This window comes from Anolis sagrei, chromosome 3, assembly GCF_037176765.1.
Source record: "Anolis sagrei isolate rAnoSag1 chromosome 3, rAnoSag1.mat, whole genome shotgun sequence".
NCBI classification, from domain to species: Eukaryota; Metazoa; Chordata; class Lepidosauria; order Squamata; family Dactyloidae; genus Anolis; species Anolis sagrei.
This window is the reverse complement of record NC_090023.1, coordinates 127,341,604-127,468,203: the sequence shown is the minus strand read 5'-3', so window position 1 is coordinate 127,468,203 and position 126,600 is coordinate 127,341,604. Positions and strand designations below refer to the sequence as shown.

At 39.7% G+C, this 126,600-nt stretch overlaps 1 protein-coding gene across 9 annotated transcripts; it reads right to left on the bottom strand.

The window, feature by feature from the left end:
- Positions 1-6,038: 6,038 nt before the first annotated feature.
- On the bottom strand, positions 6,039-93,933 carry MBNL2 (muscleblind like splicing regulator 2). Of its 9 annotated transcripts, none has more exons than XM_060769473.2 (10): positions 93,771-93,933; positions 67,625-68,352; positions 50,039-50,203; positions 46,688-46,888; positions 45,495-45,758; positions 39,896-39,949; positions 39,123-39,276; positions 34,324-34,359; positions 30,170-30,264; positions 9,698-9,812 (listed from the first exon to the last, which is right to left on the bottom strand). In XM_060769473.2, the coding sequence occupies exons 2-10, from the start codon at positions 67,796-67,798 to the stop codon at positions 9,798-9,800; spliced, it is 1,158 nt and encodes a 385-aa protein (XP_060625456.1). In that variant the 5' UTR covers positions 67,799-68,352; positions 93,771-93,933; the 3' UTR covers positions 9,698-9,797. The 9 variants fall into 9 exon arrangements, with proteins under 9 accessions (XP_060625457.1, XP_060625461.1, XP_060625465.1 ...); XM_067466877.1 differs by lacking the exon at positions 93,771-93,933 and adding an exon at positions 83,044-83,258; XM_060769475.2 differs by lacking the exon at positions 34,324-34,359.
- Positions 93,934-126,600: the final 32,667 nt, after the last annotated feature.

Below are 126,600 nucleotides of genomic sequence, written 5' to 3'. Positions count from 1 at the left end.
TTGGACAAATCTTGTAATATAGTACTCCAGTTTCTCTCCCTCAAAGTATAACAATATCTGTACTCTCTCTTTTTTTCTATCCAGGTGATTTTATTGGAGTGAAGTGTAAATGTTATAGGAGACATCTTGGGAGGCATCTGTGCTACAGTTATAGACTTTTACCTAACCTAGAGCTACAGATCTGTAACTGATCCATATTCAGTAACACCACATGAATTCTGCAGGCTCCCACCTTAACAAACAGCAGCCACATTGGATAAAGAAGGTCTATTCATCTGTTGATCGAAGCATAAGGAAGATGATGTCTTCATCCCTCTGGAACTGTGACAACCTGGTTACATCCTCACTCGTTGGTGGGAGGGGACCAAACACATTTCTTCGCATCCTGATCAGCAGCTGAAAACATCTCCTTGACCCAATGTGGTTTCTTGAGGGATCAAAGCAAGATATATTACTTAGAAATATGCATAAGTAAGTAGTTGATACTACTTAGTATGTTGGCAATTGTATCTAAATTTGTCAGATTTGGTTCACTTTGTAGGAGGCATATGGTAGTTTTCATTCATCTATTGAGACAAACTTTAAAAAGTCAACAACGCTTTTTTGCCACCTAAATTAGTTATCTGCATGTACTAGTTCTTGAGTCATTGCATATCTTTTCTGGCATGTTAGCCATCTTGGAAAATGAAATTGTGGACAAATAGTATAATTTCTAAGTTTCAGATATGCATGCTGTGATGTTTTTAAAATGTGTGGGCAGATGGGCACGACATTGAAAAGTTTTAGCCTGCCGCCAAAAAGATAACAGGAAGGAGGACATTCTGGTTTCCATGCACAGGGAGTTTCAGAGTCGAGGGGCAGCTGCTAAGACGGCCTTCTCTTGTGTCCCCCAAAACCGTGGTTGCAATGGAGGTGGGATCAAAAGAAGGCCTCTCCTGAAGATCTCAGGGCCTGGGCAGGTTCATTCAAGGAGATACACTCAGCCAAACAGCCTGGACCTTAACTGTAAAATTTTCCAACAAATCTACTTATGAAGACACAGCTCCTTTACAGAATTGTAGTCTATAATAATATATAAAACACGTTTTTTTTTTAAAGTCAGGAAGGAAACACCATTTATTCTGTAAGCAAACAAGTTCAGATGCCCTAAAGGAACACAAGATGGCACCATAGCTAAAGGTTTATCATCATTTGTTATTAACATCCTTTTCATGTGGGTTAGTAATTTTGTCAATTGACATTGAAATGACTACATGTTGTACTTGTAGTGGGATAATTCTAATGTTTGTGAATTGCCATGTGAGAATAGGGAGCTTGCTGATGAGTTCAGTATAACCAAGCTGAGGGTGTAACTATACCAAGCATGCAAACCTTGTAGTCTTCTTTTTCAGAACAACTATACACATGGCAGGATATAGGCAGTCCTGGTCACAAACATCCAACTTACAAATGACTCATAGTTAAGAACGGCACTGAGACAACAGGAAGTGAGAGAAATCTACCCCTAGGAAGGGAAATTTACTTCTGAAAGAGTTATCATAGGGGAAAGGGGTATCAACTAAAGTTTTCTCAGCAATCCTTATTTCTACAACAAGCCGTTTTTTTCAAAATCCAGTTATCACAGGGACCGAAAGTGAGGTGAAATCTTAACAGGGGCACAGACATCAAAGCAAACACCACTTCTTTGTAACTTGGGGACTGTCTGTACCTCACTTGCAAAGCCCTTAAAGTTTTCTACTTTAATGAGATGTATCTTACCAGAAACCTGTTGATTTTAATGTATTTTAAGAATCTGGTATTTTCCTTGGGGAGCAAGCATGGTACAGAGGTTTGAGAGTAGAACTAAGTGATTGAGAGGCAGGGTTCAGGTTCCTCATCCATGAAAACCCACAGGCTGGCCTTGGGAAAGTCACACTCCTTCCAATGAAGGAAAAGCAATGGCAAACCTTCTCCAGATGAATCTTCTGAACACATTTTGCCCAAGGCACATGATGATTGGGCTACCATAAGTTGGGCCCAATTCAAAGGCATGTAATAGCAAATCTTTCTTAGAAGCATCATTGCATGGCAAAGATTTTCACTGGCCTCAATTCTCAGAAAGGTTCAGTGGTGGAGACCTGGTCCTAGAGCCAAGCCACGCCTTCACTTTTCATGTTGTGTGCTTTCTGGCCCAACTATGGTGGCTGTTCTCATGGCTAACTCCTGAGAATCGTGGGTGCCATCTTTTCTGTCATTTGGCATGGTTTTTGCTTGAGCAGACATATGGGTAGGAGGTTGTGGTTCTTGTGATAAAGTATGGCCTGGAGACTCTACATGTGCACTTGGTCTTTCTTGCATCCTGTCCCACTTTTCCAGTTCCAGAAAAAGTAGAGCAAAAATGAGTATGTATCATTCCTGGAGGCTTCTGGAAATTGTTGCTTTTTGCTAAAACCATTTTGGATGCCACACAAAAACAAAACAAAAGCGGACCTTGTCACTAGCAGTTTCAATCCCCACTCTATTTCTATGTTTTTTCAGGGAGATGTGTTTTATCAGCAAGTACTTTTCTAAAAACGTGGTACAACATGGAACATGAGTTCTAACATCAAAAATGATATTAAAGAAGTATTAAAGGAAGAGTATCTTTCTTCAGTGTGACGTTTCTTCAACATGAAGAAACGTCATTGGACCTCATTATAAAATTGTTCATTGGACCTCATTATAAAAGGTAAGTGGATGCCAACTATCGCACTGTTATGAGTAATATTCTCCTGTGCCACTGGCAAAACATGTTTACTGCTTCAAATGACTGTGTTTCTCAGAATAGTAGCTGTTTACTTGTGTGAAATGAACTGTAGAATTTATTATTACAAGATAGAGAGCTAGCAGCAAACGGGATTTAATTAAAACATGGTGATATATAGGATTATTTTCACCATTTTATGGCTGAACAAGGAAAAGCTGTTACTCTGTTTTTCAACTATTGCCCTAGTATGTCTGCCTGCCTGCCTGCCTATCTATCTCTCCACACCTGTTTGAGCCTACAGATCCAGCTTTGGGGCCCCTTGCCCTTATAACCCTTTCCTCCTTTTTTACTCTTCCTTTTAGAGGTCTCATATCCACCTGTCTTCTGAAGCACTGCCCTATAAAGTCGCACATGCCTCTGAGACCTATGTGAATTTTTAAATAAAATCTTGAGACACTCCTTTCAGAACAAACGGTGCAATTATTTTTGACAGCTTTGTTGCTTGAAAAGTTAAAATATTGATATTTAAACCAGTTTCGAGGCTAGAAGCCCATGAAAATTATTCTGTGATCCACATCACAGAATAATGATCCTTTCCCTTATTCAGAGCATTCAAAACTGTGTATCGTGACACGTTAGTGTGTCAGATGCAAACTTCTGAGTATGTGAAATAAGGGAGACATCATATATTTTTTAAAAATATATAAATGAAAGGTTTTCATGAGATATGTTGTACCAATACATTTGATTACAATTTATGTATTTGCCCATATCTCTTGTGAGGTGTTGGTTTAATTTTTGGTTTGCTAGTAAAATTGAATTACTGTGTCACAAAATGATGCATATCTAAAAAAGTATGTCACCAACATGAAATGCCTGGATAGCTCTGCCTTAGTAGGTTAAAAAATAGCAAAAACTTTGTGCTGGGAAGCAAGAGACTCCCACATTGGAAAATGATGTGATCTTTCACATCTGTAGAAATAAAAATGTAATGTTCGTTTGTGGGATTAACAAAACTCAAAACCACTGGACAAATTGACACCAAATTTGGACACTACACCCCTAACAGGCCAACGAGTGACCATCAATCATAACCCCCCCCCCCAAAAAAAAGCAGTGGAAAGGACTTTAAAACCCCAAAAACCTAAATGACGATACAGCACACGCATGAAAATGACTCCCTCCCCCGCATGAGGGGAAAACAAACTTACAGCTGCCCCAGCCCTTCTTTGCCCATGCCTGTGCTACAGTCACATCGGAAGGCTGTGGCTCTCAGTGGGTGGCCTTGGCCCACAGCAGTTTGGCCCCCAGTCCTGTGACCTCAGATAGTGGCAGCTGGGAGGAGTGACGCGCAAACCTGAGGGTAATATGAGGGCACAAGGAAAGTGTGGGGGTGGGAGGGTGGTCACTCACCTCGAACATGAGCAACCAGGAAAACTTCGCAAGCGGCTCAGACCTTGCCGCAAACCCGTGGTACTGTTTACAGGTGCCGTGGCGTCTGCTGCCTGGTTGGATGGCTACCTAGCCACAGGCCCTGAACACTTCCACTTAACCCCTCAACCTGCCAGGCTGGGGCCACAGGATAGTCCCCCTACCTTGCAGCAGGAAGTCTCCTGCGGACCCCCGGCTTACTAACCATTGAGCCCTTGCTCTGCACAGAGCAGGGATGCAACTCTCTCAAATGCTGCCTTCAAGCCCAACTCTTTTCCGGTCAATGTCTAGAGGGAAGGAATGAAGGAGGGAAAGGGGGAAGGAAGGAGAGAAGGAAGGAAAGAGGAAAGGAAGGAACCAAAGAGCAAAGGAAGGAAGGAAAGAGGTAGAGAAGGAAGAAAGGAGAGAAAGAGGGAAGGAAGGTTTGCCACAGCAACATGTGGCGGGTACAGCTAGTGTAAAATAAACCATGCAAGAATGAACCTTTGAGAATGTGAAGATTGTCTGATACTCAGAAGAAGACAGTTCTTGGTCTTTGGCATGACCACACTTGCAAACTAGAAGGCAGGGCAGCTTCTTACTGGGGCCTCCTCATCCACTCTAGCAAAAAGTTAGGAGCATGAGCATAGCTGTCTTTAAGTCACTGATCTAGAGGTCAGAACAGTGGATGAAGTTAAGATTCCCTGTGTTTCTCCCTTGTCCGTCACATTGTCCTAGTACACTCTTAGCTGTGTTCCTCACTTGGCTGAGTGGTGTTGTATTTTAGGGAACTTACTGCTTAGTGAGAGACACAGCCATTGGTGAATATACGTTAAATCAGTTTTATGACTTTTCCTCTCCAAAAAGTAGCACAACAATTCTTTTTCCACTTCTTGGTTTGCAGACTCAGTGGTTCCCCATCCCTAGCTCAGGCAGAGCTTACAATGATGCTTCAACGGTCTGCTGTAAACTTTGGTACCCTTCGTGCTATGCAGTTATAATGCTATGATTCTACTTTCTATCATGGCTGTCTCCCATTGATACCTGGGGTTTGTAGTTTAAGGAGAACTAGAACTCTCTGGCTGAGAATTTTAACTGCCCCTACTTAAACTGCTAATCCCAGATTTCCATAGGACAGAACCTTATCAGATGAAGAGGAATTAGAGCTTGTATCTAGTGTGGTGTGAAAGAACAGAAAAATCTAGATCAGCTTCTTGATGCTAATGCAACTGTCGTTTCCTTCAAAGTTTAGCTGGTTACCTAGGAAAGTAAGGACTTGCGTTATGTGAATTCGACCTTTAATCTGAAGTTCCACAACCAAGACACAGGTTTACCAGTTTTAGAACTGGACCAAAATAGCTGGCATTAGAACTAGGCTAAAATGTCAGAAATCACCTGCAGTTGTAGAAGGAGAACATAGCATGCAAGGCACAGATCCCAGCATGCTTTTAAAAGTCTTTGCGTGGGTATAGGGAGGATTAACGGCAATCCTAATATTAAATTTAGAAAGCAATTGTACTGAACCAAAAATATAACGTTCGTGAATAGTGTGGGTTGCTCACTGTTCCAGACTTGGCCTCTCAGCCCAGTTTCAACTCTCATCTTTGGCTCTGTTGCCAGGACACAGCAAGAAAGAAATGGTAATCAGTCGCAGAGTTCCATCTTGAGGTGCATTTACACTATAGAATTAATGCATTTTGACACCACTTTAACTGTCATGGCTCAATGCCATGAAATTGGGGGACAAGGACTTCAGTCTTCTCTGTCAAATTCTCTCCAAATTCCTACACCCTTTATTCCACACATTTTTTTAAATGTAAAGCTCGCCTTTCCACTTTTTGTTGTTGCAAACACTGTGCTTCCCAATATGTCACGACAAAAGAAATAACACCAAGGCACTAGAAACATTTTAAGATGCTTCTTTTTATTTCCATGGTTGCACATTGGGTAATTAAATAATATCTCAACAAACTCATAAATGGGTATTTAAACAGGCTGCTAAATAGTTACAGTACATAGAATAACAGAAGGGGCTTATTTAACTGTTAGCGAAAGTATGCAGTGTAAATGTCGCCACTGATCATTTTTTATGGGCAAATTAAGGTATTTTGGTGAAGTGCTCTTATAGAAAATGCAGAGACATCTCAAGTAACTTGAAATTATGTCCCAGCCTCTGTATTTGCTGACTATATTGTCCCATTTCATGGTTGTGTCAAGGGAGATATTTAAAAAATAAAAATAAAACCAATACAAGCTCCATTTACCATCATTAGACACTCTTTTTCCCAAAATATAAATGAAGTTTTGGCAAATAATATTTATACAGAAAAATAGTTTTAGATTTTCCCCAAATTCAATGTACTCTACAAAATTACTCTTTAATAAATAAAAAACCATGTACTCATTATTTTATATTTACGCTAATTAATTTGTCAATATTATTACAGATTTGAAGCAAGAGGCACAGAGATTAAACAAAGTGCGGCCGAGCACGGACAGAGCGAGATGGGAACCGGGTAGTACAGTTTTGCTCTTTCCAAGACAGCTTGCCTGAAGATGAATAGGCGCAAGTCTGTATTTGCAAAACTTCTATTCTAGACAGCCTTGCTGGAATGAATAGGGACAGGCTGTCTTTTGCGGGGGCAAATTAGAACTGGCATACAGGTTCACCCTGTTCGTTCGGCAGATAGATACATTCTGATAAAAGCAAAGAATCAGCTTTGGGATTCAGGCCAAAGGAGGAGGCCAGGACAATCAAGTGAGGCAAGCAAACAAACTAGAAAGATCAAGCAGCGTGTTTAATTTAGATGCCAAAACGGCTGATTCAAGAGACTGATCCAAGTGACTATTTATATGTGCCCTGTTTGAAGGAAAGGATATCAGGGCTGGGCAGGAAAGAAGGAACACAGAGTGGAGAGCAGAGAGCTGGCTGAAGCACGGACAAAGCGGGATTCAGCAGTGCAGCGAAGAAAGTCTAGAAAGGCCTGCAAACAGGGAAGCTGCTGACATGTGGCAGAGATTAGCGTGCTACGGTGTTAGTGATAAACCCCAAGGAAGCAGGTAATGGTTTCAGCCAGGGCAGCTACATTCAAGAGTGGCCTGTGTGGCCTGCCTTTCAGCAGGTTCGGCTTTTTCTGCCTGTACAATCTCTGTGACTCGTGCTCGTAAACTGTGATGCTCACACCATTTATTCCAGTTTAGTTCCATTAAAACCAACAACACTATCCTGAAACAAAGAGCATACGGATCGACATAATTATTTTCAAAACATAGGAACAGAACAGTACATCAAAACTCTCTTTTTCAAAAATACGTGCTCTTTCTCTCTCTCTCTTTTTCCAGGAGGAAAACTCAGATAGGTAATGAAAATTTGATCATTAATAAAAAGAAAATAACATCGGAGTGATTCTAATGAAATAATTGCTTAAACATAATAGGTGCACTAAAATATTCTTTCTACAGTTTAAATATTTCAACAACATATATAAATTGCCATTTAGTGTTGTCCAATAAACTATCAAATGTTTAAATGGATCATTTAAAAATAAAACCCCAACAACTACAGATGTCAGTAAATGGCCAGGTTACCGATCTAGTTATAATGATTCAGAAAATTTACAAGTAAAATTAAAAAAGATACATATTCCTCACAAAATAAAACAAATGTAAGATTACAAACACTGTGTTTACCATCAGTTTGGGGGTAGAGTGTTCTCCCCTTTAGGTGATCGAAGCTAGTGTTTTAATATAAACAGATGAGACCTTTGAAAAACAAGAGTAACACTGAAAAATAATTTCATTAACAAAAAAAATCAATTAGTGCTTCTGTTCTCTCAGAATAAGCAGTGCTGCCAAAGCTAAAGATTTTAGAATCAATCTGAAACGCTAAGTTAAAATACTGCAATCATTTATCATGTTCACATGGAAAAAACCCCCAGATGTTTAAATTATACATATTTCCATAGGACAGCTGCTTTTTTGTTTTATAAACAATAATTTAAAAACCATGTACTTATGTGATCTGTGTGCAACATATAAAATGTGAAATGTGACATATTTGGTACAATAGTGTAGGAAACAAATTTTAAAAACAAACCTCCTACATTAATCAAATGTATATAATTACTTTGTAAATCAACACAGTATTTAAAAAAGTAAACATTAAAATCTGTTTTGTCCATATATATGTATGTGTATATATAATATGTATATAGTTGTATTAAAGATATCTTTTTATTTCTGTGACATAAAATAAGCTTTTAAAAGAAAAAGTTAAAAGAACTAGTTTCTTTCTCTGTGCTGTAATCCGGTTACAACGTCTTTAACCTGATTTTAAAAATACGGCAGCAATAACAATGGATTAAAATGAAACTCTCTCTACATCCCGTTTCATATTTTTCTAATCATTTAAATTAAAGTCACTTATCAGTTTTCACAACGACTGAATTCAGCTTGAGTTAAATCAGAATATCATGCTAATCTTTTCACCTACAGCCTCATTTCTTTAATTGGGAAGAAGCTACTTCAGAGCAAGCTCTTTTTGGTAACCTGATTGCAAATCTGAAAGCTTAACCGCTTGTATTTTCAATGATAGACTGCAGTGTCACTTAGTTTCAAGTCTGGTGTGGCAAAATTTAGGCACTTCTGCAAAGGCTTCTTTTAAAAAATATTCTCTCTCTTTGTAAAATAACATAGTCAAGACTTTGTTAGGGGTATGAAAGTCATACCGTGCAAAGGTTCAATTTAATTCTAGAATGCCATGATTCTGGTACAAATTCTTCGTACGTGTCCAAAATCAGCTCAGGTGCATCTCTGCTTTTGTGCTTTACCTTGGATCCTCTATTTGGGACTTTGCGGGGGGGTTAGGTGCAGGAATACCGGTTTCTATTTTTGCAACACCTCTTTTGTCTTGGCATTAACTGCCCGGTAGAGAAGTGAATTTTTTAAGAGAGTACAAAATTGTCAAAAGGGTTAAAAGTCAAATCTGCAGTTCATATGTATTGGCCAAGATCCAAAGAGCCACCATGACACACTCAAGTTCTTGCATCTGCCGTTTTGGTTCGAGCCAAGAACTCTTTTGTGCTGTCACAAACTACTTTTGAAACTCTCCACCTTTTCAGAAAATAATTCAGCATGCAAAGTAGGTGACAAATACGTTTGACAAATACGCATCCAATGTGACCTTGTCCATGTGGGACTAATCATGTGGCTCTTTGGATCCTGGGCTTAGTGGCCAATGTACATCACTTATTGCTAACATTGAAAGATCCATAAAGTTGTGAACCCTACAATAATATATGAATAGGACTAATTACATTAGCTATAATTATGGTGGTCAGACGGCATTTCTAAGAAGTAAACGGTGTTGTATAAAACTTTTAAAACTAAAACGTTACCCTTTTATGTCTTGAACCATCACAGCTGGCATCAGGTAGTTAACTAGATTAGTTTTTAGAGTATACTAAGCATACCATATGTAATATTCATATATGATATAGCAGCACTAGCTCTTTGTGTTTGTGATTTGTCCAGACGAACAAACTCTTTACTCAGCATGCAGTTTGTGGCAATTCTATTGAGGAAGAGACAGGGTAGTATGTACAGTAACAATGCTTTGCTGTTCTCAATGAGGCCTCTTGACATTCCAGTCCAATCCGGTTGACTATTTCAGGATTATCTGTAGAAGAAAAGAAAACACTATTGAATTTGCCATTAGATTTTTTTTTCATTAATATTATTTTTCCTTTTTCCTTTTCTGTTTCTTCAACACGTAAGCACAAAGATCAACTTAAGGTTATTTACCATTTAAAATTATAGTACACACAAGTCTTTTACAGTGGAAATACTCATTGATTTCAGACGCGGGGGGGGGGGGAGGTGTTGAAGAATTTCCTGATAGATTGTACTTGTCATATACAATACAGATGTCTCATACACCATACCTATACCCCTACTTCTTTGTTTACTAAACAGACATTACTAAAGATTGAATACACTTAGATTGTCCTTTCTGAATTACTTGATACTGTATTGTAACCTGGAATACCTTTATGCAATATACCGTATTTCATCACATAATAGTTACCACCGCGTAATAGTCACACCCCTATTTTGTAGGTGGCAAAATTAGTATTTTGGGATTCCTCGCATAATTGATGCAGAACCATTTGGGGCTAATTCCCTTTTCATTCCTTCTTTCTCTGAAAACAAGGCAATTAGAAAAAAAAACCCCCAGAAACAGAGCTGTTTGTTTGAGGCTGGAGCTGGATCAGCCCTCCTCTTTGTTTGTTTGTTTTTAAAAACACACTGGAGATTCAAAGGCAATTTTTTCATTATGTAATAGTTGCACCTCCCTTTTTTGACATAAAAAAGGGATAAGAAGTGTGTAAACTATGCGATGAAATACGATGATTTCTTCTTTCATATTCACTTCTGCTTATATTCATGGTATGCCACTTGCATTCAGAAAAAGGAAAGTTATAAATATTAAAAACCAGAACTTTTTCTGATTGGATACATATTTCCAACATGCAAACAGCCATTCCCATGGTCACCTATGGTAAATAAAAACTATTTCTAAATATGTTTAATGTAAGCATGGTAGGCTAGTAACAGTGGCTAGTAACTCCTGTGGACCTATTGTAAGGCTAATTCACTTATATTAACGTATCACTTCAAGACAGATCTCACAGTACCTTTCTAAAGGTTCCTTCTTAAAATTCTCCTAAATTGTTTACCTGTTAGATTGAAGGACATGCAAGCTATCTGCACGCACACACACACACACACAAAGTGAACATCCGATTTGGAATAATCTAGGTTGATCCAAATTGATTTTCAAACTTCTGTGTATAAGGTCCTAAGCATATACGATCAACTAGAGAACATAGAATCATAGAGTTAGATGAAACCACAAGGGCCATCCACTTCAACCACCACTCCCCTCCCCCAGGAAAAGCACAATTAAAGCACCCCTGACAAATGGCCATCCAGCCTCTGTTTAAAAGCTTCCAAAGAAGGAGCCTCCACCACACTCCGAGGCAGTGAGTATTGAAAAGCCTTTATGGTCGGGACGCCTACCATTCAATTAAAAAAGTGACCACAGGGTTACAGTTTTCCCCCTAGGAAATGAAACAGTGAAAAGAAGCAGGATTTATCAAAACTTCAACTAGCTGTAATTTTCCCAATTACACTTCAATAGCAAAACTATACATTTATGTTATATAGAAGAACTACGAATCAGAGTATAATTATTATCACAAGGCCAAAATATGTCCTAGAAAAGCATATACAGGCAGCCCTCAACCAGGCATGTAGCCGGGGGGGGGGGGCTTGAGGGGTTTCAGCCCCCCCCCCCCGAAATTCTCATGGTGGTTCGCGAAAAGGCCTTACTGGTGCATTATTTAAACTGTTATGTTTATTCATATCATGATCTGATCACCATACTCAATATATCCCATATGCATGGGGGTATTGGGGTAACAATACAAAAGGTTTGCTAGGCTAGACCCTCTTTCACTCAGACTCAGCCTCCCCCCCGAAACTCAGCCCCCCCGAAAAAAATTAGCCCCCCCCCCCGAAACGAAATCCTGGCTACGGGCCTGCCCTCAACTTACGAACAAGATAGGTTCTGTAGGTTTGCTCTTAAGTTGGATGCATTTGTAAGTTGGAATTGGTATGTTTTAAAAATAGAACTCAAGCCAGTTGGCTGAGGAGGAAGGGAGGGAGGTAACTTGCTGACAGGCTCCCTCCCTTCCTTCAACCAACACTGTGGTGAGGCTGGCCGGAAGCCAAGGCTGGAGAGGAGGGGCCAAGGAGCCTGTTGCCAGCTTCCTTCGCCAGCCTCCTCCACCTTGACTGTGGAGGAACAGCTAGCTCCACCACTCCCTAGTTGGTCGCCTTTGCCTGTTCGTATCTACAAGCTGTTCATAAGTTGGATGTTCATAACTCAGGGACTGCCTGTATACTCGCTGAATGGACTTTTGTAAAATAATAATAATAGTTTATTTATACCCCGCCTTTTCTCTCCACAAGGAGATTCATTGATATAAGGGTACGCAGAACTAAAGTACATGACTGGAGATGCAGAATATAAACAAACAATAAGTTCAAGTTATTATACCAGCTTTCTGCAGATAACCTTACAATATTTTATTTATTTATTGGTGTATTTTTCAGAAATAAACTCAGTTAATTTAATTTGAACATCACTATTTTCCTATATTAGGGATAAATATAAAGAATTCAGAGTTTTATGCTTTTCTAGCACAACCTTCTCTTTGTTCTTAATATTTTTTTCTCCCCTTGGTTATACTTCTGATCATCGTACCATTAGATAGGGCTTCTCAAATTTGTCCACTTTTGACTTCTTTCTGCAATGTTTATGTGACCTCAGGTATATAGATATATAAAATAGATTTAAAAATCAAACATTTACTAATGTATCTGCATTTGCAATGCTTGTTAAACAGAGCAATTTCCCTTTTTATGAGGTACATCTAAAGAAGCGTTTGGAGAGTCTACTGTAATCACTGAACAAATTCACGAAAATGTCTAAAATAGCCACAAGGTGAAAACCTTTATTCTTGTCATTTTTGTGACCCAAAGAATTTGTTTATCTCATTTGAATGCAAGACCATATTAATTAAAATGAGGAGGAGACCGTAAATGGACACAACCTGATGGATATCTAGGTTTTCAACCAAGTTATACCTAGCTCATTGTCATTTATGGGTGAATCTACACTGCCCTATATCCCAGGATCTGATCCCAGATTATATGTTTATCCAACATTATCTGGCAGTATACAGTCATATAATCCAGTTCAAACAGATAATCTGAGATCATATCCTGGAACATAGGATAGTGTAGATTCAGTTAAATGGGACTGAAACTAGTGAAACATTCCCCTTCTTCCTAACTATTATCTTGATTAAAGGCATCCTCCGACAATAGGCACTTAAGTTTTTTTGTTATTTTTCATGAAATACTTCCCATGGGGGGATGGGTGACCAAGCACTACTTTCATATCTACTCATTCATCCAGGTTGCAAAGTCCAGCATGTGAAAAGTTCACCTGTGAGAGATGATGTTAATTTCAGATTCAGCAGTCAATGAGATCCAGTCTTTCTGCTGAAGTTTAAGGCTGCTGTTGGCCATCAACATACCAAAATGAAAACAAAACAAAAAGAGTAAAAAGCTGACAAAGATGTTTAGCAGCCAAGGCCTGGAGCAATGGCCAATTCAATCGCCTGCATACAATATCAAGGCTATAAAGCACTTTAACTGCTTTTCTCACTTAGATGAGGGCTGTAATTCTTTACTAATTTTCTTCTTGAAGGAAGCAATGAGTAATTTTAACAATTTTCTTTTCACTGCAAGGAAATACCAGCTTTCAGAGGCTATTTACAATTTGGTACTTTTCATTTGGTTGCTTTGAGCAGAAAACAGTTTTCTCTGCTCATAAAATGCTGTTTTTTGTGTAAAATAACCACATGCAAATTTGGTATGGAATAAGTCTCTCACCACAGCATTTTCTGTGCCAGAAGAACCTTTCCTGTGCAGAAAAGTAATCTTCAATTCAGGAAGTGTTGTTTTTTGTGGCCAATAGTCATGTGCAAATTTTACATAGAATAATTCCTGAGTTGTGAAGATTCTCATCAGAACAGGACTCTTCTCAAAATTAGATAAGACTGTTGAGCATTTTTCAAATTGCTTTTAAATATTCTTTCCACTTCTAACTTTGTGTTGTCGCTGTGTTCCTTGAAATAATTTTCAACTTATGGTGGCCCTAAAGTGAACACATCACAAGGTTTTCTTGGTAAGATTTCTTCAGAGGAGGGTTACCCTCTGATTTAGGCTTAAAAACTAGGAGTCACTCAAGGTCACCCACCAGTGGGCTTCCTTCCTTCCATGGCTAAGCTGGGACTTGAACTCTGGTCACCAGATTCATAGTCTAACTCCAAAATTGCTACACCATGCTGAATATCTTAATAAAGCACCACTGCAACATACTTGCTCCTTTCGGACCCTGTACTTGGAGTAAACTTAAGATCACCTATACAAAACCCAAGAGCTTGCATGGAAATGATGTTACAAAGTTGCTCTTGACAATTGAGCGTGTGGGCTGTGAAGGGGTAAAGTTAGAAAGGTGCCTAAAGATTTGCAAAGGTAATTTTTCCAGCTGGCTAACTTGGAAGAATCTTTTCCTCCTTCTTCATCAAAGGCTGCTTCTACACTGAACATATAATGCAGTTTGAACTAGATTATATGGTCAGTATATAATCAGTTGTACATTACATGGTCAGTTTGAATTGCATTATATGGTCAGTGTAGAATCTGCCTTAGAAAGAGTCATCAGTAAGGGGTGTGAACTAATAAGACACACAAATTAGCAATCCCCTCATTTTGTAGACTGATAAAAGGTATTGTCCAAGTAAAGCAGATGGTCATGTTCTGTCTCTCATTTACTGGGTGCAGGTACAATAGGGCACCGTGTATCAAGAACTGCCACATATCCCCCCCAAAAAACATTCTTGGGTGATGGGGCTGGTGCCAAATTTTAGGGGATCATTGGGTGTGACAACCATGATGTTCAGCAGCAAGACCCACCGAATGGTAAAGAAAGAATTTAATGAAGCAGCTGGAAACAACATGAGCAACCAGAGACAATCTGGGGAAATTAAGATAGTTGGGGATGCCACCATCTCTGCTGGCACTTCTCTTCAGAGAACAGAGCCATTCAAAAAGATAATGATGAGAATTAAAAAACAACAACAGAAGATCAGCATTAGTATTATTGGAGCCTAGCGCCTGGTAAATATGCATCTGTAGACAAGCAGCTTTATATCTATATATTTAGAGTGGCATGAATTTAAATGTTCAGCACAAGTTCTGTGATGGAATCAATGCTCCCAATCATTACTATAAATTTCAGAAAACTTCAAATATCTTCACAGTTTAATCCTCATTTCCATTTGCCAAGAAAGGCTGTTGTTGTTGTTTATTCGTTCAGTCGCTTCCTACTCTTTGTGACCTCATGGACCAGCCCACGCCAAGCTTCCTGTCACCCGTCAACCACCCCCCAGCTCATTCAAGCCATTCACTTCAAGGATACCATCCATCCATCTTGCCCTTGGTCGCCCCCCCCCCCCTTTCTTTTTCCTTCCATTTTCCCCAGCATCATTGTCTTCTCTAAACTTTCCTGTCTTCTCATGTGGCCAAAGTACTTTATCTTTGCCTCCAATATCCTTCCCTCCAGTGAGCAGTCGGGCTTTATTTCCAGAAGTATGGACTGGTTCTCGCGGTCCAAGGCATCCTCAGAATTTTCCTCCAGCACCACAGTTCAAGTTGAAGAAAAGCTGGGATATGTTCAAAATGTGTGTTCAAAAACAATTAAGAACTCTATTCTTGAATGTTACACTTTTCTTTTTAACAAAATTCAAATAACTTTCTAATGTTAAGGAAATAGTAGAATAAAAATATTAAGCCCACCTCCCACCAGAGTTATTTCTTCTCAGCCTAAATTTTACAGATTTATACTTTTCTTCTGAGATATTGCAATAAATTAATTGTTTTATTAGTTGTCATTAAATATAAATGATAGTATTGAGGTACTTGAAAATGGAAGGAAAAGAGACTCCTTATCAATGGTACAGTAATGAATAAGAAGCTGTTACAAGAAATGTTGATGCTAAATATTAGAGTGTAATGCCAATGTTTCAGTATTGCAAATGGAATTGCAAGCTTAGCATTCAGGATAAATGGTGAATATTGATGTGGAAAAGCTATGGCAACATAGGCTATAAATAAAATGGATTCATGAATATAGCTAAATTTTACACATTGTGTTTCAGGGCGTTTACAGTATTTTATTTATTTATGAACACAGGATCTATACTCCACCACTGATCCATCCAACTCAGTGTTGTTTTCTGCACAGACTAGCAACAGCTCACAAGGTTGCACACAAGGATCTTTCTCAACCATACCAGAAGACGGCAAGGGCTGAATTTGGCATTTTTGTAGGTATGCCATTCCCCTAATATTTAACATCTGCGTAGTATATGCAAGTACTTCACACACAAAGTGCTTAGCACACATTATCCAGTTGCAATGCTTACCACAATTCTGTATGGTAAAACACTATTCTCACACGACAGATGGGGTAATTTCCACTTTGTTTTCAATATATATACTCCGGTCTTGGAAGAGTGATCATATACCTAAAAAGGCGGCTAGAGGGCTGCATTATTGCATTATCTCCTCAAAATATGTGGGAATACACACCCCATTACTCTCTCTTACACTCCCTAAAAATATCTCAATTTTGGGCCAAACATTTCTAGGAGGCAATTTCTGTCCTTTTAAATCTCCATGGGTCATTTTAGGCTCAGAGAAGCCCCCTTTTACCACGCGAGTGGAAGTTGCTTCCTTTTTTTTTAAAGGCTGTATATTTCACTCCCATACAATTTATATTGACAGGAAGTTCTTTTTAATAGTTTAATTTCCTTGTTATTTGTACCCAATGCTTCGTATAACATCTCTGAAGTAACAGCTAACAAAATTTCTTCATCATCTAATCCTTCAAATATCTAGCTATCAAATCAGTTCCTGTTTCTTCTTTAGGGTAAACATACTATTAGCCTCCTTCAAACTTTCCTTACAGAAAGAGCCAGTGTTTGTTCCCCTAACTGGGTTTGCCATCCTCTTCTGGATATACTCAATATCAATATCATTTTCAATATCATTCATAATACCCAGAGGGCTTGTCTACATCAGCCAAAATCCACACTCACTGTGATTGCACCACTAACAAGTTTTCACGGCACACCGTAGCTTCCTGTGAGTATTCCAGGATATTATTTTTTTGGCTTTAAATAAATTTTTTTAGAGTTGTGGGATACTCCAAAGTTGGTTGAAATTACAGAGTATCTCAGGGCTCTGGGGTAATCTGGAAAGATGGACTGAGTCTGATTCAGACCCTGTCCAAATACTATCACCTTTCCCTGCACGGATCACCACAGGGAAAGGGGATGCCTCATGTCCATGTCACACTACTCCTGGTCAGCTGCGGAGTTCCCTATGAATGTCTGGCCCCCATTGATTGTGTCTGTGATGCCCATATGAGCAGAAAGGAGAGAAGACTGGCCACAGTTGTGAAATCCCATTTTGAAGGTTTATGATCACACTGAGTGCCTTAAGATGTAGCAAAAACTCTGTCATTACACAAGGAAAGCAGTGAAATGGATTTCAGACGTCAAGACCAATGGTTTAGAACATGAACAACTAGATGAAAGATAAGCCATAAACCGATATCAGGACCTCGTTTTAGAAGTGTAACAGCTTTTCTTCTGGATTTCCATTGCAGTAAAAAAAAAAGTTTGGGCTATGCAGGAAAAGGGTGTTTCTGGTTAGTTGAAAGACAGAGCACAGAATAGGGACTCAACCTGTGCCTGTTACTCTTTTTGAACTTTTATGCTTGTAGTTCAAATAAGCTTATGCATTCAACTTTGAACCTGGAAGTCCAAGTTTTGATGAGATCGGGATTATATTTGCACTGTTAAGGTTATAGTGTGCCAACTGCATCCTTGCCTGAGAATGTTGAATCTGGCCACAGTGAAACATATTATATATGTATGGTTTAGACTACATGCAGCCAGCCAGCTTTAAAAAGTGCTCAAAACTGTCAGCTACTCCAAAAGGCTATAAGCCTGGTTACTGACATGTTACAGCAGTTTTACTAGCTATTGGTCTGTTTATAAGATACAAGTCAATATGCTGGCTGTGATTTATAAAACCTCCAAGACATGCTTTTCTATACTGCCCTATCCAGGCTTTGAGATCCTTGGAAAAGGCTCATATCTTGATGCTGTCATCTTCAGAGCTTATTAGTCTCATGATAATACAAGATTAAGTTTTGATGTCACACACTCAAAGACTATAGATTTCTCCTCCAAAGGAACATCATATTTGGCACTTAAGCTGGTTGCCATAAATGGGGATTTTTACTTCAGATATGTGTTGCTTCTTGCAAATTAATTCAATTGCTTTTGAAGTTAGTGTAATGTATCTGCTGTATGTTGACAACCTTGAGTCCCACTGCTGTGTGAAAAAGAGTGCAAAACTAATATATAAATATGAGTCCAACTTATCCAGAAATATGAAACATTCCAAAACCTTGACACTTTTTGCTGTCAGCCGTCCACTTCCAGAAAAGGTGGCTAGTCAAAGATTTGGCGCATGCCAATTGTGGCGCAGGGATACCCTGGAAAGAGACTACAAGATGAGCTCAGAGTGATCCCATTGCATTCATACTAAAAAAAGGCTTGAAGAGTGGGAGAAATGATGTAGAATTTACCCTTCCCTTCCTGGCTTTTAGCCAAAAGTTCGGAAAGTGTGCTGAAAGCTGGGGAAATGTCTGGGACATCTGCTTGTGTAAGTGGACTTCCCCACTTTTCTCCTTCTCTTTCCCCCATCAGGGCTCCTTGACGAAAAGTTCAGTGGGCTGACACAGAGTCACTGATGAACCTTTTTGGGATGTAGTCTTTCAAGTGGCCAAAAGGAGCCTCCAGTGGTGCAATGGGTTAAATCCTTGTGCCAGCAGGACTGCTGACAGAAAGGTTGGTGGGTCGAATCCGGGGAGAGCACGGATGAGCTCCCTCTATCAGCTCCAGCTCCCCATGCAGGGACATGAGAGAAGCCTTCCACAAGGATGGTAAAACATCAAAACATCCGGGCATTTCCTGGGCAACGTCCTTTGGACGGCCAATTCTCTCACACCAGAAGCAACTTGCAGTTTCTCATGTCACTCCTGACATGAAATAAATAAATAACTGGCCACAGATCTGATTAATAATATCAACTGTACAAAACTATGAAAACTGAACAACTAATCAATAAAACTACTGAATGGTTAAAAGGCTTGCAAGAAATGAAAATATGCAACATCCAGATAGTTAACCTGGCATGCTTCTCCTACTGCTTGCTACTTTTATTTCCACTTATACAAAATAAATAAAAACATAAAATTACAGCCTCCCAATTTGGTGAGCTTAATATCTCTAAACATAAAAATGGGTCCTACTGCTGTTAAAATTTTTCACAGTCTGAACATGAAAATAAAAATAACACCTATTCCACACATATTTAATTTTCAATAGGCATTCCACTTCCAACTCCTAAAAGTATACAGAGAATTTTTCTTTTTTAATGCGAGTAGAAAGTGGTTGTTGTTGTTCATTCGTTCAGCCGTTTCCGACTCTTTGTGACCTCATGGACCAGTCCATGCCAGAGCTCCCTGTCGGCCGTCATCACCCTCAACTCCTTCAAGGTCAATCCAGTCACTTCAAGGATGCCATCCATCAGTCTTGCCCTTGGTCGGTTCCTCTTCCTTCTTCCTTCCATTTTCCCCAGCATCACTGTCTTCTCTAAGCTTTCCTGTCTTCTCATGATGTGGCCAAAGTACTTGATCTTGGCCTCTACTATCCTTCCCTCCAACGGGCTTTATTTCCTGAAGTATGGACTGGTTGGATCTTCTGGCGGCCCAAGGCACTCTCAGAATTCTCAGAAAGGGGTACCATGACTGAAAATCTAATTTCTTCGTAAACACCTAAATGAAACCTGAAAACCACCCCACCAAAGACACTAAGAAAACTAAAATTTACAAAATATGCATTCATGAGTTTACTACCACATACTGCCAACCTAAAAATAAACAGTAACTTCAGAAAATAATGAAATGCAGACTAGCTAGAATGGGGAGTGAGGGAGTCACCACATCCTTGCCAGAAGATATTATGATGGCCCTTAAGCCATCATTTGGCTATCTTGTACTAGTAGCACCTTAAGCAAGAGTTTAGTATTATACTAGAAGAGTCAAGGACCTGTGACTATAGCATGGACACTTCTGCCTTACCACTTTTCGTGCATCCTGCCTATTTCTCAGCTTAAGGGGCTAGAAACAAAAACTACTCCTGCCATTAGGACTGTACACAAATGAATAACAGTCTCTTATACTTTGGGAAGAAATGCTGATCCTTTCCTGTGATACATGCATTTTCAGCAGTCAAAGTTGAACATCCTCGGTACTTTGATTTCAATTAGCTTTGAGTTTATGATCCAGAAAGACTATCATGTACTCCACCAAAGGTCACTAAGGTCACTTCTGTGACCTTAGTTCCCTTAGCTGCCCTGAACAGTTCCAAGAGCAGCCAAGGGGACACCCTCAACTTTTATTGCTCCCTCTTGTCCCAATAGAGGAGAATGATGCAGATCTTTTCAGAATATCCCCATTAGGAGAACAACCCCTGAAAACACCAGTCAATACTACAGCTCAACTTTTTCAAAAAAAAAAAGACTATAAAAGCTAATTAGTATAGCTATATACCTAGGACTGCCATTTTATGATCATCATGGCTGAAAGTAACAAAAGAGGAAATAGAGATGGCTCTGTGGACAAATCTTTTTCAGTGGCTTGGCAAGAGGAAAATGGCTGGAAAGGTTACTTTCTGAATCATGTGTATGGAGGAAATAATTTTTAGAATACATTTGGGGTCCATATGGTAGAGTCTGTTCTGATGATACAGAGTTCTTTCCTTGCTGAGAGAACATCCGGCTCTAAGATGCTATGGACAAGCAGAGAGAGGAGTAATAGACCCTTAGGGATTTCACGTGTTTGAATATTAAGTCTCTCCTGCTTTGTGACAGGTAGAAAGGGGATGATAGTTGCAGTCGGCTTCTTAGTACTGGACCTCAACTTTCTATAAAAGCCCTTTTGCAGGAATTCCAAGGATGAAACATAAACTTTAAGGAAGTCAATAATTTTAGGTTTACATTGTGAAAAGCCCTGTATGTATATTAATAAATCTTACTGGTTGAGGTACATCTGAATGACATGGTGGTGTTCACCACCTTGATTGAGTACCCACAGTCCTGTAGCATGCTCCATTCAACTTCCCTATGTAAGACTGGAGGCACTCTGGGTCAGGACAGCCAACCGTCTCTGAGCCAGGAGATCCAGAGTGTTAGGAGTGTCTTTGAGTCAAGAGTCATCAAGATGATCTTGGAGAACCAAGCTCTCTGCAACAAAACTGGAGCTATGGCATCCGTCCCGTTCAACCTTATCTTAGTACAATGGGTAACAAAATTGTTTGGCCAGGGTTAGGTGTCAGTATCTATTCCTTTGGACTTTTTCAATCTATATCTTGACAGAAATCTGCTCACCTTGGGCTTGTTTGGGGTTGGTTTTTTGTGATATGAAGAGGTCCATATCCAGTGAGACAAAATATTTTACTACTACCCTAGAAGTCCTCTGTCTGGAAAGTCTGAGCCAGTCTGAGTTCAGACTGCCCTGAAGATGCTCTACCTCTATGAATTGAAGACAGGATTCTGCCCAAGGTAATAAGATGCATGCTTCCCCCCAAGAGACTGGAAACAAGTCTCTCCTTGGTGATAGATGCGATCTATTGTATGAATTTCTAATGAAGACCCTACACTAGAGTGGGAAAGGCTAGGAGAGGCAACTTCATTACATTCCTGCCTGGCTAGTTAAATATGTAATCGAGAGATCCTTATTTTTCACCTGACCTATGCTAAGTGTTGGTATCAGTGGGCTCTCCAGCAGCCTGGACTCTGGACTTTTGCTGTTTTTCCTCTCCAGCTGCTCCAAGTCCCTTTGAGAGATGGGGTGGGATATAAATAAAGCTTAATTAATTGACTCATTCAGATGCCTGCAGAGGCCTACTATAAGAGGAATCACTGAACTGACATACCTATTGTTTGATAATTGTTTCCTGGTGTGAGAAAAGGACTATTGCAATATGGCATACATTTGATCTCTATGGTTGAGACAAAGAGGATTTAAGGATGTACTATGTGCATCCTTAAAGAGTATTTGAGGATATGCTATGTTTATCTTCGTGAGAAGATGGCTTCTCTGATGGTCTGTGTTTACTCTGATGGCCGTAACACTTTGCTCCACCTTACGTTGATGACAGCTTCAACATGCTCAATCTCCTGCCACAGAACCAGATGACATTCCTAAGACTGACCTGAAGAACATCTTCATCAGGGAGTGAGAACATTCTATATGTCTCTTAGTCCCTCCTGAAGAGAAACATAAGGGCTAAGCAAATTATTGAGGCTAGGTAAATGTCAAAATGGCAATCCTCCAGTGAACCATCAAGATTACTGTGAACTCTTGTGAATGTATCTGGGGTAAGGATAGGCTGAATCAAACAACCTCCTATCAGCAGAGTTATTCTCATAAGTAAAGTGGAGAAACTGCCCATAGGAATGGCAGATCTGATATATAGAAGTCTCAATTGACTCCAGAGACACAACAAAGTTCCTTAGTCAGAGGGATTCCAGGATGGATTTGGGGATCTCCATTGGCAATTTACATTTTCTGATGAACTGAATAATCTGTTCCAGGGTTAAAATGGTTCTCTGTGATTGATTGTTCTTAAACGGAGTGAAGAATATTGAACAGCATCCTTTGTACCATTGAGAAAATGGCACTTTCTATAGGGATTCAATTTGGAAAACATGGTTAAATTCCTGTACATCCCTGAACCATCAAAACCTTCCCTCTATTGGAGATTTGGCACCAGGATTGTTGGTTCTTGCACTGATGTTAGGTGACAGAAGAGGACTATGACCTGCCAGACTTCTGAGAAAGTTGATGCCTAAGTTTGTATCTATGCTGACTAGTAAGGTCTATAGAATCTGTTGTCTTTAAATCTAAAGGTGGAAATGAAGTTAGAATACCAGTTTGAACTGAGTGAAGGAAATGAATTACTCTGTTTGTCATTCTTCATGTAAACAAATGAGAATAGGTAAGATACTAGGGAATTTACAAAAGGAACTTGTAATTTAGTCATACACTTGTGAAGGTTAGAATATTGATAGGCAGGCCTCCTGTTGGTGGGAGGCTTGTCCAGCTTTTTTTGTGTGTGTGTGTGTGTCAGGAGTCGCTCCTGTTGTGAGAGAATTGGCCGTCTACAAGGACGTTGCCCAGGGGACGCCCGGATGATTTGATGTTTTTATCATCCTTGTGGGAGGCTTCTCTCATATCCCCGCATGCGGAGCTGGAGCTGATAGAAGGAGCTCATCCGCCTCTCCCCGGATTCGAACCTGCGACCTGTCGGTCTTCAATCCTGCCAGCACAGGGCTTTAAACCACTGTGCCACCGGGGGCTCCAGCTATAAAAAATGCAGTGTATTGAAAAAGTGACATTTGAGGGGGGTGATACCACGATAAGGCATTCTCGGAAACTGGGATTTTTGTGGCTCTGAGAGGCAGCTAAAATCGTATCTTTTTCAGTAGGGTGTTAGTCTCCTGGATGGAAGAGCCAAATGGATGAGGAAATACTTTATCCTCCCCATCAGCCAAGGGTACACAATCTTCTGCATTTGGGAAGGGAAAGAAAAAAAGTCTAGATTACCTTCTTTGGACAAGTGAATTAGGCTGGAGCCCTCATGAAGGTTGGTTTATGCAAGAAAATTAGAAATCAAAGCCTTGGAGTACGCCTTTGGGAAAAGTGCTCTGTGTCAATCAAGATGACCTGCAAATGATCTGGTGAGAATTCTGCTGCAGGCCAGAAAGTAGCTGCAATACATTTTTCATACCTTAAAATTTCTCCTTTTCCCTGACAGGAAGATCTGTCCAGTCTTATCTAAGGTGTGGCCATTTGCTGTTGAGACAGATGAATTGCTAGAGTTTCTAGCCACACTTTGAGCTTCCAAGCTGGGTGCCTTGCCCGCAAGACGAGGGTATCTCACAGTACCCAAAATAATCTCCAATTGTTCTATCACATCTTCATTACTCTTTATTTTGTCCTGGGCTTCTGTGCTGCAAGAAAGATGCAGGAGAAGGCATTTTCCCTCACCTACTTGTTCGGCACTGACTGCCCCACTGCTTAACCTCTAATCTAAATCAAGAAATAGTTTTCTAAGATCTACAGAGATACTCGCAGGAACACCTCAGCAAGCAAGAGTCCAAAAGTGGCAGACTAAACTTTGAACTTCAAGCCATGGCTGATACCAAATGAGAGACTCACTCTGGGCACACAGAACACTGGGTGACTTGGATAGCGCTGAACAGATTGCGCTCTGGCACCACGAGGTGCAGAGCCAATCTTCAGAAATAGGGCCACAAAGTCAAGTCCACGACATGCAAGTGTGGAGAAGAGCAAACCGCAGGCCACCTATTACAATGCAGTCTGAGCTCTGCCACATGCACAATGGAGGACCTTCTTACAGCAACACCAGAAGCACTCTAAGTGGTCAGCTACTGGTTAAAAAGACATTTAATAGAATGCCAAGTTTTAAAAGTGTTTTTTTTTAATACATTACAACTTTACCCTTGGTTTGCTTCTGATATGATAAATAAATACCTCTAATCCAGTCCTTAACTTGATACTGAGGGGGGAGAGCACTGGAGTCCCAGATATTCCAAAGTACCCTCCTTGGGATATTTCTGTTGAGAAAAATAGAAGGCTACCTCATATCTGATTGAAGACTAGAATCAGTGAGGAAAGGAGGAAAGGAAATGTTTGTAATACCTATGAATAAGAGAGAAAGAGTGTGAAGTTCTGTGTTACAAAGCAAGATAATACAAAGAAATGATAGCAAAGAATGAGACTAACCAGATGAAATGATGCAGGAACTTTGAAAAGGCCTGTATTATTTCTGCTCATTTCAGCAAGAGAAGAGAGCAACCCTAAGATGTTTCCCTTACCTTTCATTGCTGGGAAATTGACCTTATGTTAATTTTGGCCAACTTTCGCCTTGGCCCCTAAAATGTTTTTGGGACATCAGAGTTTGTCTAGCAAGCATATAAACTCCCTGGACTTGGATGTGGGTTGCCCTATGTCTGCATCAGATCCAGTTCTAACCTACCATGCTCTCTACTGACCCCCCTCCTCCTCTCTCTATGCTGAATGTATTCCTATTAGATTAAAATTGGGCCCCTTCTACACTGCCCTATATCCCAGGATCTGTTCCCAGATTATCTGCTTTAAACTGGATGATGTGTGTCTCCATTGCCAGATAATCTGGGATAAGAAGATAATCTGATATCAGATCCTGGTATATAGGGGCAGTGTGGAAGGGGCCTTGAAATGACAATCAGTTAGTGAGACAATTAAGGAAAGGTGTAAACCTGATCAACATCTATACCCAACACACGACAAAGTTCTGGGCACTATTCGATGTGAACTACTATTGTGGAAAATGATAAAAACATGACTATGACAAAGGTCAAATAAAAATATATTTCTCTCTCTCTCACACACACATAGACAGTAGAGTTAAAGAGCACTGTGCATCAAAAATGCCCTAATAGTCTTGCTACATGACTAGCGAACATATCCTATAATCTCATATTGGGTCTGTTCACTAATGTGATTCTACACATCCACATCTCCTTCCTCTGAAGCTGAAGGAATTTAAAAAAAATATGGTCTATAGGAGCAATCTGAGCCCCATATAAAGGGCTGAATTAAATGTCTCATTTTCTCTATTTACTCACAGTCACATCTATTACCCACTTCGATGTGACGAGACTGCTGGCAGTGGGACTTGTTTCATCATTCTAGTCCTGTGACATATAATAGTCTAAAAATTGGTCTTCACTACAGACTTGCCTCTTCAAGCCATCCACTGTGTCAAGAGAACGCTCAGGGAAAATTTCTTTTCAGCTAGAACCTGACCAATGGGCCAACTGGTGCCATGTTATGTATGGGTTTCAACGTCTGCAAAAATAACTCATCTCAGACAGAAACGTCTGTACTGCCCTCTGTATGGAGGAAGTTATTGATCTGCTCCCTCCTCACCTTTCCAATGGGGAGGATTTGGAGCAATATGTAGAGAGAAGACAAGTGACCCCAATCCCCACCTCCATAGCCATAAACAACAGGTTTTCCTCCTTTATTACATTCATGTTCTACTGGTAGCTTTTTTCAAGTATTCTGCATAAAAAAAGACTTCCTGGAGGGTCCATATATAAAGTTCCACCCTGACTGACATACTATATCCTCTCAGAAGAATGGATTCATCTCACTGAAGCACAGTGAGATTTATGAAGTAACCCCGGGCAAGCAAGGGTAAGCCATAAGCTACATTCAAGAAAGAAGATGACATGAAGTGTGTCAGAGAGAGCTTAGAAATTGGGGCCAGAGCTTAAAGAGAGAGATAAATAGCTGTGGCTTTGGGACTGTTGCTAGTTGACTGTGGTATTAGCTAAATAAGTGGTGCAGTAATTGTCAAGTGGCATTTGTTAAAACTAATTCATTTATATTTCTAAAGCAGTCCGAAATGTTTTAGGAAGTTTAGTTTCCATTCATAGTATTAAGGTATAGCTAACATTAGAATATTTTTTATTTGTACTGGTTAGGAAAGGATCCATTTTCTATAAGGCTTTAAAATAAATTTTAAGTAGTAACTTCATGATAATTTAATTTTAATATGATTAAAATATAACTGATTATAATTACTGAACTTGTGTATTGATGATGACTATGCTTACGGTTAATGTAAGAAACATGATTGTAATTTAAAAAAAATATTTTTGCTTGAATGATGCAATTCATTCAATTCACATGATGAAAGTTTCCACCAGAATGTGCCAGGAAATTTACTCTTTTATTGCAGTTCCTTACATGTTTTAACACCACTTGTGTATGGATAAAAAATCAAGCTCCTATTTGATGTAGGAAAGCATAATCTTTACCAACATACTTGGCTAGGGGTAAACAGCTGCTCTGAGTGACTAACTGTAGAGATGCACCTTTGCACTTCTATGGTGTTACCCAACTGGGAAAAAGGACTTACACAAGGACATAATGCTTTAACATAATGCCTAAAAAGTGTTGACACTGACATAATCCCCAGATATGCTAGTACAGGGAAACAAATTTCAAAAAACAAAACAAAACAACATATGGCAGCAGAGCACGGAAGGAGGTGGAGGTTTATTTCTGCCTTGCACATGTCCTCCATCAGAGGTGGACAAAATGTGAGGCACATGAAGCCCTGATCACCACTTTTGTGGACCCTATGGATCTCAGTGGTCAACATTATGTGCCCAGAAGCATGGGAAGAACATTTGGGGCCTCCTTATCTTGATCTAGGCCCAGGTGAGGCCTTTTTTTTTTTTTTACAAAGGAATTCAACAGGAAGTGGCTTTCACTTCACCCCATCTCCCATGTCCCTCAAATGGAATTTGGCAAAACAGTCACTTTTTGACAGTGGCTTTTGGGCAGGGGAGGGGTGACAACTCACAGCTCTCCAAGGTCCCGAATGGAGGACTAAAGTAGCTCTTAGCCCTCCTCTACACATTGATAGAATATGCTTCCCATATCTACTTTATAGTCAAACTGTTAACATGCACACATCAAGTTTAAGTAACTGAACAGATAGAAAGTGCTGAAACATCCTGGGCTTCCTTGCTATGCATGAACTCCATTCAGAAACAGTTCTAATCCAAACCAGGTTGCTTCATGGGACTATTAACAGCATATACTCAAACCCTTTATTCTAGGACACAGCATAAGGGATTTCCAAATGGGTCAATAGTGCTAAAGTTGGCATAGTAGATTGCAGGATCTTGTTGGTATAACCAGAGTTGGACAATAACCTTGAAAGGTTTTAGCTACAGTGACAATTGTGACACTCCTTAAAAAGTAGCTAGCTGCTATTAAAGAAACAATTTACTTATTACAAGGAATCCATAGTTGCTTCAACGCATTTTGGTAGCATCCTTAGAGCCTTTTGGCTATTCACACAGCTAGTCAGTCAAAGAGTAGATTAGGGATCCTCCCCAAAGTCTTGCTGGTGATGTTGCATTTCTGCTCACATAATTTGATACTCCAAATAACATCACCAGAAATGTGATGTCACCAGCAAGTATTTGCCAGGAAACTGCTTGCTAGAAGCAATACAGCAATGGGTCCGTTGGTAGTGTGGACAATGGATTGGTTCGGATTCAGCCCAATCCAGCTGTCTACACCTCTGAAACTGGGGGATCACTCTGGAGCTCCCAGGAAACTCCCAAGTAAATATCATGTTCCCTTGGCCCCAGCTGACTGATAGACACAGCAGTTGTGCTGTAAATCCAGCTGAACATTATGTGGACTCCCCTGCAGCAGTTGGCGGGAGGCCACACTTGAGCAGTGTGTCCATTTTTGCGGTCACGGCTTCCATAGTAATCAAAATTTTACACTTTTGGTAATGAATATGATAGCACCCATGTCAAAGCTGCTTCTCTCATTTATAAAATTCTTCCAACTAGCACCAAGAACCAAAAAGAAGTGATAACATAATGAAAATCCAAAACAAGGAAGGATATTGTTTAGAAACCTCCATGTAGTAACCTTATACTTGATTTATTGTGATTATGCAACCACAATTTACTGCTAGGTTGTTACTGCTTTTAAGCATAATACCTGCTTCAAATTGATTCAGGCAGCTACAACTTTTGTCTTACATTCCCAGGCTATATTACTTTTGACATCAATCTGGCTCTCAAAATGGCTTGCATGAACGAGAATTTTGTCAAGCAAAATAATAAATAAATAAATAAATTTCACAGAGCAATCATGAGAAGACCATCAGTATCTGCAATCTAAGAAAGCAAACACATTTGTGACAGTGTGCATTACTTGTCTTTAAAATATCTGCTATTTTTATAGGTTGAAAACATTGGGAAGCCAATCAATAAAGCTACATACAGAGAAATGTAGTGCTTCTGTGGGTCAGGGAAGGCATTCATTCATCTATTCATTCATTCACTCTCCTTTTCTCCTAGAACTAGTCCTCAAGGTAGTGTATCATGTAAGTCAAATACAATATAGATAAAACACATAAATAACTATCATGGACAATAAACTACTAGTTACAAATCTTTCTCCCCAAAACTAGGATGGGTTCATATAAGGATTGTCTTTAAGTCAGAAACCACTTGAAGGTACAAAACAACAAATGTTAAAACAGGCATCAAAAAAGGAAAAAGAACAAGCTGTTAAAAACAGCAGAGTTGGTCCCAACTTGCAGTTTTCATTTTCTCTCCCATTTGTTCTTGTTGTGTGCCTTCAAATATGCCAACCCTACCATCCCAAGATGGGATGTGGCTGCTTTCCTTTGAGACTGAGAGTCAGTTACTGAGTGAGAATTTGAACCCTGGCTTTCTGGAATTGCAGTCCAACACTTAAACTAATGCACCACACAGTCTCTCCCATTATTTATGTTGTAACAGGTTTTCTCCTTTTCCATGCATCCAAACCATCTGTCTAAATAATGGATGGGGGAAAAACAACTACCAAAGCTAGATCAGCCCCTCCCCCCCCCACTTAAAGCCAAGAGTAAAAACAAAAAAACTAAAAATGGAAACAAAAGGACCCATAATCACTATTCAAATATTCAATCAGGTATGGTTGCTGATGACACGATAAATAAAATAACTATTCAACTTATTCTATATTCTGTATATTGTTCTGACACAAATACTCTTTGGAGAACTTTGAAGTTCCTTTTTGATATTTTGGACAAAAATATTCAATTATACAGATATTAGAGAACAACAATTATTAGCAGTCTACATATACACCTAACTTTGTCCTTTGGAGCTTGTTTCAGCCTTTAGGAAAATATCAATTAATTAGTTATACTTACTGTATGGAGAAAGAGTAGTCAACATTTGAAACCTCATTTATCCAATTTAACAAATTAGCGGCATCATTTCTACATGACTAGACCATCACTAAAATGACTGCGCATCATTTGGGTTAATTACACAGTGTTAGAAACAAAAAACAAATAGCGCAACATTAGACATAGCTACACCATCATTTGCAATAAATGTTAACTCTAAATAAGTGCAACCTGTGCATAAATACTTGCTGGAGAACCACTTCAAAATAAAATTTGATGGGTAAAAACATGAAGAAAAAAAATTCTCCAGGAGAATTTTTTTAATAAGTACCAGCACTCATTTAGAGTTTGGGATTTGTGAAAGAAAGCTTTAAAAGGAGCAAACCTGATTGGCTGTGGCTGTTGCGGCGAAGGGGACACTTGTTGCAGGAGTTGTTGTTGCAGAGACAGTGGCGGACGTAGCGCTGTGCATCATGGGTACTTTCAGGAGGGGAGCCATGGAAGCAATGAACAGGAGTGTGTAGCATTATGGCAATGGAAGTGGCATTTTGGCATGGTGAAAATCAGAGCAGCAAGCCATCATGGGTTAAACCAGCAGATGGCATGCAATCACAATGCAAAGCAAGAAAGCATGGCAGAGAAATAAAACAAAAGGGAAAATAGCTTATTACAAGTACAATTTAAAGGAAATTTGTCACAGTTATCGGCGATTCCCAGAAAAAAACCCCCAAATGATTCATTCATTTTAGGGAGGGGGATTTTAATTTAACACAGTGGGTTTCACAAAATGATTTCGTGAAAGATGGCCTGTTAATTATGGGAATGACATACAGTATGACTCCCGTATCCACAGGGATAAGTTCCTGGACTTTATGTGGATAAACGAAACCACAAATAACAGAAAAAACTCTATTGAAATGAAGGCCGTCCAGCCAAAGAATACCATAATGTTGCACTGGAGGACTGTGAAAATGCCTAGAAAGGACATATTTTCTTGGACTGCAGGTACTGGTCTCGCAGATATGGGGGTCATACTATAACAGATTTTGTCATTCTAACATTCCAAAAATATCATGATTAAAAAAGACTTACATGATAAAGTAGGTGTATTCAGAATGCTCTCAGTGCTTGAGAGCAGTTTTGAAAGAGATTATAAGGAAAGGAACACTATCCCATTTTAATAGTTTTTTAACCTCCTCCAACCTTTTTACTTTCAGAGCACTAAAGTAGTGTCACTGTTTTAGCCATCACCTTCCCTTCAATACTGTTTTCTAATTGTTGGAATGTAGGATGATTCCGGATATGATTCTATTTTGTTTTCATGCACTTTAACTATGCTTTAAGTCCCTGTCACTATTCAAAATGTTACCACTTTCCTTGAACTTAATCTTTGTCCAATCTGGCCTGATTCTCTCCCTGGCTATAAAGAGGTGTTATCATATTGTAACGGTTGGTTCTTGTGAACATTTTCAAAACAGCCTAATTTTTGGCAAGTAGTACTAAGACCTGTAGGTAGTCCTTGATGAGAGAAAGAGAGAGAAAGAAAGAGGCAGGGCTCTTACTCAGTCCATTTCTGTTACCTCCCCCAAATTCAATAAAGGAAGAAATCTACTAAAATAAGGGCTCGTTCCAGTTTTTAAGACTGTACCTCCCTATTTAAGTTTTCAATCCTATTCACACTGATCTGGAAGTAAGTACCTGGACCTTGTAAGCAAGCCTAACATTTTTGCACTCTAGGCTGGCTCTCAGTAGTTTTCAGTTACTTAGAGCCCTATTTCTCAATTAGAAACATTGCCACTCTACACACGTGATCTTAGCAAAAAGGCCAAGAAGCCTTGATCAATGTTCTAGCTTTTTCTCTTGTTTGGAAGAGTTGCCCTGTCTCTAGCTGTACTGTTTCTGACTACAAACAGGCACGGGCATAATGAGAAGCATGTTCAAGAGATTGCCTCTGAAAGCTCTCTGGCACACTGCCTCAGCTTTCTCACTTTCATCAAGTCCTTTTTCCTTTGACTCTGTTCACATTAATCTGACTAGCTTATTCCCTTACTCAACATACTCAGCAGAGAATATGAGACCTCTTTTTAATGTTGTCTATGGAAAAGATTAAACTAATAAGATTAATTAAAAGCAACTTGTTTAGGATGTCACACATTCTTATTTTAAGTTGAATGTCCATTTTGATTTTGAAATAGCAACAATAGTTATTTACTCCCAATTATGCCAACCACTGATTTTGTATGACTCTCACAAGTAATCTGTTTTATTTTATCAGCTGCCACAATATCCTTTGTTTACGTCAGGCATGGGCAAACTTCGGCCCTCCAGTTATTTTGGATTTTAACTTCCACAATTCCTAACAGCTGGTAAGTTGGCTGGGATTTCTGAGAGTTAAAGTCCAAAACACCTGGAGGGCTGAAGTTGGCCCATGCCTAGTTTAGGTAATAATAAACAGTCATTCAATTAACTAAAGTGCTTGTTTATGCCCTATGGGGAAAGACTGAAGGCATCTTATTGGCTGACACTGCATATTTTCTTCATACCATGAACCAATGTGGCAGGAAAAACCAACCAGTCAGAAATTAACTTTTGACTGGAGGTACTGGGCTTTTGAAGCTACTGGAGGGTTCACTTTGATCCTCCTCAAAGGCATATAAAGAAAGTTTGGTAACTCAGGATCCTTCCACACAGCCCTATATCCCAGAATATCAAGGTGGAAAATCCCACAATATCTGCTTTGAACTGGATTATCTGAGTCCACTCTCAGATAATGTGGGGTTTTCTGCCTTGATATTCTGGAATATAGGACTGTGTGGAAAGGAGCTCAGAGCCAGCAACAGATGGCAGAGTTTCATCCCATCATTTATTTGAGGACTTATGTGCATATCATTTACATTCACATTTCTTGTCACCACTATGGCATTGGTTAGGAGCTGGGGATGGATCTAGTTCAGTGATTTCCAACCTTTTTTTATTTATTTTTTACCAGGGACCACTTTGACCAGGGACCACTCTCCAACATTAGTAACAAAAGGTTACGAATCAGTTTTTGGTCAACTTTAGATTTGGTTTGGTTATTTGGTGTGCTGATTCAGAAAACTACATTGGATAGACCACATCAGCTCTAGTTTCTGATACAGATACATATGCCATCCTGTACTCGCCATCTACTCACCCACAAAAAACCATACTTAATAAGCCTCAGCACTACAAGAAGGTTTTGCGAGATCAGTTGCTCTCGTTGCAATGGTGTGGTAACAGTGATTGCATACCACTGGTGGTCCACAGACCACAGGTTGGGAACCACTGATCTAGTTGGTAGAAGATGGGTCTGCTGTGCCTGTCAGGGCAATTTCTGGTGGTTCTTTAAAGGAGTGCAGAAGGCCAAGGTCATGCCTAATTTGGGGTGGTGAAATGCCTTTATCTCACTGCTAGATAGCAGGGGACCATGCAGTGGAGCTTGCCAAAATGGAATCCCACACCTGTGATTCTAGTGATATTCTGAGAGGCCAAATGGCCGATACCTGGATCCAGCTAAACCTCCATACGTGTAGTCAATAAATTTGAGGCCTTCCCCATTCAAACAAAATGGGGCCTGTGCTTATTTAAGGAAGTGGAAACTTTTATATAGTCACTAAGTCTGCAATTTATTTTATTACAATTTAATTTGAAAAAACAGATATTGTGCTTAGTTATTCTGGTTCATTTTTTATAGATAAATTGATATGATATGTGTTAATTGGATCATAGCACAGGGCAACAACTTGATTTACAAAGTTTATTTCAGATGCGAACTTTAAAACAACGGAAACATCAATTAAAATAACCTACTGGATCTAATTATTTGAATACAGGAGGGAACTGAGAGAAGTTCACTGAACACATTTCTCTTTTGCAAAACAATTGAAAAAGACAAATGTTCTTATGTTTAATGCACAGATTGTAATCCTATACACATCTGCCTTATTGTTAAGTCTAACTGAACTCAGTAGTACTTACTTTTGAGCAGAAATGTGTAGGATTGCACTGTTAAAATGGCTTTATTTTAATTTAAGGTGAAATATTATTGAGGTCCAAGATTTATTCAAATACTTTATGGCCAGTATTAAAATTATTCCAAGCTTCTGGGAAACGCTGATAAAATTTTCTTACAACACAGCAAAAAGAAGAAATAGGCACACCACTATGAAACTTCAAGAACACTGATGAAATTAGACTGCTTTTTCAATATTTTATGATTTAATCATGCCAGCATTATAAAATATAGAAAGAGATTTTTTTGAAAACAGAAAAGCAGATTGGAATTCATGATATCTGGGCTTTTTGCAGTGGAATTGTTATAGCAAGAGATGTTGCATCTAAGCAGCAGGGTTTTCTTTTTTATTTTTGAAACAAAGTTCAACAATTTAACAGTTCAAGCCAAAGTCCAAATGAATAACCAGATTGAGTCAATTGTTTTAAAGTTATGTTTTAGTTCCTCAAAAACAAAGGAAGCTACAGAATACAATAAAAATATCAATAAAGAAGTTTGAAACCTACCAATACTGGTAGCAGGTGTCATGCACAAAACTGACCCTGTGTGTCATGCAATGATAGGTGAAAAAAGTGAATAAAGGGAAGAAACAGGTTAGCTGTTTAGAGTTAACATTCAAAGTGAGATCCAAGCATCCCCAAGGATAAGCCAAACAAGTTAAATACAACTTAAGAGAGGTCATTCTTAGCTCTTTTTCTTTTGCTGTTTTAAAGCATTTCTTTTTTGTAATAGAAATATTAATAAATATTTAACATACTATGCATAAAAATCCACATAGAAAAGACTTCATTAAAATTTATTCCAGAAATTGCATTAGCCCCTAAAAAGCAAGCATTCTGAACTGTATGGGTTATCTAACAATCCTCAATATCCTACTATGATCAGAGAGCAAGTATGTTTAGTGTTGCAGTCTTACAATGTATGTAATACTCTATAGACCTATTTAGGAACAGACTCTGCTAAACCCAGTGGAGACTCCTTCTAAATATGCCTGGCATTGGCTTAGTTGATCACTGTTTACAAATCTTCCTTTCAAACTGGGGAGTGGCTCCAGGCTGTTTTTGAAGCCAACTCAACTCCCTTTAAAGTTTAAAGATCAATAATGAAATCTAAGGTTTGGTCTATTTTTGGAGGAAATATAGATACATGCCACAAGATGAATACTTATGTTTTTAGCTGCTAAATTTTATAGCACAATCCCCCAAGCATGTTTATTCAGGAGTAAATTCCACAGACTTCAACAGAAATTGCTATATATACTCATGTATAAGTCTAGAGGTTTTAGATTTAAACACATTACCCACAAATCTAGTGTGACTCATCAACAGTTCAATGTAAGTGTGGTATCTTACCAAAATAAAAGGAACTATCCTCTTCTCTGAACAGCATGATGAAAGGTGAAGGCTTAGTCTGTCCCAGGAGAACTTAAAAGAAGTACTGATCCTCTCCAGAAATTGCTCTCCAGAGGGAGCTCTCTGACACAGCGCCACTTCTGACTTTTATAAATGCTTGGGTGGAGAAATGGTAGTGGCTCCTTCGTGCTCCCCCTCAAAGGAGTGTCAAGAGAGTGCTTTTTGGTTCCTCCCAGCGTGGACTAAGCCTTCGCTTTTTGTCCCGCTATTGAGAGAAGGGGATGGCCCCTTCTTTGATAAGATACTGTACTTTATCTTCTATTTTTTAAAAAGCCATCTCCTTTTCTGAATACAGTAGTAAAGAGCCTTTTTGATTGCCTGGGTTTGAAAATGGCAGCTGCCATTAGGGGTGGCTGTCCCCTTGAGCTGGCACTGGAGCTTTGCTCTCTCCATGGAATAACTTTTGACTTTTCCACTGTGCATGTCAAAATCCATAATTTTGGCCCCAAAACCTACTCTCGACTTATACATGAGGTTAACTTATACACAAGTAAATATGATGCTTAGGACTGCAGTCTAAAAATACTGTCAATATTTGATTTGTTCTTACATCTTGAATGCTAAACACACTAACTGGATAAAGAATAATAATCACTAAACGGAATGGGATTCATTTCCAAATAAATATGCATAGATTGTGTTGATAGTGTGAATTATCATATCTAGACTAAATGTAAAAATCAGCATAAACTAATATTTTCTTAGTACTGTATGGCAACTCTGGAATCATTTCTTCTACCCTAACTCACTATTTTCTTGACCCTGTTAGGACAAAGTGGGGGACTGGTCCACTTAAATCAAGCTTTTTGAAATCACAACATGCCCTGCACTTTTATAAACTATTTCCCAGAGTATTAAAAACAAAAACAAAAAATAAATACTTCTAAATTAATAAACCCAATTTAATTTTAACAACAATAACAATAATAACATCAGAACATTACCTAAAGATAGCTATGAATGATCTTGTCAGGAAGGATCAACATTGAGGAAAAGATGTAATGTTTCTTTTATCACACTCAGTTAAAACTATAATCATTTGAAGAAAAATGTTTCTACTACATCTGGGATCATGAAACATTCAGGCATGAAAAGTTGTGTTAACTCTATACTAACCAAGCCTACAATCAACACTTATTTTACTTTGTTGTTAATTCTGAAAGAATCAATGGGATGACTAGCATTTTAGGGAATGGGTTTTAGCATCATTAGTGGTCAATGCATATGAGATACAATGAAATATAGAGATACAAATGTAACGGAATTGCACACTACTCCATATTTTCCACAGGTGTCAATTAAATAATTATGTCTATTAAAAAACAGATATATATTTCCCTATATTTCCATCAGCCTTAATATTCCAGGCACTTCCAAGATATTTCAGGACAAATTCTTCCTATTTCCATTTAGGGATAATATCCTAACTGCTTCTAAAAACACCAGAGTACCATCGATACCATTTTAAAAAGTAAGAAAGACACAGGAAGATTGTTTCTAGAATATACCATATACTCCTATTCATTTAAGGTCCCAAATAAGTTCTGAGCTGGGGCTCTTTCACACTAGAGAATTATGCTGGTATGATTTCACTTTTGTTTTTGTTTTGGGTATATGTAAGTACTAGAAACACTGGGCAAAAGGGGGACATCTTGAACTCTTCCATGAACTTTATTCTCATTCTACTGCCCACTAAATAATATGAGCCAAACAAAAAAGACAAACAAACAACCCTGATAATAATTTGTCAGTATCTATTACTCATACTCACATTTCCACTCCCTGAATACAACAGAATTATCGTTTTCAATGTTTACACTAGCAGCATGAAGCTTTGGGTTCTTGTATGGACACCTACATGGAAGCTGCAAGGAATCTGGAAGACTCTCCTTCCTGTTTTAAATTAGCCTTGGTTTCTTGTTTTCAAGTTCTCTTTCTTAGCAACCATGTGAGGATCATAAAACTTATTTTATAAACAACCACAGCTGTTCTCACTGACAACAAATGCACAGCAAGATGGCTGAGGGGATACGAATATATATAGGTGATTACATCTCCACCAAGCAAGCATCCATACATGCTGATCAACAGGCTGATCATCTCAATGTGTGCTCAGCCATAACTTAAGTTCATTCTTGCAATAACAGGGCAATTTCTCTCCATTTCAAAATATGTTTATTGTACAGCCCATCTATCTCTCCTAGAAATGGAAGATACATCTCTAGATTACAAGCTCAAGCTGCAAACAGATGACAGAGTTTATTCTGATCAATTTATATTTGCCTAACTTCACTGTTAGGAGTTGGTGCATACAATTACATTTTGAAAGATTGTGCATTAAAATGGATCTCAGTGGCTACCTTGTTGCCTTTTTAAAAAAAATGGAAGTGGGGAGAGTTAATTTAGTCATTGCATCTGTTTCCCTGACTCAACACCACAATATACCTCTGAATTAGACTCTACATTGCTTACACAAGAAGCCCATTCATGGATAGAAGTCAAATAGTTGAAGCATCTAATGTTTGAAGCTCGTTATCTTTTCAAGATCACATCCCAAACAAAACACAACTCTATTGCAACGTTACCTCCTTGCACATAAAATAAGGTAGAAGGGACTCCAAGTCTATGCATTTGTGGCATTTTCCCATGTGCCAATGTCATTCCTAGCTCCACACCATCTGTACATTGGGGAAGCTTTCACACAAGGGAGGATGTCATATGCCTATAGGTTATCCCAGTGATTCAGAACTACAATTCTGCATGGGGAGTCCATGCATACACCCATACACTCAAGGCGTCCTCCCCCAACTGAGGAGATAATAAGAGTGAACAGAAAATGTGGTCCCATTCTCCTCTTCCAGATGATAGTTTATAACATGGTGTGAACTCTTGGAAAGGTATGTCTTATATGTGAACATCTGCTACTGACCATATTATCTAGGGGAAGTCAGTACAACTAAATATACTGCTTTATAAAAGCACAACATTGACTCTGATTTAGACATAACCATCTGTTTTAAAAAGCATGATTTTAATGTGCCCTTTCTATGACTACTATAGTCAATATGTATTTTAAAACAGGCGATCTGAAGAGGGGAACCAACAACTTTTTTTCCTAATTTAATTGGGCCAAACGTGTGATTATGGGATATAAATGTTTTTCTTTTCTTTTCTAGAAATTCATTCTGGACTGCCAGTTGATGGCTCATAGTTATAGTTCAGGAATCGCCACTAAAAAGAAACCTGAAATTATTACCAACAGATAAATCAGGTTCTTCCCTATGAATTTTAGGAATATGATATGTATTTTTCTGGATGGAGAAATCATCAATTACATTTTTGAGTAATATTAGGAGGAGTTGGAATACTAGCAAGAAGGTGGATATGGTGTAGAAATTGTACTCTGGTTGGAAAATTAGTCATGCAAGATACACTTGAAAGACAGACCTAGTAATTACAAGTACTTAACATACTCCTAGCAAATTTGAATAAGGCTGTTTTTTTTCCTGTGGGTTCTTTTCAATTTTCAAAACACCTGTACAAAAATGTGTGTTGCAGAACACATTTCAAAAAGGCAGAAATACTAAAGAAACTAATATGATGCTCTTCTCCAAAAGCCTGTCATGACAGATATCAAAAGAGTAACAATAAACAATTCCTTGAGTTGTTTAAAGTCAAAGCTTTCTGACAGCACCCACAAATATTTCTGAATTTTAAATATTCTTCAAAAATATTAAGAAATAAAAACTCATTCCCAACAATACCCTTAAATTCTGTGTCACGAAAGATGCTAGAAAGAGATGGAAGCACACTGAATGTGATAAACATCCAAAGTTTTAACTACTACTGGATAAGGTTATAATATTTTTATTTATGCTCTAAGAACAACATACCTGTTGGAATAAAGGCTGCATGTTGTTGCAACTGTGCATTAGCAAGAGCCTGTTGATAGTGTAAGAAACTCGGATTAAAAACGGCACTGGCACCATTGCTTTTCTCAAGTGCTTGTCTCTTTGGTAAAGGATGAAATACACCAGAAGGAAAGGCCTGAAAAGGAAAGAAAGAAAATGTAACATAATGAGTGAGGCAGAACTTTAAACAGCTTGTACTTTTTTATTTTTGACTGCATTATAAAATTTAACGGCTGAAGATGCCTTGCCATGCACATTAATTCAAAACAACAACGTCAAATGGATGGCATTTTTTTTTGTTATTGATATAAATGCATGGCACAGTTAAACTAAAATTATAGCACCACAATAACTGAAACAACAACCAAAAAAAGCTTTTCAAGACAAAAGGGAGTTTAAGGGAAACAAAAGCTCTTTATATAAGGGTGAAACAGCAGCAGAAGAAAAAAAGCACTTGTATTTCATTACAATGTAAATATGATACATATCTATCATTAATTATATTAATTAGTATTGATAAGCATCTTCAATCACAAATGCAGGTTTTTTTCTTCACTTCAACTTTTAAGTAAATATATTTGACGATGAAATGTGGTTAGAAAAAAGCTGCTATAACTACATGTGAAAACGAAATTGCTAAATGCTGAAATTATTATATTGGTTGGTAAAATTAATACGACAATTCGGGAAACATTAAAATTATTGGCATCTTGGAAAAAGCTACATGCAAAGCAAAAGGTGAAAGGTCAAAGTACCAGGTCTACAGTTGCCTCGAGAGGTCGCTTCATTGCTTTGGCAGTCGACTGAGTCTTTTAATAACAGGCAGCGAGCACATGATGGCAGTGGGCCAATGGGATTCAAGCGAATTAACATACAGGTAAACAGCAAGCAGAGGTGCATCATGGGAACGGCATTGCATTGTGGATAGGTGAGAAGGAAAAAAATATTCTGAATGCAATATACAACATACAGAACACTAGGCATGCACAACAACAAAAATGTTTTGTTTTCTAAAGAGATGAATATTACACCTTGAATTAGTACTGAAGCAAAAATGCATCTACTATACCTTAGTTAAAAGCATATAAGAGAGTAAAATATAGATGTTTGAAATTTAGGAAAGTTGAATAAAACAGCAGCTTGCAGACACCATTAAGCATTTATAAGCACCAGTAAGCATTTATGCTATAATAGGAAAGCATAATTATTTCAGGGATTATCCTAAATGATTTTTTGATAAGTTAGTTAATGCCATGTTAAAAAAAAGGCAAGAGTTAATTTCCAAATTCTGACATTCAAAATCTAAACCACTGAAAGATTTTTGACAGGTGAAAGCAGTCTTTCCCAGCTTGGCGCTCTCCCAATCTTTGGGACCTTCGAACTCCCATAATGCCTGACCACTTGCATTGCTGTAGTTCAAAACAGATTGAGGAAAGCTGATTTAATGGAAGAAGCACATGTTCAGATCTCAACCATATAATGCTTTTAGGAATAGATCTTCTATTAGCAAAAGGAAACTGTGCATGTGCTTTTCTTTTTCAATCAAAGATTTTTTTCAATTTTTTCCCCTCTTTTTTAGGTATATTAAGCAAAGATTCCTTCTGATTCACTAACTTATCAAATTCAGCATGGACTTGTTTCAAGAGGATTTGCTATGCTGAGACCAAGGGCTTGGGCATCTTCCAGTGAACTTACCACATTATGTCAAGAAAAACAGTACATTGTTACAAATTAAGCATTTTGTTTTTGTAATTTTAGGTCTTCAGGCACATAATACACAGCAATAGCATAGAGCAATGGAGAAACACACTGCTCCTAGTGAACAAGTCCCATTTTCTGATCAGAACAGAAACCACAGTGGCAACACTGTGAAGGATCTTTTAAAAAACTGCTTCTTGTAATTACAAAAAACAGAACGCTGCAACATACTGAGTGAAATTACTGGTCTATTAAGCCCACTCTGATCTGCACTTTTCAGAAGTGACTTTCCAGAATCTCAGTTGCTTTTAAATTCTGCTACCCAACAAAATGTTGACTAGATTCGCAGGGACTGCATGCGAAGCAGAGCTTTACCACCAAGCTATGAACCCTCCGTATTTTCAGGTAACTGAGCAAGAGAGATAGCTTGACTACACTCAAAAGGGGAAAAATGGGAGGGGGGGGGGTAGCAAAACCTTTTTCACATGTCGTTTTTTTCTGCTTAGTAAAACCGTACCATAGATCTCAATTCTATTGGCATATTCAGCACAATAAGTTTCTTCAGCACAGTAAATCTTCAGGGTCGTATTTTCTTGCCATAACTCCATACCTAGCCTGATCGTTGTCAATCGCTTTTTAAACTGATTGAATACATTACAATATAATGCAATATGATAGGAATTTGTCCCTTAAACCACACTCCAAAAGGCTTATTCACTGTGTGCCTCTTTTTCTGGCAGAGTTTCATGCAGAAGGCTGCTTCCACAGACCTAATCCGCTTTTTAATCCACTTGTTCCCAGTTCAAAAAAATGGTCTTCCCCAGACCAAAGCAGCTTAGGGAAATAGCTGCTGGTGCTTGCATATTGTTCTTTTCTCCATATATAAGGTTGCCCAAGTGACACTTAAGATTATGGGGGGAACCATGGCTCTGGATATGACTGACTAAAGTCCTAATATCCTCTCATATCTCCACATTTCCATGGTATTCCTTATTTTCATCCAGTAGTACTAAACTGACCTTTCAGAACCACAGTGTTAGTGCTTCTAGTCATATTTGAGTTCCATGGTTAGTGAATGAGCTCAACAGATCATGAGACAATTCAAATTATCACCAAGCAAACACTGGCTGATCCCCTTTTACACCCAGTGCTTTCTTTATGTGGCTTGCTATTTATGACTTGACAAATCTTTACCTTCATCCACTTTCTCTTATCCGCTTTAGTATCCCCCTGTTTACACACAGCTTAGCAAGAGAGCTACCTTGCAATAATCAGACTTAATTCACTTGTTTAAGACATCAGAATGGTATATTGCATTAATAGTGTTTGATGGGTTTCCTTGTTTGTTTTTAATAGCATTCATAAGGTTAATAAATGAACAATGATGTATGACAAATCTGATGGGTTTGGTTGGCTCTCTACCAATCTATACTTCCATGGTAGAAGAACATTATCTGTGCTAATCAGCATTATCTTCTGAGAACATGCTCCAGATGCAAGCTGCATCTCAGTTTCCCCAACACAGAAAACATACAAGTAGGGTTTTAACATTATCTGAACAACTGCAACATATTTAATTTGCATGTCAATGTTAAAGATAATGTAAAGAGGCTTTATGCAACTTCAGTATGGTGAATTTCCGAATATTCCAGATACTTTTTAGCAATGAACATTGGAATGATATGTAATAAATGTATGCATGCAGGACAATTTCTTTTTGTGCAAATGTGCATTTAAGTTGCTTGTTGCCTTCTAGTGACCCCATTAATTCCATAGGCAAGAGATGTTTTTGTCAGTTCCTTCCTCTGAAATCTAGCCCCCCTAGCCCACAGCAGCCAGTATTTGTTAGTGATCTCCCATCCAAGCTGATCCTGCTTAGCTTCCGGGATCAGAAGGGATCTGGTACATTTAGTGTATCTAGATTCTTGCAGGACAATTTGGACACAGCGTAGTGTAGTGGTAATTCAAACTACTTTAATTACAAACACAAAGATGTGTGCAGAGGGGCAGCATGTGTGTTTGTTTATTTGTGGTATGTGAAGTCTTTGACTGCTCCAGCCAACACTAAATGCACCCTGTAAAGCCAAAATAGGATTGTGCATCTGTGGCTATGAATTTAGAATCTGGACGGGCAACTCCCAGGAAAGTGGTTGCACTGTCCCATTTCAGGTTTCTGGATCATTGGACTCTTGTCACACTCCAAACTTTAGGGAATGTAACCCCCTCCCCCCAACATGGTTAACAGCATGATAGTGGAATTCCATCACATTGTCATATATTTGCAGCCTCCTCTTCACCAATTTGGCCTGAATAAGTCTCCCTTCCCTGTACCAATTTCCTGATTTGAAAGAAGAACTGCACAGGCCTAAAAATGATGAAAATGTAGCCAAATCACACACAAAAATGCCTTCTTGGAGCACTATTGGTATTTGGGGCCAAAAAAAAAAGTTCCACTCCCCAAAACATTTGAACAAATACAGGGAACCCTTAGAGGGTGCAAAATTGGCTTTGGTGGCATCCCACAAGCTACACTTTGCTCATCACTGATTTGGAAGAGGCACAGGTGTAGCCACAATCCACACACACCATTGTCACAACTATTTCTGTAAGAGCAACTACAAGAAAAAACAAACCCCAAAAAAAACTATTTCTGCTAGGGGGGGGGGGGGCAGAATGAGGACACTGCTTCCCCAATAAGAATTCTGCCCCCTCCCCGCCATGTAATTTTCTTTGAATCTTCAATTTTCTAGCATTTGAGTAGCTTAATTTAGAAGTACAGTTTAGGCATCCAAAAAGGCAAGTTCCCAAGCGGATAGAAACACAACAACTTGAAGAATTCTAGGTGTGAACAATTATCACTCTCTCACTCTCTTTGCAATGCTAGAAATTTGGGAAGTGGGTCATCAGGGAGAGGATGAATTCTTATCTGGAGGGGTAATGCCATCACTCTCCTTTTAATGCTTTTCACACAAGGGCCTAAGGGACTCTTTAAGACAGTTCTCTGTAGGATGACATGCTGAATATTTTCTGTTTCTTTCTTCAAAACGAAAGTTGTCTTTAACCTTGAAACATTCCTGAGCTGTTAAATTTGCATTAGTTGAATTCTGTACTTGGCTGTGCTTCTAGGAGGCACCTAACATTGGCACTAACAGAAAGACTACTTTACTTTCATCAACTGATATAAAAATTATCAGAAAGACAACTTTCAAAACATTTCAGAAGTAGCAAGAAAAGTCTAAGCAGCAAACCAGTTCTTCAAGCACGTCTTCTGAAGGGAAGGGATTTCCTTTGGGGGAGCTATTTTACCTAGTCATTGGAGTGGCATTTCTGACAGTCTTGAGGGCAGCAATATAGATTGCTGTGTGATTAGCTCTGTATTCATGCTGGTGCTTTCAGGGTTGCTTTTGAAACTCAATGAGATGCAATGAGTTGCTTTTAGGAAGAGTCAAAAGCCTGGACATGCCTGCAAAAGGCCTCCCGTGCACTTATAGCAGCTCTTGGGGCCGTGTCAAGATACCACAGTTAAGTCAATAAAGGAAGCTATTTAACAACTGGAAGAAGTAACAAAAGGGGATTGCATTTTAATATGAAGGAAAATGAAGTGTCAATTCACAAGGTCATTTCAATAGGCTGGTACTGTGCCAAGGCCACCCACTCTCTCTCTCTTTTCTGGATGTAGTCACTGATCTTGTTCCTGTTCCATCCTCACATTCCTGTTCAGTCCTCAGGATATTGTTTTCTAAGACAGCTTTAGCTGTGGTAGAGAATTTGCAAGCCACCACATTAAATGTTAGCATTTTTGCTCTGTCACCTCCACTTAAAAGTAATTGGTTAACTGAATCCTAGATGCACAGATTATGAGAAGTCAAAAGAGAGTTCAGCTATTTAGCCTCTTTAGCATATCCAAGCACATACCCCATACATACATCCACGCATGCAGGTATTTCTTTCTTTCTTTCCTAACATCTTTCCTAACATTTTGGACACTGCTTTGGTTCGCTGCTATACACCCAAATCACTTTGCAATTGGAAATCTATGTACATATACCATCTTAATAAAACTTCCTAAGATCCAAGTACAATAAGTACCCCCTTTAACTGTGGTTTTGCTTATCCACATCTGGAGAAAAATAGTCTCCCTAGAAATCGGCTAGGTTTTTCAGGCAATTCTATGATGCTTCCCATCAAAATTACTATAGAGGTATATTGGAAGACCTAGGGAGGATATCTCACTGAGAAGTTGCAACTCTAGGGCATGCTGGTAATGCAACTCTAGGGCATGCTGGGTAATTTAACAGTGTTTGGTTGTATTCACCATTTCAAGTAACTGCTGTCCATGTGGGAACATATCCCCTGCACTTCAAATATCTCACTGAGAGCGACTCCTAAAACTATTTTTTTCTAGGAAAGTGCAAACTTAGAGTATTAGACCTTGAACAAGTTGTGCTCCAAGAAGATACGTATTGTGCTGATATTACTAAATGAAAAAGGAATACTGGTCAGCTAGAGTTTGTGTTTATTGGTCAGCATTAATGAAGTAAGAGAAAACCAAATTCTTGGGGAAGGGGGATGGAGTTAAGCTAGAACATACACTTAAGCAATCAACACTGTCTTCCCCAAAGCAGTAATGACAGAGCCCTACATTCTGGCACTTACCATCACTGTCGCAGCTGCAGCGGCGGCCTGCGCTGCCACTGCAGCCTGGTTGGCTTGGTGCTGAGCCGCCTTGATTTTGGCCTGCAAGTGAGCAGGAGGGTGAAAATATTTGCATTTCTCCCTCATGCAGCGCCCCTTTATGTAATCCATACAAACAGTTACGGTGTTGTCATTTGTATCAATCATTGTGCTGTCTGCAGGATGTGCAAAGCGGCAGTCTGTTTCACCCCGTGCACAGTTTCCTCGCTGGAACTCCCTGCAAACCTGGTGCGCAAAACAATACTCATTAGGCATACCAGATCAACAGAGGAGTGATGGGGAAATTATAAACTAAACACATGTAGAAATGTTAAGATGCACATTTGGAATCATGCTCCAGATCTAATTGCTTTGGCCTTTAAAAGCTCTACTTTAAAATCTAATCTACAACTTGAGCCCTGCTTCTGGTTCTTCATCTTGAATATATCTGATACCAGATTATTTTCTTATCCCAGATTATCTGGCAGTGGAAGCTCATATAATTCACTTCAAAGCAGATAACCTGGGATCAGATCCTGGGATATAAGGACAGTGTAGAAGGGGCCTTATTCTCTGTCATTTTTTCTGCTTGAATAACTGTTTCTATGTTTAATGCACTTCAGGCACTAAAGAAAGAATTAAGCAATGTAACCATCCCTTCAACTCACTGCCTTATCTTAACATGTTTCAGTTTGATAGTCTTCTTTTCACATGCTAGATCCTAGATCCACATGTAAGCATTTTGCACTAGTTTTTAGGTTTTACTTAGGATGGAAGCTCAGATTTTCCAAAATGCAGCATTTCTCCAAAATTCATGTAGCTCATTGGGCAGTAACATATGTAATCCAACGTGCATATTTAATTGGTAATGCCTCTTCAACTAGCAAAACTTACCATGTTTCCCTGACTTTACTTTTGCTTTTTGTTATATATTAAAAAATCTGCATGGAAAGCTTCCAAAATGATAAATCCAGCTGAGAATCACATGATATAACACACTCATTATGTCTGAACTCCTGTTCTTATTTCAAATCAGAATGTATGCAATGCATTAAAGTTAGAAAAAAATGTTCACTGCACCAAAAACCACACGCACCTATAATTAATTTGTTCATAATCCTTTGGTCCTAACTATCCAGGGACTGCATGCATCAGTATAATGGTACTTGCCATACCTCTAGTTTATCTGTCCGGAGGAGTTTCTGTGTTGTAGTTGACCCAGGGACTGTGACAGGGGGGCTTCCGGGAACAATGACGGGTGGTGTGGGGACAATTTCAGTAGGAACTAATCCAACCCCAGGCGTAACAGGCGCTAAATATGGTGCAAAGCTTAGTGCTGTGTTGGATCCTATTGTTGGCCCTACAGGAAATGAGGGCTGAGAAGGGGGAATGGAAAGAGATGAAGGATAAACATGTGATGCTCACAGGCAAACATAGTTCTATACTAAAGTTTCCGTGGATTATGTACAAAAATTCTGAACTAGAGTTCTGTACTAAGGTTTATTTGTCTAAACTGGCTGAAGTTATATCTAGCGCCATCCATTTCCAGGGAGAACCACAGTACTTCTGACCTATAACAACAACAAAACTTTATTTATATACTGTTCTATCTCCCCGAGTGGACTCAGAGCGGTTTCCAAGTAATATCATCAATGCATACAAAGTAAACAACATAAACATAAAATTAACAAGACAATTAAAAATCACAATAGCACATATATATTTAAAATAATCCTGACTGCTCAAGGCAATTTAAAAGGCCAGGGCGAGGCTACTGCACTCTGTAAAGGGCCCAGGAAATTAGGTGCAATGCTATAGCAGGCAATAACAATAATAGGTACAGTCTATGGCTGTTCATTTCTCGGGCCTAATAGGAGGAAGTGACCTGGGTAATTGATAGAAAAAGATATGGCCATATTCAACAGTATCTGGGGCTGAGCTAGAACTAGACATTCTCAAAGGCTTGTCGAAACCACCAGGTCTTCAAGCTCTTATGAAAGGAGGGGAGGGATGGGGCCTGTCTTATTTCACTAGGAAGGGCGTTCCAGAGGCGGGGGGGGGGGGCACCACCAAGAAGGCCCTCTCTCTCGTCCTCACCAACCGTGCTTGTGACAGTAGTGGGAGCGAAAGGAAGGCCTCCCCAGAAGATCTTAAAGTTCATGCCGGTTCATAGAGGGAGATGCGATCGCAAAGATAGGCGGGGCCTGAACCATTTAGGCTTTATAGATCATAACTTACACCTTGAATTTGGCTCGGCAACTTATTGGCAGCCAGTGAAGCTGTTTTAAAAGGGGCGTTGTATGCTCCCTATAATTTGCTCCAGTAAGGAGCCTGGCTGCTGCCCATTGTACTATTTGGAACTTCCGGGGCGTCTTCAAGGACAGCCCCACGTAGAGCACATTGCAATAGTCCAATCTGGATGTAACCAAGCAATAGACCACACTTGCCAAGTCAGACTCCTGAATAGCGTCTGGAGAGCGAATTTTGAAGAAAATAATTGTCTGTTTGTATATAAATATACTGAGCATTCATGCATCTGGCATCTACAGTTATGGTAGTTTACATTCCAGGAAAAAGAATACTATGTAAGTAGTTTGCAAGTAATGAATTCTAGAAAGGTCAGATAGGTTCTGTTATGCATGTAGCGGTTGCAATCTTTTCACTATTTGAGCTTAGAATTGAAGAGGAAGTTTGTAGAACCTGGCAGGGGGAAAAACATTTAGATGAATTGGATCAAAAAGGCATGAAATGTTTAAGACAGGGGCAGAAGACTGCATTAGTCATAGCCCTAGGAGGGTTACTCCTTGAACAAACAAATCAAATTAAATTGCCCTCAACACCCCTTAGGAAATGGGAGAAATTTCAGCATGTTTCAGATTTTAGAAAATGCCTTTCCTTGTCCAAAATTGGCCAGGTGTCTGCAAAATGTGGTGGAAATGCATCCAGTAGACATTTTTGATTATTTTTTTTACAGTAATTGTTTATTGTTGCACATGTGATGGAAACACCTTCTAAATTCCCTAGAGTGCATCTGGGGGCATTCTGTAACATAAAATATTTTTGCAAGAAAATAACAATTATTATTTTTTATTCTGATCCACAAAACTATTAGGGCCACAATGCAAACTGAGGGGCGATCATGCCCTGCATTAGGTCACCAGTGTTGATGAGATTTTTAATGTTAAATATTTTGCCTTTAACAGAAAAATAACATAGACCATAAATGATTCTGAAACTGACGTTAGGAAATACAAATGTCTAAATTCACATTCTCCAAATGGCTCAGCATAAGGATTTCTGTAAACATTTTAATGTGGGAGGATGTGTGTATATATACACAGAGAGACACAAGACACATCATAAAGATGGAGAAAGAAGGCAAAATCAAGCCTGTGAGCAAGCAAAGCAGACTAAGGATAAACCTGCAAATTAAGATGCCACAAACAGGACACCTGAAGTTATTTAGCACAACCCTTCTGTAAATCAGAAAGGATTTACAGGGCCCCAGTTATTCCAACTTCAGTCCACAGAACTAATCAGATTCACAATTAATTATATACAAAGTACTGCACATTACCTTTGAAAAAAGAGCAACAAAGTTACATACTAAGACACTACTAAATGCCACGTGGTCCTTTCCCCCCTGAAACTATAAACTAATGAAGAGGTTTTTTGCTTCAATTCTCCATATTTAAGTCTATTAATTGTATCTTAAGCAAGAAAATAAATAAAATATGCCTGAAATTGTGAGAATAAAAATGCTCAAGAAGTAATAACAACAAAGCTAATGAAAACCCTTCAAAAACAACAGTTTTGCCCAGTAAAAAAATGGTAAAGGTAGTCCCCTGACATTAAGTCCAGTTATGTTTGACTCTGGGGTGTGGTGCTCATCTCCATTTCTAAGCCGAAGAGCCAGCGTTGTCCGTAGACACCTCCAAGGTCATGTGGCCAGCATGACTGCATGGAGCGCCGTTACCTTCCCGCCGGAGCGGTACCTATTGATCTACTCACATTTGCATGTTTTCGAACTGCTAGGTTGGCAGAAGCTAGGGCTGACAGCGGAAGCTCACGCTGCTCCCCGGAATCGAACCTGCGACCTTTCGATCAACAAGCTCAGCAGCTCAGTGCTTTAACCCACTGCGCCACAGGGGGCTCCTTTATACCATATATTAAATTATTTGCTATCTTCTTTTAAAATTTCATAGTACATAGACTTTCAAAACAAAATTCTTCTGGAATAAGAACACACTCACCAATATCCATAAGCAGAATTAAGAATGCATGCATAAATTATGACGATTAGCTACAGCTCCATCAAAATGTTCCTTTGTTGTAAAGCTAAACATCTCAAAATAGTGTCAGAAATGTATGTGATTTTTTTTGGTATCCAGAATAATTTGCAATAGTAATATCATATTACAAAGACAGAAATAATAAACTGCTCAGAATGTATAAACCACTTTCCATGTTAGCAGGATCTGGTTTATGACGGTAGCATCAGCTGCCATTTTGTTAAAGGTGCTTACCATTGGCTGAAGGGGTGTTCCTGGGAACATGAACTGCATCTGCTGTGCAAGCATCGCCGCAGCAGTTTTCTGTTGGATCAGATTATTCCTACCATTAATTTCTAGCTGGGTTTTCAAATGTGTTGGTGGATGAAGGTATTTGCAGTTCTCCCGTGTGCACCGTCCCTGAAAAATAAGTCAAAATATTATCCACTTTTGGAGATTTTAATTTTTAATTGGTTCTATAAGATAAAATATTACTCCATCAAGAAAGCACCAACAATGGCTATTTCATGGCCCAAGCTATCAGTAGAAACCAATGGGATTTATTTCATGTATTAGCGTTGGATGAGCAACCGGTTGTTTAAAAAACAATGCTTCTGCCTCTTCTATGACTTATATATGGAGGAAAGGGGAAATGCAACAGCTAGGGACATATGCTTGGAACATAAAGGTTCTCAGTCCCACCTGACTGACCCCAACTTGTATTTCTCATGTACATTCAGGAGCCAAAAGGGGGGGGGGGTTCCACATTCTGCTATCAAATGAGAACCTAGCTCACCTCACTACCCCAAAAAGAATACACTCCATAAATACTCTTACCTCTGACCACCAAGGCTAACATCAGAAGTAACTCAACTACTTGGCATTTGTTTTAACTAAGGGGAATCTCTGAGGATTGCCTTTTAGAATATGTGTTGTTTTTGGAAATCTATGGCCAACCACAGATCTGTGGGGGAAAGGAAGGGCCCACCTGCACAACAGGCCTTTCGGGGGAGCTAAACTGATTGTGGTGATTTTGCATTTCTCGGAACATGAAGACTAAAAGGATACAGAAGCAGGAAGAATGAGCTGATAGCATTTTAAATTACCAAGAGAGAAAGAAAAGGGAAGTGGGAGAGAGAGAAAGAGAAAAAGAAGCTGGCCAGTATAATTGTTTTAAGTTTCCTGGTGTGCTATCTTCCCCCAAAGTCGAATTTTACATCAGGCAAATACCTGATCACATAAAACAAGAAGATTGGGGTTGTTAACCTGAGGGACTTCTAAGTGGCTTCCAAGAGATTCGGGTGTGAATCTGAGGAGGACCCTAGAGCTTTATTCTCAGGATCAATCTCTGTTTCATATCATTCACCTCCTAACAGGCAAACTGGGAGGTATCTTCACTACTTTCCACCACCCAGTTGTTTGAAAGTTCGATAATGTTGCAAGTGCTTTCAATCCTAATTCTGCACTTAAGTTCTCTCCCATTCCCACTGCACCAATACCAAAGAGAAAGCCCATAGGTGATTAAATATTCATTGGATAAAGGAGAGCTAAAGTGCATTTTGTAGCTAAAAAAAGCACAGGATTAATTTACTAATGAGCCATAGTAGATATATTCCAGATTTCTAATTCATACATGCTTCCTGGAAGATAATGCATACTAACTGGTTGCTCTAACAATTCCCCTACTACACAGAATCTTTGTAGCAGAAAAACAAAGTTTTGGTCATACATGGATTTTGTGCACACAAAAAAGAGAGAGACATAGAAACAATTGTAAGATGAACAGTTTCTATTTGAACATGAACACAGACAAGGAAACTTCCTTAAAGAGGGGTGCTCAGAACTTTTCAGAAATGTGGGATATTTATTACCAGGATCAACACTGCTTTCCCATGGAATGGCTGTCATATGAAGTGACAATCAGAGAAGATAGATTTCTAGTCCAGTCTAGATGAAAACTGCAGTCACAAAAACAGAAGAAAACTAAGACTTGGAAGAGCAGGCCCTCAAGTTTAGAGATATATCACTGAATACCTAAATCAGGATTGTCTGTGCCATTGTATTTTGAATGTTTGTGTGTGGATGAAGTGAAGGAAGCTGACAGGAAAAATATCAACCCATCTGGATGAGAGTCCTGTGAATATCTTGGATGGCTAAAAAAACAAATAAATGTGTCCTAGACCAAATTGAGCCTTGACTCTCCCATGAAGTCATGATGTCTAAACTGAGACTGGTCTACTTTGGATACCATGAGAATACATTATTTATTAGAAAAGACAATAATGCTAAGTAGGGTAGAAGGCTGTAGGAAAAGGGGGAAACTGCACTGCAGATGGATATACTTAATCAAGGAAGCCACAGTCCTGAGTTTGTAAGAGTTGAGCAGAGCTGTTGATAGCAGGGTGACTTGAAAGGCTCTCATTTATAGGGTCACCACAGGTCAACTTGATGGCAATTAACAACAATATCAACCAAATTGTTGATGGATGTCTCACTAATACTAACCAACATAACCATTCAATGTTAATGGAAGTTAAAAGCTCTAGGTAGCAAAATATTAAGATTTAAATGTTCCTCATCACTGATCTACATATGCATACTGTTCAATAAATACAATATATAAAATATAACAGGATGACTGCAGACACCAGCCATCAGAATTCCCTCTCACCTCTTCCATTCTTAGAGGTTTTTCAGACGTTCCTTCCATCAATGCAATAATGGTTTCTGTTCACTGAAGGACTATTCGAGATCCAACTCACTGGGAAAAATTTATAACATGTAAACTCTGATGCCAGTCAAACATCCCCTGTCCACACACTTTCCTTTACCATGAGAAATTAACTTCTAGTTACTGAAGAACATATCTCAACTTAATAAGAGGAAATATGAGTGAGTCTGCACATCACCGCTTCACCCTCACTTTGCAATGGGAAGCAATAAAATGAGGAAGAGCTGGATTAACTGTAGTTCTCCATTTTGAAAGAGTATTAAGCAAACTTTCAATCATAGTTTAATATTCTAGCCAGTTGTGAAGCTGGCAACTATAGTTCCTGAGTTGAGAAGAAACTGAAAACTATGATAGGAGGCATAGAAAGAGCATTCTACATGGACAATTATCCAGGGGCTGATCCAGAGTGTCAAACTCCAGACTGGTTCTAGGAGAGTTCTTTCTGTCACCTCAATTTTTAAAATGTTAGATTTTAATTTAAAATGTGTTATTGCAAGCAGGGCTGTAGACAGAAAAAAATTTCGGGGAGGGTTGACAATTTGGGGGGGGGGTTAAAATTTCGGGGAGGGTTGCAAATTTGGGGGGGGGGGGTTGAAACCTGCCTCCTAGCTCACGCTGAAGCAAAGAGCACAGCAGGGGGCAAAGCAACCTTCCATAGCCTGCAGCTCTGGCCTCCTTAATGAGAGCATTCAACACACACACCCCCAACTTGGTTGCTTCACTACATCGGCTATTGCTGCAAGTAATGACAGTGTGAATAAATTGTCAATATTTGCTTGAGATAGTGCTTACAGCTCTGGAGGGACTCTTAATTTTTTGCATCTCATAGACTTAGCATGGGGATTTGGTTAACCAGTTAAAATTCATGAGTAAACCACGTTTTTTAAAAAAATCTGAAACATTTCAGGGGTGGGGGGTTGAACCCCTAAAACCACCCCCTCGCTACAGGCCTGATTGTAAGAGCACGTTTTATATATAACTACATCTAGACCTTTATATATAGATATAAAAATATTCACCTTAAAAGCAGCATGCCACCCTACACCCAGACTAAATACAAAAATACTAGCTTCTTGGAAGTGTTTCATTACTAAAGAATGAATTGACACTCTATTCTGAATACATTAGGGAAGCTGTCTTTACTAAGGGAATTCAAAAACTAACTTCATATATACTACCAGTATCACCAACATGCCTTAGAAAACAGCATAATACAATACAACCCCACAGCCATGGAGGAAATGTTCATGGATGCGTAAAACCATGGATAATAGCATTGAAATGTGGATTTCTGGCCCAAGAATACCATAGAGACACCCTGGAGTACCTAAAAACTGCCTAGAGATGACATATATCATCAGACGGGGATAAATGGAACCATGGAAACTGGATCCACGGATATGAGGTGGTCGTACTATCCATTCAAGAAGGATTTAAAAACCTGGCTCTTCCGATGTGCCTTTGGAGAGTGACCATATACTTCTTTCCTATTGTCTCTCCTAAAATGTGTCCTCATATTGCACTCCCCCATTTTTGGAAGGCCTGTCTCCACTGCCCCATCCCCTACGAGCATTCCCCTTATATATCTTGGTCATTCCCATCTCATCCAGTGTTTTATCATTTTATGTTGTACATTTTGCCTGCCCACTGTGATTGATTTTTTTATCTTGTTACTTTGTACTGTTTTATTTACTTTTATGTTCTATTTATTTTATTGTGATGATATTTTTTGTTGTTCTGTATTTTGCTGTTATGTATTACCAGGCTTGGCCTCATGTAAACTGCCCCAAGTCCCCTTTAGGGAGATGGTGGCAGGGTATAAATAAAGATGATGATGATGATGATTATTATTATTATTATTTGGATACAGCATTTTTAGTTAGTCTGTAGGATTGCACTCAATAGTACTAAAAGGTACTATTACAAAGAATAAATCCCCCTTTCTGCACAAGTCATCCATTTGTACAAATTAAGTAAATGGGTAGAGGTGATACAGAGAGATAAAAACACAAAAGGAAAAAAAGGAAATTAAAATTTTTTATCTAAAAATGTTTGATTAGTCAGATAAGAAGCTTACAAAACACCCTGGCATCTCATTTGCTTAAAGAAAGCAGACCAAACTCCTCGGGTTAAAAAGCCAAACAGATGAAATGGAAACAAAACGTCTATCAAACAGATGGCCACCAGATCAAGATGCCTGAATAACAAGTATTATGACATGGTTCAGACATAAGTTTTTTTTCAAAACTGTTGATATTAAAGGGACTTAAACACACTATGCACCAGATCCTGTCTAATATTGAAAGCTAAGCAGGCTCAGTCCTGGTTAGTACTTGAATGGAACTACCAATGAAAAGCCAGCATCATGGGCTATATTTCAGAGGAAGAAAGTGGCATAGTCACCTCTGAGTATTGCTTTCCTAAGAAACCCCTATGAAATTCAGGCAGTCAACAGGCTATTTGAAGATATACACGCACTAACTTTGGCTAGGACAGTGAATGCTAGTAGCTCATCTTACAGAGTCCCAGAATCAAGGTCTCCAGTTTTGCTACATATGTGCCAAGTGCCTGGCTCAAAGTGAGTCTGATTTCATCAACAGTCTCTGAGCATTACTGTATCTTGAACAATATATAGAAATGTTGCTTTCTTTGAAAGCCTCAAACGTTTGGACAGAAATAGGCTTTTCCAGATTTTTTTTAAAGGAGGAAGGCAACAATATTCATGTAGATAAGGGAAACGTTATAATTTTTCCATTTTTAAAGTACATTCTGTCATCATTTTTAAACTGGGGAACTCTCTTACTGCCATTGTGCTATCTTGATCATTGCCAAATGTTTATGTGCCCAATTTTACCAACGAAAGAGCATAGTAAGGCTCATGTTACCAATTTATTGGGAAACTGATTTTATAAATAAAAAAGCATAGGAAGATATTAGAGAGAAATGAAAATTCCTTATTTACTAAGCCAGAGAGGGAAAGCAGACATGGAATGTTAGTATGCATCTTACTCCTGTGAAAACACAGTGGAAAATCTAAAAACATTACTTCTTAGGAATTACCTCAGGGCCTGGGGGAGAAATGAAATCCTCTCTTACATCTGCCAGAATGTTTCTTGCCTCCCTTTAAACTGCTAGCATCATATTTGCAATTGAAAAAAACAAACTTGGTGCTTCCACTATCTGTGACTGCAATTCTTTGGGCATATGTCCAGAAGTGAAGAAGAGGAGCGTGTTTTCAAACACGATGTTTCTCCATATCACAGAGAAAAACAAACAAAAAGAACTGCTACTCAGAGTTAAGATTTATTGAGGAAAAAGAAAATGAAAATTTAGATGTAAAGGGGAATATCAGGCAACTAAAATTATATCATAACTATCATAGTGACCAGGTATTATATGTTAAGTGACTCAATCCAAAATTTCAATCCATTGAACATAATAATATAATAGTCTTCATAAGGACTAATCTGAAGCTGACAAACTAACGACCTTGCTTTCAAATTCCGACACATAAAAACACAACACTCTATGGTTAATCTGCATAGTAGTTATTGAAAGAGTAAGGAAATGTTTCTTTTAAACTAGAACTGGAATCCCTAACCAACATAGCCGCTTTATGAAGCATTGGTATGGCTTAGAATCATGTAGGTCCATGTATGTGGATAGCATCCTATTGGTTAATCCTAACTAGAGTAAAACCTTCAATCAATGTAGCTAAATCCCACAGATTCAGAAGGTCTACTCTAGTTAAAACTAAAAAAGGATTTAGGCCAAAGAGGATACGAACACACACATTAAGATGTCAGCTTAAATGTGATCAACATAGTCAGATCTTAAGAACACTTAGAAAACCTATCTGACAGAGAAGACAGACAATAAGGTGGTAAATATTTTCAAGAGACATTCCAGAATAATGTCTACCTGAAGTACAATTCTATGAATGCCTGGTCAGAACTAGAGCCCATTAAGAATAATATAACTTACTCCAAGGATTTTTTTTTCATGTCAGGAACAACTTGAGAAACTGCAAGTCGCTTCTGGTGTGAGAGAATTGGACATCTGCAAGGGCATTGCCCAGGGGATGCCTGGATGTTTTACCTCTCATGTCCCCGCATGGGACATGCTCCCTGGATCTGAACCGCTGACCTTTCAGTCAACAGTCCTGCCAGCACAAGGGTTTAACCCATTGCGCCACTGGGGACTCCTGTACTCCAAGGATTGAAGCCTGAGTCTAGAAATCCGGTTCCATTTATCTGATTCAACCCTAGCAATCCTATGGATACATTCCCTTTAAAGATGGGCAAAGAACTGCAGGATAAAGCACACTGATTTCTGTTTCTACCACTGAGAGACTGGATTTTTCCCAAGCTACTCTTTTTGACATGTACATCATTCTGTGATTAAAATTACCATGGTTCTTCAGATTTGAAATGATCTTAAATGTTTTTGGGTTAAAAATATAATAAAGTTTAAATTGTGATTCATCATTAGCCCTTTGAGTTTATATTTTTTTTCACAGCACTTCTGAAATTACATTGATTCTAAATATAACTGATTTACTTGGGCGGAATCTTTTTCTTCCCTTGTCTTTCATCAGTGCGTGGTAGTAAAATTATGGTGGATAAGTACCATTCATCAGAAGAAAATATTCATGCTGCTTGATCATTAGGCAACCTCTGGTTGGAGGGTGGAACCAACCCTACTGCACTGTGGATTTCAAAGAGTTTCCTTGACAGGCAAAAAGAAAGAGACAGGCTTCTTCAAGTTCATAGGCGGGAAGAAAAACATAATTGCAACTAATTTTTCTATCTTTGCGACAGAACTATCTCATCACAATTATTACTGTACAAAAATGACCACAATGGTATATTAGCAACTAATTAACAGCAACGTAACTACTTCAATGTACCCCAATCCAGAAAGGTGACTGTGGGTGACACCTTTGCTTTCTGATGTTTCAGTTAACTTTGTTTCACGCACAAAATAATTTAAAACATTGTATAAAATTGCCTTCAAGCTATGAATATAAGATATACAGGCAGTCCCTGAGTTACAAACAACCAACTTACAGATGACTTATAGTTAAGAACAGGGGTGAGACAACAGGAAGTGAGAGAAATCTACCTGAAAGGAAATTCACTCCTGAAAGAGTTATCATGGGAAAAGATGTCTCTACTGGAGCTTTATCACTAATCCTTTTTCCAAAACAAACCAAATTATTCAAAATCCAATGATCACAGGGACAGAAAGTAAAGTGAAATCTTCCGAACAGCGGCACAAACAGAAAACAAACACCACAGGGGTATTAATTTTACCTGTTTTTTATCTATATAAAGCTTACACACACACACACACACACACACAGACATATACATATATACATACATACATCATTCTAAGAGAGACTGGAGTTACACTTTAAAAATGTACCTGTTTCAACATATACAAACTTAAGAACAAACTTACAGAACCTACCGTGTAACTTGGTGACCGCCTATATATGAAACATAAATGAATTTCATGTTTAGATTTGGGTCCCACCTCTAAGATATCTTATTAAACATGTATATACAAGTATGTAAAAAAATTTTAAAAAATGCCAAAATTCTTTGGAGAAGAGATACTCAACATGTATTTGATTGCTGTCCTAAAACTACTTGTAAGGACATAAGGCCCTGTGAACAGTGGAAGTTACCTGAGTAAACATAAACAAAGATGAACTGCCAGTCAAAATATTAAATTTTATTCTTGGTACACACACTGTAAAACTAGGGGAAGAGAAATAGCTCTGAAGCAAAACTTAGAGATTCTCGGGCATTCCATAATAAGTCTACCTAGCATCTCCAGGAGAACTCATCTCTTTCTTTCCAAACAGATTTAGTTTGGGGAAAATAAGCTATCGATATCTTTCTTTTTTAAGGCAAGACTGCAAAATGCAATCCTACTACATGTGCACGGCAATTCCCAGCAGCCTGAGTCAGCATATCCCAGGGTACAACATGGTAGGAAATGCAGTCCAACAACATATGGAAAGCCACATTTTGCCTAACCTTTTATAAAGGTTACAACCCAACATTTAGCAGACAGCAAGCTTCATTGAATAAAAAAACTACACTGTAAATCAGTTATTGTCCAATAATTAGGAAAAAGCAATTTTTGAAACATTCAGTTTCAAAATAAGCCACAATCCCAAACCTTAAAAGCGAATATTTTGTATTTTAGGATTCTCCTCTAATATGTGAAAATATGGCAAGATGCACACTTAATTACTCATTTCAATATAAGATGACAGGATCTGTTGTTAATGGAAGGCTACATTTGAAAGAAATCTATAATTATTAAGACAAGCTTTTACAAGTCAGTGGATGTGTCTGTATATTTTGACATTTCTACAACAGGAGCTGCTACAGCTGCAAGAACACCAACACCAGCAACCCCCACCCAAACTCTCCTAATAATTAATTATGTGATTTGATTAATAGTATTTGTTGACCTCTTGTTGCAAAACAACAACAAAAACCAACAAAAGATTGTTTTGAATACTCCACCAGTATTCAAAATTAGTCATGTTGGATATGTGTGCCAAGTTAGGTCCAAATCTATCGTCCGTTGGATTCACAGTGCTATTTTATCATGGTGAACTACAACTCTCAACATCATGGGTGAATTCTCCCAAAAACTGCCAGTATCCAAATTTTGTCATGTTGAGTATGTGTGCCTGGTTTGGTCCAGATCCATCGTCAGGTGGATTCAGAGTGCTCTCTGGATGTGAGTGAACTATAACTCCAAGCATTGAAGGTCATGACCCTCCAAAATCAGCCAATATTTAAAGTTAGCCACGACAGATCTGTGTGCCAAGTTTGGCCAACAGCGATTATTGGCGGGGGTCTTAAGGTTTTATGGATGCAGGACCCATCTTGGAAATGGTATACAAGCATAGACATCTGTCATTGCCCCCAAACCACACCAGCAGTTAAAGTTGGTCATGCCGGGTATGTATGACAATTATGGTCCAGATCCATTGCCAAATGGGTTCACGGTGCTCTTTGATTTTGGGTGAACTACAACTCCCAACACCATGGGTCAATTCATCCCAAACCCCTCTGGTATTTAAAGTTGGTCATATTGGATATGTGTGCCAAGTTTGGTCCAGATCCATCGCCAGTTGGGTTCACTGTGCTCTCTGGATGTGAGTAAGCTACAACTCCCAAATGTAAGGTCAATTTCTTCCAAACCCAGCCAGTACTTTAAAGTTGGTCATGTTGGGTATGTGCCAAGTTTGGTCAATATGCATTGTTGGCTGTAGGTTCTCTGGATAGGATGAACTATAATTCCCAATCTCCAAGGCCAATTCCCTCCAAACCCCACAAAAATTCAAAATTGTTCGGGGGGGGGGGGATGTTGTCAGGATTGGTTCAGATCCATAACTGGTTGGGTTCAGAGTGCTCCCTGGATATGGGTGAACTATAACTCCCAAAATCAATGGTCAATTCCCCACAAACCCCTCCAGTATTTTCTGTCGGTAATGGGGAGGAGGGGTCCTGTCTGCCAAGTTTGGAACAGACCCATTATTGTTCAGTTCAGAGTGGTCTCTGGATGTGGCAGCTGACTTGGAAATCACCTATACACACACACACGCACACACACACACAAACATATTTTCACTTTCATTATGTTATAGAATTATGTTATTTTATGCACTTCAGCTACCTCTATTATCTGCTCATGTGTGAAAAACTTGTCACTATACCTGCCAAATATGAATCTTTCCTTCCTCTCTTGTGGAAATATAGTATGTTAGGTCGATCATCCTTACATGTATCCAGAGTGCATCAAACAGAAGTTCATGTCTAGTATAAGATGGCACACTATACGTTTATATATATATAACAGTTCCAAAATAATCCCCTGAGTTCAGTCAAGCTCAACTTACAAGTAAAGTGAGTACTGCAATGCAGTCTAAATTGCTGTTCTGTTGGATAAATAACTGTAGGAAATATCTAACCAATAAAAGGGAAGTTCAACTTAAAACAATGATTTTTGAAGCAGTGTTTTTTGCTGACTTGATCTAAGCATGTTGCTACATAGTATGGACATACTATTGTGTACATACTGTGGTACGTAATTGATTTTAGCATGGGAAAGGAGGAGAGCTGGATTCTTACATTCCCTATGGAGTAGTGTTTCTAATTTGAACCACTCTTTAATATTACTGTGGGGGGGGGGGGGGGAGAGAGATCTGCACTCCATGTAATTCCTTTTAAGCAAATATTATCAGAAAAGAAACCCTTTCTACACCAGAGGCTTATACTATGCATCTCACCCCAATATTCTGGAACAAGGGACATGCTCATAAAAACACCCTGCCAGATACAGCTTTAGTAATTCCAAACAATGCTGACTCTATTCCAGAATTACGGATATATGCTTATATGTATTATCCCTGTGTGTAACAGGAATTTCAATGTAATTATGTAGTCAATAAATAAACAATGATAAAAACGTTGCATGAACAACTAGCAAATAATTTCCAACCTGGAAGGAATTAAGGTGTTGTTGACAAAAATGTAAACCACATCACATGGTGGTTTTACACTGACGTAGTATCCCATGGTTGATCCGGAGCATTAAACTCTGATCAACCTCTAGCTGCCTGGGCTGCTACGGAGCCAGAAAGGAGTCCTCACCATGCTCCTCCTGTCGTTGTAGTGCCGACCAGGCAGTTGGCCATTGCTCATCACCTGCTGTGCTGTTGGCTGAGGTGTCATAGTGAAATGAGAAAGGGGAAAGCAGAAGTCACTCTCCTTCCCCAATCAATCCTGTACCCTGGCCGACATCAGGCAATGAATGACAGCCACCAGCCTTTTTGCATCTAGTGGTTCCCGTTACAAGAGCAGGCATTAACTTCAGGGTTAAGTGGCTGTTTAGATGTGCCCGCAGATGATTTGGGAGCATGTTTGCATTTTCTATATTCCAAAAGCAAAGTACGGTGGAAGAGTCATAGATCATTCCAGTATGGCAAGATTACAACTAGCTGTGCTTTGCCTGTGGGGTTGGGCTAAGTCTAGACAAGTTTTAGTGGATAATTATACTTGCAATGGGAACTGATCTGGCAAGTCAGATTAGTCTTAGCGCCATTAGTTTCTCAATGCAAAAAAAAAGGTGTGTTGCTTAAACAGTGATGCAGTTCCTTGGATATATTTTTATGTATTACTATTCATGTTTTCCTTTGGAAGACATCAGAAGTTGGTGAGACTTGTCATATAGACTGTAAGAAAATAATTACACAAAATCAAAAGAGAGACCAGAAAAAACACAAAAAGAAGAAGAAATTAATTAAACATTTAAAATATCTGAGCTAAACTGGGTGCTACTTAAATAGGTGGAATGTACCACAATTAGGGCATACCCTCTAAAAGAGATTTCTCTGTTGTCATGACATACTGTACCTTCAGAAAATAAATTTTCAAAACGATCTCAAGTTTCAAGCAGATGGATAAAGGGAGATGAGCTCCTGCAGATATTTGGGTCCTTAAACACTGAGGGCAGGCATCCCCAAACTAAAGTCTGGGGGCCAGTCCTCCGAGGTCACTGACTCGGCCCTCACCCTAAACTTTAGACTCAGAGTCTCCCTAAGTCTGAAATTACTCGAGGGCACACAACAACTCATTCTTGTTTTTTCCCCCTTCAAACTATAGTCCAAGGCCCCCAAAAGTTTGAGGATCCCTGATTTAGGGTTTTAAAAGAAAGGAACAGTATCCTGAATTGGGCCAGTGCAGCCCTTTCAGAATCAGTGTGATATGTAACTGTGATCTAATTCCACCTAATTGTTTCTGGCAGCCACTTTCACCAGTAGCTGCAGTTTCTGAGTTCATCTTCAAGGGCAGCCCATTATCAATACATTATCGTCATGCAAGCAGGAGGTTGCCAGTGCATGAACCACCATGGTTGGACTACCCTTGTCCATGGACAGCCACAGCAGATAAACCAAGACAAAGCACCGGGACTTTGGCGCAGCTGGCTGGGTGCCAGCTGCATTAAGATCACTACTAACTGAAAGATCACAAGTTTGAAGCCAGCCTGGGTCGGAGTGAGCTTCCAACCAATTTTGTGTAGCTTGTTGTTGACCTTTGCAACCCGAAAGACAGTTGCATCTGTCAAGTAGGAAATTTAGGTACCACCTATGTGTGGGGAGGCTAATTTAACAAATTTACGAGGCCATAAAAAATATCCAGCAAAGCATGCGGGGAATGCGGAAAGGACTTCATCAGTGTCACAGATTGACGGTGAAGTGACAGCTCCCCTGGTGGCCAGGAAAGTTGGAATGTTAAATAGCCTCTGACTGTCTGTCTATATATGTTGTGTGTCTATGGCATTGAATGTTTGCCATGTATGTGTACATTGTAATCCACCCTGAGTCCCCTGGGGGTGAGAAGGCCGGAATATAAATGCTGTAAATAAATAAATAAATAAATAAATAAAGGTGGTAAAAAGCTTTACATGGCTGACTGGACTTTAACATCAGGGAACCAAACCACCAGAGTTTTCATCACTGCCATCACACTCAGGTTGGCCCTGTATCATAGCTGGAGTCCAGGCCCCACAGTTTCAATAGGACTTCATGCAAATCTGCTTGCATAAAAGTTGGTGCAATTAAGTATGCTGCTCATAAGGAAAACCTGCTTACAGCAAACATCATGAAAGTTTGGTCATGTATGGTTACTGGTTTTGCTAATAATTGATTATTTTTTTATTTCACCAATCTTCACTGGTACTCATACAACAACACAAATATTCTGTGTCCATCTAGCCAACGACTAAAAATCGACACAGAATAAAACGGAAGGGACACCATTGAATAATGGAGATGATCCAGTCGGAAGCTGCTGGAGTTAATAATAGGGATCCAGGTTACCATGGCACAACAACCTCCAATTTGAATTCTTTTGGGCAGTTCATGCCTGACTAAGAGCAAAGAGTGAGTCTGCAATATTAACTAAATGTGCTTACTTCCAGTGTCGTCAACAGAGCTGAAGCATCTCTAAAGAAGCTATTGCAATTCAATACCATAATCCACGGATTAAGGCCATTAATACTACACAATGACAATTGTTTGCATGAAGAACTGGTACAGTATAAAGCCAGCATATTTTCCCGAACATACCTATTCCCCCCCCCCCCCCCCCCCCCCGGGATTGTTTCTGATGTTGCTTCACAGCCACTCACTCCTTTCAAATATATAGCACTTTTTAAACCAGGCACACACAGAAATATCTGAACAGGAGATTATTACTAGGATATATAAGAATAAACTACCTTCCAGAGGTTTGCTGTATATGCCTCATGGTATAGACATAAAACATGTGTATTTCTTTAAGTGTTTTTGTGCATATCCTAACATGTTGGAATTAAAGCATATTAAGGAAAATCTATTATTGGAATGAGAACAGTGCACGTCATATCACAATAAACAGAAAATGTAATCCTATACAGCTTACTCAGAAGCATGCCCCAATGAAATGAGTTAATGGGTACAGGACTTCATCCTTAAGGACATATATTGCAGGAAAATCCTGCATGTGGTAAAAAGTTCCTTTAAAAATGTATTTAAATATTTAAAAAATAAAAATCAAACAACTGGAGGTTTGGCATTTTGAAAGACCTCTTTGCTTTAATAAAACCATTCAATCTTTGAAATCAACTAGAGATGCACACCTAACTGCCACTCATGTTTTTGAAGCCTGCCTTGTAGCTGTTTGGAGCCAAATTCTGCATGGTGGCATCAAGACACAGACCAATTTTTTATTTTTATGCACAAATTAAAGACACAAATTTTTTACAAGCCTTCCTAGTGCAATCTACCTTTACTTTTATGGATGTTTCTTGAATTAATGAACCATTTTTATTTATTATGGGCTTCTACAATCAGGGTACATACGTTGAGGGATTGCAGTATCTTGGTTTCATTTTGAATTTGCGAAGTCTCCAATGATGCCCGTATCTTCTGGGCTATTTCTACCAATTCCTAACATTTTATCCAACCCTCAAATAAATTTCTTTTTATTTCCAAGACTTATTAGAACAAAAAGGTATCCTCGCCTTTTCTTCCTTTCTGTCTCTTTTTATCGTTCTTGTTGTATTGTAATGCATAATTGAAATGACACTTTTGTACTATAACTTTAAAACTTAAAGCAGCGCATCATTTCACCAAATCTGATCCCAGCCCTATTGCTATAAACTTTAAAATACAAATTATCACAAACAGCTCCCACCCCTCCTCTAAATATGTGGACATTCAACAAACAAGGAATACATCATGAGATCTCATTCTTCTTGAGAAAAATCTTTAAAAGCCTTATAGTTAATAATAGACACCACTTCGAAAATTTTCTATACACACACACAAACACATGTGTGTGTGTACACAGATACACACCACACATTCATACTCAAAGTTGCTGTATAAATATCTGTGAATAAATAAATATAGCTAGCCCTCAACATTCATGGAAATTACAGGTACAGCAGCCTCACAAAAGTAGAAAAGACATTACTAAAGGTCTGCTCATTTTTTTAACCTGCGAGAACACCTCTTTAGGAATCTGGTAGAAGTGGACCACAGAGTGCAAGAGGACCTTCAAATATTTATCAATCAGATCTTTGAATAATCAAATCCACAACTGCTTAACCAGCAGGAATGAGAGATTACCCTAAATAAATTCAGATTAGGAATATAAAGAATCTTTCCAGATTGTGGCAAACCATAGCATACTATTACTTTAAAGCTAGACAAATGAAAAGTATGACTCATAGGTGGCCTCAAAATCAGAAGTAGAAATGACAATATGAAGTGTGCTTCCAATTTTGGTTTAAAAACCAAATTAGACGCAAAAGAGTGCCTGATTCAGAAAAACACACAATAGTTTGTCACAAAACAGCTAAATTAGAAAGGAGACATGAATTGGCATGCATGGAAACAGTTCATGGAGTCAGCTATTGTTTGTCCACTATATGTGAAATATGGGTATAATTTTATGGGAAATCTAAGATGATAAGCAATAATTACTACCATTATTTTGTGGGCTGCTGCACAGCTAAGATGGGAGTGAACATATGAACAATTCAGCTTGGTGCTGAAAGGCTAAAACGTACAGGAGCAAAAACAAAACAATAAACCATGGATTGCCTGACATCTATTTGGAAGTGCCATTTGTAACTTTTTTCTAATCAAATAGTAGAAATTGTGATTTAACATAACATGTGATCTAAGGGCATATTTTTAAATCTGTAACACTTTAAAAAGGTCTACGGTTTAGTGAAAATAAAGATGATCCTTTAGATTTCCCTATTTTTTCCTTCATTTTGTTCTAAATATCAGAAATGTCTAGATTACAAAAATTACTGTGTCTCTTATGCAATGCAATTCAATAATACTATCTAGAAGATTCCCCAACAGTAGAAATCTCTTCCAAGGAAACTTTCTTTTTTCTCATTTTTTATACTTGATTGTTTTTTCTATTTGAATTGCATATTCAATGCAAACTGTGATGCATGCTTAATGTATCAGAGTTGATGACATACTTTTGAACTTTTGTAAACAGTCATGAGACTTTTTTGAGGGCAGAGTTTAAAAACCAAACAAACACTGAAATTAACTGTAAATTTCCATAGGTTCCATAGAAGCAGAACTGTAACTTTAGTTCAGTTTCAGTGGTTTACCCTGTATTTGCTATCTTATGTACAGATTACACACCCCTATTCTTGCTTTGGAACAGATCCTTTTCGTTTCTCAAGAAGTCAACTGTAAGGAATGCCCGTGCATCCAAATATCCAGAGTTTTTGCTCCATCTTCAAAAGGAGCTACATAATCTAAGTCCATTCTCATTGCCATATGTGAGGCGCCTGCCTCTCTGACCCAACAGCTCACCTTTTGGATGGGAAGACAGACCACTGTGCCTTGCGACATATGACTGGTGTTGCGTCATCGTTCTGGCTGCTAAGCATTTCTAGGTCAAGACTCAAAGTTGCAAAACAGAACAGCTCTGATCAATTTGAAATGAAATGGCAATTGTTTCTTTTGAAGTGATATGGCAAAAATACCGCACAGCAAACAATTTGTTGAACCCTAACCCCCCCCCCCACACGTATATAAGATATATAAGATATGAATCTTGCAGATACAAGGGATGCTATTGTATAGGAAATTTCCACAAAGCAATGAGTATGCAAAAGCATATTCTGTACTGAAAGAAAGGAGCTAGTGAGCAGGGTATTCAAGCTGAACCCCAATCCTCAATTAGCACAGCTGGTAAATCATCAGCAATTATAAGATCTATCAAGCAAAAAGTTGCAAGTTCGAAGCCCTGAATTGGCATGAGCTGCCAACTGTCAGCCTAGCTCATTGTTTACCTGAGCAATTTGAAAATAGCTTTGGCTGTGATTAGAGAAATTAGGAACTGCTAAAAGTGTGGGATGTGTTTTACAACGCCATAAAGAAAGAAGATCAGAAAATCTTTTGCTGGGCAACCAAAAGGAAGGAGGAAGTCCTGGCGGCTCTTCGTTATAGATGTTAGAGCAACAGCAGCTCCTGGACTCGAGCCCAACCTTCCAGAGCACCTCCTTCTGTTCTGTCTGTGTATTGTCTATAAAAAAGGGGCATTGAATGTTTGCCATGTATGTGTACTGTGATCTGCCCTGAGTCCCCTTCGGGGTGAAAGGGGTGGATTATTATTATTATTATTATTATTATTATTTTCTTCTTGCTGTCCAAGCCTGGAAAGGGATATGGATATGAGTAGATGGAGTCCAACCAGGAATAGGAAGAGCTTGAGGAAGTTACTTTTTTAACCACAGGCCCAATCCCTACCCAGATCAGTCACCACAACAGCTGAGAGATTCTGATAATCATGATCCAAAAAAAGTTATTTGAAAGAACAGATTTCAGCCTTAGCCTCTCTTTAAATCTTGGTGCCACAAACACAATGCTCTGGATAGTATATGGGTGTTTTTAATTAGAATACTTTAAGTCACTCTCCAATGGACAGAGAAAGCTCTTATTGGATAGTTTTGTTTCATGTTACCAAGAGTATGGGAATGTTATGTTTACTTACCTTTAGAGAATCAAAGCAGGCAATGACTCTTCCATTTTCAACCTGGCAGCTTTTGGGTGGATGTGCAAATTTACATTCCTCATCAGAGCGTGAGCAAGTTCCTCTCTGGAACTGCCTGCACACTTCTAATGTCAGCCATTTTGTGTCTCTTACAGGAGCAACATTCAAAGCCATGGTGTAAGATTGAATTGGTGAGGAACTAACAATAGAATCCGCTCCAGTTATGAACTCCAACAAGTCAGGAACCCCCTTTTAAGCAACAACGATGTAACAAATGCTTAGGAGAGGACACTGCAGACAAAGTTGGATTAAGTAAAAATGTATTAATACATGTGTTAATCATCCATCAGTGTGATTGCAGACTTCTATACATTTGGCTGTAAATTTTCATGCTCAGTGGCATTTCTGGCTTCAAAAATGTGAGTTTCTTGACTGTTTTGTTAAGCAATGTTGTTTTCATACAGTGACTCTCCTTGATGACATTTTGTGTCCTCTTTGTTGGCATTGATTACACAAGATGTGATATGCATTCAGCAGTTTTCATGCCCAACTTAATATTGTCCTCAGGGTTTGCAAACGCTGGAGTTAGTTTCACGTCAGGCAGCTGGCAAAGTACTACAGATGACACATAAGGTAAGAGCAGGATCTAGCTGGCCGAGATCATCTTCTAAAAAACACGGCTGTCTCTTGTACAAGCAGCTTCACAAAGGCACTTATAACACATGGGCCTGTAAAGATAAAAGAGAAATGATATTCAATCAACACTCAGTTTCTTCCCCTTCTTAAGAGATATTTTATTACATTAGCTGCATCTTGATAAAGTTTGCTGTACATTTAAAAAACTACAGGAATGTTGAGGAAGCAATATATATATATATATATATATCATATACAACTAAATCAGTTCTATTATCTAGGTACTTTCACTGTGACACATGTTATAAACCTTTTCTCCTTTGTTGGTGGCTTCTCTGAACTCACTTCAAATATGTATTTCTGCCTGGATCTGTTGGGATAGTCATTTGAAGGTCAGGATTAAACAGACAGAAGACTTAAGTACTAGTATTTATCATTCTCATCAAGTATTTGGTACCCAATTTTAGGATTACACTAGCAATACGTTTGAAGTTAAAAAAACAAAACAACAATGAAATAAGTAATTGTGTAGTATTTACTATCTAGAACATTGCATGACAGTTTCACCTTTCCAGTTAAATGGATTGTCATACGCAGAACATGTGCAATCCTATGCATGCTTACTCAGGGCCCATCTACACAGCACCTAAAATACAGCATTTACCGGGTTAAGAGGGGGTGGGGTGGCGTCTACATGACGCTAGCAGTAAATCTGCACTGATTCACCGCAACAGACAAAAACACAGAGTAAAAAGGTCCCCTTTTATCCCAATTCTGGCTGGAAAATGTGCATATTCACATCGCTGTATATCCCTGCACTTGCAAAAAACATGATTTTCCTCACTTCGCTTTGTGGAGACTGCTCCAGCACACGTCTGCTTTTTTAAAAGCCCGAAACTGCTGATTGGCTGACTGGGCTGTAATATGGACATACAGTTGGTTTAAAGGAAGCACAAGCGGAGAACAATTAGAACTCTCTGAAATTATTTATTTTTAACTTTATAGTATTACAAAGACCTTGAATAAACAATTGGGGGGAGGAATCCACAAGATTTTTTTTTGTTTTAAATCACTCTGTTATGTGATGAACCTCATACGCACACATACAAATCTGCTTATATTTACATTAAGATATTCGCATGTGCGCATAATCGCATATACGGTGCAGCGCATAACTGATTTTTTTTTTAAACCTTCTAGCGGATGTCCCCCATCCGTCCTCCATTTTGTTCCAATACAGAGGAAGCCTGTGAGGACAGCAGAGGGCCTAATCACGGTACTAGCAGGTCTGTGTGGGGATTTGCAGTCAAGTCCCAGGATTTTTTTTAACCACCATTTAAGCCTGCGTTTTCATGCTATCTGGAAATGCCTCACTGATACTGTGTTTACTAGGATTGCTACCCTAGTTAGCATTATCTAGTTGATGTTTATGAATTGCTTGTATTTGTTTCCTTGGGGTTTGTTTTCAACTTATGCAAGTTATTGTTTTCTTTGTACTACCTCTTAGCAGAATCAGACTGCAACTGTAAAATTCATTCAAAATACTATGGCTTGCCGCATGAAATAAGGATATGCATTTAAAAATCTTCACACTGTAACAGCATTGAGACAAAAATGAAAAGGTGACAAAAAAGGTGTTCAAGGAAATAACTGGATAAAATTAATTTTCAATGTTATGTCCTTTGAATCTTGTACATGGTTTTCTATATACTCTTTCTTCTTTATATCACTTAAAATAAACTATGTCTTCCCTGGAAGAATTACTTAATCTGCTATCATGTGAGGGTACAATTGAGCCTACAAGTGAGGCTCAGTTTTTCAACATGCTTCATACTGTTTACAATATAGAAATGAGCTTATTAAGGAAATCTTTTAGGTTTACTTTAAAGCTCGCTTTATACTATGACAGCACTGATGATGCATAAGCCATGTGGGAAAGCAGGAGGAAAAGTATACCACCAACTGCAAAGGAAGCAGCTTCATGCAGCTACGAAGGCAGAAACTCCCCAGAAAGGAATTCCTTTCTGCAACACTGGATAATTGTGTATTGGGCCAGATTCGTTCATGCATTTTGAAATGTGTTGTGACAGGGAGCTAGCATCGCTTGTGTCCCAATAACAGGAGTGTGGATCAACAACAGGTGTTCTACCATCAAAACCTCTCATCTCACCTTGGCAGAAGTCTTAATCTAGTCCCTGACAAAGAAGACAAAGAACCTACATTGCTCTTCAATTGGTTAGGTTGTTCAAAATCTGATGCACTATGATGCTTGTCTGTGTGACTATGAAAAGGAAGACACTAAATCCTGGGCTGCAACAGAGCATAGAAGGAACATTGACCCCAAAACACCCTCAAAATTCTCCTAGATTTGAGGTTTTTCAATATCCACATTTTGTTGGTTGAAGGCTCTCCAGGACCACTGCCACAGCAACTCTAAAGCGACTTTTCTCCTGTTACTTGATCAAGTTAGTGGTTTAAAGCTGTCTAAACCATGATAAATGAATGCACTCCTTGGTAGGAAATGTGTAGGACCCAGATTTAATCCCAGCATACCCAAGTAAGGCTGGGCGAGGCTCCTTTTTGGACCCCTGGAGAACCACTGCCAACAATGATGGAGAGTGAGTCAATAGTTTGACTCAGTATAAAGGAACTTTTGTGTTCTTTTGACATCCTTAACAGGCCAACATCTTTTGATGTTGTCTAGGAGCTGGATGTAAGTTTGCCTTAATATGACTAAAAGGATGCTCAGCACCCTTCATCTGTATTTGAAAAGGTAGGAGATATAGTAAATGACACTGGATCAAGGGAAGTAATACTACCACTCTGTTCTGCTTGGGTCAGACATAACCTGGAATGTTATCTCCAATTCTGGCAACACAATCCAAGAAGGATTTTGACCAACTGGAACGTGTCTGTAAGAAGACAACCAAAAAAAGAGGGGATTGGGAAACAAGCCCTATGAGAGCTTGGTAAGCTTAGCCTGCTCCAGAGATTAGGACAGAGAGCCATGAATTCAAACGATAGGAAAAGAGATTCCACCTATACATTAAGAAGATTCTTCTGATGGTAAGAGCTGTTTGACAGTGGAATACAATGCCTCAAGAGAGTATAGAGTTGTCTTCCCTGGAGGTTTTTAAAACAGGTGCGGATTGGCTATGTGTCGGGAGTGCTTTGGTTGTATCTTTATGCACTGGTGGAGATTGCACCTGATGGATCTTGTGGTCTCTTCCATATCTATAATTCTAACCACCTTGCCCTGGAAGTTACACTAGCATTTTCATTTTGCCTCATAATGATGTCCTCATTTGGACATCCTGGAAGACAAAGGAAAATTTAGGAACTCTTTAGAAGCATGGTGAGCAATCACCCATGTTTAGAATGGGAGCACCTAAGCATACAGAAGTGACTTGGCATGCTATTCTTCAACATACTTTATGGTTTCAATAAACCAGGGTTTTTAGGTTATATAGATAATGAACGAAGAAACTTAATAATGGTTTGGCACCTGGAGCAACTCCCTAGCTGACAAGCAAACTCTAAAAACTATGAAGATATGTAACAGGTGAGGTGGTAAGGGAGAATTACGACATCTAACATCTATACAGTAGTCTCAGAGCAATAAGAGGTTTGTTCAAATGTAATGCTAACCATGTTTGATTCAGATATAATGTCAGATCATGTTTTGATGCTATGTGAGGAAATTAGTTAGGGAAGCCTGTTTGAAACGTTAGAAGGCAAGACACATGCCTTTGCCCTTCAACAATAAGTGTAAGAGATGAGGGATAAAAGCTATAATAAATAGCAGATAGGAAGATGTAAGGACTCACAGTCTCAAAAACTGTTGTTCCCCTTGAGTATGAATTTCCTTCCTTCCCTTCCAAATTCCATATTATAGTTTGCTAATTTTTCCTGAATGACCCAAACCATATTTTTATTTAGTTATTTATTTGTTTATTTTTGTTTTTATTGCAGGATAGGTTTCAAATCCTGGTTTGCAGGGCAAGTGCAGATCATACTTGACAAAAGTGCAGCATGTCAAGAGAGGACAACAGGAGTAAAAGAAGTGTGTCAAGCTTTTCTCATATTATCAAACCTTGGTCAGGCATTACCTGTAAATAGACCAGGGATTTTGGAAACTTATTAATAACCCAATGCTACAAAATAAACATACCAACAAGATGCACTGTACAAGTATAGAATCCTTTAATATCAAATTTGTATCACTTGGCACGCTCCTGACAAATATCACCTCCCTACTATTAGACTGGGCAAATCAAGACATCTGATGTCATAATAGATATAAATAAGAATCAGACAGTAGATAAATAAATATTTAATGAAGCTTTTCTGGCTTCCCTAAAATACTTCACAGGATTGAACAGTGAAATTTCAGCCACTGCTATTAAAATAGTTCAACTTTTATAACACATGGGAATAGCCAAGCTCTAATGTTTATTTTAGCATTTCAGTTTTATCTGTAAGAAAAACAGCATGTTCAGGCCACCACAAAATTTAGAACAGAGACTTCCCTAACAGTCTCTCTGTTTTCAAATCTCGAACAGACACTGCTACACACACACCCAATAAAGGGCGAAAGAGGGTGAATGAGTTGAGAAGATAAGTCTTCAGTGTTCATGTAGCAGACATGCAAATACCTGTTCTACGTTATTTTTACCTTTTTATACTATTTATTTTTTTGCCCAAAACACTGTCCAACCTTGTAATTTCCAAAACATGCAATACTTTGAAGCTCAGAGCGCCCACCTATTACTTCTCTGCATGACTCACTGCTTCTATTCAGAATGAGTAATTCTGCTACATTTCTCCATCAGCCATCCCTGGATCAATCACTACCAATGCAAAGAGTCACATCAGAATTACCTGCAATTAGGATCCAAACACATACCATTTCAGGAATGCAGTTGCCACTGGCAACCATGAAATGTCTGCTGATAAACATCTACCGAATCCCTGCATGACACAAGGCATCCCTTCCCCAGCATACTGTGTGCATTGCAGAAACTGTGTGGGTGGGTGAGTGCAGAGGATAATCGCTTACTTTTTATCAGGCAAGAAAGGCAATCCTTTCCAAAAAATCTCCAGCATGTGCAGGAAGACTCAGGTACAGGGGCCAGCATCTGACTTCAAACCCAAGAATACAAGAGCTCCTTGCTGTTTTCAAGAGTGTAAATGCTTGATTTAAAATGAGATAACGTTCCCACTCCTCCCCCATGTTGTGTGGAACTTGAGTAAGGAGTGGCAGTGGCTCCTTCACAGTTTTGAAAGCACCAAAGGCCAAGGAGACACAATGAAGACACCACTATATTTAAGGACTTAGTGAGTGATCATTGTTGCACTTTATGAGGACAGATATTGTACATAGCCACTATTTTATAGCTTGACTTTTTTAGCATCTTTCATTGATAGAAGTTTTATCACTGTTTTATGTGTATTGGGGTTAATTTTACTGTTATTAATTATATCTTTTTATATTTTGCTGTATTTGTATTGTGTTGCACTATGGCAGTGGTTCTCAACCTGGGGTCCCCAGATGTTTTTGGCTTTCAACTCCCAGAAATCCTAACAGCTGGTAAACTGGCTGGGATTTCTGGGAGTTGTAGGCCAAAAACATCTGGGGACCCCAGGTTGAGAACCACTGCACTATGGAGTGTGTTCTGTGAGTTGTCCCAAGTCTCTGTGGGAGATGGTTACAGGATAAAATATTATTATTATTATTATTATTATTATTATCATAATTATCATTATTATCATTACTAGCAGGAATACCATTTATAAAAAGGGAAAGCACATGGAAAGACTTACCCTATTCCTCTCTCAATATGACCCTGACAAATATCACCCCCCCCCCCTACGATTAACTCTAACAGATAAACTAGCTCTCAAACTGGTAGTACTGCCTGCCCTCCCCCAAAAAAAAACCCAAAAAAGAAAAAAGAAAAAATGTCCTTCCATGCCCACTGTTTCCAGGTTTATTTTTGAATGAATAATATCACCTAAAAGAGAAATAACATGGTGTAGAGGTGTCAGTAATGGACTAACTCTGTTGGAAACCAATGTTCAAATTCCCAATCAGATTTGGAAACCACAGGCAGGTTCTTGGGCAAACCACACAATCTCAGCTTCAGAGGAATCAATGGAAAGCCTCCTCTGAACAAATCTTGCCAATAAAACCGCACATAGCCTTAGAGTCACAGTAAGTCAGAAATGATTTCACACAAGAATAATATCATATCTAGTATGACCATCTGAAGTAGTAAGAGAGACTCTTGCTGTCTTGCTATCTGAAAAGCACTGTAATGACTGCTGTACTTTCCGGAGGACCCAGGAAAGAACTCCACACTGATTCCCATCCTCTCCCCCCAATGCTTTGTGAATCCCAGCCCATTCAGAACAGTGATGTAATTTATTTATACATTTGTAGTTCATTTATATTCTATCCTTTTATTAATGAACTCAAGATATACTATCTTGAGTTCATTAATGAAAGGACAGAAAATAAAAGAACTCCAAATGTAGTTTATGTCTTTATCACCAACCATTTATGACCCTGTTATGTAGATCAAAATGAGCTTCATGGCTTAGTGGTAGACAGAAATAGTTTCAATATCTTGGAGATCTTAAAAGCTAAGTAGGGTCTGCCCTGGTTAGTACTCAGATTGAAGATGGCCAATGAAAACCAGGTGCTGCACGCTACATTTCAGAGGAAGGAACTGGAAAATCACCTCTAAATATTCTTAAGGAAACTACGAAATTCACGGGTCACCATAAGTCAACAAGTGACTTGAGGGTTCTTTGGAGAGATCTTTTAAGGTTCAGACTAAAACTCTGAGTGAATTTACCACACCGCTGACATGTTCTGTATCTCAAAAACTAGAATGGATAGGGGAAATTTGGTGCCAGTTTTGGAATCAGCAGATCAAGCATATCCAGAAACAGGGCTAATATTTGAGGCACCATGTGTATCAGTCAGCCAACATTATCAAACCCAGAATAAATTCATACTTAAATTATATCACTAATACCAATGTTATAGAATGCAAATGGTTAAACCATCTCCTATTACGTTTTGTATGTTTTTATTATTCCACCAAAGTTGGCCATTAAACGAGTATAAAAGTTAGCCTCTGTTTATAGTACTTTGTATTTGTTATGGCTACACAAGTGCTACACCAGTTTTTTAACACACATCTATCAAATTTTAACAACAGATGCTAAAAACAACTATTCACATGTTACAAATTCTATTTTGACAATCTATGCACATCACAGATATTCCAAAAGATATATATGGCGACAATTTTTATGCTTATATTTTGTTTTGTTAATCTTATGGTTATGTTGTTTTTTACTTTGTATTTTTTGTGATGTTACATGGGAATTGCTCTGAGTCCGCTCGGGGAGAAGGAGCGGTATATAAATAAAGTTGTTGTTGTTGTTATTATTATTATTATGCACATTACACATATTCCAAAAGATATATATACTACTTATATTTCTTCAGGAATTTAATATACTCAAAGCAAACCCAAACAGAACATCACACATAAAGGTATTCCACACAGTTCATCAGAAACAAATCTCAGAGAATCTGCAACATGAGTAATGAAAATGTGAAGAAGGTAATTTGATTATGAGTCCATAATAATGTATGTATAAATTTTCTTAAGCATCTCCAAAGCTAATACTGTGCAGATAGGAACTTGTTTAGGCACGGAAACAATTCCAGGAAAGTGGTTCTATTTATTAGCATGTACTCTTTAAAAAATTATCCCATTCTTTTAGAATGAACACACCTTGTGATATAGACCTTGTTCAGAAGTTATGATAACCCGACATCCATAAATATGTTTGGAAAGTGGGAAAGGAGTACCACACATTTCTTCTTGCACATTCCTTCTTCCCTATTCCTTTTATGGGCAGTTTTATGGGCCATCCCTCTTTTCCATGGTTTGTGATAATTATCAATTGCTATGGTATTCAAATAAATTTAGCCGGACAAATATAATGAACCCATTTCCAAGCCCACCTCAAAATTTGGATTCCAATCATGATTCAGAGGCAGGTTGAAAACATCTTTAGGAAGAAGATTGTCGTGCAAGGTCTACTCTGCCTGTGGGCTCAGTCGAGCCCAGTCAAGATCTTAATAGATCATAATGCTTGCAATGGAAAGTGATCAGGCCAGTTAGGTCACTCTCAGTGCCACCGAGTACAAAAAGCCAAATAGCTAAAGTGAGCATATACTTGTTTATGCCCAAAGGGAACTGAAGAGAACCAAGTGAACTACTGTATAAGGTGCTGAATATTATTTCCAAAAGAGGTTCAGTACACTGGATAGCTTTTAAAAAATAGATTCAGAGCCAATTAACGCCCCACTATCTCCTATTCCAGTCCGGTATGTCATATGCAAAGGAAACCAATAGTATGTATTAGTGGCCTGAACTGCATGTCAAGAAAGGACTATGCCTAACACTTCGTTATTTCTTGAAGCAATAAGAAAGGAAAAACTGTGTATTTATGGTGCTAGTTTTTGATATGCAAATCATGCTTGTAGAGAGCTACATTTTATTTAAACTAAACTTGGAACAAAAAACAGAGGTACCAAAGAAATACACTGGGATACTGGAGTTGTAGGCAATAGAAGCAAGGCAAAGGATAAAGGCTTCAGATATCTAGATGTCAGGGCAAAAGCGCCACTGACAGACCATTCCGAAACTGAGCTCCTATTCACTGTTGATCGCAGCATTCAATGGCCAAGCAGGTTGTGGATGTTTTTGGCAGGAAGAAATGCAAAAGAAATACTGATATTATGTATGGATGCAGGAGTTGTATAAACAACTCAGGAGCTGCAGATGAGGGGACAAACCAGATACTGACATGCAAATAACAATCTTATTACCTTAAACAAAGGATGAAAACAAATATTTATTAAAAACTGACTACTGGCAAACAGCATTTAAGATCAAAGCAGTAGCTTAGAAAAATATATATAAAAAGCAGAACATGTGAAATGGCCAATTCATATAGAAAAACAAACTGCATACAGAAATGGATTTAACAGTTTGTACAACCTGTACTAAAAACAAGAGCTACTGTTAGGACAGAATATGGAGGAATGGAATGGTTTCCAATTGGCAAGGGACCAAGGAAGGCTGCCTTTTATCACTCTAGATGTTTAACTTGTACACCAAACATTTCTTAAGTAAAGTAGGATTAGATTTAGAAGGAGACTTGAAAACTGGAGGGACATCAACAGTCTAAGATATGCAGATGACACCATATTACTAGCACAAAATAGTAATGGAATGGCATTTTAAAAAATGTCAAGTCAGAAAGTGCAAAGTTTGTATATTAAGAAAGTAAAAAATGATGACCACAGTTTTTAAATGATGACCACAGTTTTTAATAAAATAGATGAGGAAGTCATTGAATAGTTCAAGATTTTCTATACCTGGGCTCAATTATTCAGCAGATTACATTCAGGAAATGAAAAGAAATGAAGAGAAGACTAGGATTTGGAAGGATAACTATGATACTGAAATATATCACTGAATCCTAAATTTAAGATGGTCCGTGTCATTGTGGATCATAATAAAATGTGGCAAATTCTTGGTGGTATGGGCATACCAAATCACCTTGTCTCTCTCCTGAGGAATCTGCATAAGGACCAAGTAGCAACAGTAAGAACTGACCATGGAACAACAGACTGGTTCAAGATTGGGAAAGGCGTATGGCAGGGTTGTATACTTTCACCCAACCTATTCAACTTGTATGCAGAACACATCATATGATGTGTGGGGCTTGATGAATGCAAGGCTGGGGTTAAAAATGCTGGAAGGAACATTAACAACCTTAGGGCAGATGATATCACTTTGATGGCCGAAAGCGAGGAGGAGCTGAGGAGCCTTCTAATCAAGATGAAAGAAGAAAGTGCAAAGCAGGGTTGCAGTTAAACATAAAAAAACAAGATTATGGCAACCAGACTGATTGATAACTGGCAAATAGAGGAAGAAGGCCATGGCAGACTTTGTATTTCTAGGTGCAAAGATTACTGCAGATGCAGACTGTAGCCAGGAAATCTGAAGACACTTACTTCTTGGGAGGACAGCAATGACCAATCTCGATAAAAAAGTGAAGACATCACACTGGCAACAAAGATCCGAATAGTTAAAGCAATGGTATTCCCCGTAGTAACCTACGGATGTGAGAGCTGGACCATAGGGAGGCTGAACGAAGGAAGATTGATGCTTTTGAACTGTGATGTTGGAGGAAAGTTCTGAGAGTGCCTTGGTCCGCGAAAAGATCCAACCAGTCCATACTTCAGGAAATAAAACCCAACTGCTCATTGGAGGGAAGGATATTAGAGGCAAAGATGAAGTACTTTGGCCACATAATGAGAAGACAGGAAAGCTTAGAGAAGACAATTATGCTGGGGAAAATGGAAGGAAAAAGGAAGAGGATGGATGGCATCCTTGAAGTGACTGGCTTGACCTTGAAGGAGCTGGATGTGGTGACAGCTGACAGGGAGTTCTGGCGTGGGCTGGTTCATGAGGTCACGAAGAGTCAGAAGCGACTGAACAAATGAACAGCGGCAAATGTCATAGTGTTCCCCATTACTATGTATGGTTGTGAAAGCTGAGCAGTGAAGAAAAGCTGATAGGAAGAAAACCAATTCAGTTGTGATGTGGTGCTGGAGAAGAGTTCTGTGGGTATCTTGGACAAATAAGTGAGTAAATTATCTCCCTAGAAGCAAAAATGATGAAATTGAGACTATTGTACTATGGATATATATGAAACGAGATTACTCACAAGAAAAGACAGTTATGCAAGATAAAGTAGAAGGCAGTAGGAAAAGAGGAAGACCACAATTCAAATGGATAGACTAAATCAAGGAAGTAAAATCCCAAGTTTGCAAGAATTGAGCAGGGCCATTGAGGTCTCTCATTCATAGAGGCATCATAAATCGAAGTTGACTTTCAGGTAGATAACAACAATTGGAGTGAATCTCTAAAACACAGTATCAGAACAAAGAAAATTTCAAATCATGTTGTTGTAACAGAAATTATTAATTTAAAAATAATTCATTATATCAGCACTATAAGTACCTGTACAATATATTCTAAACTAAAGTATCAATAAAGCCACTATCGATAATTATGATTATTATGATGATATCTTTATATAAATACCGTAATAAGAAATAATCTTTAAGTACATGTAACAAGATCCTCCTTTCAAGAAAACCAAAGCTAATTCTCTTAATTATGTCAAAGCTAAGGTCTTTTAGCTCCTATTGATTTCAGATTATATTTTTCATCAAATGTGTGATTAACTCAATGGCTGTGTTTACACTGGATCATGTTCCAGTGTTCAATAAAATACTGTAGTAACACCCAAACAAATTTTCAACACCTTTTCCATTAATCAGAACACCATGAAATGTTCATTTTTACAGCATATTTTGAACTTTTCACATTTGTACCACCTTTCTCTTATGAATCAGTTACATTCTACATGTGGCCTCAGGAGGCATTTATATAAATTGTTAAATTGAGTTAAATACTGCAAAATAAATTTGTCTTTTATTGGTTGGCACCTGTGACTTCTGTATTTCAGACACAAACTATTTACATAAGTATATTCTTCACATTTTCCATGTAAGGTGGGTTGAATCATGAAAACAACAAAAGATGCCACTGAATTTTCTTGAGCTGTACTTTCTTAATAGAAATCATTCATTACCTCTGTGGTTAACAGATACACCCCAGGAAGGGTCATTAATGACAGAGCTTGAAGCTGCCACAAGCATTCTAGCCCAATCTCCTACTAAACAGCAGGACTAACCATTCACCAAACTTGGCAGTTCAGACTACAATGTGCCACAAGCTGAGAAAGCTGACGCATTGCATAAAAGTACTTACACAGTAAATAGCTCCTCATAATTCAAGCAAGAGGACCGCGGCACAAGCTACACAGGAATGAAACTCCTGCCTAACAGGATCCAGCCTATATATCCTGACAGAAATTTCCCTCTAAACCAGCCAGATCCCAAGAATGAACAAGGCCTCAACCCAAGTGGACATCTTGTGGGTACACTCCATACCTCTCCAAAAGCTATATGACAAAATGCTAACTCACAAATTACCATCTTAGTGAGAGATCATAACCCACTCTGCTTATATATACCATTAGAAAGATGTAAAAAAAATTCTTTCTTTCCTAGTAGCAGGTACTGCCAAAAGATGCTTCACTCTCAATTTGCCTTGGCCTAGTACTTGTTTCAAGGGGAATTTCCTAATGCCTAGTTTGATGTCTCCATTTCTGTCCCACAAGCTGCAGTTCCCTCCCATTTCCTGTGCCACAGCTTGCTTTTCCCCAGGCAATTCCCCTAAATTACAGAACCCTTATGTTAGCACTTCTTAGAGCGTTTATGTGCATCGTCCATAACCTTGCCAGAGCACTACACAGTATGTGGATGCAGTATGTGGATGCAGCAGTCCCTTCACTGCTAGGCAAGAGCCACCTGAACTTTAAGAAATTTAAGAACATTCCAAAATTCTAAAATTGCAACAGCAAAAACAGCAGAGAGGAAACAGGCAGGAACATCTAATTACCTTTCAAGAAGAGTTTGCTCCAGGCACGGTCAGCCCATTGTATGCTAATCAAGGTGGTCAGTTGAAATATTCACACCTAGCCCAACTGACAAAAGTCCTTTGTATCACCCTGGTCATTCCACAGATATATAAACCCTTTTTCCCAGTTCCAACAGACCTCACCTCTGAGGATGCTTGCCATAGATGCAGGCGAAACGTCAGGAGAAATGCCTCTAGAACATGGCCATACAGCCCGAAAAAACCCACAAGAACTTAGTGATTCCAGCCATGAAAGCCTCCGACAATACAATTTAAGAACAGTTTGCAATACAAGGAGGAAACATAACAGACACTTTATTGCTGTTATAAGCACACCGGTAACTCTCTGTATTCAAAGATGCTGCATCCACTGCTTAAAAATATTATTCCACCCGCCCCAAATCCAAAAAAGAAACCTTGATTTTGCCATTTGATAGAAGGCAACTTTTACTACATCACTGTATATAGAGATGCACCTTAATATATCTTTACAGCCTTTAAAATCTTTCTGATGTCAGGCAAACTGCTTTGCAATGCTCATTTGTTTGGATACACTGAACATATTGGAAGCTTAAGTGTCTTTTGCTTTTAATAGGGAAGATCTTGGAGAAGTGGGTCTTACTATGGAAATAAACACAACACATCACAAAGGAGCCTCTGCTCATATTTAATCCCTCCTTCCAATATAACTTTATGGATGCTAAGTTTGTGGGAGGTGGAAGGGGAAAAGAAGCAAGTTTTAAAGCATTGGAAAAACAAAAACAAAAAACAAAACAAATAGTAGCAATGCCCAGGAGTGATTTTAATTTCTGCACTTAACATCTTGAAAATAATGACATTAGAAGGCTATGACAGCAAGTCCAGATTCTGTGTTCCAATCCCCCTACTTTCTGTCCCTTATACCCCAATGCAGCCTTCCTCATCATATGTGTTTTTATATATAAATCCTCCATTTACTGCTTGCAACTAGTTTTTGTCAAATATGCTGACATATTTCAGCAAAATGAAACAACAGTATTAAAAGAAATCAAGTAAAATTTAAAATAATATTATATTATCTATTGTTGTGTATTGTTTTCATTGAAAACATATATAGATCAGATATCTGCAATAATTATTATTAACTTACTTTTTCTGCTTTTAGGTATGGTTCCTATTTTCAAGTTTGACAAGAAAGCAAAAAGGAAAAAAAACTAACTGAAGGAGTATATCAAATTATGTAGGACCACACTGGGAATCTACCATTTCTTCCATGAAAAAAACTTTTACCACTGAAAATATTGTATTGCATTGTACAGAAGAGTTCTTCTCTTTTTAAAGGCCCTTGACATTTCAGTTCCTAGGCATAAGAATCTTTATACAAACTGGAGTTTTCTTCTAAGTAGAATGGAACAAGACAGTGCTCTTACTTTTGGTTGGTAGGTAGACACTATAAACAAAGTATAGTTTGAGAATCCTCATTCAGATATATGAAATTCTCCAAAATCCAAAATTCCCAACACGAGTGGCTAAGATAATGACAGGTTTGCTTTCTGGTGGTTCAATGTATATTTCATGAAGAAAAATATTTAAAATATTATATAAAATTATCTTGAGGCTATGTATATTAGGTGTATATGAAACAAAAATAAATCTGATTTTCTTGTTTTGATTTGGATCCCATCTCATTATGTTCATATATGGAAATGCAGGTATTCCAAAATCTCAAAAAATCTGCAATCCAAAACACTCCTAGTCCTGGTCCCAGTCCCAAGCATTTCAGATAAAGGCAATTCAACCTATACTGTATTTAAATTCCATGAATGCTCTTTAAACCTCTATGCTGCAAAGTTCATTGAGCCCTCTCCCAAAACACTGTTCTTTGCATTCATTTAGATAAACATTTTTATTGCCCATCTGCTTCTTTGCAGAAATATTTGTGACAGTCTTTAAAATACTTGTGAGCAGGGTGGTGCTGTATACAGACACAGAACTATTACAAATGTCTTTAAAAAAAACTAACCTAAAACCATGCATGTAGTCTTTTTGCATATGAGAAATCTCTTTGACGTCCTAAGCAACACATATGGTATACCGCATACTGCAGCAAACTCTTTAAACATTCAATAAAACAAAACCAATCTGCTTGCCTACCTTGTACAGCTCTGCCTATTGAACACTTCAATCAACCAAACAGAATTTTCTAATGAAATAGTGGCCATCTCTTTCCAATTGCATCATGACGGTGAATAAGTCTCCTGTGAAATAATTATTGCTGCTTGTTTTCTCCCGCCTCTCTCAAAGCCATATGCCTTATCTGGGGATTTTCCTTTGGATGATGAAGCAAAGGCAGGCTGAATTCGGTTGGTGAAAGACTGCAGCCCTTCCTTCCAGCAAAATCCCTCCCAGAGTACTGTAGCCAATCACACAGGCGCTCAATAGCTCTACTGGTCTTAAACTGGTTGGAATAGAGTGACTGACAAGGCAGTGCCACTTGTCTAATGTGCAAAAACAATGCCTTCATACCAGTGGAAAAAAAGGAATCTCCCTTTGCCTGGAAAAATGGTGCTTCTGCGAAGGCAAAACAAAAACCTACAAGAAGCAGAAATGTACTGGAATGCCACCCGATGCTAAAACAATGATTCACTTGTGTCATGATTACAAGCAGCTTTAAACGAATGCAAACAAGAATGCATAGAGAGAGAAAAAGATGCACACAGAATGCAGAAAACAAAATGGATTTAAAAACAGTAGCAATGCTTCAAATATAACTGCACTAAACAAAAGCAGTCCTACTGGTATTTACAGGTCAGCCAAGCATTGGAGGGTTGTGGGTAACAGGATGCCATCTGCTGATGCTGAGATTTATTCATGCATATTAATTCAACCACTGTAACCTTTATTTAAAAAAGAATGTTGCTAGGATGAATCAGATGAGATCAGGCTACAGGTTTACAATTGCCACATTGACGTGGCAATTGCATTTCTTTACTGTGACTATATTTTGTTCCAAATATGATTCAAACCCATATTTTCTCTCCTAATTTTAAGTAGAGGCTGATTTTTCATAATAAATTTGATGCACATTCGATAATGGAAAGGAGACATGGGGTACTAAAGTAATCACTGAACACACAAATGTTTTCATTCATTTTAGGAGTTCACTTTTGGATTATTGAATGACTTTGAACTTCAGCAGTTCAACAGCAAGCTCCTGAAATGAATGAAAACATGCTTACAGCACATGCCAAGTTTACAAAATATCAAAATACCAACTGAAAAATGAATAGATTTCAACAAATTGTAGAACCTGATGTGAACTTTCAAACTCCTCAGGGAGATGACTGAGAGCTGGTGGTCACCACAATAAAGGTCATACCACAGCTTGCAAAAGTTGTTTTAAAAAATAATAATGTAAAGTTCTCAGTATCTCCTCATCCACAATGGCTACAGCAGGAGGATTTTGATAGTTATGGTTCATCAAATAAACATTCTCACATCTTCTGGCTAGCTTTATTTGTTTGTTTGTTTTGTAACATTGGGAGGATAGTAAAGGAGGAAGATAGGATTTTTATGTTACCTGCAGTAAACAATGCACTAGGGAAACAATATGACTAGGGAAAGAATGGGATTATCCTGTGGGTGATCATATTGCTGTCATATGTGCCTGCTTACAACAGGGAAGGTAAAAGCAGTTGTTTCCAGCATTCCTTAATAAGTACATGTGAACAGCAAAACAGAAAGAAAGGGAGACAGAGAATACACCTACCTTGGCGGTTACATCCAAAACGTTAAAAATCATTGCTATCAAATATTTTTAAAGGTAGGTTTGGAAGATGAAGGAAGGAAGAAGGAAGCTAAATATCTTTGTGAACCTGAAAATAGTACAAGTAGTTCAGGACTATTAAAAAAAAAACAATACCTCAATGATATTCCAGATGAACCATTCAAAGAGGCAGAACAGATTAAACAAACATATCAAGAGAAGAAATGTGATGATGTCAAGAGGTCAAAAACCACCAGAGAAGTTGAAACAGGTATTGAAATGTCATAAATCAATACTGGTTGAGTATCTCTTATCTGGAATCCCCAAATCCCCATTTCTAGGTATCTCATTATGTATGTATATGCAAACACAAGTATTTCAAAATTTAAAACAGCCACCCGCAAATCCAACACTTTTAGTCTCTAGTATTTTGGATAAGGAATACTCAATCAAGTAGTAATCCATGGACGAAGAAGGGTCTATGAAGCACTGGCTGCCAGTCTCTGGTGAATTTTCAGGAAACAAAGAAATGGTTGTTGCTAATGGACACAAATATGGTACCAGTGCCTGGACATAAGTGAGGATAAATTATAGTCCCTGAGATCATACAACTTGAGCACCACTGGTAGTAACTATGATCTCTGTCCATGTCAATTGGAAAATTGGTGCTAACTAACCAATCCACAAATATGAGTCTTGCAATCTTTTCAGAAAGAATGATATTTTGGACTTTGACAAGTTTTCAAAGTTGAAGAAATTGTATAGCAGCCAAATATAATCTTCCATATATTCCAATACTTTTTGTGGTTTAGATTTGTTTAAGACCAGTCAGTCAGGTCTTGAGATGTTACTGGAGACTACCATTAATGCATTTGCTAGTAAAGAATAACTTCCTGTCTTCTCCAAAGGCAGGAAGGGAGATCAAAGAGAGATTCTTCACACACCTTAATTTAAAAAGTGATTGAAAAAGAATGACCTTGAAAAATTTAAATCTGGCTACACCTTTCCTTTTGGGAGAGCATGTCTGGTGGCTAACATCTAGCCTATCTAGATGATTCTCTCTTTCTGTTAGATTAGTGACATTGAAATGGCTTAGCAAACTCTGGTGAATGATCTGGATTGAGGGGTTTGGGGCATAACTGAACACCGTCATCCTTAAGATACCTTCTTCTGGTGAATGGACACTCCTGTGAGAATTTCTGGACTTCATCTTGAGTGATTCCAGTCTCATCCTGAGACATTTATCAGCACAGCAAACTCATTCCCTAAGTGTTGTGTTACATGAGATCTGAGAAGATGCAAGTATTTATGGAGCAAATAAATACAACTAAAACCCAATGAAAATTGTAAGCAGAACCATCTCCTGATTATAAATAATTTTCACTGAATTACAGTAGGACTGGACATCAGAAATAGTTACTGGACAATAAAGTTTGGCTAGTGAGTTCAGCAACCATTTGTAGTCAAAACTGAAAACATCAAAAGACATCTATCTAGTAAGATGTAATATTGCAATGACTTCCATCAGTTTCCTGGCTAAGTTTTGGCAAAAACCACAGATACAGTTACAGTGACAAAATAACAAAATCTTGGTTTGCAAATATTCAATAAAGTCCAGAACATCAGATACTTTTGAAGACCCCATCTCAAAATCCATTCAACTACTCTTCTAGTGAGAGTTAAAAATGGATACGGTACTGCCTGAACTTTCAAATTAAGATGAAATGGGATGGGGACTGATTTTTGAGGCCACCCCTCTTTGCCATAGGAGTGAGATAATCAGCTCTTGACAGCTAAGCATTCAACAATGCTATTGATTCACTCAGGCAGATGCCATATTCAGGGTTAGCTATGTTGGCTATGCAGCAAAATGCAACACAAACCAAAATCCACAAAACAAAAAAAATACAAACTACATTATGCAAGCTTTCAAATCTTCGCTGGCCTTTTCATCAGCCATATATGGGAAGGTGTTTCGACAGTGTTTTATGTCCTAGTTAGTGTGTAGTGTTTTAAACTGGTGCTTTAGTGTTGTGCTTGAGTTTCAATATAGATTTAGTCTGTTATATGTGTTTGTGTGTGCCTGACTTTATACAGTACATCCATATTCAAAGTTCCAAAATACTTAAATATTCCAAGATTGTCCACAAAGGTGCCTGAGGCAATGACACTTTTGTTTTCTGATGGTTCGCTGTATACAAGGAGCCCCTGGTGGCACAATGGGTTAAACCCCTGTGCCAGCAGGACTGAAGACCGACATGCCACAGGTTCGAATCCAGAGAGAGGCGGATGAGCTCCCTCTATCAACTCCAGCTCCTCATGCGGGGACATGAGAGAAGCCTCCCACAAGGATGATAAACACATCAAAATCATCCGGGCAACATCCTTGCAAACACTCCTGGTCCCAAGCATTTTGGATAAGGGATATTCAATTTATATACGAGACAAGGGATAAGGGATATTCAATTTATATAGATTCCACCCCCTTCTTCTTCTTCTTCTTCTTCTTTTTTTTTTTGCTTCTATTTTGGTGTGTGCTATACCTCGGTGGCGCAGTGGGTTAAAGCGCTGAGGTGCTGAGCTTGTTGACCAAAAGGTCGCAGGTTCGAATCTGGGGAGCAGTGTGAGCTTCCGCTGTCAGCCCCGGATAATGCCGGCTCTTCGGCTTAGAAATGGAGATGAGCACCACACCCCAGAGTCAGACACAACTAGACTTAATGTCAAGGGGACAGCCTTTACCTTTACCTTACACTGAATTAAAACTAAAGAACAAATAATATTTTAAAAATCATACAGGAGAGGAAAAATGATGATATTAAGAATCAAAAGCCTACTTTTTTCCCTTATGCGTTAGTTCCACTGTCAATTAGAATTGTCCAGATTCTAATCCAAATTCTAAACTTCATCTTGTTTACACTTCAACTTTTTGAAGTCTTGGCCAATGATTAGGGATTCTGGGAGCTGAAGAGTCTGGAAAACACTAGTCTAGATAACAGCTTTTTAAACTATGGGTCTTGACCCCAAATGGGATCTTCTTAGCACAATGTTGAGGTTACTAAAAATTGGCAACGGTAAAAGGTTTTTAAATGTCACTACTGTGCTAGACATTTATATTAATCTGTGCCATGTTTACAGTGGATTCTGCAGAAAATGCTTCAGCTGTAGTTTATAAAAAGAAAAAGGTCAACCTGTATAGCAAGCCTTGTAAATGCTGATTTTTTTAAAAAAAAATAAATGTTTGATTTGTATACCTAATTTATATAACTATATATCCGGAGTCATGTAAAAATGTCTTGGGCCCAAAGGGGTTGCGAATGGAAATGTTAAAGAAGTTGGTCTAGAAGAATTGCAACACCAACCAGAGGTTTGCAACATATTTCTGTGCTTTTTTAGCTGGCACAGAAAAGATATCAGCTAGATGGGAAAGTACTCTTTCTGACAAGAAAACTATTAAACAGAGATGGTGATTAAATGTGTTTTTTGCTTCATAAAATCTGAACGTGACATACACGACATACCCAAGTTACAATGCACTAATTATTAATGGGTTGTGCATGGCTTTGTCTGGCTAAATGCAGGCCCTTCAGACACCTCACTACTTGATGGCACTTTAGGAACCACCTGCGACCCATGGGTGCAGCTGAAAAGACTGCACTGTCACTGTACAACTAGGGCATGGTGCTTTTAAAATCTATTTAAGTCAGATTCAACCAGTGCCAGAAAGAGTCAAGTGCTGTCCCAGAGGGCAGCTATGTGAAGCCAAACAGCAGATAGCACTACAACATTTCCAACAGTATTTTCTCAACATTCAGGACTAGACTCTGAATTGTAAATACAATCTCATTTCTGAGCTGAGAGTCCAGGATCAGATGCTGAGCACATGTGTTTTGAATTACTACTACCAAAGGTTTCTAAGCTTTCTAAAAAGGAAATCCATGTGTTATCTTTTTAACGCCCACAGTTCAGTGTCCAAAATTCAGTCAAACTAGAGACTGGTACACATGAATATGCAATTTATAGCGTATCAAAGAGTAATCAACCTTTGGCTTTATTGTACATGCATCTTGGAGAAACATCCACCTAAACCAATAGAACTTATTTCCAAGTCATGCCCTTATAAGCACTCTAAAAAAAATACAGCACTTTATGTCACTCACTGACAATCTGTTCACTGAAATGACCTTAACAATAAGGTATTATATGAAGCTTCTTCTTGGAGATAGTTGCACCTTCTTTACTAACATTTTCCTATACAAATGTGTAATGTTGCAGATTTTACGATACACAGAAATATGCAGTAAGTTACAAACTGGACTAGGTTACTTCTACGTCTAAAACACAGTGGGAGGACTAAATGAGACATTAGCTCTTCTACAAGCTGAGCCATTTATAGCAAATATACCTATCATATACAGAATGCTATTCCATGCTACAGAATAAACGAAGAGCTGCAAAGCCTCTGATTTTATAACACACCAAATCATGGCAACATAATAATCAAGATTTTTTTCTCCAGGTCAGCAGCGACTTGAGAAACTGCAAGTCGCTTCTAGTGTAAGAAAATTGGCCATCTCAAGGACGTTGCCCAGGGGACACCCGAATGTTTGATGTTTTACCATCCTTGAGGGAGGCTTCTCTCATGTCCCCGCATGGGAAGCTGGAGCTGACAGAGGGATAATCAAGTATTCTATTGATATTATTATTATTTATAGAGTCAGAATGGTTTGAATGTGGGACTAGGACTCCAGGAGACCAAGGTTCGAATGCCTGCTTAGCCACAGAAAACTATTGGGTGGCATTGGGTAAACCCAACTCACAGCTTAGAAAAAAGCAATGGCAAGACATCTCTGAATAGATCTTGCCAAGAAAACCCAGAAATAGGGATGCTGTAAGTCAGAACTGTCTGGAAGGCACATAACAGGAGCTACAACAAACAAGGATATTAAATTCAGTCGTACTATCTGGAGCAAATTGAAACTGCATTCTACATCTTCGGACCCTTCCACACAGCCCTATATCCCGGAATATCAAGGTAGAAAATCCCACTTTATCTGAGTGTGGACTCAGATAACACAGTTCAAAGCAGATATTGTAGGATTTTCTGCCTCGATATTCTGGGATATTGAGTTGTGTGGAACGGCCCTACATCAACACTTAAAACTCCACTGATTCAGATGGAATTAACAAGTTCAGCTCTCTAGGTGTGTTGACTGTGGCTCCCATTAGGCCTAGGCCCTTTCCACACAGTTGAATAAAATCCCACATTATCTGTGTTGAACTGGAATATATGAAAGTGTGGACTCAGATAACCCAATTCAAAGCAGATATTGTGGAATGTTCTGCCTTGATAATCTGAGTTATATGGCTGGGTAGTTAGTACATCCAAGATTGTGAAGGATGGCATTGCATTTGCAACATAACAACTTTTTGCCAATTCCTGGTGTAGGCCAATGACTGTAATACCCAAAACAATTTATTCAAAGATTGTTTCAACAAACTCCAACTATAATATAACCGGGTAATCACTTTCCCATCATTCTGAGCACCTATATTGGGTTAATTATACAACATCTGAAACTACCCTTTAATGAAGACAGAGTTACTACGCGTGGGCTCTACCCTTGCACAATTATCTTTAGCGTACAATAATTAATTCAGAACTTCAAAAGGTACACCATGAGTCTAGACGCAATTCAGCAATCCACAACATGAGAATATACACGCACAATATATATTTAATCATTGTTTTGTTCATTTTAATCTGATTCAATTTTCTAAAGTCCTAGTGTGCCTTTTCAGACAACATTTACATTGACTACAATGCATTTTTTTCATTCATGAAAAAAGAATGAAGTTTTAAAGCATTTTATAACTTTAATTTGGAAACAACTCTTAGATGCTAAATCTACTTCTGCTTGAGATGTGTACCCATTTTAAAAGGGTGCTGAGCCTAGCAGGCTTTTTCATATGTAATGTCAATATTTACACTAAGTTGTGCAAACATGTACACTATGTAAACACATAAACTATTCTGTGCTTGACTGTGTCAGGAGAACTCTGGGCAGGTCCATCTAATCCAACCCCATGATCTGAGAAAGCAATATGCCTATGTCTTATAAACCTAGACATGTTTAAACAGACATAAATTTCAGAAACTTTAATAATATTCACTCTTTAGCAAGTATTACTGCCGGATTTTACCCTTAATCACATTTTCGTCACTATGATATTTTCTGCCATTCAAACCAACATTATACAGGCAGTCCTTCAGTTACGAACAAGATAGGTTCTGTAGGTTTGCTCTTAAGTTCAATTTGTATGTACTGTAAGTCAAAACAGGTACATTTTTAAAATACTTTTTAATGAATAGAATAGGGAAAGGTTGACAACTCTTTAATATGCATTTTGCTCTCTGTACTGCTATTCAGAACATTTCACCTCACTTTCTGTCCCTGTGACAATTGGATTTTAAATATTTTGAGTTGTTGTGGAAACAAGGATTAGTGACAAAGCTTCAACTGAGACACCTTTTCCCCATGATAACTCTTCCAAGGGTAAATTTCACTCCCTTCGACCCTTAGATTTCCTATCACTTCCTTGTTTCACCCCTATTCTTAACTATGCGTCGTTTGTAAGCCCGATGTTTGTAACTTGGAAACTGCCTGTTACAAATACATTTGGCCTTAATGGAATGTTACAAATTCTGAACATCTGAGGGCTATTTCACACAGCCATATAACCCAGAATATCAAAGCAGATAAGCCTCAATATCTGCTCTGAAATGGGTTATCTGAGTCCACACTGCCATATAACCCAGTTCAAAGCAGATTAATGTGGGATTTTATTAAGCTGTGTGGAAGGGGCCTAAGAAATGAGCATGTAGATGTAGGTTTGAGCCTTGGGCCACGATTCCAGAAGCCATGATTCAAATTCCTATTCAGCCGTGGAAACCTACCGGATGACCTTGGGCAAGTCACACTCTCTCAGCCTTAAGCCCTTCAGAAAGCAGATCACACTCTCTCAGCCAAACCCCTTCAGAATAAATCTTATCAAAAATACCCAGTGAAAGGGTCACTGTAGGCTCACCGGAAATCAGGATTGACTTCAAAGCAGAAAGCAACAACAAATAATCGGCCTCATAGTTGAAGCTCTAGTTTATGCTCCATTTCATTGCCTAGGTGGTGCTCCTATTATTTTATAAACAGGGAATTCTTAAGAGTGGAGATGGCAACGTGGGGCTTGTCTGGTCAAATCTGTTGGTGACAGCCTTTTGCATGAATCTGGGAACTTGCTAAAACTGTATTTAAGAAACCGAAACCTATACACTTACACTTGGGCACAAGCCCCTTTGCCAAGCAGCCCACTTCCTTCCTTGCTAGAACGAACCCAGTCAAAGGCAAACATTAGTTCTGCTCCCTGCCGCTGCCTCCCAAGCGCCCGGTTGCCAAATGCTGAGTTAACAAATCTATGAATCAGCACTGAACCAAACGTAATGGGGAGCCAGGGGCTTCCTTTCCACACGTTCCAAGAAGCGTGAAAACCGTGAAAACTGTCCTTCCTACCCGGGACAAGGAGGCACGTCGCTAATGTCTTCCTTTGCATTGATCTAGATTTATGAGGCAGGCGGGTGGATAGACCTTCTGAAGGAGGAAATGTCAGCCTGTTTAAATGACTAGAAAAGAGGCCCTCTTCAGAAGAGCCTGGCGTTATTGAAATCATAAGGTTCTGGAGCTTTTAGGGCACCTACCTAGGGCCTCCTCTGCTTTAAAGACCTCATTGAGTCTCATCGTGGAGGTATAAACATAATCATGATGATAATTAGCCTATCTAACCCACACACACATATAGAGATTGTGTGTGCGTGTGTAAAGGGATCAATTCCTCCCTCTACACCAGGCATGGGCAAACTTGGTGTTTTGGACTGCAAGTCCCACAATTCCTAACAGCCTCCGGTGCCTTCATTTCCCTGGGGGGGGGGGGGTGGGAGAAAGGGCTGTGGGTGTTAGGAATTGTGGGAGTAACAGTCCAAAACACTTGGAGGGCCCAAGTTTGCCCATGCCTGCTCTACACTGTTGAATTGATGCTTAACTGGGTTGCTGTGAGTTTTCCGGGCTATATGAACATGTTCCAGAAGCATTCTTTCCTGACGTTTCGCCTGCACCTATAGCAGCCATCCTCCGAGGTTGTGAGGTCTGCTTAACTGCCCTGCCTGAATCTCATGAGTTGTGCTTTGCCAAGGGCTTTAGCTTCCTCCGCCCAAAAGCGCTGGCGCCTCATTAAACTACGATTCCCACAATGCCACGGCACTGGGCCACGACGGCTAAAGCGGTGTCGAACTGCTCCAATCCCCCAGTGAAGGCGCGCCCTGAGGCGTTGCGTCAAACAAGGCCACCCCTCTCTGGGCCTCCCACGCTTTTTCTGGAGGGAAAAAACATGTCCCGCTCCCCTCCTGTCATGGCTTTCCGCTTCCAGGGGCGAGCCTGCACACAGTGGCAGTTAATGCAGTTGGGCACCACTCGGGGCTCAAGGCCGTGCCAATCCAAGGGAGTCGTCGTTTGGCGCGGAAGGCCTGTTGAGACAACTCGAGCCAGGGAGTCGAGAACTGCATTGATACGACAGTGTAGGGCTCTCTCTCTCTCTCCAGTTTAAAAGGGAGGGGCTTAAACTGCCAGTGAGGGGTTAAAAGAAGGGGGCGCCTCCTCCGCCTTGGCTTCCTTTGCCGCCTTCGCACCTTGGGCGCCCGCCCGGCCCCTTTTTTATTTTTTGAGTGAGGCTGGAGGGTAAACAGGGCGCCTTGGCAACGCGGCGGCGAGGCAGAGGGGCCAGCGCGCTCGTCTCCATGGCACCAGCGCGAGAGGGGCTGCGTAGCCTCCCGAACTGCTCCCTCCCTCCCTGCAATGTTCCCTACGTGCGCCCCCGCCCCGCCCCAACAGGCCTGCCCGCGCGCCTGCTTCTCTCTCTCCCCCTCGCTCTCTCCCTCGCGCGCGCTGTCTATATGTGCCTCGCGCTCTCTCTCTCTTTCTCCCCTCCGCCCCCCGCCCTTCTTCTTCTTTACCTGGCCGCATCCCCTCACAAGGAAGGACGAGAGAGAAGCCCCCATTTTTCCCCCGCTCACCTGAGTTGGGGCCTCTTGGGCGCCAAAACGCAGGAACTTGCCAGCTCGTATCTATCTATACCCGGCCGCCGGGGACTGGCTGAGGCGGGCCCTCCTCGGGAGGCTGTGCCAAGGCCGGAGCGCCGCCTCCCGAGTGAACGAGCGGAGCCCGTCAGGCAGCGCCTCGCTCTCCCTCCCTCCCTCCCTCCCTCTCTCTTCGCAGAACCGGAGGGAGGCGGGCCTCCCCGGAGCCCTGCGCTCGCAGCCCGCCCCGAGCGCGCTGAAAGAGGCCTGGAGGCGCCAGGCGAAGCGGACAGGCCCGAGGCACCTTTGCCGCAGCGGAGGGGCCCTGCTTTGGAGATGGTGGTTTGGTTTTTTCAAAAGCCGCGCGCGCACTCCCTGAGGCAGGAGCCCAGAAGGAGACACGAGTGACTAGGCAGAAGGAAAGAAGCTGAAGGAAGGCAGTATATATCTCAATTCAAGGAGGAAATATTTAAGATGATATGTTAGCACCCTAGGAAAGCAACTGTGCTTGAAAAAAGAAATGCAAGATACTCCACTTAGGCAGAAAAACATAAAATGCAAAGAGACAGAATGGGGGACGCATAGCTCGAGAAAAAGATCTTGGAGTCCTCGTGGACAACGAGTTAAACATGAGCCAACAATGTCATGCAGTAGCAAAAAAAGCCAATGGGATTTTGGCCTGCATCAATAGGAGTCTACTGTCTAGATCCAGGGAAGTCATGTTACCCCTCTATTCTGCCTTGGTTAGACCACACCTGGAATACTGTGTCCAATTCTGGGCACCACAATTGAAGAGAGATATTGACATGCTGAAATGTGTCTAGAGGAGGGTGACTAAAATAGTCAAGAGTCTGGAGAACAAGTCCTATGAGGAGCAGCTTAAAGAGCTGGGCACGTGTAGCCTGAAGAAGAGAAGGCTGAGAGGAGACATGATAGCCATGTATAAATACATGAGAGGAAGTCATGGGGAGGAGGGAGCAAGCTTTTTTTTCCTGCTGCCCTGGAGACTAGGACGTGGAACAATGGCTTCAAACTACAAGAAAGGAGATTCCACCTGAACATTAGGAAGAACTTCCTGACTGTGAGAGCCATTCAGCAGTGGAACTCTCTGCCCCGGAGTGTGGTGGAGGCTCCTTCTTTGGAAGCTTTTAAATAGAGGCTGGATGGTCATCTGTCAGGAGTGCTTTGAATGCAATTTTCCTGCTTCTTGGCAGGGGGTTGGACTGGATGGCCCATTGAGTCTTTCAATTCTATGATTCTATAAGCACAGCGAAATGTGTCATGGATTTCATAGGGTTTTCCTCAGGAAAAAAAATTCAGTGTTTTCCCCCTCTCCTTACATTTGCCTGCCATCTCCTATCCAAGTATTGACCAAAGCTGACACTGAATAATAATAATAATAATTTTATACCCTGCCAGCCATTTCCCCAAGGGGACGTGGGACAGCTTACAAGGGACAAACCCAACAATTACAGATAAAACACAATCAAATTAAAAACATTAGATAAAATATAAAAACAGTCACAATTGTAAACAACAACAAAATAATATGGCTGAGAAAGAACATAGCTGTGGTTCAGGCTCCATGAATGGAGTACAACCTGAAGAGAGTGCAGGGTGCAATAATCAAGTACACAGGGCTGGGAATAGTGTCATCAAAAGTATTGAGGTGGGCACTAAAAGTGCCTGCATAATGTGCTGAAACACAGTTTAGCATCTAAGATCAGACACAGGCCCGTAGCCAGGATTTCGATTTGGGGGGGGGGGGGGGGCTGAGTCTGAGTGAAAGAGGGTCTACCCTAGCAAACCTTTTGTATCATTACCCCAATACCCCCATGCATATGGGATATATTGAGAATGATGATCAGATCATGATATGAATAAACATAAGAGTTTAAATAATGCACCAGTAAGGCCTTTTCGCGAACCACCATGAGAATTTCGGGGGGGGGGGCTGAAGCCCCTCAAGCCCCCCCCCCCCCCCCCCGGCTACATGCCCGCTCAGGCAGCAACCAGCCAGGTTTTGAAGCAGGACTGGGTCCCCCTGTTATGATCTGGTCATCGGCAATAATAAACTTTACTTTGAGAATGATGAGAAAACAGGAAAGAAGACAATGATGCTGGGGGAAATGGAAGGAAAAAGGAAGAGGGGCCGACCAAGGGCAAGATGGATGGATGGCATCCTAGAAGTGACTGGATTGACTTTGAAGGAGCTGGGGGTGGTGACGGCTGACAGGGAGCTCTGACTTGGGCTAGTCCATGAAGTCATGAAGAGTCGGAAACGCACCAGTAATGCACCAGTAAGGCCTTTTCGCAAACCACCATGAGAATTTCGGGGGGGGGGGGCTGAAGCCCCTCAAGCCCCCCCCTCCCCCGGCTACATGCCTGATCTGACAGGATCTGGAACCTAGACCAAAGGAAAAAAACTGAAGGCTGTGTGTGTGTATATATATATATATTCAAGGAGAAAATATTTAGGGTGATATGTTACTATCCTAGGAAAGTGCTTGAAAAAAGGAATACAGAACTACAGCAAAATGTGTCACATGGATTACATAGGGTTTTCCTCAGCAAGTGCTTCCCCCCCCCCTCCTTCCTACATTTGCGTGCCATCTCCCATCCAAGTACTAACCAAGGCTGACACTGCTTAGCATCTAAGATCACACAGGATCTGGAGCCTAGACCAAAGGAAAAAAGCTGAAGGCTATGCACACATGAATTCAACATGCTCTTTAGTTTTTACCCAGTTTGGGTCCCCATATGTTTTTGAATGACAACTTATGTTGCTGTTGATTATCCGCCATGTGAACTGGGGATAATGGGATAACCCAATTGCACTTAGAATAATAGAATTCGAAGAGACCTCGTGGGCTGTCCAGTCCAACCCCCTGCAAAGAAGCAGGAAAATCATATTCAAAGCACCCCTAACAGATGGTCATCCAGCCTCTACTTAAAAGCCTCCAAAGAAGGAGCCTCCACCACACTCCAGGCAGAGAGTTCCACTGCTGAACAGCTCTCACAGAAAATTCTTCCTAATGTTCAGGTGGAATATCCTTTCCTGTAGCTTGAAGCCATTGTTTCGCATTGTCTCCAGGACAGCCGAAAACAAGTTTGCTCCCTATGACTTCCCCTCACATATTTATACATGGCCATCATGTCTCCTCTCAGCCTTCCCTTCTGCAGGCAAAACATGCCCAGTTCTTTAAGCCACTCCTCATAGGGCTTGTTCTCCAGACCCTTGATTTTAGTCGCCCTTCTCTGGACACATTCCAGCTTGTCAACATCTCCCTTCAATTGTGGTATCCAGAATTGGACACAGTGTGATTCCAAGTGTGTTCTGACCAAGGCAGAATAGAGGGGTAGCATGACTTCCTTGGATCTAGACAATATACTATTGATGCAGGCCAAAATCCCATTGGTTGTTTTGTCACTGCATGACATTGTTGGCTCATGTTTAACTTGTTGTCTACTCTGAGGTTGGAAAAAGGATAAAGGATATTTTAAAGTCACATCATATTCTCAAGACTTGTATCTACATTCAAAACCCAATCTCCTGACTAAACTGCACACATTGCAGCCTCCCAGATGTTCTTGCACATAACTCCCATCAGCTCTAGACGTGATTTCTTTAACTGTCTCATTACAGCAGTGCTTTCCAAACATTTTATGTTGGTGACACACATTTTAGACATGCATCGTTTTGCCACACAGTAATTCAGTTTTACTAGCGAAACAGAAGTTAAACCAAACCCTTGCAAGTGATATGGATATATACATAAATTTTAACAATGCAATGTTTGGGACACAACATATCTCATGGAAACCTTTCGTTTTTATTTTTTTTTAATACATGATTTCAGGTATTTTAATGTTTTTTAAATACATTATTTCGGGTAGACTCGGAGGTTTCTTGTTACATTTGTGAAACATACCTGCACACTGCGGTTAGCACACAAATGTGTCGTAACATATAGTTTGAAAAGCTCTGCATTACGCAAGCCTCAACATACAACAATTTCAGAAAGAGCTGAAAACTTGGTTCTTTCTGCAGGCCTTTGATAATGTTTAAGCAGCCAGACTACTATATTTAGCAAGGGAAGGCTAAATTGATTGTATGGATCTTTTGATCAATGGCTATTGCCATATTTTATTGATTCTATCGCTGTTGTTAATTTTATATGTCTGCTTTTAAGTATGTTATTGGTTTTAATGTTGATGTATTGTATTTTATATGTTGTATGGCACCATTGTGTGCTTTGTAAACCATCCCAAATCCCTATAGGGGATGGTGGCGGGGTATACATTATTATTATTATTATTATTATTATTATTACAGTTGATCTACGTGGCATCTTTTCTCCGCTCACCCCAATGAGCCCTTACCCATCCTAAAGAGACTTCCCTCACAGGCCAAAATTAGCAGACCTTGAGCTTTCTTATGGGCACTGCCAACCTTCATGGTAAAGAGGACATGGTAGGCTGTAATTGTAGAAGTTGCTTAGGAAACTCATTTACTTCTCTTAATAGTTCTCAACCTGTGGGTCCCCAGATGTTTTAGCCTTCAACTCCCAGAAATCCCAACAGCTGGTAAACTGTCTGGGATTTCTGGGAGTTGTAGGGCAAAACACAACCCATAAGTTGAGAACTACTGTCTTAAATAACCATTGCAGGGCAAAAAACAAAAAAACAAACAAAAACAAACCCCACTTCAGAGGGCAAGATTACAGCAAGAGACGACTGAGTTACAATTCATCAAGAAGTTCCAGTCAATTTAATAAGAGGTGTGAATCAGGATTTCTTATCACATTACAGATATTAATTTGGCCTTCATAATGGCAGGATTTTTGTATTATCAGCATTTAGTGACTGGGTAATGTTAATAATTACAGTGCCTTTTAGGAGTATTTGCCGCCCTGCTTTGACTTTTCTACAGCTTGGCACTGAAATGGATTGAACTGACCTTGCTGCCACTTGGTGGACACACATGCTCAACACTGTGAGAGTGCAAAACATACACATATATTGAGGCACACAAACTAATAAAGTCAAACAAGTATTCATTGGTTATATATTCACTTTTCTCAGTTTATCCTTGAGAGCAAATAAATCCATTTCAGTTCCAGACTTGAAGACAACTAAATGTGCAAAAGAAGTCTTAATACTTCAGCAAGTCACTGTTTGCATTTAATGTCTTACAAAAATCACAGACTGCTGTAGCCGCCCCATGTGCAGTGTCCGAAATTCAGAGCAACAATTCCTATGTCTAATAAATTTGGCCCTGCCCCACAAATTGAAACACATGGAACCAGAAGTGATTGGGATTTCAGATTTTGAAACACCTGTATTTGTAAAGTTTGTGTCCACTGAACCACCAGAAAGTAAAGATACCACTACCTCAACAACTCATGTGAACAATTCTTGATTTTGGAATTCCAAATAAGAGATGCTCAACCTGTATTATAGTCTGTTTGTGGGTCCTTAAAGTACTTCAGTGGATGCTATAATCTTCAAAAAAAAAAACAACAACCCCTTTTTCTGTGGACAATGGGGCCCAGCATACATATCATATTCAATACTGCAGTACAATCTTCATATGATATTTCATTTTCCTCTGCATCTGATAGTCTGGGCAGCACTGTACTTGCAATAAGACCTAACTAAACTAGAAATCCCAGGATTCCATAGAACATGATGGCTTCTTGAATGGGTTGAAACTGCTATCAGTGTGCAGTTTATAGAACGAGAATTCACTGCACCTTTCCTGACTGTAGTATAAACTGGACTGCTTCCTGCCTTCACCCTCTGAATGACAGGCTCACAAGCCAGTGAACTGGCTGATTTTTAGTCTTTAGTTTTTAGTCTTCATCTCCCTCCCTCCAATGCCCATGGGGGAATTACTAATAAAAGAAACATTGACAGGTCATACTATTAGGCAGAATGAGACAGCCATTGCAGCTATTTTGGGGTGTCCTGAAAAAGGCAGCCAATCGTTGGTTATTTCATTTATTCTTATTGTAGTTTTACTGCAAAGGATGAAGACGAGCACTTCTGGGATTCTCTACCCCTGGTGCCAAGACATCTAGATGAAATAATGTTTCTGTGGCTTTGGGCATCAAATTTTCACACAAAATTGTGAATACTATTTATTATCTGTGGTATTTTTTGAACAGATTATAACCTGAAGAAGAGGAAATGGAAGCCTGTTGCGTATTCAGTACAGTTCAGTACAAGGGCAGCTTGCAAAACTGGCTGTGGAGTTGGCAATCCCATTCTTAATGTTACAGTTTCCCTGAAATGAATTAGAGATGTCACATTTCTAGACCCACTTCCTTCAGAGCTTTTGTACCATTAGAGCAATCACTGAATCCTAGAGTTGGTAGAGACCACAAAGTCCATGCAGGAACACAGTCCTCTGCCGTGAAGGAACACACGGTCGAAGCACTCCCAACAGATGGCCATCCATCCTGTTTTAAAAACCTCCGTAGAAAGAGACTCGGAGGCATCATATTCCACTGTTAAATAGCACTTACTGTAGGGAAGTTCTTCCTGATATTTAGGTGGAGTCTCTTTCTGTGCAGTTTGAATTTCCTGCTCCATGTCCTAGTCCTATTCAACTGGGAGCAGCAGTAAAATGCAGATTGGATTCATCACCTCTGTAGTAGTAGATTCACCACCCATTCCTGGTCCAGTGTGGTTCTCTGTAACTAGATAATGTTCTTTTTGTAGAATTCTTTATGTTGAGTTTAGAGGAAATTTTGACCCTCCAGGTGTTGTGGACTTCAGTGTTGGTGTCTGACATTCCCATCAGATAACCCAGGCATGAGCAAACTTCAACCCCTCCAGGTGTTTTTGGACTTCAACACCTGGAGGGGTCAAAGTTTGCTCATGCCTGGGTTATCTGATGGGAGTGTCAGACACCAACACCATATTTGTGCCCACTAGCAACAATGTTCTTTCCTGAAAATGCTACATAGACTAGCAGCATTGGCCAAAGAACAATCACTTTCAGTAGCACTAAACCAATCTTTCATTGACACATATATCCACACTATGCTCGAGTTAGAAACAGTTATGTTTATAACCCCTTCTATGAATTCAGTGTTGATTGTTTAATCATTTACACATACAGCTTTGCTGTTAGTGCCTATAATGTATTTACTATAACAGTGCTAATGCATTGTGTGAGTCCTGTATTTCACAGCTGCTCTATTGGTTTTGGGAAAATAAGCTGAGTAACCTTGGCTATGGAGGGTGTGTAGAATTTTCTCTTCCACCTCTGGCAACAAGAAGTTGACTCCCTGACTTTCTTAAGTGAGACCTAGAACTAAATACTGTATTACGTCTAAGACACATTTTTCCATATAAAAATCTCTAAACTGTTCCTTCTATGGCAGAGATAAGTATTTTATACGGTTCCAGATGTTCAGCTTCAAGACTCACAATTATGCTGACAAAGGCAGTTGCATCTGAACATCTGGAGGACCACATGTTGGTCTAAGTCAGAGTTTCTAAACTGTGCTCCACATGTTTTATACTCCATTTCCCACAATTCCAACCAGCTGGTAAATTGGATAGAATTTTTGGGAGTTGAAGTACAAAACACCTGGAGAAGCACAGTTTGAGAAACACTGGTGTAAGGGAATATTACTTCCAAGCAAAATTTTACATGCAGCCTCAACCAGAATATAGGGAGATTCAGCTGAGACAATCTGGCAAATATTCTCAGATGAAACAATGGGCCAGAGGTTCTTGTGATTTTCCTGTTTTTAACCCAAGTAATATTTTTTATGGATGGTATTTGAAATAGCCTCCCCTGGTACACTTGTAAAAACCTGTGTCTTGGGCATCCCAGAGAGTGGATGTGAATGAAATGCCAAATCAATACATTTAAAGTTAATTCCCATAATGTTCCAAATTATCACAGTCCTAGTGGGTGGATATGGAGAAAGTGTTCTTGGGAATACTGCAAACCGCACTTCATGGTTGCCCTTTGTGCTATTACACCCACTCATTTCTTTTGCTTTCAAAAGCATGCATTTTGAAATGGATATTAGTTCAAGACAGCCAAAAAAAATCTGGCGTAGTCAAAATTGCAATTTTAGGATGAAAAGATACATGGGAAACAGTTCTTAAAAGTTTATTACCTTCTTAAGAAAACTATAAAATTAAAAGTTTTGCCATAAATCAACTGGCAATTTGAAGAGCTGATATTTCAGTCCTATACAACAATAATACAAGTGATATTGGAAATTCCATAACCTATTGGAAATAAGTGTACTATAACCTTATTGGAAAGGTAAAAATGATGTCACATCCATTTGCAAATGCGAATATCCATGAACATGTGGAGATCACCTTTTGAACCACTAGTCAAGAAAAGCATAACCTTGTTAGAAGTCAACTTTTTGAACAAGTCATATTCATAAGCATTCATGTAATGGCACGCAGGTAACTTAGCTGTTAAATTTAAGAACCATGTCTTTAAACTGTCAAGGACAGGCCACTACAAAAATATATATTGCTTAGCAGAGGTTGTTTCTTTGCAGTTGCAGTTGCCCAAAAGGTAAGCACTCCCTTGAAACCTCTTAAACCATATTTTCTGGCATACAAAACAATTGGGAGTATAAGACAATGCCCAACTTTTCAAGATAAAATACAAAGTTAGGGATATACTCAGCATATAAGACTACCCCTCTTCCAACACTATGCCCATCTAGTTACAAGAAATCCCAAGTGCAAACCTTGTCAATGTGGGGCAAGGGAGGGAGGGCGGAAGGAGGGAGGGAGTGTGCAGGCAGGAGGAGAGACAGGCCACATTGCCATGGAGACCGGGCGGGGGTGATGTGTCTTAGAATTAAATAAATACAGTATTTGGTTCTAGGTCTCACTTAAGAAAGGCAGGGAGTCAACTTCTTGATGCCAGAGGTGGAAGAGCTTTCAAGGTTCTCCTCCGCCCCCACCGTTCTCCTCCTCCAAAGGCTACTAGGCTCATCTTGGCCTCTGAACTACTCTGAGGAGTCACGGGTGGCAGCATACCTTGGATATGCCCGCTGAGGCATTCTGGTAGTCTGGGAACTCCATGGCAATGTGGCCTGTCACTCCTCCTCCTTGCACTCTCCTTCCTTCCGCCCTCCTCCTTCCCCTCCTCCACCCTCCCTGCTCAGTTGTATATTCTTATCATTTTTATTTTATACCCAGTGTATTCGATGTATTAGATGACCCCTGACCTTTCATAATTTTTTCCAGGGTTAAAAAGTTGTCTAGTATGCCGGAAAATCCAGTAGTTTAAAATATTCACTCAGCGATAAAAAAAGTCTTCTTTAAAAATAACATCTCAGGTTTACTAACAAACTTCTTGTATATATTCAGCGTACTAGTCCATAGCTCAATGTCTTTAAGCATATAGCTGTACTCACTGAAGTCCATAAGTCATACTTCTCTATTGAAGTTCAAACAGCAACATACATGCAACCACCTCCACTGAGGTCTGATGCAAACTATATAACAAAAAATGGAGTCTTGTGTCTGAAGCCACTCCCACACCAAAGAGGTACAATCAAACTGGTGACCCAAAATGTACATACAATATAAATTAACAATTATACACATTTACAAACAGTTAGTGGGGGGTTGGAAGGTTGCTATTTCAAACAAATGGTCAACATCTTCTAATGTTACACCATTAAGCTGTATCTCTGGCATTGGAAAGGGGTTGGCTGGTGACTGTTGGAACAGCACTTTGTTTTTCTCGATGTTCAATGACAGGCCGAGCTCATATGCTTCTGCAAAGGTGTTTAGAGTGCCTTGTAGATCTTCTGAATGCGCACAGATGACGTTGTCATCAGCATACTGGAGTTCTATAACAGATGTTGTTGTAACCTTGGTTTTGGCTTTCAGTCTGCTGAGGTTGAATAGCTTGCCATCTGCCTGATAGATGATTTACACTCCGGTGGGAAGCTTCCCATCAATAAGGTGAAGTATCATGGCGATGAAGATGGAGAATAAAGTTGGGGCAATAACACATCCCTGTTTGACACCTGATTCCACCTTGAATTGGTCACTTTGGGAGCCATGGTGTAACATTAGAAAATGTTAACCGTTTCCGCTATCTTGTCAGCCACCTCTCACCAAAGTCAACTTTGACACCGAAATACAACACCACCTGAGCTCTGCAAGTGCAGCATTTTTCCAAATGAAGCAGAGAGTGTTTTAGGTCCTCCCAACCCTGTCATATGCCTGTGAAACGCGGACAGTCTACAGATGTCACATGCAACTCCTGGAACGATTCCATCAGCGCTGCCTCCAGAAAATCCTGCAAATCTCTTGGGAAGACAGGCGGACAAACGTCAGCATGCTGGAAGAAGCAAAGACTACCAGCATTGAAGCGATGCTCCTCCGCCATCAACTCCGTTGGACGGGCCACGTTGTCTGGATGCCTGACCACCGTCTCCCAAAGCAGTTGATCTACTCTGAACTCAAGAACGGAAAACGGAATGTTGGTGGACAGGAAAAGAGATTTAAAGACGGGCTCAAAGACAACCTTAAAAACTCTGGCATAGACACTGAGAACTGGGAAGCCCTGGCCCTTGAGCACTCCAGCTGGAGGTCAGCTGTGACCAGCAGTGCTGCAGAATTTGAAGTGGCATGAATGGAGGGTGAAAGAGAGAAATGTGCCAAGAGGAAGGCGCATCAAGCCAACCCCGACCGAGACCGCCTTCCATCTGGAAACCAATGCCCTCACTGTGGAAGAAGATGCAGATCAAGAATAGGGCTCCACAGCCACTTACGGACCCACAAGAATACTGATCCTGGAAGACTATCCTACTCGGCCAACAAGGGATCGCCTAAGTAAGTAATTTCCAACAAGTGAAGATTAAAGTTCGAGAATTTGTTAGATTCTACAGCCTTTTCAGTACCTAAACTAAGAATGCTAGAAGTCCAATCAATCATTCAACCTCCCTCCTTCCCTCCCTCCCTCCCTTCCTTCCTTCCTTCCAGCCCTCCAGCAGTGGTACTCAACCTTTGGACTTCCAACTGTTTTAGAATTCAACTTCCATAAATCCCATCCAGTTTACCAGCTGTTAGGAATTGTGGGAGCTGGAGGACCAAAGGTTGGGAACCACTGATGTACAAGTATATCTCATTTGAAGGAGGCAATGTATCCCTGGGCATCACTTCTTTAACACAAAATTTGGTACCAGATACCAAACTAACAGGGAAAGAAGAAAGATAGGGTTCTACACTACAAAAAGAGAATATTTCAGCATTTTTAAAATCCAAAATTATCAATATGGGCATGTGGGATGAAATAATCAGGTGCAGTAAGCCTTGCGTAAAACAATCAAACAATCTACAGAACCTTTTCCAACATACATCCAGGGATTAGCTTTTCTTTCACTAACCTCCATAATTTCAATTTTGGTGGCCAAACTTTAAAATCTGTGTTTTTTCCAACAAAAAAAAAAACACCACAGGTTTATTTACTCTTCTTTTCTCCTCTATTTTGCTGGTCTTTACTGAGCTGTTTATTGTATACAGGCTACTGCAACCCAGCCCCAACCGTTTGCATTTCTCCAACTTTCCTTAACCATTTGACCAATGATGATGCTGCTGAAAAACATTCAGATAGAGACCAAGAAGAGAAAGTTTGGTCATGTGTAAAAAGATTTCATTTTTAAAAAACATACTTGTTAGAGCCTTTGTTTACTGTTGTATTTATATCCCTCATAGACAAGCTTGGGGGATATAAAGCCAAGGCCCACAAGAGAAAAGAAGGAAATGGAGAAAAACAGGTTATCATGGCAGTAACTGAACAAAGTAGTGAATTGATTGTAAGAGGACATTTATGGCTGGGTGGATCCAGGCTTATCTTCCTTTCCTGGCAGTCATACTCGATTATGGTGCGGCAATCTTTGTTCCTCCAGCTGGTGCCAGAAGCCAGAGTAGACTTCCCTGAGCTATGCAATCCTGAGGCAGACTGAAGAGAGAAAGCAGATGGGAGATATACGTACAACTCTTCCAGATTAGCTAAAGAGGTATGTGAATTCTCATGATATAAAGCTCCTTGGGTCTGGTCTACATTCATTTGTTTCCTTCTTTAGGAGGCTACTTGTAAAGATTCCTTAGATCTACACTAGACCTATACAAGATTTTTTTAAAAAATAATTAAGTCATCGTTGAGGTGGTCCTATTGTTTGAAGGGCAAGTTTCCTCTTTTCTGAAAAGTAGCTATAAAGTTATAGTGCAAAAATGCCATTTCAATCGTCCAAGCACGCATTATAACAAAAGAAAAAAGAAGAAAACAAAGGTGGAGTAGAGAAATAAAGAATGGAACTATAATGTTATTATTTGTCTTGGAATTAAAAAGAGACTCACTTTACTGTATAAGAACAAAATGTTGCAACTGGTGCCCGAAATTCCCAGAAACAACAGTCCAAGACAGCAGAAACAACATTTGGATCAGAACTACTCCTTAAACAGAAGTTGGATGGCCATCTGTTGGGGGTGCTTTGAATGAGATTTTACTGCTTCTTGGCAGGGGGTTGGACTGGATGGCCCATGAGGCTCCTTCCAACTATATAATTCTATGATTCTACTGGAACAAATACCATGGCTTCCTGACACATTTGCCTCATCTGGAAGATCCTACAGACTTGTGTATCTAATACAAGTGTTTTTAAAACATTACCAAGAGACATTTCAGAGTATACCAGGATGAACTTCTGTGAAGGTTCTTGGAAGGGCTCTATCCCTATGTGTTTTCATGCCAATTCCATGCTGCATTATGTGTGTGCGTGTGTGTAGAACCATCCTCACTGAAAATTCAGAGATGGGGTTTATCAATGAGTGGTCTTTGCTCCTAACACCTTGCCATGAAGATTCAAAAATAATAATGGAAAATACCAGACACAAATCAAATCCCAAATGATGTTGGACTGATTATTTCTCATCTCCCCTGCTCAGTTATGAAAATAAAGAAGACAGATACATATTGATATTACAATACTACACACGCACACACACCCCTCCTGGTATTAGTAAGGGAAATGCTCTGGAACTCACCACTGTTAGTAAAAATCACAGATAATAGTGAACTCAATTGAACAAACACACTGTAGCGGAAGTATACCACTTAGGCCCCTTCTACACTAACAAACAAAATCCAGATTATCTGTTTTGAACTGGATTATATTGCAGTGTAGACTCATATAATCAAGTTAAAAGCAGATAATGTGGATTATCTGATTTGATAATCTGGATTATATCGCAGTGTAGAAGGGGTACAAGGGTCCTTCCACACAGCCATATAACCCAGAATATCAAGGAAGATTATCCACAATATCTGCTGTGAACTGGAATGTCTGAGTCCACACTGCCATATAATCCAGTTCAATGTGGATTTTATACAGCTGTGTGGAAGGGTCCTCAGCTTCTCATGAAAGGACTCTCTTATGTATGTAAAATCATCCATACATTTTTATCTGCTTCCTTGTTCCACCCATTACTGTGATTTAAGTGATTAAACATATTTAAGCCATCAATTGTTCTCAATTCTTCCTCCTTCATTTTTATCTCCTCCTTCTTTTATTTAAAGAAGGAGGGGATAAAAATAATGTTTGTTTCACTTGATGAAGTGCTTTAATATGTCTGCTACCTCCAGGATTCTAAGGCTGGAACTACACTGCCATATAATCCAGAATATCAAAAGAGATAAACCAGATTATCTGCTTTGAACTGGATTATATGAGTCTGCACTGCCATATAATCCAGTTCAAAGCAGATAATCTGGAATTTATAAGGCACTGTAGATGGGACCTTAGATATGGTTTCTGGTGGTATTTAGATGTTTCATTTCTGCTATTGTTTTAAAACTACATCTCTGCAGTTCAGCCTCAATATTCTGAATACTCCATTCAACGCAGATCATTCCTCCATCACAGCATCCTGTCATTGTTTTGTACAACAAGCTGCTTTCAGTGATACTTTAGTAAAGCTGAAAAGAGACAATGCAAATTGAACATTAGTATATTTAACTAAAATGAATTATGTAAATTTTTGCTACGCTAGGTGATTTAGAAAATAAGCTAATTACTGGAAAACAATGAAATCCTCATGTTGGCATATACATTGTGTATAATTTCACAATGTCTTAGGATTCCATTTTATTTAACTGTTACCTTCATAGAGCTGCTTACAGTTAGCATTTTAACTACGGTCAGCAAGCATATTGTGAAGTCTCAGTTGTATACTCTTTATTTGCTCCCTAACGCCTCTACCATTGATGGATGGATGGATTGCATAAACTCCATCCTCTGCCTACTATGCACCTAGGGTGTTATTGAAATCGAGCACGAATTTGGAAGGGCTCGCCCTGGAGGGAGAGACCCGGCAGATCCACCAAAGAGGATCTGCTACTTTGGTGAGCAAAAGAAAGAAGAAGCCACAAGAAAGGATTTCCCTAAAGTTCCCAAATGAATCTCACCAAAGTTGAAGGAAGCGCCACTGAGTTGTTTTTATTGCGATCCAGCTGGAAAGGATGCAAAGGCGCGATAATTCAACAAGCAAGCATACATTGGATACAAAATAAAGCCTTTTAATAACAAATACAGAATTGGCAGATTTGAATTTCCCGCTCTCCGCCCCCTAGTTGGCTTGGTTCTGATTGGTTGGTGCTCTACAGCTGGGAGGAGGCTTGGTCGCCTCCCAAGCGCCTTAACCAATTAGTGAGTCCACGCCGCTTCAGCCTCCTGGCCAATCAGGAGGGAGGGAGGCGGGACAAGAGGGAAACAATGGGAACTTGAGTGGATTATGGAAATATGTTGTGTCCTGATGGTCAGCGAGTCCTCAGGGGCCTTCCAGCTGATCGGCTATTGTGATGAGGGGTGGCAATTAACATTGATGTCTGGCGAGATGGCCAGAATCCAGATTTTTCCTTGAGCCAGAATATGGGGACAATGGTGTAATCTTGTCTGCAGTTTCGGTTGATGGAAGATAACTGAGTAAACAGATCAGGACAAATTGTGGCTTTCTGAAGGCCCCTTGTCCTGCTGAGATATGATCATCTATGCCAAACGGGCACTTCCCCTCGAGCGGTCAGGCTCCGAGACCCGAGATCGGTGCCCATTGTATTGTCCATGCAAATGTGTTCCTTATCAGTGTTTCTTTCAATCAGGGGATTGCCTCCTTTCCTGGGGTCACAGAGAGTGGCTCTCTGCATTTTTATACATTTCATATAGAAGGGAATGGGGAGAAAGGGTCAGGCAGAGGTTACATTCATAGGAGGGGAAGGGGACAATAAAATATAGAAATAATACCCACTTATTCCCCCCTCCCGCCAGAAATCCATAACTCGTGATGAAGAAAGTTCAGTAAAAAGCTCCAGAGCTTTTTGGTCAAGTTTCCCAAAGTCAGAAAGAAATTGCTGAGAGCCTTGATCATGGCTCAGTATAGGTTCATAAAGTCCAACATGATGACCCAGTATCTAATATATAAGTCCATGGGGGCACATATTTGTCTTCTTTGGAAGGCTGATGGCGAAGGCAAAATATTTGTTCTATGGGAGGATTTGAACACAATACGTTTGTGTGCCTGCATGTGAGAGAGAGTGCACTTCAGCAGAACACTGCTGATCACAGTCCCTTTGGCTGTGATTACTGCCTCTGTTTGGAGCTCTGTGTTTCATGAATATCTATTGGAATATAACAGACCTGAAGGTCTACTTCTGACAATGTAGATTGATTCCCTCTGTGTTTATGTGGAGCATGGGCACCATAATGGGATAGCATCTGATGTGAGCTGGTAAGAGTTTCCAGGGACGTTATAGATTTATCTACTGTTTTTCTGTTATTTTAAAATTTTCCAAGTAGTGTTTGTTTCCAAGTAAAGTACAAGGGAGTCTAGGACATGGTCATCAGTCCCTCTCCACAGCAGCATCATACCTCCAGCCTGATATAACATAAGTATAGGTTTGCTGTGTCCACAAAATGAAACATAATTTCTTATTGAATGGTGACTCGACATGTAGATAAATCCCACTGATCAGGACCTAGCAACAAGATTTAGGCCATTCATACAATGCTGTGCATATTTTCTTATGTGCTGTTAAGTCATTTCTGACTTATTGTGGCCCTAATGTAAATCATTCGCAGAGCTTTCCGTGGCTGAGAGTGTAACTCACTCAACATCACCTGGTGGGTTTCCATGGCTGATATCAATGCAATCCTTGTTTCTTATGGATCCTGTCAAATCCAAGGATTGTATTGATATCAGCCATGGAAACTCACCAGGTGACATTGAGTGAGTTTCACCTATGGTACCTTTTCCAATTCTAATTTTAATTATTTAATATTTATTAGTGAAAGTTCCTACTTTCATCTTTTGGACACAAGTTTTGATTGGACTCCATGATGGATAAATCCATCCCATCAAGGTAAATAAAACTTTTAAAAGCATCATTTAGTAGTTTTAGCCACACCATGTCCAGAAACTCAGATCTATTTAATTATATTCCAGAGATTTATTATTTATTTATTTCGGTTGCTTCTACCCCGCCCTTCTCAACCCGGGGGGGACTCAGGGCGGCTTACAAAAGCGAGGCACAATTCGATGCCCCCATCACATACAGCAAAAGACAATAACATCATTTAACAACAACAATTCTATCAATAACAGCAATTACCATAAAGACAATAATTATAATAGGTAAAAACAACCATAAAAGCAATAAAAGCAATAAAAATCCATACAAACCTCCTTGACGGTCAGTGTTTCACAGTCTCATAGTTTAAATTCCAATTCCACAATTGTCAGTCCTTTTAGTCCTATTCATCTGGTTTCCATATCTTATTGTCAGGTTGCCCAAAGGCCTGGTCCCACAACCACGTCTTTACCTTCCTCCTGAAGGTGAGGAGGGATGTCGACGCCCTAATTTCCCCTGGGAGTGAGTTCCACAAGTGAGGGGCCACCACCGAGAAGGCCCTGCTCCTCGTCCCCACCAGCCTCGCTTGTGATAGTGGTGGAGTCGAGAGCAGGGCCTCCCCGGATGATCTCAAATTCCGGGGTGGGACGTAGAGGGAGATACGTTCGGACAGATACACTGGACCGGAACCGTAAAGGGTTTTGTAGGTCAAAACCAGCACCTTGAATTGTGCTCGGAATTGAACTGGCAGCCTGTGGAGCTGACACAGCAGGGGGGTGGTGTGTTCCCTGTATGTCGCCCCGGTGAGCAGTCTGGCTGCCGCTCGCTGGACCAATTGAAGTTTCCGAACAGTCTTCAAGGGCAACCCCACGTAGAGTGCGTTGCAGTAGTCTAAACGGGATGTAACAAGAGCGTGGACCACTGTGGCCAGATCAGATGCCTCTAGATATACACAAAGATCATCATCGTCATCGTCATCGTCATCTTTACTCTGACACAAGCCAGTAAAGGTGGTCCCAGTGGTAATCGGCCTTGGTCTGTACTTAAACACAATCGGCACTGACAAAATTGCCATCTGTCAGCTGCAAAAGGCCACCCTCCTTGGATCTGCATGCTTTATTCACTGATACATGACACAGTCCTAGACACTTGGGAAGTGTCCGATGTGTGATCCAATACAAAAGCCAGCATAGTGATCATGTTGGCTGTATACTAATCTTGTTGGGTTTCAAATAATAATAATCATCTTTATTTGTATTCTGTCCTATTGTTTTAAATGTATTTTAAATTAGAGAAATGTGTACTGATTATTTATTTTGTATATTTAAATCCCTTACCACTAATTTGGGTGGTTTTATAAGTATGTTCTCATGTCTTCTATTTGATAGTTTATTATTTGTAGTGCTTTATTATGTTATTTTTGGGGGCACTTAATGTTTGCCAATTTTTTTGGTTGTACACTGTCCTGAGTCCCTTTTGGGAGATAGGGCGGTATACAAAAAAAGCATAATCATTATTATCATTATCTCCTTCCCAAGGGAACTCGGGGCAGATTCCAACAGACAAAAAGGCAAATTCAGTGCCTTGAAAACAAAAGATACAAATAGAAGAAACAAACCAACCAAATCCCAAATCTCACATTAGACCAACATATAAAACCAAGTTATAAACACACAATCTAAAATTAATTACGAACCTGACCTAACAATTAAATTGGCATAAAAGCACAAACAACGATTTATAAAATTCCACACAAAAGATCCTTTGCAGTATTTAAAATTAATGATGTCGCCTTTCTTATCAGCCTGCCACCCATTGTGATCCCCTCTTGAGGGTGGAGCGATGGGGCTCCCATGCCTGACAGTGTGGGACATAATTCCTCTGAGCATGTGCAGAGTGCCTTTTTCTTCCTTTGTTGTGCTGGCAAGGGGGCTCTTCCTCAGCGGTGTGTGCATTCAGCCCATCCTCCATCCAGCACACTTTTGAGAGGAAGTACAAGGAGCTGAACAAGGACTGCTCCTGGTGGGTGACCTACAGTGGGAGCCCCATGGAGCCACGACCCAGAAGCATGAGTCATTGGTGGTCACAGAGGGTCATAGACAGGGTCACATGGTGTCCCAGGGAAGGGTCACTCTTTCTCTGTGTCTCTCTCCCCTGCGGTGCCAGGTGGGCCCCTCCTCGGACAAGGCCCTGACCTTCATGAAGGGTTACTTCCTGATGGAGGAGCATGTTGCCCCCACCCTCGGCCTGCCCCTCCTGGTGGCATCCCCCCCCCCCCACTCATGCCTCACTCTACACAACACACGGCTTGCCAATGGGAAAATATAGGAAAATGAACACACGAAACCTTTGAGAAAATAAGGCATAGATAAGTGCATTGGGAAAAGTCTATTCCACATCACTTTAGCTCTTGACTCACTAAGATGTTCCTATATGCATGAGCTAATTCTTAATGGGTGGAACAGATGTTGCTGATAACACTTTAATGGCTTCTTATTATGTAAAGTCACTCAAACTGCACTTCAGCTCACCTTGGCAGAACAGCTAAGGAGCGCTTTTATCAAAAGACAAAATGGCATCATGTGTGACCACCCTGTAAGGCCTTTTTTTGCATGAGCCCTCTCTCCTGCTACAATTGCATTGTCTGTAAAAATTATAAGCAGCTGGGATTTCTGCCTTTGCTTGTCCATCTTCAGAACCTTTCCAAGATTACAGCATCTATTAGCACCAAAACAGTCACTGCACAAGACTGCCAACCCACTACCTCCTCTAACACTATCCCGGCCCCTTTTATTGTTTCTTTCCAGAGAAGTGTCAGAGAAGGAGGGAGGGGAGACCTCAAGTAAGTGGCCTGCCACCTGAATACATGGCCAACCAAAAACAATTGAGGGCCCTCCAGAGTGGAGTCTTCTCCATCTCTCCTCCTCCTCCTTCCCATGTTTTGGAGTGATGTCATTGTCGGAAGCAAGTTCTGGTATTATCCCCACATGGAACAGGGCAAGCAGAAAGTCAAAGTCAGTAACTTCTGTCCACTTTCTCTTGTGTTTTTCTTCTACCCCAATGCTATAGACCCCAATCCTACAGCAGCATTTGGGGGGGGGGGCATGAGAGAGGGGCAAGAATGGAGTGATACCATACCATATATTTTGTACCATTGTAGCAACAGAGACTTCAGAAAGGGGCTGTCTCTCCAACCCAAACACATTCACTAACAATCCAAAATTGGCATCACCACGCAACTGAAATTTCAATCAGAAAAACATAGCATGACAGAAGTGGGATAGGATATCAATAATTGATTTTTTTTGTTTTAGTAAAAAATAATGATTTTAAGTGGTCTCTCATGGGACAAGAGAGGAGCAACAATGATGTGTGTGTGTGTGTGTGTGTCTTGTCAGGAGCAACTTGAGAAACTGCAAGCCACTTCTGGTGTGAGAGAACTGGCTGTCTGCAAGGACGTTGCCCAGGGGAGGCTTCTCTCATGTCCCCATATGAGGAGCTGGAGCTGATAGAGGTAGCTCATCTACACTCTCCCCAGATTTGAACCTGCGACCTGTCGGTCTTCAGTCCTGCCAGCACATGGATTTAACCCACTGAGCCACCGGGAGCTCCAACACAATATGCAATATCCAGGTCCAACTGCAATTTACCTGCTCCATGCAATAATGCTCTTGGTCTGAAACACCACACTTTTATACAGAATCTTGTTTAAAGCTTGCTAATATAGATATTTTTTTCCAGTACAGGCAGTCTTTGAGTTACAAACATCCGACTTACAAACAACACATATTTAAGAATGTGGGTGAAATGACAGGAAGTGAGAGAAATCTACCCCAAGGAAGAAAAATTCACTCTTGAATTAGTTATCATGGGGAAAAGGGGTCTCCACTTAAGCTTTATGACCAATCCTTGTTTCCTCAACAAACCAATTTTTTCAAAATTCAATAATAACAAGGACAGAAAGCAATGTGAAATCTTCCAAACAGGGGCAGAGACAGCAAAAAATACCACAGGACTATCCAAAGCATATGTGTATGTGTATGAATGTATATGTGTGTATAACTGGAATTATTTTTATTATTTACAGTATTTATATAGCGCATTTTTCACCCCTGGGGGGACTCAAGCGAATTACACTTAAAAAATACCTGTTCCAACGTACATACAAATTCAACTTAAGAACAAACCAACTGAACCAATCTTTTTCATCACTTGGGGACTTCCTGTATACGGAGCACAATCCACATTCTACTAACAATTCACATTCTAATGACACATATTTCCATTTATTTGCCTGGTTCTGGATAGCATTAGGTTTGAGATAGCACCTGATTCTAGTGCTCCTGAGATTTCCACAAAGGGCAAAAATAGGTACCCAATTAGTAACCACTTTCAGTAAACAAGCAACGTAAACAAACATTGCCTATCTCATTCCATGTGGGCTCATTACTCTTTTTCTTTAGAAGTAGCCTTTAATTACCAAATGGTGTCTGTTTTTGCAGCACATTGGTAGTTTCATCATGTCAAAGGACTTGGCACACCAAATGGGAACTGCTGGGATGGTGCCTTCAACTAGTTCAGCCATGAAACTTTCCAGTTCAGTTTACTACCTTTTAGTAGTTCCCATGTTCTTTACATCCTGCCACCCAGGTATTTTTCAGACAGTAACGTCAATAGAGAAAACACATTTTCAAAGATAAAGCATTAGATTCGTGCCAGCAGTTATGAAGGACTTGGAAGTGAGTCATTCTGAGCTCTTAGAAAGTTTGCCTTCACGTTCAGCATAATCATCTTTCTCTGATATCAGGGTTTAAATGAGCTCAACAGAGGTGATTGGAAAAATAATGTTCTCTCTGGCTATAAAGAACAAATTAAATTGTGGCAAAGCACTCGTCACACACAGAAAAAATTGTCAAGCTGCTGCCTTTATGTGGAGGAAGAAAGAGCAACTGCACCTTGCCAACTCGTGTGGTAAACATGTGTGGCACACACAGCATGAAAACAAATCAGTGCAGGGGCTTCACTTTGAATAAACACATTTCCCTGGATTATACAGAATGGCGCAAACTACATTCACGGTCCTTCACAATGAACTAAGGTTCGTTTGTTGTTGTTTTCAAAAGAGGGCTGCAACTCGGTCCATCAATTGCTCTGCCCACATGGTCTTCTTATTAAACGTCTCTGGGGAAAGTCCGGAGGCCTTGCCAACTTCCTCTAAGCCCAGACTCTTGACTCTCAACTCTGCCCCCTTCTTTTCTAATCAGCTTACGGGCTATCTCCTGTCGACTCTCTCTACAGTCAGTTCGTGTACTAAGCTCCTATCCCCAGCCTTCTTCTTTGTCCTTTATGGAAGAGATTATCCCAAAAGGAAAAAGACATGGGGCTCCTTCCCTTCAGCTGTATCTACTATGCCATAACATTGGCTTGTTCGCAAGGATTTTCCTTTCAACCCTCTTGGCTTTCTTCTTTTCTTGTGTCGCTCCAGGTCCTTGTGTTCCTACTCAGAAGTAAGCCTTGTCAAGTTCAATGGGGCTTAAAACTGTCAAGGGAGTAAAAATAAAAAAAAACCTCTCAGCCCAATTGAACTTTTGAAAAGAGATACAACAGACTACATGATGGGAGTAAAAAAATAGGTAACATAGAGTCTCACTTATCCAACATAAACGGGCCGGCAGAACGTTGGATACGCGAAAATGTTGGATAATAAGGAGGGATTAAGGGAAAGCCTATTAATATCAAATTATGTTATGATTTTACAAATTAAGCACCAAAACATCAAATCAAAAGAAAAAGCAGTTCAATACATGTTATGTAGTAATTACTATATTTATGAATTTAGCACCAAAACATTGCAATGTATTGAAACAGCTGTGGATCCGGGCAGGAGGCAGACTGCGTTGGATAATACAGAATGTTGGATGAGCCAAGGATGGATAAGTGAGGCTCTACTGTATCTGCTTTATATTAGGAAAAGGCCTATCATTATGACAGCTGAGTAGTTTAGCTATGCCGGGAGGGATTGAACCCCAATAAGAATACTACCTCCTTCAAATCAAAACTTTCTTCAGTTCCCCAAATTTCTAACATTGCAGTAACTTAATATTTCAGTTGAGCATTTAGAATGGCAGTTTAGGCAGCCAAAAAAGGAGGTAAAGTTCCCAAGGGAAGAAAGATGCAGCAAATTCTAGATTTCTAGGAGTGAATGATTTTCAGTTCTTACTGAAAATGCTAGAAATTTGGAGACGGAAGGAAAATTACATAAAGAAATCTTTGGAGGTTATGCCCTCATTCCCACCCTACCCCATAGCTGCACCCCAGGGAGGACATCTCCATACTCTGCATGTATAGATCCATTGCACCCCGTCCAAAAAAGGAATGAAGTACCTTTTTAAAGAAGGAGTTGTTTTTAAATGAAAAATGGAATGGCTGTATGGCCATATTCCTGAAGCATTCTCTCCCGATGTTTTGCCCACATCTATGGCAGGCATCCTCAGAGGTTGAGGCGTCTGTTAGAAACTAAGTGAGGTTTATACATCTGTGGAATGTCCAGGGTGGGAGAAAGAACTCTTGTCTGCTTGAGGTACATGTGCGTGTTGCAAATTGCCACATTGAATAGCATTTAATGGCCTGCAGTTTCAAGACCTGGCTGGTAGCTACCTGGGGGAATCCTTTCTCAGGAGGTATTAGCTGGCCCTGATTAATTCTTGTCTGGAATTTCCCTGCTAATATAACGGGCCCTCTGGTGACATAGTGGGTTAAACCAGTGAGCTGCTGGACTTGCTGACGGAAAAGTCAGCGGTTTGAATCCAGGGAGTGGGGTGAGCTCCGGCTGTTAGCCCCGGCTTCTGTCAACCCAGAAGTTTGGAAACATGCAAATGTGAGTAGATCAATAGGTACTGCTTTGATGGGAAGGTAACTGCACTCCATGTAGTCATGCTGGCCTCATGACCTAGGAGGCTTCTACAGACAACGCCAGCTCTTTGGCTTACAAATGGAGATGAGCACCACCCCCAAGAGTCGGACACAACTAGACTTAATGTCAAGGGGAAACCTTTACCATTACCTTAATATAATTAACTTCACTGTACCTGTGTTATCCAAATTATAATTTCAGAATTAACCTGTTACTGTGACTAAGGGGGCATCTGCATTGTAGCGTTAATGTAATCTGACACCACTTTAACTGCTACGATGCAATGCTATGGAATCATGGAGATTGCAGTTTTACAAGGTGTTGAGCCCTCCTAGCCAAAGAGGGCCGGTGCTTCACCAAACTGCGAATTGCATGATTCCATAGCATGGACTCATGCCAGTTAAAGTGGTCACAAACTACATTAATTCTACAGCGTAGATGTGCCCTCAGTTATCAGATAAGTTATTATTTAGTTAAATGAGAGACCATTATTACTAGCCAACAAGTTTCACTTTATTCATAGCCTAGGTCAGGGGTCCTCAAACTTTTTAAACAGAGAGCCAAGTCACAGTCCCTCAAACTGCTGGAGGGCCGAATTATAATTTGAAAAAAAAAATGAATGAATTCCTATGCACACTGCACATATCTTATTTGTAGTGCAAAAAACACTTAGAAACAATACAATAATTAAAATGAAGATAAATTTTAACTAATATAAACTTATTAGTACTTCAGTGGGAAGTGTGGGCCTGATTTTTGCTGATGAGATAGGATTGTTGTTGTGTGCTTTCAAGTTGTTTCAGACTTAGGTTGACCCTGATTGTATCCGGCCCCCGGGACTTAGTTTGTGGACCCCTGGCCTAGGTCTTTAAAAACAACCCTGCTTCTAGTTCTCCCCTTAGTGTGGGGGAAATCTAATGTGTATATGAGAAGATCCAAGCCACTGAAAAAGCAAATGGCTTTTGTTTATTTAAGTGATAATTACAGTACAGTTGTTTGATTAATTCAGTGATTGATTTTAAGCCAGCAAATGGGAAGTGAAGCACAAAAGGGAGCCTTTGCATCCAGGTGATCTTCCTGTTGTGTGCACCAGACACTGCATAGAGGCATCCTGTCTGTCACAGAAAGCTTAACTCTGAAGCTCTTACTCCTGAGACATTTAATGGGATCATGTGGAAGGGAAGATAGACCTAATAAAAGATACAGAAAGGAAAAGCAAGGAAAGGGGGTTTGAGTGGTGGAGGTGAGAAATGGGGTTTTCAACCATTTGTGCCATTGTTTTCTTCTCTTCCAAGGTTAACACAGTAACAAAGAGGTAGGAGGCATACATTTGCAGAAGACATTTTTCAGCTTCAGTTCTGTAATGGATTTAGTGTAGGCTTTTAACCCAAACTTTGGCAATGAATGCAATAAACCTAAGCATCAATACTCTCAAACATTGCTATTCTTCCTTTTCTAACTTAAATGTCATTGAATTAGAGTTGTTGAGCTCAAAGAGGATGAACTCAGTAGATAACCCCCTTTCCCTCCCTAACCCCTTTCTTCTAATGCTCCTGTCTCTGTTTCCTGTCAAGGTTGGCAAGGTCACCCAGGCTGCATTGCAGCGACAGGTAAATTTAGTTCTCCTTCCCATCATGGTTATGAAAACAGAGCTTAACAGTGACTTTGTAGACTACCATTCTCAGCATTTCTGAGCCAACATGGCAAGCAAACATGTTGGGGAGGAGGAATTCTGGGAGCTGTAAACCAAAAAAAAAAAAAAAAAAAAGTAACAAAGAGCAAAGTAAGAGTTTCTCATGTTGTTGAAGGCTTTCATGGCCAAAATCATTGGGTTGCTGTAAGTTTTCCGGGCTGTATGTCCATGTTCCAGAATCATTCTCTCCTGGCATTTCGCCCAGATTGCAGACAGGCATCCTCAGAGGTTGAGAGGTCTGTTGGAAACTAGACAAGTGAGGTTTATACAGGGTTAGTCAAAATGCATAGGCCAATAAGCCATTCAATAGGCTTCTTATTGGCCTATGCATTTTGACTAACCCTGTATATCTGTGGAATGTTCAGGGTAGAAGAAAGAACTCTTGTCTGCTTGAGACAAGGGTGAATGTTGCAACTGGCCACCTTAATTAGCATTTAATGGCCTTGCAGCTTCAAAGCCTGTTGTTGTTGTTCATTCATTCAGTCGTTTCCGACTCTTCGTGACCTCATGGACCAGTCCAAGTCAGAGCTCCCTATCAGCCGTCACCACCCCCAGCTCCTTCAAGGTCAATCCAGTCACTTCTAGAATGCCATCCATCCATCTTGCCCTTGGTCAGCCCCTCTTCCTTTTTCCTTCCATTTCCCCCAGCATCATTGTCTTCTTTCCTGTCTTCTCATCATTCTCAAAGTAAAGTTTATTATTGCCGATGACCAGATCATAACAGGGGGACCCAGTCCCGCTTCAAAACCTGGCTGGTTGCTGCCTGAGCAGGCATGTAGCCGGAGGGGGGGGTCTTCAGCCCCCCCCCCCCGAAATTCTCATGGTGGTTTGCGAAAAGGCCTTACTGGTGCATTATTTAAACTCTTATGTTTATTCATATCATGATCTGATCATCATTCTCAATATATCCCATATGCATGGGGGTATTGGGGTAATGATACAAAGGGTTTGCTAGGCTAGACCCTCTTTCACTCAGACTCAGCCCCCCCCCGAAACCCCCCCTGAAAAAAAATCAACCCCCCCCCCTCCGAAACGAAATCCTGGCTACGGGCCTGTGCCTGAGGGATCCTTTGTTGGGAGGTGTTAGCTGGCCCTGACTGATTCTTTTCTGGAATTCCCGTTTTTTGTTTTTTAAAAAATTCTCTTTATTTACTCTTTATAGTATTTACTCTTTATTTATTTACAGTAAATAGAGTAACACTTAAAAAAAACCAGGAGAAGTCCAGACAAAAATAAATCAGGGCCAGCTAACTCCTCTCAACAAAGGATCCCCCAGGTAGCAACCAGCCAGGCTTTGAAGCTACAAGGCCATTAAATGTGAATCAACGTGGCCAATTCCAACATTCACACTTGCCTTCAGCAGACATGAGCTCTTTCTCCCACTCTGGACATTCCACAGATATATAAACCTCACTTGCCTAGTTCCCAACTGACCTTACAACCTCTGAGGATGCCTGCCATATTTGTGGGCAAAACTTCAGGAGAGAATGCTTCTGGAACATGGCTATACAGCCCGGAAAACTCACAGCAACTGAGAGTTTCCCCTTAGGAGTTAATGCTATGTACTCCCCTATATGACAGAACATGAAGAGTGCACGCAATGATTCCATTGGGGTACGGGCTAAACATGTTCCCATTGACTCCCAGCCATTAAGAACCAAGCCCAGTCCTATTGGCATAGTCCTATTTCTTCATATTATATCTTAATACTCGAAAGCAGCAGTTTCACTTGTGCAGTTAAGACTGGTGCTTAATTTTCTATATAATTCTACTGGCAACCCAACACCGTTCAGAATTTACTACTTCTCCTTTCACATTCTGTCTCACATTAACAACGGTCATATAATAAAAGGTGCTTCTCAAAAGAAAAATCCCACTCTGCACCAACCTGACTCTAATATGGTACCTGCCAGATAGTATTGGACTGTAGCTCCCATAGCCCTGACCAACATGGCCAATAATGAGCAATAACAGGAACTATAGTCTAATAACATCTCGGGGACACTGTGTTCTGGAAGGCTGCTCTGCACCTGTGTCCAAGAAAGAGATGGAACAGGCTTTCTGCTGTTATTGTGACCATGTTAAGTATCTTATTGCTTACCTCTCATTCAAAGGAGGAACATACCGCACAGGCTTGCAGGTGTTCTTCAGTCTCAATGCAGTGCCCTTAACAGTTTAGTCATGGTAACCATCATTCATGTCAGCAAGGAGAAAGGGTAGAAACAGCACAACTGTGCCATGCACGCTCAAAATTAGGTTTGAGCAGGGGATGTGATGAAGCTGGATGGAGAGATGTGACGTTCGTCACATCTTATCCTTGTTCCAAGGACTTTGCTCACAGAATGAGAAAAAAAATAGCCTTTCTAATGTGTTTGCAAGAAGCCAAAGCACTTCACATATATTATTCAGGCTCTACTGGCATACACATCCCACACTCTTAGCCACCATGTTAACATGACTGCTAACTCGAATATGTGACATAAGTCTCATCAGAAAGCCACCTTGCAAAGCAATTCAAAACACCAAGGGGGGAAAGATTGCAGCCTGCTCACTCCATGGCAACACATACATAAGAGCTACATGATTGAACACAATACCCACCATTTTCACATAACCAAAGGTTTCTTCACAGAAGCTCAAAACACGAGTACAGAACACGTAACAAAAGGGGAACAGGTCGAGAAGAACCACGCAGAATTTATTCAGGAAGCTCAGCCAAGGAAACACAACACATCATGAAGAGAAAATGGCATGCAGTCTGAGAGTCCAGAAATCATTTCAGCACCAGATAATTGTAGTCTAAATCGAATTTGTAGAATAGACAAGGATCAATGATGTCTTATAAAGTATTTTAGTTGTCTGCTCTTGGTGCGAGGAACAAATGAAATTTAGCCAGTGCAGTGGGCAGAGCTGTATTAATACGGTAGTTGGAATCATTGCTGGTGACCCAGAGCATTTCTCTCCTTAAGATTAAAGAGAAAATATGCTATTTCCACCACTGACTGTTCTAGTAACTTACATCAGCACTGACAGTAGGGCAATAGGTTTATTTAAGGCAGGAGTGTCAAAGTCATTTTCGTCAAAAGCCACATCAGCCTCATTGAATCTATGGATGGAGAATCTGTGGATACAGAGGGCCAACAATAATTTTTTGATTTAGTGGTCGGTGCGCTTTAGTTTAAACCCAGCTGAGGTCCCCAGATATTATTGAATGACACCTCTCATTACTTTTGATTATCTGCCATGCAGAGTGGGGATTAATGGGAACAGCATTCCAGATCAGAGGACATTTTAATCTCAGACATCATATCCACAAGCCTTGTATTTAAATTCAGACCCCACTCTCCTACCTAAGCAGAATAAACAGTAGCCTTTCAGATATTACTGTATCACAACTCACATCAGCTCTAGTCATGATGCCTAATGATGAGGAATACAGTGTTGGAGTCCAGAATCGGGAGGAATACATGAAATGACATGGCGGGCCGGGGGAGAGGGGCTGTAGCACACATTTTGCTTACAAGAGTTTGACACATGTAATTTAGGGGATAGGGGACAGACAAGTGATTTGTCACATAGGTAAAGGTAAAGGTTTCCCTTTGACATTAAGTCTAGTCATGTCCGACTCTGGGAGGTGGTGTTCATCTCTATTTCTAAGCTGAAGAGCCAGCATTGTCTGTAGACACCTCCAAACTCAGCATGACTGCATGGAGTGTCGTTACCTTCCCACTGGAGTGGTACGTATTGATCTACTCATGTTTGCATGTTTTTGAACTGATAGTTTGGCAGAAGCTGAGCGTAACAGCAGGAGCTCACCCTGCTCCCCATATTCAAACCACTGACTTTTTTGTTAGCAAGTTCAGCAGCTCAGCAATTTAACCCACTGCACCACCAGGAGCACATTCAGTGGTGTTATCCAGAACCCGGCTGTTATGCTTTGCCCTTTACCATCTGCTGCCTGAGGGGTGACCTTACCCAACAATATGGCTAGTTCTGATCACCCTGTTGCTTAACATGTATTTTCTGAGGAAACAAGAATCAGAAGACATAGCAACTGCACCCTTCATGTTCACATCTCCTCTGCCTCCTTCCCCCCATCATCTTGCTGCTTTTAGTGCTGAACCAAAGCATCTGCCCCCCCCCGCCCCGCCCCCTTTTTGAAGCTGTGGTGGAGGAGAGTGAATGCTTCCCTCTTCCTAAGACTTCTTCGATATCTAGATCAACTGGAGAAAATTCCTTACATTTTCTTGTCCTGTAGAGGTATTATAGTGCCATTATGTATGTGAAGAACATGCCTTGTTTCACTCTTACAGAATTGACATAACCAGTGGCCTTTCTCATTGCAAATGACTTCATGGGAAAGATGCTATATTGCAGTGTTGTGCCACCACTGGGATTTTAATAGTAATGGATTGGGGAAGGGGGAGGAGAATGGTTGCAAAGCCTTCTAGTTAAAGCAAGGTATGGACATGTTACTTCGTTGGGACTTCAGCTTTCAGATAGCATGTGCCTGATAGCATGACCAGCCTTAAATGGTGATGTGGATAGAGTCCAGTAACAAGTAGGAAACAAGTAGACCAGTGGTTCTCAACCTGTGATGTTTTGGCCTACAACTCCCAGAAATCCCAGCCAGTTTACCAGCTGTTAGGATTTATGGGAGTTGGAGGCCAAAACATCTGAGGACCCACAATTTGAAAACCACTGAAGTAGACAGTGGTCACATCATCTAGGAAGAGGTAAGGTTCCCCACAGAGAGAATCACTAAGAACACATGATGAATTACTTCTGTTTGCAGAGATGTGGTGGACCACCATTTCCTACGGCTTGTTTAAAATGTGGAATATTTTATTACTTTGTTTCTTGTTTTAGAACAGTGATTCCCAACCTTTGGTCCTCCAGTTGTTTGGGATTTCAACTCCTAGAAATTCCACCCAGTTTACCTGCTGTTAGGAATTGTGGAAGCTAAAGTCCAGAACACCTGGAGGACCAAATGATAAAGCAGGGTAGAAATTAATAATAATAATAATAATAATAATAATAATATAGTGATCATAGCCAACATAGTGATCATGTTTGCTGTGTACTAATCTTGTTGTGTATCAAAAATATTTATTTATTTATTTGTCTATTTGTCTATTTATTTATTTACAGTATTTATATACCATGTTTCTCACCCCTGGGGATACAGTTTACAAAAAATAATGGAAAGATTCAATGCATTACATACATAAAGCAAATCATAAATCAAGCAGCATATGACTAAGCATAAAACACAATAGGACAAATTCATCATAAAATAAAAGGACATTTAAACATGAAGTATAAAAATTAAAAACACCTAATAAAAACAGTAAAACCACATGATCCAAACCTGTAGACCGGGCCAATCCAGAGGCCGATTATGCACATTCCATATTTACTTCTTGTACTGCATTATTTTACTAGCCAAAAGCTTGGTTCCATAACCATGTCTTTGTTCTCTTTCTAAAGGCCAGGAAGGAAGGTTGCTGATAATAATAATAATAATAATAATAATAATAATAATAATCCTTCACCTGAAATGCCCTACATGTTACATATTTTGATTCTGGAGTATTTCCATGTACATAATGAGAAGAGGAAATTAAAAATGGGCAAGATAACCATGTTTAAACCTTTAAAAAGATATATTGGGGAGAGAGCAAGCTTGTTTTCTGCTGCTCTAAAGACTAAAACACTGAGTAGAGGATTCAAACTGCAGAGAAAGAACTTCCACCTAAATATTAGGAAGAATTTATAATACTAATACTAACAACAACACTGGGTGCAATGCCAAAAGATCTCAGCTGGCATTTGGAAACAATAAACATTGACAAAATCACAATCTGTCAACTGCAAAAGGCCACCTTACTTGGATCTGCGTGCATCATTCGAAAATACATCACACAGTCCTAGACGCTTGGGAAGTATTCGCCTTGTGATTTTGTGATAGGAAATCCAGCATATATCTGTCGTTTGCTGTGACACACTGTGTTTTTGTGTCAGTAAAATAATAATAATAATAATAATAATAATAATAATAATAATAATAATTCATCAACAGCAATGTTTTCCAACCTTGGGTCTCCCCACATTGCGGAATACTTAGAATCCCCAACCATTGGCCATGCACATTGGGGTCTGGGGGACTGAAATGGCTGAGGGCTTCATGTAAATGGGGTAGTTCAGTTCTAGGTTTGCAGATGCTATCCATGGTACTGATCTTTTTGCCCACACCCCCTGTGATCAGCAACTCTGGCCAAGAAACCTCTGCTTTGTTTCAAGCTTAAGGCACCAGTGTCAACCTTAAGCTTGAAACAAACCAGTCAACTTGTCCCACGTTTATTGTGTCTCTGGGGACATTATACAACAACCACGTTCTATCACAAAAATGGAACTCTTTCTATCAGATTGCGTGCATTGCCTGCTCATGTTGGGACCTTGAGCTTTCCTCTTAAGGATGCAGAACACATATTTCAGCCTATTATTTGCCTTGGGAAAGTGCACATTTCAGCACCATTAGCATTACTAACATCACGCAAATAGATGAGTGCAGAATAAAATTGCCATTAGGTTCTGTTTTCCAGACTCCAAAAGGATTTGCTTTTAGAATTTTAGTTTAACATTGTTTTAGAATCTTGCTTATTTTGACTACATGTATTGGTCAGTTTGCTTTATACTGTATTGTATTTCTGAACTTTATCTCAATTGTATTTCAGAGTTCCATATTTTATTATTCCTTCCTTCCCCCTGTGTATATGTGTATACATATATATTTAGATTTTGCCCACTGTTTTGGTTGTTTTAATTGTAAAGTGCCATGGAGAAAAGAAGGCCAAGAGGAGACATGATAGCCATGTTTAAATAATTGAAAGGATGTCACATTGAGAGGGATCAAGCTTGTTTTCTGCTGTTCTGGAAACTAGGAGTCTACTCTTGAGATTTTTAAAGAAGAGGCTAGATGGCCATGTGTTGGGGGTGCTTTGATTGCGTATTCCTTATACACAGCAGGGAGTTAGATTGGACTACTCTTGTAGTCTCTCCCAGCTTTATGTACATTGACAATAGTATATAACTAACTAACTAAATAATAATAATAATAATAATAATAATAATAATATAGATTAATTATTCCTTGCCTGAAATGGCTGGGAGTAGAAATGTTTAAGATTTTGCATCTTATATAGAAGATAAAATAAAATGGAATTAATTTATCTTTCATTACCTGGGGGTAACTTTATTCAATTATATATATAGAGAGAGAGAGATTGAGAGAGAGAGCATAAAAACATATTTTTGGGGATGCTGAACCATTAAAAAGCAAAGGTGGGCAATTTTAGAGGATTTCAGTATTACAGATCAGGGATGCTCAAGCTGTACTTAGAAGAAGAAATCACCCTGGCATGTTTATCCCAACTAATGGGCAGAACATAGCATAGTGTGGTCAGGGCAAAATAATGTACCCTTTCTCTTATCTCCCACATTCTGGGGTGGTAGGGACCTCTGACAGCTCCTAGGCTAAAAATGATGGGAACTGCATTTCAATCATGTACTTTCTAAGATTAGGCAAACAGATTTGGGGTCCCTCAACACTGTGGAATGAATACAGTTTGACACTAGGGGAGCTGCCATGGCTCAATGCTGTGGAATCCTAGAAGCTGCAGTTTTATGAAATCTACTGCTTTTCTGCCAAGGAATGTACTCCAAACTACAACTCCCAGGATTCCATAGCATTGAGCCATGGCAGCTCATGTGGTGTCAATCTGCCTTAATTCTACAGTATAGA

What these genes read in the sequence shown, in the direction of transcription:
- MBNL2 (XM_060769473.2), bottom strand. Translation starts at nt 67,798, where the DNA reads ATGGCTTTGAATGTTGCTCCTGTAAGAGACACAAAATGGCTGACATTA. An exon ending in TCCGGACAGATAAACTAGAG is followed by an intron (nt 45,759 to 46,687) that starts GTATGGCAAGTA and finishes TTTGCGCACCAG; the next exon opens with GTTTGCAGGGAGTTCCAGCG. An exon ending in CTGCAGCTGCGACAGTGATG is followed by an intron (nt 39,950 to 45,494) that starts GTAAGTGCCAGA and finishes TGTTATTAAAAG; the next exon opens with ACTCAGTCGACTGCCAAAGC.